Source organism: Pygocentrus nattereri, chromosome 13 (genome assembly GCF_015220715.1).
Source record: "Pygocentrus nattereri isolate fPygNat1 chromosome 13, fPygNat1.pri, whole genome shotgun sequence".
NCBI lineage: Eukaryota > Metazoa > Chordata > Actinopteri > Characiformes > Serrasalmidae > Pygocentrus > Pygocentrus nattereri.
The window spans coordinates 10,656,559-10,800,737 of NC_051223.1; the positions used below are offsets into that span (position 1 = coordinate 10,656,559).

At 41.9% G+C, this 144,179-nt stretch overlaps 7 protein-coding genes and 1 pseudogene across 14 annotated transcripts in view; 6 read left to right on the top strand and 2 right to left on the bottom strand.

Moving 5' to 3' along the window:
* tanc2b (tetratricopeptide repeat, ankyrin repeat and coiled-coil containing 2b) overlaps window positions 1-28,731 on the top strand; it is a 220,721-nt gene extending 191,990 nt beyond the window's left edge. For 6 of the 8 annotated variants that reach the window (XM_017695101.2, XM_017695103.2, XM_017695106.2 and 3 more), the window contains 12 exons: window positions 4,847-5,083; window positions 6,411-6,833; window positions 8,388-8,481; window positions 8,556-8,689; window positions 10,342-10,465; window positions 11,140-11,315; window positions 12,959-13,091; window positions 16,113-16,145; window positions 18,477-18,568; window positions 20,622-20,768; window positions 23,357-23,457; window positions 24,310-28,731. In XM_017695101.2, the coding sequence (XP_017550590.1) occupies window positions 4,847-5,083; window positions 6,411-6,833; window positions 8,388-8,481; window positions 8,556-8,689; window positions 10,342-10,465; window positions 11,140-11,315; window positions 12,959-13,091; window positions 16,113-16,145; window positions 18,477-18,568; window positions 20,622-20,768; window positions 23,357-23,457; window positions 24,310-26,374 (3,759 nt within the window). In that variant the 3' untranslated portion in view covers window positions 26,375-28,731. The remainder of the gene's footprint in view (window positions 1-4,846; window positions 5,084-6,410; window positions 6,834-8,387; window positions 8,482-8,555; window positions 8,690-10,341; window positions 10,466-11,139; window positions 11,316-12,958; window positions 13,092-16,112; window positions 16,146-18,476; window positions 18,569-20,621; window positions 20,769-23,356; window positions 23,458-24,309) is intronic. The other 2 variants (XM_017695102.2, XM_017695104.2) reach the window with 1 other exon arrangement.
* A 4,309-nt stretch (window positions 28,732-33,040) lies between these two features.
* g6pc3 (glucose 6 phosphatase, catalytic, 3) lies at window positions 33,041-41,391 on the bottom strand. The gene is made up of 6 exons (XM_017695022.2): window positions 41,055-41,391; window positions 40,170-40,276; window positions 38,827-38,917; window positions 38,060-38,178; window positions 35,435-35,576; window positions 33,041-34,544 (listed from the first exon to the last, which is right to left on the bottom strand). Exons 1-6 carry the CDS (start codon window positions 41,270-41,272, stop codon window positions 34,202-34,204), a joined length of 1,020 nt encoding a protein of 339 aa, XP_017550511.1. The 5' UTR covers window positions 41,273-41,391; the 3' UTR covers window positions 33,041-34,201.
* Window positions 41,392-45,244: 3,853 nt separating this feature from the next.
* lsm12b (LSM12 homolog b) lies at window positions 45,245-55,714 on the top strand. Its single transcript, XM_017695021.2, has 5 exons — window positions 45,245-45,428; window positions 49,432-49,565; window positions 50,954-51,063; window positions 52,773-52,899; window positions 54,602-55,714. Exons 1-5 carry the CDS (start codon window positions 45,302-45,304, stop codon window positions 54,692-54,694), a joined length of 591 nt encoding a protein of 196 aa, XP_017550510.1. The 5' UTR covers window positions 45,245-45,301; the 3' UTR covers window positions 54,695-55,714.
* Window positions 55,715-61,444: 5,730 nt separating this feature from the next.
* On the top strand, window positions 61,445-63,614 carry LOC108425935 (leucine-rich repeat-containing protein 17). Its single transcript, XM_017695020.1, has 2 exons — window positions 61,445-61,849; window positions 62,651-63,614. The coding sequence occupies exons 1-2, from the start codon at window positions 61,574-61,576 to the stop codon at window positions 63,431-63,433; spliced, it is 1,059 nt and encodes a 352-aa protein (XP_017550509.1). The 5' UTR covers window positions 61,445-61,573; the 3' UTR covers window positions 63,434-63,614.
* A 6,270-nt stretch (window positions 63,615-69,884) lies between these two features.
* tmem101 (transmembrane protein 101) lies at window positions 69,885-74,715 on the bottom strand. Its single transcript, XM_017695018.2, has 4 exons — window positions 74,546-74,715; window positions 72,761-72,941; window positions 72,110-72,256; window positions 69,885-70,638 (listed from the first exon to the last, which is right to left on the bottom strand). Exons 1-4 carry the CDS (start codon window positions 74,674-74,676, stop codon window positions 70,330-70,332), a joined length of 768 nt encoding a protein of 255 aa, XP_017550507.1. The 5' UTR covers window positions 74,677-74,715; the 3' UTR covers window positions 69,885-70,329.
* A 5,455-nt stretch (window positions 74,716-80,170) lies between these two features.
* gngt2b (guanine nucleotide binding protein (G protein), gamma transducing activity polypeptide 2b) lies at window positions 80,171-83,910 on the top strand. The gene is made up of 3 exons (XM_017695017.1): window positions 80,171-80,278; window positions 82,105-82,193; window positions 83,350-83,910. The coding sequence occupies exons 2-3, from the start codon at window positions 82,110-82,112 to the stop codon at window positions 83,473-83,475; spliced, it is 210 nt and encodes a 69-aa protein (XP_017550506.1). The 5' UTR covers window positions 80,171-80,278; window positions 82,105-82,109; the 3' UTR covers window positions 83,476-83,910.
* Window positions 83,911-88,620: 4,710 nt separating this feature from the next.
* Window positions 88,621-98,553, top strand: LOC108425923 (annotated as a pseudogene).
* Window positions 98,554-100,914: 2,361 nt separating this feature from the next.
* On the top strand, window positions 100,915-112,459 carry si:ch1073-13h15.3 (inactive all-trans-retinol 13,14-reductase). Its single transcript, XM_017695016.2, has 11 exons — window positions 100,915-101,224; window positions 101,801-101,983; window positions 103,826-104,067; window positions 104,170-104,365; window positions 105,998-106,195; window positions 107,689-107,808; window positions 107,910-108,048; window positions 109,457-109,566; window positions 110,560-110,726; window positions 110,840-110,999; window positions 111,455-112,459. The coding sequence occupies exons 1-11, from the start codon at window positions 101,068-101,070 to the stop codon at window positions 111,619-111,621; spliced, it is 1,839 nt and encodes a 612-aa protein (XP_017550505.1). The 5' UTR covers window positions 100,915-101,067; the 3' UTR covers window positions 111,622-112,459.
* The last annotated feature ends 31,720 nt before the right edge of the window (window positions 112,460-144,179 follow it).

A 144,179-nucleotide genomic window follows, 5' to 3' on the forward strand; every position in this document is an offset into this window, starting at 1 on the left:
ATATTACTACTAATGGATGAATGATACCAGGCATTAATTTGCATTATGTTGATGAGATCATGCTAACAGATTGCCACTAGCTTTCACTGCTTTAAACGTTATTTAATGTTAACGTTATTAAACAATCTATTATTTATTTTTATTAATAACAATTATTGTCTCAGTTGAACCACTATGCATTCGTTTATACTGCTTTAGCATCTGTTCATTTTAGTCGTAGGATGTTGTAAAAAGTAGTTGAAATGTCCTCACGCACTTGAAATAGGCATTTTTCTGCATTTTTTGAGTTTAACCTGCTGAAAACGGTACAACATGCAGTATTAAATGTGTCATGAGTTCCACACAGTTTATTCTCCATGAATATGGTACATAAAAAATCGTGTACCCTGCCCGGGAAAGGGTCACCGGGACCTACCCCTGGAGCCAGGCCTGGGGGTAGAGTCCCACGGCGAGCGCCTGGTGGCCGGGTCGCCTCAATGCGAATTAAAATTGCAGAGAGGAAAACTTTGACTGTTGTCTGTGCGTATGCACCAAACAACAGGTCAGAGTATTCGGCCTTCCAGGAGCGAGTGGGCGGGGTTCTGGAAAGGGTCCCGCCTACAGACTCCATAGTCCTACTGGGAGACTTCAATGCTCACGTTGGCAATGACTGGGAGACCTGGAGAGGCGTGATTGGGAAGAACGGCCTGCCCGTTCTAAACCCGAATGATGAGTTGTTATTGGACTTCTGTGCCAGGCATGGATTGTCCATAACGAACACCAAGTGCGAACACAAGGATGTTCATAAGTGTACATGGTACCAGAGCTCCTTGGGTCAAAGGTCAATGATCGACTTTGTTGTCGTTTCATCTGACTTGGGACCATATGTTCTGGACACTAGGGTGAAGAGAGGTGCTGAGCTGTCAACTGATCACCATCTGGTGGTGAGTTGGATCAGATGGCAGGGAAGACTGATGGTCAGACCCGGTAGGCCCAAGCGAATAGTGAGGGTGTGCTGGGAACGACTTTCAGAGGCCCCTGTTTGGAATGATTTCAACTCTCACCTCCGGGAGAGCTTTTCTCACGTCCCGGAGGAGGTAGGGGACATGGAGTCTGAATGGACCCTGTTCAAAACCTCCATTGTGGAAGCTGCCAGGCATAGCTGTGGCCAAAAGCTTGTGGGTGCCTGTCGGGGCGGTAACCCAAGAACCTCCTGGTGGACACCGGTGGTGAGGGAGGCCGTCAAGCTGAAGAAAGAGGCCTTTAGGGACTGGTTGGCCCGAAGGACTCCCGAAAGGTGGCAGCTGCAACTGTGACAGAAGCAAAATCCAGGGCATGGGAGGAGTTTGGTGAGGCCTTGGAAAAAGACTTTCGTTTGGCCTCAAAGAGGTTCTGGACAACTGTCCGGCGACTCAGGAGGGGTCGGGGTGGCTGCGCCCAAGCTGTATTCGGCAAGGGTGGAGAAACTCTGACTTCAAATGAGGATATTGTCGGTCGGTGGAAGGAGCACTTTGAGGAACTTCTTAATCCGGGAGACGTGCCTCCCTCACGGGAATCAGGGACAGAGGCTTCTGGGGTGTCAATTTCCATTTCCCTGGTGGAGATCACTGAGGTAGTTGGTAAGCTCCTCAGTGGTAAGGCACCGGGGGTGGATGGGATTCGTCCAGAAAAGCTTAAGGCTCTGGATATTGTGGGGCTGGCATGGCTAACACGCCTTTGCAATATTGCATGGACCTCGGGAACAGTACCCTTGGACTGGCAGACTGGGGTGGTGGTCCCTATTTTTAAAAAGGGGGACCGGAGGGTGTGTGCCAATTATCGGGGTATCACACTGCTCAGCCTCCCTGGGAAAGTCTATGCAAAGGTGCTGGAAAGGAGACTCCGACCGATAGTTGAACCTCAGATTGAGGAGGAACAATGTGGATTCCGTCCCGGCCGTGGAACAATGGATCAGCTTTTCACCCTCTCACAGATTGTTGAGGGGGCATGGGAGTTTGCCAACCCAGTCTACATGTGTTTTGTGGACTTGGAGAAGGCTTATGACCGTGTTCCTCGAGATATCTTGTGGGAGGTCCTCTGGGAGTATGGGGTGCCGGGGCTACTACTCCGGGCTATCCAATCTCTGTACTCACGGAGTGAGAGCTGTGTCCGTATACTCGGCATTAAGTCAGACTCTTTCAGGGTTAGCGTTGGACTTCGCCAGGGTTGTGCTCTGTCTCCACTCTTGTTCGTGATATTCATGGACAGAGTGTCCGGGCGTAGCCGGGGTCAGGAGGGCATTATGTGTGGAGGCCGGAGGGTGGCGTCTCTGCTATTTGCAGATGATGTTGTTCTTTTGGCGGAATCACATGGATGCCTCCAACGCTCGCTGGAGCGGTTTGCAGCTGAGTGTGAAGCGGTTGGTATGCGGATCAGCACCTCCAAGTCTGAGTCCATGGTCTTGGCCCGGAATAGGATGGCATGCCCACTCCAGGTAAGGGGAAAGGACCTGCCCCAGGTGGAGGAGTTTAAGTATCTTGGGGTCTTGTTCACGAGTGACGGGAAGAGGGATCGTGAGATCGGCCGTAGGCTGGGACAGGCGGCAGCAGTAATGCGGTTACTGTACCAGACTGTATTGGTGAAGAGGGAGTTGAGCCAAAACGCGAAGCTCTCTGTTTACCGGTCGATCTACATCCCAACCCTCACCTATGGTCATGAGCTGTGGGTAATGACCGAAAGAACGAGATCGCAAATACAAGCGGCGGAAATGAGCTTTCTTCGTCGGATGGCGGGCTACACGCTCTGCGATAGATTGAGAAGCTCGGTCATCCGGAAGGAGCTTAGAGTAGAGCCGCTACTCCTCCGCATTGAGAGGAGCCAGTTGAGGTGGTTCGGGCATCTGATCCGGATGCCCCCTGGACGCCTCCCGGTGGGGGTGTTCCAGGCACGGCCTACCGGGACAAGACCTAGGACCCGCTGGAGGGATTATGTCTCCAAGTTGGCCTGGGAGCGGCTTGGGGTCCCCGGGAATGAGCTGGTGGAAGTTGCGGGGGACAGGGTCATCTGGGATTCTCTGCTCTCCCAACTGCTACCGCGACCCTGTTTGGACTAAGCGGGCAACGACGATGATGATGATGATGAGTTCCACACAGGCTACATTCTATATTTCATTTATTTACCCAGTATGTTAAATTCAGCAAATAAACAGTAATTGTGTATTACAATCTGCAGAGGTGTGTTTTCTGTAGAGGACGTGTGCTGGTCCAGTAGTACTGATAAATCAATAAGTTAACATCCATAAATGAATGAGCTTTCTGAGCGCTGCTACTATAACTGCACTAACAGAGTTTGTTCTGATTGGACTGTTTTGCTGTTTTCTTTTCTTAGAATTACACTAAAATGAATCTTGCACAGTACTGTAAACATTAATCAGGCAGAAAGCACATTCACAGAAAGAAAACTACTGTTTTGTTTATATTTCTGTATTTCAATGCTCCTTAAAAACAGTCTGAATGACTCACAGTCAGATCCTGGGAATTAAGAGTAAAACTCACAAAATAGAATTAATACCGCTGTTTTAGTGGCATTATATAATAGAAGGCTAAATATCTATTAAATATTGCTAAAACTGAAATGAAGTATCATGGTGTACCTGTATAGATGATGCACTATTTGGATAATGAATCCTGTTTTAAATAAATCCATAGGCATTAATATGGAGTTGGCCCCCCTTTGCAGCTCTAACAGTTTCCACTCTTCTGGGAAGCTTCTACAAGATGTTGGAATGTTTCTGTGGGAATTTCTGTCCATTTATCCAGAAGAGCATTTGTGTGCTCAGACACTGATGTTGGACAAGAGGGTCTGACTCACAATCTCCATTCTAGTTCATCCCAAAGGTGTTTGATGGTGTTGAACTCAGGGCTCTGTGAGGGCCAGTCAAGTTCTTCCATACCAGACTCACCCAGTCTGGCCTTTACGGAGCTGCTTTGTGCGTTGGGTCTCAGTAATGCTGGAACAGGAAAGGTTCTTCCCCAAACTGTTCCCACAAAGTTGTAAGTGTACAATTGTCCAAAATATCTTGTTCTGCTGAGTCATTAAGTTTACTTTCACTGGAACTAAGGGTTCTAGACCAACCCCTGAAAAACAGCCCGTAGCATAATCCCTCCTCCACCAAACTTTACAGCTGGCACAGTGCAGTCAGGCAGGTAATGTTCACCTGGCTCTCGCCAAACCCAGACTCATCCATCAGACGGACAGGTAGAGAAGTGTGATTCATCACTTCACAGAATGGGTTTCCACTGGTCCAGAGTCCAGTGGCATTGTGCATTTTGATCTTAGGCTTGTGTGGAGCTGTTTGTTTGTGGAAACCCATATCGTGAAGCTCCTAAGGTGCAATTATTTTGCTGATGTTGCTTCAAGAGGCAGTTTGGAATCCATTGTGAGTGACTTAACAGAGGGTAGGCACTGTGTGCTTCAGTCTGTGAGTTTGTGTGGTCTGCCCTTCGTGGCTGAGCTATTGTTGTTCCTAGACACTTGCATTTCACAATTATAGCACTTACAGTTGACCAGGGCAGATCTAGCAGGACAGATAAAGTCACTGAGTTCATCAGTGTGACCCGTTCTACTGCCAGTGTTTGTCTATAAAGACTGAAATGCTATGTGCTTAATTTTATCCAGCTGCTGGCTGTGGCTGAAACATCTGAGCTGGGTAATTATGAGGGGTGACTCAATACTTTTGTCCACAGAGTGTATATCACCAAACAGCCCTTCGGCTCTGTATGAAAACCTGTAACTGTGCAACACTTTTGAAAAACAGCACAGCTGATATTGTTACGTTGCTGGTGTTCAGCTGTTTGATGTCCACTCGTTTTTCCGCTGTGGTGTTCAGGTGTCCCGGCTGCTGATGATGGGAGGGGCGAATGTGAACTATCGCACGGAGGTGTTGAACAATGCTCCAGTGCTCTGCGTGCATGCCCACCTGGGATACATGGACATGGTGAACCTGCTGCTGGAGTTCGGGGCCAGCGTGGACTCGCCGTCCGAGAGTGGAATGACCCCGCTGAGCTACGCTGCCGCCGCTGGACACCTGAGTATAGTGACCACATTCTGCAAGAAGAGGGCCAAGGTACAGCTTCCAGCACACACACAGACATTTGAGCAGCAGACATTTGAAGGCTCTTATAATATTCATGAGTTTTGTGGTTCTTGGTGGTTCTTCAAGGGTTCTTTAGTAAAGAAAGTGGTTCTATATAGAATCTTGAACATTCAAAGAACCCTTTCCATGATTAAAAGGTTCTTTGCCTGGCAAAATGATTCTTCAGATTGATGGAGAATGTGCTGTAGATGGTTCTACTTTTTGAAAAGGGTTCTTCTGTTGTTACAGTGTCAGACTTACACTGTCACAATACATAGTACCATCCACCGCAGTTTCACTATCACTCGGAAGAACGAGTTTCTGATGTGGTAGTGGTGTGTTAGTGTATGTTGTGCTGGTGCGAGTGGATCAGACACAGCAGTGCTGCTGGAGTTTTTAAAAGCTGTGTCCACTCACTATCCACTCTATTAGACACTCCTACCTTGTTGGTCCACTTTGTAGATGTAAAGTCAGAGACGACAGCTCATCTGCTGCTGCACAGTTTGTGCTGGTCATTCTCTAGTCCTTCATCAGTGGTCACAGGATGCTGCCCACAGGACGCTGCTGGCTGGATGTTTTTGGTTGATGGACTATTCTCAGTCCAGCAGCGACACTGAGGTGTTTAAAAACTCCAGCAGCACTGCTGTGTCTGATCCACTCAGGCCAGCACAACACACACTAACACAACACCACCACGTCAGTGTTACTGCAGTGCTGAGGATGATACACCACCCAAATAGTACCTGCTCTGTGAGGGTCCATGGGGGTCCTGACCACTGAAGAACAGGGTAACAAAGTATCAGAGAAACAGATGGACTACAGTCTGTAACTGTAGAACTACAGAGTGCATCTATACAGTAAGTGGAGCTGATAAAATGGACTATGAGTGTAGAAACAAGGAGGTGGTCAGAATGTTGTGCCTGATTGGTGTGTGGTTCTATAAAGCACCAAAAAGGGTTCTGCTGTTGTGATGGTACCATGCTTGTAACAACAGAAGGACCCTTTTTGGTGCTATGTAGATCTATTATTTAAAAAATCCCTATACAACACATTCTCCATCAGTCTTTAGAATGATTTTGTCATGCAATGAACCATTTGAGTGTTCATTGTTCTTTATAGAATCTTTGTCTTTACTAAAGAACCCTTAAAGATCTTTTTTAAGAGAACACACTAACCTCTGTCCTCTAGTAGAAAACTAAAGAAACAAAGTTTAGACACCAGACACATCTTGGCTGACATTTAGAACAGGGGAGGACACTCTAGAAATGTTAAAGGTTATTTTAAAAAATCATATATTTTGGCTGAACCTTCTTTGCAGCTTGACCACCTGGACAGGAACGGTCAGTGTGCTCTGGTGCACGCAGCTCTGCGGGGCCACATAGAGTTGGTGAAGTTCCTGCTGCAGAGTGACTGGGGGACGGGGGCGAAGCACAAGCAGCTGCAGAGCCCTTCGCCAACACAGTCACAACCGCAGTCACAGCCCTCCAGCCCTGAGCAGGCCCAGGCGGAGGCGGAGCAGGTGGAGACCTCGGAGGAGGAGGAGAGAGAGGCCGAAGTGACCTCAGAGCAGCCTGAGGCCGAGGACGAATCCCAGCAAAAGATCCAGCAGCCTCAGCCTCCACAGCAGCCTCAAACCCAGCCTCAGACTCAGACTCAAAGTCAGACCTCGCAGGCAGCCTTCAGTAAGAGCCACGCAGTGCAGCAGGCGCTGGTCGCAGCAGCCAGTATGGGCTTCATTGAGGTAAACACAGCTTCAGCTCTCTGTCAGTCACAGAGCCTCTCAGACCCACGTTCACACAAGCCTTTTAGGGTGAACTCACACTAGGCGATCCATACTGTGCCTAAGCCCACTTTAAAGGGGAATTCCACCAATTTTTCACATTTTTCTGCATAATTCAGTTGGGGATGTAAACAAAGTCATTCAGAATGGTTTGTTGTAGAGAAACTTGCCACCTTAGATTTATTTTCAGTGGTAGTGATAGGAACCAGAGGTCTCTGCATCTACAACTCAAATATAGACATCTACTATCCAAAAACACCAGTGAACCTACAAGAGTCTTCTGAGTTTATATGGAATGTTTATGATGGGAAAATAGTAGAAAATCTGGAAAAAGTAATTCTTTGGGGACTATTTTGCCCCACAACACTCTGCATGTAGCCCTCAACCATGAATGGATTAACAAAACATTTTAGGCTAAAACTTCATCACAAAACTATCTGAAGACAGTGTCACAGGCATCAGGCAGGATAGTCATAACCATTTCTGTGAGGGAGCTTTTAGAGGGGGATGTCTGGTTCCTATCATCACCACTGTGAACAATTCTGACTCTGTACGTTTCTCTAGAACAGAGCGTTTCACACCAAACCGCTCTGAGCCGCCCTGTTTACATCTTAACCAGTTAATTATGTGGACCTTTTGAAAAATTGATGGAGTCCCCCTTTAAGAGATGCGACTGTCCTGCTTTTCAGTTCACTGGGGAATATGTGGGTTAATAACAAGTCTGCTTCTCACCTTAATAAGGAATGTGCATTATAGTTGGCAAGCAAAGCTGCAGATTCCTCCTTCAACATCATAAATATCAAATATCATAAACATCATATACAATCAAGCTCAGGCGCGATACAAGGCAACCCAGTGCAGTGTGAGTACACCCATATAACAGGCACCTCAGCCATACTTACTGTCCTTTCTTTCTTTTACTTTCTGACATTCTTTCATTATACTTTTTCTTTGTGCCTTTCTTTCTGTCTTATTTTCTTTTTCTTGTTTGCTGTCTTTTTCTTTTACATACTTTTTTAATCTCTGTTTATCGCTTGCTAGCTTTTTAGTTTTTTTCTGCTGTCTTTCTGTCACCATATACAGAGATAGGCGATATGGCAAAAACATATCGCAAAACTTTAAGAAATTTTCATGATACGCGATATGTCACAATATTAATGTTTTCAGACATCTGATCAGTTGTAACAGAGAAAAAAGAGCCAGTACTATTAAATACTATCAAAAACTATCAATGCAGTGACTTTTATTTAATATTTGGACTAAATCCAGTTAAACTAATTGTGCTGTCTTTATAATGAAACATGCAGTCAGTCAGTTTCTACAAGCACAGACGATAAACGCGATGCATTCAGAAAAGCATGTGATATTATACTGTGACATAAATCATCATAGTAACTACATATATATATATATATATATATATATATATATATATATATATATATATATATATATATTTATATTTATATAGTTATACTGCTCAGCTGTAATAGTAAATATTTCTCTCTCTCTCAGATTGTGTCCTACCTGCTGGACCTGCCTGAGAAGGATGAAGAGGAGACTGAGCGCGCTCAGATCAACAACTATGACTCTCTGTGGGGGGAGACAGGTAGGCTGACTTACTCAGAGCCTCACACACAGTATGACATCCCACACAGTGACTGACCGCTGACTCGTCTACAGCGCTGACTGCAGCGGCAGGCCGGGGGAAGCTGGACGTTTGCCGGCTGCTGCTGGAGCAGGGCTCTGCTGTGGCTCAACCGAACCGCCGGGGGCTGGTGCCTCTCTTCAGCGCTGTACGCCAAGGACACTGGCAGGTACAGAACCCTGAACCAAATGCTACAATACCAAGTACATGCAAGCAGGCATTGACTCATCATGCCTGTGTGGTCTCATCAAAAAACGAATGATTTATTTGAATTTTCATTGAATTTCATAAAAATGTACACCCAGTTAGTATTTCAATTAAAAAAAACTATAGAACTAATATTTAGTTGGATTTGCAAGCTAACACACTGTTTTTTGTATAGTTTTCTTGAGGGGCTCAACGCAAAAACCAACCCCAGTCAGGGGGGCATACCAGCAGATCAATCATTGTGCCCACTAAACAGGCTGAATTAAACTGCAAAAATGTAAAAGTTAATGATATAAAATACTTAGCATTTGATCTGAAGTGTGATGAGATCACTACATGCCCTTTGCATTTGCCTTTTAGTGCAGAGAAGTTCAACTCAGAGCCTTCAGGTCCAGTTAGTGGATTTGGTTTTAGATTTTTTTATTTCATGGATCCAAATGATCACATCATGTCCAAATAATAGCTTTCTAGCTACACTAGACAGCATTAACCTCATAGGATGCTGACTGACAAAACTGTTGCTGCTTTGCAACCAGGACCCATCAAAAGTGTAGCCCCCAAGGCAACCTCTCAGACTCAGAACAGTCCCCTATTGTGTTGGTTAGTGCTTTTCTGTGGAGTCAATATGAGGTGTGTGTGCGCAAATGAACACCTGTATGAGCAATAGGTGCACCTTAAGGCCCAATACCATTTCTTATTTCTACACCTACCCCTTGTTTTCGAGTGTCTCCTCGTCCCTTGGAACTGAGTTACAGGGCAGTGGTTGAGATCTTCCCTCTGAAATGGGAGCCTCAAATAAAGAACATCAATTCATTAACAGTTACTAGCGCTGATCTGTAGGCGACCCAACCCGTCTGCAGTGATGGCAGAGGAAGGTAAAGTTCAGCTCCTCACTGCTGGGCTTTAGTTACATTTAGGGATCATATGCCTTCAAAGAGGGGGGCAATTGTTTATTATCACCCACCACTAATTCAGTGATATGAAGCTGAAGTCAGATATTCTCCATATTCTTGTTCGAATTGTCCTGTTTCACCTTAAATGGAGCAGCAGTTGTGTTCAGTCACTTCAGGTGTCAGAACTGCTGGACTATTTAAGGTGTAATGGAAAGGTAGGTAGCTAGTGAGATGTTGGCATACTATTAGTGATTTGTTATGCTTGTTATGAAGAAAAAGACCATAATACAAGAAAAGGACATTAAGGTAATATAGCAGTTATCTTAATTTTTTAACAGTGAAAATTCTCACATTTGTGGGTTTCTTTTGTCTCTTGTGCGCCATCTTATTGGTTTTTCTTTTTTTCTCATATCTCTCTGTTTGGAGTCTCTGAAAAACCTCCGCTTGGAGGACTATGTAGCCCTAACACTTCACCCCACCCCTCTATCTTAGCAACAATTGGGACACCCTACCCCTAGGAGTGAATGTGCACAACAGAGGGGTAGGGCTAAGTGGAATGGGCAAGGGGTAAAATGGGACTGGGCCTAAAAGTAGATTTCTTGTCCGTGTAGGTAACATGACCGATAAATACCAATAGATAATGAGGGGTTAATAAAGCCATAAGCTATTCATGCTTTACTAATTTTTGCATGTTTGTGTTTGACCTGTACCTTATTCACAGATCGTGGATTTGCTGCTGAATCACGGAGCAGACGTGAACATGGCTGATAAGCAGGGCCGGACTCCTCTCATGATGGCAGCTTCAGAGGGTCATGTAGAGACAGTGGAGTACCTGCTGGCTCAAGGTGAAGCACCCATCATTCAGTCAGTGCAGATTTAATGAGCTGGTTAACTGAGCTGAACCTGCTTCATTTTCCTTAAAGGGGAATTTCTGCATAATTGAGTGTGTGAGGTGTAAACAGAGAGATTCAGAGGGGTTTGGTGTGAAATGGTTCAGATGACAGTGGTGGTGATAGGAACCAGGCGTCTTCATGACTACAACACAGATATAGACATTTTATTTACCATCCAGAACCAACAGAGAACCTAAAATAGTCTTCTGAGTTTATATGGAATGTTGATGATGGAAAATAGTGGAAAATTTTATATCAAAACCCTCTGCATGTATCCCTCCACCGTGAATCAGGCAGTGAATTCATAACTATTTCATGGAGCAACGTTCTGAGAGGAGCTTTCAGAGATGGATGTCTGGTTCCTATCACCACCACTGTGAACAATTCTGACTCTAAGTTTCCCTAGAACAGTGTTTCACACCAAACTGCTCTGAATGACTCTGTTTACATCTTAACCATTCAATTATGCAGAAAGTTGTGGATACCGATATGATTCTGTGGTCATCATGCATCCCTACAATACAACAAACAGAATGAACGACTTTAAATACAGTGTGTTAGAATGGTAAAAGTATATGAAAGGGGACTCGATGCTTGTTTATCTGCAGCCTCTTGTTGTTCTGCAGGTGCATCTATGCCCCTGATGGATAAGGAGGGGCTCACTGCTCTAAGCTGGGCGTGTCTAAAGGGACATTTACCTGTGGTTCGCTGTCTGGTGGAGAGGGGTGCGGCCACAGACCATGCTGACAAGAACGGGCGTACACCCCTCGATCTGGCAGCCTTTTATGGAGATGCAGATGTGGTGAGTGTCGCATTATGGAACTGTCCACTATCAGAAACAACCTCTGTTGTAGCTCTGCCTCACTGCTGTACAGTTCAATGTGTTAGTCATCCTCTAGCTCTTCATCATTGGTCAGTTTCTGACCACAGAGCTGCTCTCATCTGGGTATTCTTGCGTGGTGGTCCCCTCTCAGCCTAAGAATGACTGATGCTGTGTGCAAAATCAGCATAGACTCGCACCAGCACCACACACGCTACCATGTCAGTGCTGCGCTGAGAGTGAACCGCCATCCAAATATTATCTGGACAAAAGTGGTCCAGTGGTCAGAAGCTGATCAATGATACACTGGGGGCTAAAGGAGGACGCGAGGTTGGCATTTCAGATAAGACACACACATACACACACACACATGTCCTCTAAGCCGGGGCTGCAGCGGGGGAAGCTGGAGCCTATCCCAGTGGTCATTGGGCAAAAGGCAGGATACACCCTGGACCATTGCAGGACAGACAGACACACTCACTCACACCTAGGGGTTATTAACATGTCCAATTGGCCTGACTGCAAGTCTTTGAACTGTGGGAGGAAACCAGAGAACCCAGAGAAAACCCACACAGACACGGGGAGAACATGCAAACTCCACACAGAAAGGACCCTGGTTACCCGGCCGGGGAATCGAACCCAGGCCCTACTTGCTGTGAGGTGACCTACCTAATAAACTGGCCAGTCTAATTTATATAGTGTCCCTGTTACCCCAAGCATAGTGTTTATTTTAGTCTGATGTAGCCAACAAAAGCCATTATCATTATTATTATTATTATTATTATTATTATCATTATTAGTAGTAGTAGTATTGTTGTTGTTATTGTTATATTTGAAGTCAAAATCAGACAGAGCTATAAATAGTATTAAACTCAGTGTGAGGAAGTGAAATGTACACCACTGTAAGCTTTTTACTAACAAATCGGACTATTATTATTATTATTATTATTATTATTATTATTATGGTAATAAACAAAGGCTACTTATAATGTGAAGGTTTCTTCATGACATGTTCATGACAATAAGATAAAAATGTATTCATAAAATTAACGCCACTGTTAATTTACACTAATTATGGTCATAGTTTTATCATCTTGGGGAAGAACAGTTGAAAATTTTAGAGACTAACTTGGACCATAACAGCTTCAGCAGCATAGCAGTTTGCTTATCAATAACAGCAACGTTAAGTATCTAGTCTGTCAAACTGTCAACATTTAGATGCTCACAATATCAAGTATTTTGATATTTAATCACAAAAATCACTAAAAGCCTCTTTTTTTCTCAGTATCTGTCTTAAATAACTGTGAAAGCCCAGCATTATTCCCAGAATTATCTGCCTGGAAGTACGCTGTACTGTGATTTAGCTATGCTAATGTAGTTTAGTTGATGTTTATAGTTAACAGTGTGTCTATTATTATTAAGCCTATTAGAGATACTTAGCAGTAAACAGTTTGAGGCAATTGGTAAAGATTTAGACAAATTTGTGGATCTGTTCCTATTTGTGATGATCAAATGAGTTTTAATAATTACTCATTTATTAATTAATAATTACTCTTTAATAATAACTCATTTATTGTGAGGTCCCTCACTTTCTCAGCATCGCTCCATCCCTCTCTCTATCTCAGGTGCAGTTCCTGGTGGATCAGGGTGCGCTGATCGAGCACGTGGATTACAGTGGGATGCGGCCCCTGGACCGGGCTGTGGGCTGCAGGAACACGTCGGTGGTGGTGGCCCTCCTGAAGAAGGGAGCTAAAATCGGTACGCATATGGGACGGGCCTCAGCCTGACTCCCAATCTGTGCAATAAGCAGTGGTGGACAAAGTACACAAACTCTGTACTTGAGCTAAAGTAGAGACACCCAAGGTAAAATATTACTCCAGTAAAAGTAGAAGTTCCTCCCTTTAGACCTCCACTTGAGTAAAAGTACTAAAGTATTTACCTTCAAATGTACTTAAGTATCAAAGTAAAAGTACTAAAAGAGTAATTATGGCTCTGATGTCCTGTTATCATTTTCATAACAAGACTCGCTTCATGAACTCATTTTAGGTGAAAATCCTCCAGTGTCTCTCTTGGTAAACCAGTCTTTTAATAGAACGTCATTAATTAGTGATGTTGACGTCTATTAAAATGATCATAAGCACAAAACACTGAAGGTAAACAGTTTCTATCAGGTAGAACCAAGTGGCTCTGAAATCACTTTTTACAGACAAGCAAAGTTTCAGATTTATTTACAACTTAGTTCCAAGTTTAAGTTTAATAAAAACTGGCTTTAAACTCAGGATCACAAATGAGCTTCCTTTACTATATTGATCTGTAGGCGTCTGTTCATAAACATAAACCAGCCCAAACTAATTTACTATAAAATGAAATGGTGTTTGTATGAATTCAGTAAAAAGACGCGTCAGTCACGACTGCATATCTGTACATATTTCTATATTGTGCTCTATTTACACAGAGTTAGGTTAGCTCGTCATTTATGTTGAACAGACTCTCCCAAAACAAGCTCTAAACAAAAAAAAAAGTGACCGCTGTGCCCTGATTGGTGTTCTTGCTTTGCGCTTCTTTCATTTTGACGTTACGTTTTTTATACACACAGAAACCAAAAGGAACGACAGATTTCTCTAAATGTAGTGGAGGAAAAAGGAAGATATTTGACTTTGAAATGTAGTGGAAGTAAAAAGCCACCCACAATGGAAAAACTTCAGTACAAATACACGAAAAAAAACTACTTAAGTACAGAAACTAATTACATTTACTTAGTTACTGTCCACCACTGGCACTAAGTGCAGCTCATAAACTTCCACAGTTAGAGAATCGTATTAAAAATAAGCGACTGTTATTCAGAACTTCAAGGGAGGGATGACTGAGCAGAGCAGTGAATGCAGCTCTGCCACAACTCAGGATAGGCAGTCCAGTCCAATCACGCTTGTCTGTTAGAACTGAAGGGTCTCGTTGTGTCTCTGGCTGCCCCTGTCTGCTGCCCACTACAGGGTGTAATTGCAGGTGTCTGTGTGTTTCTGTAGGTCAGCTTTTGCTGTTGCTTAAATTCAGCTTCCGTGGCTCTGTAGCGTTGTTTACGGCTGCTCGTGGTTCCTCCCTGTATCAGTCTGCATCTCAGAGTCAGAGGGGCGTTCTGTTTGATCTCTTGTCTGTCTCTCTTGTCTGTCCCTCTTGTGTCTGTCTGTCTGTCTCTCTCTCATTTTCTCTTGCCATATTTCTTAAATCTGTTCAGTATATCTACTAGTTTTCTTTTGATAATTACAAGAATATTGTAAGTTTATTTTATTTGGATTATTTCTAGGTGTAAGTAATTTATCTTGCTTGTTTCCAGACACAAATAATTAAGAAATAATGCCTGACACAAGCAAAATTTTCTGCTAATAGAATATAAATTTTTAAACAGAATAACCTAAAAATGAGTAAAAAGTCTAAAAATTTGTTAAATAATCTAATAATAATCTTACAAGTCTTAAAATGAGAAATATCAGTTGTAGTAACTAGATTTAAGATGATTTGACTTCATTGTTTACAGTCAAAGTACATCTAAGATGAATCAATGATTGTGTTTACATGCACTCAATAATCTGGTCATAATCTGATTTCTGCAGTTTTCTGATTATTCAAGTGGTCATGTATACAGCACACTGATTTCTTAGATCAGAGACTGAAATGGCTAGAAATCTGATTAAGAAATCTGATAAAGAGATTGAATTTTAGCTCAGTAATCAGATTTCTCAGTGCTGTGAACTCTGTGCAAAAACAGACAGCTGTACTGGTAATAAGCAAAACCAAATACAGGCTCTACAAAATAAAGGACTGAAATAACTCTGTGAGTTTATTGGCTGGTTGTAAAGCAGAAATCTGAATACTGTCTGACTCGTGTAGACGCAGAGTTTCCTCATGATCTGATTACTCAAGTGCATGTAAACATGTTGATCAGATTACTGACAAAATCTGATTTTCTGCAGGCATCAGATTATTAACTGTTTGAGGTGTGTGATATAGCCGTGCTGTTAGCATGATGCTTATTGACGCACCATCAGTGCTGACAACCTCAATCACCAACAACCTCGTCTCAGCTGTTAGACTGTCTGTCTGGAAAAGAGAGAATTGTGTACGTTTGATTTGGAGCAGTGGATCTAGCTTTGTACTATGCTTCCCATCTCTCTCTCTCTCTGTCTCTCTGAGTCTAACACTGTCTTTCTCTGTCTCTGAGTCTCTCTCTCTGTCTCTGAGTCTCTCTCTCTCTGTCGCTGTGTCTCACTCTGTCTCTGAGTCTTTTTTGAGTCTCTCAGAGTTGCTCTCTCTCTCTCACTGTCTCTGAGTCTCTGTCTGTCTCTCTGTCTCAGTCTCTCTCGCTCTCTCTGAGTCTCTCTCTCCCTCCCTCTCTGTCTGAGTCTCTCTCTCTGTGTCTCTGTCTCAGTGTCTCTCTCTCGCTCTCTGTCTCTGAGTCTCTCTCTCGATGGTTGCTGTGTGAGACGTGACTGCTGCAGTGCTGTTTTTTTGTAGTTTGTTATTTTGTCGTTTCTTTCTCTTTCTTTGGCTGGAGCTGTTGTTCCCTGCCTCTCACAGCTGCTTTTTTTGTGTTCCCTCTCCCACTCCTCCACCACCACCATCATTCTCTCTCCCCTCTCTCACCTCCACGCCCACGCACCTCTCTTCTCCTCCACTCTTCATCCCCCTCCACTCCGACTGTGCCGCTCACTCCATCCCACTCTTCCTCGCCCTTGCTCCCCTGCTCTCGCCCTTTGACCTTTGCACCCTGACCTCCGGCCGCAGGATGTCAGACGTTGCCGAGTCGGCACAGAGGAGGTAACGCTCACAGTCGGGAGGTCCACGCCTCGCATCCCGGCAGGCTTTCTGACAGCTCCTTCCTCCTCAGTGTGTTCTGTGTCCCCTGTTCTGTCACTTCGCTGGTGGTTAGAGGGGATTGGCTATCGCTGTCACCTGACCCCAAAGTGACCTGTCCAAGTCCCGCCCACAAATTACTCAGTTTATATCACAATACCTACATTTAGAGCTGGTTATTCATATTATATTAGCCTAATGAAATAGAATAAAGCAGGATCAACAAAGAAAATAACAGGTCATGTTGTAACGGCTATGATGTTAATTTAGCTAGCAACACAACATCAGCTGAAGCCAGTAAACGTTCTGCTTGTAAACCTGCTCGCTCTTAAAAAAGATGGTTCTTCAAAGGTTCTTTAGTAAAGGCAAGGGTTCTACTTGTTTAAGTGGTGCTTTGTATGGTGAAAAGGTTCTTCATATTGATGGAGAATGAGTTGTAGATGTTTCCAATTAGAGACTTTTAAAAAATGTTTTGTATAGCAACAAAAAGGGTTCTTGCACTTTCGATCCAGCTGGTAACAACACAGAACCCTTTGTTGTGCTATATAGAACCATATTCAGCACATTCTCCATCAATCTGAAGAACCATTTCACCATGCAGAGAAACATTCCTAAACAAGTCCTAACTAAGCCATTCCCTTTCAAGAACCCTTGAAGAACCATCTTTAAGAGTGAATACCTGAATACTAGACCTAACCTATCCTAAGGCGTGACCTTCTCACACACACACACACACACAAAGATCATTTGACATTCATATTGCAGTGATTATGTTATGTAATAGTTTCTTACTAGGCTGAATTTTGCCCACATTCTGTCCAGCTTGTCCAGCCTCACAAACAGTGAGTATAAAGGAGTGCATTTGTGGGTGGAGCACAGACAGATCAGTGATCCTGATCACTGCTAACACTCATGTTCTTGGCCTTCTAACGTTCATTTTACCCCTTGTGTGGTGTTCAGGTCTGTGGGACCTGTTTTCAATGTTTACCAAAAGAAAAATTGTGATTTATTATTTCATTCTTAGATCCTTGGCCTTTGATCTGTTTCTGTGAAGAACATATAAAATAACCAATTTTCAGTACCTTCACTCTGTTCACCCCCCACACATTTATACAGATGAGGCATAACATCCTGAGCACCTCCTTGTTTCTACACTCACTGTCCATTTTATCAGCTCCACTTACTGTATAGGGGCACTTTGTAGTTCTACAGTTACAGACTTGGGGGTCCTGACCACTGAAGAACAGAGTAAAAGGGGGTAACAAAGTATCAGAGAAACAGATGGACTACAGTCTGTAACTGTAGAATTACAAAGTGCACCTATACAGTAAGTAAAGCTGATAAAATGGACAATGAGCATAGAAACAAGGAGGTGGTCAGAATGTTATGCCTAATCGGTGTATACTACACATGTGGTGCTAGGCTGAAACCGCAGGGAGTAAAAGTGTGGAGGTGCTGTGTCCTTCACTCTGTTCTCCTCCTACATGGCCTGCTGTTAGTGTGTGTCTGTGTTTGTATGTATGTGTGTGTGTGTGTGTGTGTGCAAAATGGACAGGCTGCTGACTGGCTACAGCTGCTACAGTAGAACCCTATGCTGGACACTTGTGATATTTTAAACATTCTGTATTTTTACATAAATTGTTATGACAGTATTGTAACGCGGTGGGTCCACCAGACCACAGAGTAGCAAACACACCAACACCACACAAGGGTTTAAAGGTGGGATAATAGACTGAGCTGATGGTTTATGTGTTTTGAGGGTCTTAGGTGGAGCAAAGCTAAATCCAGTCCACCACACAGTTCAGTGTCTACAGCTCATCTGTCTGCTTGCCAAAGCTGTGTCCACTTGCTTTGATTTCAGTTCAAGTGACCGTCTCAGAGCAGGAAAACGTCTCCTCTGCTTCGTTTGGGAAACTTGAGCTGAAACGGCATCAAATATAAAGGCCATGCGTTGTCCTTTTTGGTTAGAGAATGTTGCCCTGTGTCATTTTTCACTGTTTCATTTGTGTTTATGTGCTATGTACTTTATTTTGTTTACTCTTTTGTTGTTGCCCAAACTCATGAGTTAGATACTCCCTCCCATGATAACAGTGTCCTGAATGAGGTTAAAAATCACTGGAGAAAAGTGGCTCTGTGCAGACAGCATCTGTCTCCTTCCCTCATCCTGTGTCTGGTTGTCCCTTTCGTTGGTTGTCCATGTCCAGAGCACCCTGCACCGTCTCTGTCCTCCCTCCGTCTCGCTCCCTCTCGAGCCCTTTGATCATTTTTACCCATCATGCATCCTGTTGACCCTAGGTCCAGCAACGTGGGCGATGGCAACCTCCAAACCGGACATCATGATCATCCTGCTGAGAAAGCTCATCGAGGAAGGAGATGGTTTCTACAAGGTCAGCTCCCAGAGTTCTGAATGTGGTAATGTGGTTCTTCAAGGGTTCTGGTAGAGGCAATGGTTCTGTGTAGAATCATGAGTTCTATGTGGAACCCCTTCCATGCTTAAATGGTTCTTTAGATTGATAGGGAATGTGTTGTATACGGTTAAATATAGGACCTTTTTAAAAATGTTTCCATGTAGCACCAAAAAGGGTTACAATTTCAAGTAACACTAGTAGAACCCAGACAGCACATTCTCTAGCAATCTGAAGAACCATTTAACCATGCAAAGAACCATATAAGCATCAAATGGTTCTATATAGAGCTCATGGTTCTGAATAGAACCATTACCTTTACTATAGAACCTTTGAAGAACCATCTTTTTTTAAGAGTGTAGGCCTGGGCTAAAGGGTGATGTAATCAGTTATTGGCAGCGATTGGCTAGTACAGCGATAAAGAACTTACGGAAATGGATATAAACTAATTTAATTCCATATAGTTTGCTGATAATTCTTTCATGATATGTCCATGTAATGTATAATCCCCTCTGCTGCCGGTTTCTCAGAGTTCCGCAACATATTGTCTGAGGAAAACTTTTTCCGTGCAGTTTAGTCTTCCCAGTGGCTCAGGGGAGTAGTAAAATGATGAATATATAATACTTAATGTTTAAATCCATTTTTTAGTATGTAAAGCATGTAGGCATGGCTTTAGAATGCACTCATTCAGTTTTGCACATGACACTCTGAAGTAACTCTAGCAGGGAGTGCTATTAGCATGCATTTGTGTGCATCATTTTAAAAGAACAAACAGCCTCACCATGGACCCACACCAATAGGAGCTGAAGGATGCAGTCAAACTTTAAAACACAAAAGGCAAAATAGTTATTTATCCTGATTTTAATTTACAAAAAAGCATGAATCACCAAAAGTGATCTGTAATACGGTCTGGGGCCATATTACAGTAAATTCTTTTCTTTTTGTCTTAAGATCTGACAGGTCAAGATAAGATTTTGTATTACAGAAAAATTTACAAAAATGACACATTCATATTACAGAAGCAAATCTGATCTTAATTCAGGAATCTTATTTTACAACATCTTTTCTTATCTCAAGTTAAGAAATCTTAACTTACTTGATTGAAACTGACAATCAACTGTTGTGTCTGTTACCTAGCAACTGACTATACGGCACAGCTGAAAAACATGTAATCAAGTTTGTTAGCCAGACAGCTAATGTTAGCTAACATTACTGATGTAAAAAGGGCAAAACAGAACTAAAGTGTGATAAACTGTAAGTAGTGAATGCTGTGAGATCACCACCTGCTGTTTATCAGCGCGTTGCCGCTCCCCAGTTTCAGTCTCCATTTCCCAAACGCTTTAGCAGAGCATGCTAATGTTCCTCCTCCTAATAAACAGACACATATTCAGCTCCGCCTCCTCATTCTTCACCACCATCACTGTAATATTTCATCATCAACATTAACACAGGAAAGTAATCAGAGGGGCAGTGGAGTTCGAGTTGCAGCGTCTGAGATTTAAAAAAAACGCTGTTTAAAAAAAGTGTAGATAAATGTGGCATCACCATGTTGGTTATAGTGAACTGTGCTGCCCATCACTGCATAAAACAATAGAAACAGATGGTTAAAACAGGAGTTCAGATGTTCTGGGTTTCATCTTACAGTTAAGACAATATTTAGGATATTTTAGCAACTTAGGATGTTTCTGTAAAACCAGTTTCTTATCTGGAAATAAGATAATTATAGACTTTAGAACTGTTGTTCTGTAATGGCCTCTGTCCTAAATTCAGTCTTAACTGAAGTTGCCATGACAACAAAGCAGGCAAGATATGAACTCAGGAATTTTCTGTAATTTGGCCCTTAAACTGCAGCAGGCATTATATCTGTAGGTGGCACAGCGATAAAATAAAAAAATCCTGGCTTTTCAACAAGAAAATTAGACTTTACTTATTTGTAAAGTTTTTACTTTATTTGCCTACTTTACATCTAATGTGATGTATTTTTCCAGGATGTGTTTATAAGCTGTGTGTAACTGTTGTATATTGTGCGGTACAGAAGGGGAAGGTGAAGGAGGCCGCCCAGCGTTATCAGTACGCTTTGAAGAAGTTCCCTCGTGAGGGCTTCAGTGAAGACCTGAAGACCTTTCGAGAGCTCAAAGTGTCTCTTTTCCTCAACTTGTCTCGCTGCCGCAGGAAAATGAACGTGAGTTTATTTTAAACAGTCCTTCTTCAAAATAATCACAGCTTCTGAAATTAAAGGCGTTTTTAAAGTAGCACAACAAAGAAAACATTACACACTGAAGCCTTGCGATCTTGAACACTTGAATTTTCTTGATAAAAGAAATGAGGTGACTCAGCAAGAATAAAAACAGGATGACTAATTTAGATGTTCTGTAGCTGTTTATTATTATTATTATTATTATGCATAATTAGTGTTCAAAGGCATCTCATCCACAGACTTAAGACTAATAACTGATCATTTGTCAGGCTGTGAATCACATCGTCTTTAAAGGAATTGCTTAAACTCAGGCTGTGATCTGGTTTTGCACTGAATCACACTCGGGTAAAATGATTTGTTTGTTCCTCTTCTTTTAATATTACGTTCTGATTAAATTTAGCAGTTCTTTTCAAACAGTAAATATGTTTTTATTCTGACACAGGTGTAGTTCTATAATGCTATTACAAAAAGATTAGACTTAGACAGACTTTGTCATTCAAATTAACACCGTACAGTGCGCATTAGAACGAAATTTCGTTCCCAGGTTGCAGTATATTTTCCAGTTTAATGGCAACAATTCCAGTACTTTCTCCATCATCACTCCCCAGCAGCACCTTCCCATATGGAGAAAAATATATTGCCGCTGTCAGAACAAAACCTTGTATCTCCAAAATGGTAATTTTACAGGAGAAGGGAAAAACCCACTTTACTTTTAATGTAAGTCAATGGAACCAGACACCAGACCAAGTCATTTTGGGTCGTTTCTTTTGGTCCATTCACCATGAAATTTGCACAGAACATAAAGGAGAACCGGCGTTTTCAGATTATGTCAAAAACTGAAAAACGACAAAAACGGAGATACGAGGTTTTGCTCCAACAGCAGTGATATGGACATTTGTTTTTATATATCTGAAATACATCAAATCCATACTGAAATGCATTCCAAACACTAAAATCTATTTCAGAATATAATGTAATATTAACTAAAATGCATTTTAAATTTTGTTTTAGGTCAATATTACACATAGAAATGTATCATACAAAAATAACTATGACAACCTCGTTTCTGCGCTCACTGTCCATTTTATCAGCTCCACTTACTATACAGGTGCACTTTGTAGTTCAGGACCAACATGGACCCTCCCACAGAGCAGGTACTATTTGGGTGGTGGATCAGGAATAGGAGTGTCTAATAGAGTGGACAGTGAGTGGACACAGTATTTAAAACCTCCATAATAAGTGTGTCTGATCCACTTGCACCAGCGCAACACACACTAAGCACATCACCACCACATCAGTGTTACTGCAGTGCTGAGAATGATCCACCACCCAAATAGTACCTGCTCTGTGAGGGTCCATGGGGGTCCTGACCACTGAAGAACAGGGTAACAAAGTATCAGAGAAACAGATGGACTACAGTCTGTAACTGTAGAACTACAAAGTGCACCTATACAGTGAGTGTAGAAACAAGGAGGTGATCACGATGTTATGCCTGACCGGTGTGTATAAATGCGTTCATCAAATCCATTTGAAAACGTATGAACATCTCCAGAATCCTGTCTGATACCTTTAGAAATGAGTTTGTGTTCCAGGCTCTTCATTTTAAATCTGATCAAATTATCCTTTAACAGGACAGATGGGAGAGCTGTAGGTATTGCTACTCAGTTCTGATACCTTGTTCATGTGAAAAAAATTGTGTGTGAGAGCACACAGTGATTTCAGATGTACCTGGTTAATGTACAGTCAGTATCATTCATTCAGCTCATGTGTGCTTAGTTACATCTGTAAGCATTGGTAAAATTACATAACAAAAAAATATATAAATAAAAATGTAGTCTAAAATTATACTTAACAAATATTTTGCTCATTTTCATACACTGCAAAAGTATATTTGTTAAATATATTTGAAATATTTTTTTGTTATGGGCTCTGAAGACAGCCTGTCCAGTTTTGATGTTAATGTAAAAATAAGTGGACTATGAAAAAAATATTTCTATAAATCTAATGAAACATAGTACTATAACTAATACCTGTGCTACATCATTAGCTCATATACACACGTGCAGGCAAAGCTGAATGAACATGAAGAACCCTCAGTAGTCTGTAGTCGAACCAGGCAGGAGAGAATATCATCAGAGTTACATGCTGCACTCCTTAAGACGCCTCAGGGGCCATGAAATACACAGTTCAGAATAAGTTAAGGGATACTTTTTTAATCCCACAAACGAATTTAACCTATCTGTGAAGTGAAACACCAGATGCACTCTAGTGAATACACACACACTAGGGGGGGCAGTGAGCACACTTGCCCGGAGCGGTGGGCAGCCCTATCCACGGCGCCCAGGGAGCAACTGGGGGTTAGGTATCTTGCTAAAGGACACCTCAGTCATGGATTGTCGACAACGGGGATCGAACCGGCAACCTTCCCGGTCACAGGGCCAGTTCCCTAACCTCCAGCCCACAACTGCCCCAGATTAGAATGAGTCCCACTGGTTGCAGTAAGCAGCGTTACTAGAAGAGGGAATTTTGTCAGCAAGTGTCTGAGTTTGTCTTATTTTCTTTCACTCTCCAAGGACTTCGGGATGGCGGAAGAGTTTGCTACCAAAGCTCTAGAGCTGAAACCCAAATCTTATGAGGCTTTCTACGCTAGAGCCCGTGCCAAACGCAGCAGCAGGTACTTAAACCTCCACTGTCATTCTTCCTAAGGATTCTTAAAGGAAAAACGTTTCTTGGTAACCAAGAAAAACGGTCAGTATGGTCATTTTATGCTGAATTAGGAAGGTGGACCCAGGCCAACTTCAGAATGCCCTGGTAAAAGACAGGTAGTGGCAGTCACCCACCCCTAATTCTTCAGTGATACGGAGCTGAAGTCAGATATTCACCAGATTCTGCTTCAGATTTTCCCGTTCCACCTTAAATAGAATAGCAGTTCAGGCGTCAGAACTGCTGGACTATTTAAGGTGGAACGGGAAAGTTAGCTATCTAGCTACCAAGATGTTAGCATGCTATTAGTGATTTTTTTATGCTTGTTATGAAGAAAAACGATCATAAAACACTGAAACGGCATTAAACTAGGATAAAACAGTGGATTATCGTCATTTTTAACAGAAAATTCTCACATTTGTGGGTTTCTTTGGTCTCTTGTGCTCTGTCTTATTAGCGTTTATTTTTTTTCTCATATCTCTCTGTTTGGAGTCTGAAAAACCTCTGTTTGGAGGGCCATTTAGCTACAACACTTCACCTCACCCTTCTATCTCAACAAGAATTGGGAAACCCTACCCCTAGACATGAACACAAGAGGGGTGAGGGTGAGTGGTAGGGATGAGGAGTAGGGCTGAGGGGTGAGGGCTTAGGGATGAGAGCTATGGGCAAGGGCTAGGGGTGAGGGCTGAGGGTTGAGGGCTAGGGGGTGAGGGCTTAGGGGCTAGGGCTGAGGGACTGGGGTGGGGGACTGGGGTGGGGGACTGGGGTGGGGGGGGGGTGCTGAAATGTGATTGGGTTTGACTGATTTCCTTCTGAACTTCAGGCAGTTCTCCGAAGCTCTAGAGGACCTCAGGGAAGCCATGAAGTTGTGTCCCAACAACCGTGAGATCGTGCGGCTCCTGCAGCGTGTGGAAGAAGAGTGCAGACAAGTCACCCAGACAGAGGAGCCTGAACTGGAGCCCCCACCATCTCCACCCCCATCCCCATTGCCTGTGGAGGAGGAGGAGGAACCACCTCGTCATACCCCGCCCCCTGAACCACGACTGGATGACATGGAGCCTGTTCAGGATCTGTTTGAAGACGATGACTTCCTGGAACAGGAGCTGGAGGGCGTGTCTATTGGCCTTCCTCCTGAACCTCGCTCCAACCCATCTAGCCTGCCAATCATCCACAGCCCACCCCTCTCCCCTGTCCCTCATGAGGCTGCCTACCTAACAGGAGGCCAGGCCTTTGAGTTTCACCCAAGCCCTACCTCCATGTCATCCCCCACACACCAGAGCTACCAGTCCACCTCACCATGCGTCTCTCCCACACACCAGAACTCCCATTATCGCCACAGCCCTCCACATACCTCTCCTGCCCACCAGGCCTCCTACCGCTTCAGCCCTCCCCCCATGGGCAGTGGGGGTCAGGGGATGGACTATCAGAGCCCCCCACCTTCCCCTCTTCGTCGTGGGGCATCGTACAGAGCCAGCCCACCTATGGAGACCGTATGTCTTTACCGTTCCCAATCGGGATCTCCTGTCCGCTACCAGCAGGAGCCTTTACCCAGCCGACCCAAGTCGCCCCTGTCCAAGATGAGCAGTCAGCGCTCCTTCCAGCTCCAGTCCCAACAGTCCCAGTGCTCGCAGTCCTCCCAGCACCACCAGGCCCAGGGCCATCGGTTGCAGCCTTCTGTGGCCCAGATAGTGCGCACCAGCCAGCCTGGGAGTGGTGTCTACGGCCAGCTGGCCCACCCGCTCAGCAGCAGATACCAGGGCACATCCATGGATGTGGAACGGGAGAGGGAGCGAGAGGCCCGGCTGGTGTACCAACCCTCCCTGGATGGAAGGTCCATGTCTCAGGTGCAGTCCAGCCTGAGTGTGGGGGCCCTGTGTCAGCACGGGGGGCGAGGCGGGCCTGGTGGAGTCCTTGAGACTGGTGTGGTGAAAGACGATGTCCCTCAACGGCCAGCATCAGCCTACCGCTCTGCGACCGGAGGTCCGGGAGGCATGCGATTCAGCCAGACACCCCAGATCAGCCGCAGTCAGTCGGCAGCATACTACCCTGTCTCCAAGCATGAGCTGGAGAGGGCTGTGGCGGTGTCCTCCATGCCCCCCTGTCAGCTGGGCTCACCAGAGATCCCGCACCTGGTGCGTCGGCCCATCAGTGCGAACACAGGAGACCTTAAGCAGCATGTGCCCACCCCTAGACCCCTCATCCACTCTCAGAGCGTGGGTCTGCGTTTCTCCCCCTCCAGCAGCAACATCTCCTCAGGCTCCAGCGCTAACCTAGGCCCTGGCTTCAGGCCTTCTTCCTCCATGGCCCAGATGGAGATCCCACTGCAGGTGGCATACGAGCGCAGCTTCGACGAGCCGTCCTCGCTCTCGCCGTCACAGGGTGGCCTGTACCCCAGCGAGCCGGCCCGCTCCAGGACCACACCCTTCATGGGCATCATTGACAAGACGGCACGGACTCAGCAGCAGTACCTGCACCAGCCGTCACGTGCCTGGCCCCTGGACAACGTCATCACCAGCCCCACGACACCGGGGAACCTGATTCACCAGGCATCCACTGCTTCCTCCTACAGCCCGCCCACTTCGCTAGGCAACATCGCCTACTACAACAAGACCAACAATGCCCAGAATGGACACATGCTGGAGGATGAGTACTACGTCCAGCCGCAGCCCTCGTCCCTGGGCAAGCTGGCCAACGGTGGGGCCCGCGATCGGGATCTCCTAGAACGGGTTAGTCAGGTGCCCACGTACCAGGATGTGAAGGTGGCACGGACGATGCCCGTTGCGCAGGCATACCAGGAGAACATGTATCGCCAGCTCTCACGTGACGCTAGGCAAGGCCCCACCTCGCCCATCAAACCAAAGAGACCCTTTGTGGAGTCAAACGTGTAAAGAGGCCAGTGAGGCGTGAAGAGTGTCTGATGAAAGAATGAGTGCGTGAGTGAGACGATGGGACAAGGCAATTAAAAACAAGTCAGTATTTGAAACTCTTTAACAAACAAGGGAGGGTAATGACATTATAATATATATATAGGGTAATGCAGCTTCATAAGAGATACTGCTGATGCCCCAATCTGTGCCTATTTCAGATGCATTTGAGGCATCAGCTTGTTCTAGTATCGAGGTATAGAGCTTTAGAGCTCGAGTCAAAGACTTAAAGACAATGGGATCAAATATGATACTAACTACTGAATGTTCTACACAGCTCTGCACATTATTGCGAAAGCACATTTATGAACCTTCCCTGAATCAAAGCCACAAACGCACAGATTGAGGAATAGTTGCAGTTCTTACCCATATGAGTGCGAGTGCGTGTCTGAAGTGGATAAGACTGCATGAGTCAGCGACTCATCGTGAATCTACGTGCTCAACTCCTTCCCTCTCTCCACTAGGCGATTTCAAAACCGGACTCCAAGGCCTTCCACAGCATATAATGTTGGATCAATGCTGTCTAATAAAGAAGAAAACCTCTCAAACTCTGTCAGAAATAACTAACCACTAAGCTGTAGTCACAGAAAGAAAACAAAGGAATATTTATAACTGAGTTAGATGTATAGAAATATCAAAATATGAACCGTTTCTGTGTTTTGTTTTATTTCGGGTTGTCTTTATTTTTCTATCTTTTCTTTTTTTTTTTTTTTTAGAGAAATGGTAACTAATATTTTGGAAAAATGCAAATTCAGAGTTTATGGATTAAGAGAGGGGGAATGTACAAACTTTGAGAAACGCTTCCCGATAAGGAGACTATTCCTGACGTGCAGCTGCAGAGCTTGTTTTGTTGTTTCTAAGCTTTTCTACCAGTTTGTGCACAACGATGTCGAAGTAATCATTCGTGGAGGTTCTAAAAAGATGAGAACAAATGGACTATTTATAAACATCACGTGGGTCAAAGGTTGTACATGCCCCGCTCCACAACGCTTCAGGGGACTGAAAGAGAATTAATAGTATACTGATGTTTTTTTCCGGTTAACAGTTACTGTATTGCTGTCAGTTATGAAAAGCATTAGTATATTTAGTATATTTAAAGTATTTGTTTTAACCTTGAACATTTCAGTGATATTTTTAATTACTTTCTTGCTGCACTGTCTGCCTGTGAAAGTTCAGAAGAAAGAGAGCACTTTATTAATTTCACGCTGATGATTGTGAATCATTTTTTGGGTTGGGAGGTGATTAATGTAGGTATACAATGGGAAAAACTAACAAACATACAGTAAACACTGGAAAATTTTGTGAATTAGGTGTCCTACTAGAAAAAAATACAAAATAGCAGTTCTTGTCTTTGGTGCAATTCTGATTTTTTTTTTCGAGCAAATGAATAAGCAGTAATTTAAAAAGAGCAAAACTATGTTTTTAAAAAGATATGAAAACATGTATATAATAGCCTTTATAGAGCGCATTGTATTTGCTGTATATACTAGCCAAATGTGTTTATGCGTATGAATTAATTCCTAACCCTCTTATAGCTACGTTCCAGGGTTACGGCTGCCGCTCGGGAGCCAAAACTGCGAATGCAGGAGATTAACGGTGGGCCAGAGGGGAATAGTTGAAGCTCGAGCCCCCTCAGATGTGGACCAGGGTTTAGTAGCATCCACTCCTGAAAAGGAACGGCTCGAGAGAGGTAGTGTATTTTTAATATTTGAGGCGATTAGCATAATTTCCGGAAAAAAAAAGCTCTCCGCAGTGGAATGCAATATAGCCAATGTGCAGTGTTCAAACTGTGTCTTTGGTCAGATGTTCTCAATAACGTACTCTGGACAGCTGCTGTCCCGAGCCTGTCCATACAGTCAGATATTTCCACTAATAACTCTTCATCCCAGCTCATGCAGACTTGCCACAATCAAGAGGTGCCTGTTAGTTCTGCTGAATGACTGTAGACAGACATTCTAAATTCAAGGGGGCTGCAAACGTCAGTCTCTAGGAAGGGATGTTTTTTCCCCGATGTAGATTACTTTGCTGTAAATACCGATGCATGTTTTATCCACCCGTGAGCAAACCTGCTGTTTATCTGAAGCGAGAGGAAGAATGAAGTCGGTGCCCAAATAACTCTTTCCGCCCTCGCATTTCTCCACACGTTAATCGACACAAACTACTGACCTCTGAAGGGTTGAGCTGAGGTTTTTTTTTTTTGCATTTGAGTTCATTTTAATGTACTTGCTTGCTGAGCTGAGTTCTCTTGTCTGTAAATGTGAGCTTTCAGAGCGCTGTGACAGTTTAATGACAACAATAAAACAGAATGTGTTTTTATCACATTGGGGACTGTGATCTGTTACGAAGTCCTTGGGTGTCTAATTACTGATGAGTACTTTAGAATAATTAAGGCTTTATCCTGTAGCTTTAGGTTCACGTCAAGCGTTTCATTTACTGCATTTACATTTAAGCAGTGAAATAGTTTGAAATGCGACACAATATAAAATCATCCATCCATCCATCCATCCATCCATCCATCATCTTCCGCTTCTCCAGGGTTCAGGTCGCAGGGGCAGCATAATAAGCAATGAGGCCCAGACCTCCCTTTCCCTAGCCACTTCCACTAGCTCTCCAAGGGGGATTCCGAGGCACTCCCAGGCCAGCTGGGCGATATAGTCACGTCAGCGTGTCCTGGGTTTTTCCCAGGGTCAACTCCCAGGTGGACTTGCCTGTGACACCTCCCGAGGGAGGCGTCCAGGAGGGATCCTAACCAGATGCCCGAACCACCTCAGCTGGCTCCTCTGGATGTGGAGTAGCAGCGGCTCTACTCCGAGTCCCTCCTGGATGACCGAACTTCTCACCCCATCTCTAAGGGAGAGTCCAGACACCCTGCGGAGGAAACTCATTTCGGCCGCTTGTATTCGCGATCTTATTCTTTCGGGCATTACCCAAAGCTCATGACCATAGGTGAGGGTGGGAACGTAGATCGACCGGTAAATCGAGAGCCTTGCCTTATGGCTCAGCTCTTTCTTTACCACAACAGACCGGTAAAGAGCCCGCATCACTGCTGACCCAGCACCAATCCGCCCGTCAATCTCCCGCTCCTTTGTACCATCACTCGTGAACAAGACCCCGAGATACTCAAACTCCTCAACTTGAGGCAAGAGCCTATCCCCGACCCAGAGAGGGGATATAAAATCAAAGTGTGATCAAGTTATGGATGTGAAAATTTCAACCCTTGTGTGGTGTTCAGGTCTGTGGGACACATTTTCAATGTTTACCAAAAGAAAAAATGGTGTGTATTATTATTATTATTAGTATTATTATTATTATTATAACCTCAGATTCATGGTCTTTGCTCATTTTCTTTGAAGAACATAAAATAACCCATTTTCAGTGTCTTCAATCTGTTCACTCCTCACACATTTATATTATATATTATATATGTGGTGTTGGGCTGACCCTGTGTCCTTCACTCTGTTCTCCTCCTACACAGCCTGCTGTTTGTGTGTGTGTGTGTGTGTGTGTGTGTGTGTGTGTGTGTTTGCGTGTAAGGGTAGACAACATGGACAGGCTGCTGACTGGCTACAGCTGCTAAAGTAGAATCCTACACTGGCCACTTGTAAAATACCAGATGTTGAAAATCACACTGTTTGTTGTGGCTGTATTGATTTAGAACAACAATAATGCGGTGAGTCCAGCAGACCACCGAGTAACAAACACATCAACACCACACACGGGTTAAACATTCGCCTTCCCACAGTTTGTAACTTAAGTTACACAGCTAAATATGGCAAACATTTAGATTTGACTGAACGTACAGGAGAAGATCTGAAACAGGCCAAACTGCTCCCAAACAGCCGAGTGGAACAGATGCGATAGGAGCATTTCTGTGACAGGGAATAAAATACAGATAATCATTTTTGCATTATGGTACTTGTTTTGCTTTAAGAGGTTTGAATTAAACATCTTACAGACTGAATTCCAGAAATGCAATCAACTGCAAGCACAGCAGATGCCCGAGTCGAGCCCACGCCACAGTATGAACATGCAAAGCATGCATGTTACATTTTTTGGAAAATTAGGAAAGAAAGACAAACACAACTTTCATATTCACAAAACGGATGTGTTGGCAGGGTAACCCACATTAGCCCTGTGATTAATGAGGACCTACCCAAAATCTGGGCCCCCCGTTTTACATGAAGAGGGAAATTGCGCTGGCCATTTTTGGACACTGGAAATCTATTGACAGCATACTGTAGATGTATACCGTTATGTTTCTTAAAGAAGTCTCTACTCAGGTGTCTGAGTTGAACAATGTTATGCTTGAAGTTAATTTCAAGTCTGTAAGATGTTTCATTAAAACCTCTTAAAACCCCTAAAGCTACAGTCTGAGGTGTTACCCACTTTGTGCTTTACTATTTTGATGTTAGCATTCTGACACGGAAAACTATTTTGATATGAAATTTAAAAATGGATCTGGGCTGATCCAGATGTAGATAATGAACTTGCAACATTCAGACCCCGTTTACACCTGGTCAATTCATGTGTCTTAAGCATCTGGATGAGGCCACATAAAAATGCAATGTAAAAGCAACCAAGACGCATTTAAAACGGATAAGGTGCATTTAAGCCACATCGTAGCAGCATAAACACAACCGTCTTCCAAAGACACATTTGGAACAAAAACCCTCCCAGTACAATCAAAACTCCTCCCAGGACAACCGATACCCATTCCAATACAACCAAAACCCCTACCTGTCTAACAGACACCCCTCCCACTACAAATGAAACTCCTCCCAGTGCAACTGAAAGCCCTCCCATTACAACTGAGACTCCTCTCCATGCAGTGCAACACTGGGCAGATGATCCATGTCTGCATGGAAGGATATTGTGTAGGACACTCATGGTTGGAGATCAGACAAAACAAAATGCTTAACAGTAACACAGACAGTTCAAGGCAGCAACCATCTTTAGCCCAGCACAGGAAGAGGCTGAGCGGATAAACAGTTGGCAACTGGTTCACGTGTAACAAGCAGATTCGCATAATCCGTCCCTCACAGCAATCTTCAGTCCAACTAACCAGACTCATCTCACTAACATGTGTAAATACATGAGGCTAAAATCACAATCCAAATACTGGACACAGGAAGTGACCAGGTGTAAACAGGGTCTTGAGAAAATATTTTGGTGGACAAACCAAACACATCCTGAAGTTAAGAAGGAATCCATGTGTAGTGGCAGAGACAGAGACAGAGTCTCTTAGAGGGCCGCAGCCACAACCTCAGTTCTGCAAGCTGCTCAAGACATGGCAGATGAGCCAAATGAAGAGTGATTATAAATCAGACAGATGACTTTTGTGGAATACAAAGTGATGAACTTAACAAAAAGAGTGAAGCCAAGCACACTGTGGAATGTCTCGGATATTACTGTCAGATTTGTATTAATATTGTTATTAATCAGTCAAGCTTGAGCCATAAGCCTGGGACTAAAAGCACGCAGACTAGAAGAGAAGGAGAAGCAAGTAGAGGACATGCAGAGGGAAGGTCATTAAGAACGGATTACTCCTTGTAAATAAAGTGAAAGAAGAAAATGATCATGCTCAATCAAGCGTTTGGATCCGTCTGCAGTGACAGCGCCCCATGTGGTCTTCTCTTGGGGCAGATTAAAAGATAATGAAAAGTGAAATGGATGAAAAGAACAAAGACAGTAAATATCAGTGGCCTTTAACGCTTAAATGTGAGAATGAATCGTTTGATGAAAAACTCATTCCAGCACAGAGTCTCGTACATGATCAGACTACAGCTGACAAAACAAAGGATGATTGACCCTCACAAGCCAAGACTTAAGACCATTTTCCTTTCATATTCACATGTAATAATGCAGTTATTACAAGCTATGCAGCTAGTAAAGTTTACACTTGATTTGCATTCTGCATCACCAGGTTCGGATTAACGCTTCCCACTTTCTCCCTTTCTCTCAAGCAGAGGTGGGTATAGCAGGCTTAATCAATACTCAGGCAAAAGTACTGATACTGAAGTAAGAGGAAAAAATACTTTCAAATAAAGTTGAGTACAAGTACAAAAGTATCAGCTCAAAAAAACAACTTCAGTACTGAAGAACTTCTAGAACTGCTATAAATGACCTGACCACTGAAGAACACAGTAACAAAGTATCAGAGAAACAGATGGGCTACAGTCTGTAACTGTAGAACTACAAAGTGCACCTATAGAGTAAGTGGAGCTGATAAAATGGACAATGAGCATAGAAATAAGGAGGCGAATGTTATGTTACGACAACTTCTTTAGAGGAATTCCCGCGTCAGTGAGGGAAATCGACCTGTTCACGCTCCACATGGAAGTGGAGTCATAGGAGTGGACTTGTCTAGGAATGATGACTTTGCTCGTTTCTTTTCTTTATGTTTGTATAAAATTAAAATAACACCTTTAACGGTTCATAGTACATGCATACTGACCATTGTGTCAGTCAGATGATTAATAGGCCTATCATAAAGAGGACGGAGGAAAAAGCACCTTGGAGGAATCCTGGAGATTCTACGATTGATCTAGAACAAATCACAGATGGTGTCATTTCCACTACAGCTCCCATTTAATTCCATTACAGCAGCAACAAAGGCTTAACAACTGAAACTTGAATGAAGCAATTATTTATTTATACATATTTATTCTGAACACAGGCTGTAATCACTCTGAACGAAGCCAAGCAGATATTTGTGTAGGTGTCCAGTTTCTCTCCGGTATCTGATTAAACTCATACATACACTCTTAAAGACGGGTTCCTTACTAAAGGCAATGCTTCTATATAGGAACATGAACAAATCAAACAACCCTTTGCATGATAAATGGTTCTTTGCATGGTGAAGTGGTTCTTCAGATAGATGGAGAACGTGTTGTATATGGATCTATATAGAGCCTTTATGAATAGGGTTCTATACAGCACCAAAAAGGTCCCAAGCCAAGCTTGTTATAACAACAAAACCCTTCTTTGGTGCAAAATAGAACTGTATACAACACATGTTCTGTCAATCTGAAGAACAATCCACCATGCAGAGACCATTTACACATGCAAATGGTTCTATACAGAACCACTGTCTTTACTAAAGAACCATCTTTTAAAGAGTGTACCCTAGTTTGAAGCCAAAGCGGCTACTTGCTTTTGTATTGATTGCTTAGATTTGGACAATGATATACATCCCATATAAATAAAAAAACTTAACCATAACTGTATGAGATAATTAAGCCATGACCACCACTTAGTAAGGCGCGGGGATGAGATCATGCCTTACTAAGTCGTGGCCACACATTATTTTTATTTATACAGGATGTCAAAAGAGGGGCTCCATGGATTTGGACAAACGTGCACTAAAAGAATTCAGATTTTAGTTTAAAAACAAACAAAAAACCAACCTGAACTCATTGAGTCCTTATAACTTTAAATAAAAGACTCAGCAGCCAATCAGGCACAGCAAGAATCCTCAAAACAACCTGATACCTGCAGCATGAAATATTAAATAACAGCTAGTCTAGTTTTAGTAATACTCACCATCTGTGCATCTCTTGCTGCAATTAGTCATCACAGAAGTGCCAAAATGTTCTTGATCCGGAACAAAAGGAGCCTGGAATGTATGTCAATACATCCCTGCTATACAGTAAATTTAATCTGAGACCAGTTTTAAACAAGAAACAACACTAAAAAAAGTCTCCAGGCTGGACGCCTCTGCTTTGAAGCCGTGCTGCCTGCACACATGTAAAGCACATATGAAAGTATGTAAAAGTCAAAAGCCATGAGGTTTCAATCCCTCTTAGGTTTGGCTGTGAGGAGATGCACGAGGCCCGGAACCACCACCATCACCACCTGTGGCACGATGGCGTATCTGAGGAAGAAGAGGGAGTAAAACAGCAGGGGTGGGACAGTGGGCAGAGGGAACTGGCTGATGTGGAAGAGGGCCAGAGAGGACAGGGCCAGGCAGAGTGTCTTCGGTACCCAGGGCAGAGTCCATCCTCCCGGCTTCCAGAACTGAGCGAGCCCCAGGCCGAGCAGAGATCCGGCATCACGGGTCAGAGACGAGAAAGGAGCCGTGTCCATTCGCACCCACTCGGACTTAGAGCACCATCTTTTAGCCAGAGAAATAGACCTGGAGGCAGGGGTGATGGGTTTTCATGATAAACCACAATACAATATGCTTTTCTGAGTGTGTAATGAATATGTAAACAACGTAAAAAAGTTATATTCATAAAAACATTTTAATTATAGACAGCCTGGAAAAAAAAAAAAAACTAAACAGCAGATAGTAACAACTAGCTGATATGATGTCAGCCCACTTTGCCATTATCGTATTACATTTATTTTTAAAAACTGTTTTGATTTCCCCACCTGTCCCATCTTAAGGTATTAATGACTTTGTTAGCTGTGTTGCTGATACAATTTCAGGGTCTTTTTTATTGCTTTTCACCATTGTACTGAACTCCAAACGAATCATGATGTCCAAACCGTGGTGAGCACTGAACTATGACTCCTGTGCACCATGAGGAAATACATCTAATCTATGATCACCATGCTGCATTGCATCCAATTCAGGTCCCTTACATAAATCAAGCCTTTGCAATAAATCGGATGCAACACAGGACTCGCCAGCACAACAGCCTTAGGAGGAGGCACAACAGCCTTACAAGGAGTCTCCAAGGCCTTTGCAATGGGAGCGAAGTACCACCATGACGGCATCAGGGAACAGGTTTGATTTTTTGGCTTTGTGTCACTCACTCGAGTCATACTGTGGTGATTGCATTGTTTGGAACTGTAGCTGCCCACTAGCTGACATCCAACTACCAAAACAGGTTTAATTTTACCTTATTGTACCTTTTTAATCTTTTTTTTTTTTTCCAAACTGCAGGGGTACGATGCTTTTTCACTGTGGTAAAAAAAAGTCCATACCGCCGTGGCCCTGCAGCTGCCCCAATTTTTCCTTTTCGTTTCATGCCGGAGGAGAACAGTGTAATGTTGCACTCCAGTAGCCAGATGACTTACCAGGAGAGATCAATTCCAAACTGTTCCAGTCCAGTGTACATCAGCAGTGCTCCTAACAGCAGAGCCATGCTAGAACACAGGAAGAACACCAGGGAGCGCCATTCAGGCACTGTGCGGTTTAGGAGCACTCCCAGCATCACTCCTGGGGAAAACAACGAGAGAGAATTCTTAGACATGCGCACACACACACTCACCCACTCAGAACACAGACAGACACACACACAACAGAAGTAATGTTTTTTTCTGTGCTGTTTTCCATTGAAATAATCAATATCAAAGTGATAAAAAACACTAGGCCTGTCCCAATTATTCCATAATCACATAATCACAATTATTTAAGATGATTGCAATTATTTAACCTGACTAATCATTTCCACAGTTGTCAGATTTCAATCGTATGATGCTGTGAATTTTGTGGGCTGGTTTCATGCAAATATAAACTAAACAAAAATGCAATAAATTAATTAATTGAGACATTATGGGACTCATGAAAACAACATGCTCTTAACATAGAGGGCTGTGGTGAGCGATGTTCATTTATTCTTTAGCTTTGTAGCTAATTCTACTGTTTTTAGCATGTGTGCTAGCAGGTTATATTTTCATTCTTGTAGAAAAAAAAGGTAGCTTTGCTTAAATCTGCATGTTATTCTGTGTAATTGCAGACACTTGTGTGAGTGTGCGCAGTATTGTTAGCTGCTAGGTAAACACAGCTTGCAAGAAAGGTGGCTAATCAGCCAATTTAGCCAGTTTAAGCTTGTAAGTTCCCCAAAAAATTAGTCACCTTACTAATTTAAGGTAGTGGTAACTTCAGGCTTCTGTATGCGGACGATCAGGCTGTAAATACATGTGGGGTGTGTGACGGGATTCATAGATTGAGAAAAGGTGGTACAGTGCAGTGAAATGTCTTGCCCAATGTGTGAAAAATGTGTCGCAAAGAAAACACCAAAGAAAAGGTGATGCTACAGCCGTTCATGGCCAGGAGTCCAAGAGAGCACAATTGGCCAAGCTCTTTGGGTTGGTAGAATAGCCCTCCCCGTCTCCCCCCCATCACTCAGCATGATGACATAACAGAACTGGTAGTTGGCACTTTCCTCTGCGTTTGGCTGTCCAATGACATTGCATGAGTGGGAGTTCAAAAGGATGCATGGTGCTTCACAGGTCTCGGAGGAAACCTGCGCCTTCACCCTCCTAGCGTTGGTGGTATCATGTGATTGTTGGAGTCCCAACTAGTGGGTGGAATTGGAGATGACCAATTGGGGGAAAAACTGGGGGAAAAATGTTTAATTCGTAGAAAAGAGTGATGTAGATGTATTTGCAGATGTACTGACGCGTACAGTCATACGGGTCAACCAGCAGTGGCAAAAATCCCAGTGTACAGGAAATTCCCAACAGAATCGTGGCCAAAAGACGAAACTGACGGACAGGGATCACTTGCTGGTTTCACAGCTTATAAAAAAAAAATTGCTTCGCTTCCAGGCCAGAACTACTTCTAGAAGTCATAGCAGTTTCTTCACAACCAATTTCTGAAAGAATGCTCTGCAGGGACTGCATACCATGAACATACAGAGCAGAGTGGCTCACAAGAGGCCTTTGCTCACTTCTGACCACAAAGCTGCCCGGTTACAGTGGACGAAGGGACACAAAAACTGGACTGTTCATGACTGGAAATGTGTTATTTGGTCAGGTGAATCTGTTTCTGCCTGTATGTGAATGATGATCGGATTCGTGTTCATTATAGACCTCAGGAAGCCCTCAGTGAGGCCTGAGGTGTGGTTCAGGCTGGAGGGGCTCTGTGATGTTCTGTGGGTGTTTTAATTACGGGGAAATGGGTTCTTTGGTTGAGGTGACAGTAAATTTGAACCACGCTGAGCCGGCGCGGAGCCTACATTTTTTTGGGTCCAATGACCCTCATGAAAAATGTAGCTTTGCTTAACTCTGCTTAACTGCACATTACGGCATATAATTTCAGACGTTTGTGTGTGCGCACAGCATAATAATCAGCTTATCTGGCCATTTTAAGCTTGTCTTTCAATAGTTGCAAACAATGAACAATAAAAGGCAAATCATCATCATTAAGCTGCTATAAACACATCTAAATGCTCTGCTGTACATCCGAAACAAAGAAATACACCTTAAAGTTTCAAAATCCTACATATTTCTGCATTTTATTATACATGAAATAGGTCCACTTGTAAAGTTTGTGTGTTTATGTACCAAAAACAGTCATAAGTCATTTTTACATGACCATTTTCTAACCTCTAATTCCCTCAGACTTACACAGGCTGCTTATGTTACCTTTAAGACTGACGTATGTAAATGAGCTCTGTTCTGATTGGCTGCCCTGCCCTGTACCTCCCTTTAGAAAGCAGCCTGGGCTGAAATATGCCTTATAACTTCAATGCCAGTGGGCGGGGCTAAATTTGGAAATGTGTTGGTTTCCATGAAACCACAAAAATAATGAATTCAAAAACCAGGCTGTATTTGCAGCTTCCATATTTGGACTGCATGTACTGGGGAACGAACGGTGTGTTTGGAAAGCTTTAACAACGTTAATAAAACGTTAATAGAACTAATACTATTGTTTTTTAAAATGTAGTGCTCTCTAAAGTGAGATTGTCTACAGACCTGCCAGAATGCCAGCAACGACCTGGTGAGGAAAGTGCGCCAAGATAAAGATCCGAGACAGACTAACGGCCGCCAGCAGCACAGAGTAGACCAGGAAAGGCACTGCAGCCAATAACTTACTGAATCACAGACAAAGATTCATGTTACATTCACGTTAAGATTCAAAGGGGAACTCCACCTATTTTTTAAAAATTAAGTGGCTCAGATATAGACAGACTCATTCAGAGCGGTTTGGGGTGAAACACTCCATTCTAGAGAAACTTAGAGTCAGAACTGTTCACAGTGGTGGTGATAGGAACCAGATGTTCCCCTCTAAAAGCTCCTCACAGAAAGTTCCTATATAAGATGGTTATGAATTCACTGCCTGATGAATGAGATGCTGTTTTATTATAGTTTAGAGAACTTAAACTCCATTCATGGTGGAGGGAGACATGCAAGGCGCTGTGCGGCAAAATAGCCGAAAAGTATTATTAAATAGAAAACGTATTATTCCAGATTTTACAATATTTTCCATCGTCAACATTCCATATAAACTCAGAAGACTCATGTAGGTTCTCTGGTGTTTCTGGATGGTAAATAAAATGTCTATATCTGTGTTGCAGTCATGGCGACGTCTGGTTCCTATCACCACCACTGTAAAGATATCTGAACCATTTCACACCAAATCTCTTGGTGGAATTCCCCTTTAAGTGCTGTACAACCTCATAATTACACATGAAAATTCAGGATAATCTTAATACTAAGAACTTCAAAGTTTTCTGACTGACCTGCCAGTGCGAGAGCGAAGGAAGGAGGACAGAGAGGACGCCACCACCCACCACGCTGCACCAGTGATCATGGCGTGACCTGAGGGACTACCTGAAAAGCACACACACAGTTTCAGTGAGAACAGGATCTCAGGTACTAAATGACAAAGGTTGACATCATGAACAGTCTATTGACCCTGTCAATGGCCAGGACCTGCTGGTTGGCCCAAAGAGCAGCTAAGCCACTGAGCACTGTAGTCCATGCTGGGTGAAACGCTGAAAGAACTACTCAGTTTGAGAGATGGTGTTTTTTTTTGTTTTTTTTTTCATCCATTCCAACTTATCAGAGGTCAGAAAAGATAAATACTGTGCCATGGCATGTATCAAGAAAGTTTCTTAAGGCTCATATCACTGTTGTAGGAAACACTGTGTCCACTCACTGTCCACTCTATTACCTTGTCGGTCCACCTTGTAGATGTAAAGTCAGAGACGATAGCTCATCTGCTGCTGCACAGTTTGTGTTGGTCATCCTCTAGTCCTTCATCAGTGGTCACAGGACGCTGCCCACAGGACGCTGCTGGCTGGATATTTTTGTTTGGTGGACCAGCAGCGACACTGAGGTGTTTAAAAACTGCAGCAGCACTGCTATGTCTGATCCACTCATACCAGCGCAACACACACTAACACACAACCACCACATCAGTGTTACTGCAGTGCTGAGAATGATCCACCACCCAAATAGTACCTGCTCTGTGAGGGTCCATGGAGTCCTGACCACTGAAGAACAGGGAATCAAAGTATCAGAGAAACAGATGGACTACAGTCTGTAACTGTAGAACTACAAAGTGCACCTATACAGTAAGAGGAGCTGATAAAATGGACAATGAGAGTAGAAACAAGGAGGTGCTCATGATGCTATGCCTGATTGGTGTATTAATCCTGCACAATTTGGCTTCTATACAGGAAAAACACAAAGCCCTGCCAGTTCAAGGGGTGTGTAGACCTTTTATCTTCACTGTACTTCTGGTTTTTGTGCAATTATTTCTGAACCTCTAATACTATGAGCTTCTAGCTTAACTGTATTCAACATTACACACACTGAGCTGCAATAAATCGAATTACACAGGACTAATGATTCTCTTTTTGCGGTCAAAGATGCAGCTGATAAGTGTTTTTAAGTTCTGCCAATATCCACGATACACTCAGAACAGCATATCAAGTCATACTGTGACGTAATTTATCATGATAAAAATAAATATTGTCACGCCCAGTCCAACTCGGCAACAGTTATATACCTGTGCACAGGGTGTATCTAGAGGCCTGGCCACTGATCTGTATATTAAAGGTCTCCTCTGTTGCCTCACCTGGTCCAGTTTCACAGGTGCACTGGAACTGCTGGAGCTGCGGTTTGTTTTTTAAAAATAAACGAGATTCGTCGACCCACCAGTACGGCCTTGGTCCAAACAGGATCCTACAGAATAACACAGAATGACAGATTTCATTATTTGCCTTTATTATCAGTTTTTCTACAACCGCATTTCAAAAAAAGTTGGGACGCTGGGCAGAACGTGAATAAAAACAGGATGCAATGATACACAAACCATATAAACCATATTTTTAAATGACAAATCCTAGAGACATCATATCAGATGGTGAAACTAGGAAATTTTATTGTTTTTTGAAAAATATTAGCCCATTTTGAATTTGATGCCAGCAACATATTCCAAAAAAGTTGGGACGGGGTCTGTTTACTGCTGAGTTTCATCACCACTTCTTTTAACAGCACTCTGTGAGTGTTTGGGAACTGAGGAGACGCCGCTGTAAATTAAAAAGTGCAATGTTTTCCTGTTCTGGCCTGATACAGGATTTCAGCTGATCTTCAGTTTCAGGGGCTCATTTGTTGTATTTTTTATTTAATAATGCACCAAATGTTGTCAAAGGTGACTGGTCTGGAATGCAGGCAGGTCACTTTAGCACCCAGACTCTTTTAATACGGAGTAATGCTGCTGCAATACATGCAGAATGTGGTTTGACAGCGTCTTGCTGAAATAAGACCTTCCCTGAGAAAGACTATGAACTATGAAATCAAATGCGCCATAGTAACTCATTCATTTTGGACTTGCTCGGGGGCGCCCTCTAGCGTCCGACAAACCGGAACACAGCACTAGGTGACAGTTCTCTCTGCAGTCTTGTATTACAGCCAAACTGTGCTGTTTAAGTTCCCTCGGAGGCGTTTTTCCCTGACTTACCACTTAAAAACCAGGTTGAGCCACTCGGACAGAGCGGCCACCCAAACCACAGCCACGCCGGTTCGGCGGTGCACGTAGAAGGCGAGCGGGAAGACAATCAGGAAGGCTGCTTTAGGGTCTCCGATATGAGTCGCGAACAGCCAGAAATCCTCATATTCCCTGGTTTTCGACTGAAAAGCCTCGGCCACCCAAATACCCTGAACGTAAATGGCCTCCATTATTAAGAAGGACTTTTAACAACTGGAAAATATAGACACAGACCCGTGTGAGGCCGCTAGCCAAGCCTGCTAACCCGGCTAGTTCAACATCAGGTGTCGGTGACTAGCAACGGTGGCAGTGGCTGCGTCCCAAATGGCGCTCAGTTAACTAGCTAGTGCACTACTTGGGTGACGAAGTCGGAAGTCCTAGTCTAGTTCACTAAATAGAGGGTTCGTAGGTTATTTAGGACTCGGCCAATGTGGTAACGTTTTTACCGGTGTGTTAGGCTGGATTTAGCTTCTTATTCTAATTTCCCGTTCCAGTTTAAATGGTGCAGCGGTTACATTCTGCATGTCCATTCAAAATGGAACCGTTGCCCATTTAAGGTGGAACGGGAAATTCGAATAAGAACCTAGAATCGGGTTCGTGTGTTTGTTGTTGTTTTGGCTGATACGAACTTCAGCCATCTATAGCACCCTGTTAGGATCTGCAGGTTCCATGTATGGGATTAAATGGGATTAAATTACCAACACTCAGCATCTGTTTATGGTTTTTGATGCATTACGGGTACCACACTGAGACAAACAGCATGCGTACCGCGACTAGAAAGACCCGTTTTAAAGGGGAACTCAACTGATTTTAACCTAAAAGTCCGCATAATTAACTGGTTAAGATGTAAACAGAGCCGTTCAGGGCGGTTTGGTGTGAAACGCTCTGTTCTAGAGAAACTTGCCGAGTCAGAACTATTCACGGTGGTGGTGATAGGAACCAGACCTCCCCTCTAAAAGCTCCTCACAGAAAGTTCCTACATAAAATGGTTATGAATTTACTGAGACATTGATTCATGATAAAGTTTTGGCTTGAATGTATTTAAATCCGTGTATTGCGTGTTGCTGGCATCAAATAAAAAAATAGACAAATATTTAAAAAAATTAAAATAATTTTTAAAAATCCTCAGTTTCAACATTTCATATTATCTTTGTGCTATTTTCAATGAAATACAGGTTTAAATGATTTCATAATTTCATTTTGTTTCTATTTACATTTTACAGTGTCCATTTTTGGGAAATGGGGTTGTATATATTAATATACTTTCATTAAAATAATAACAATATATAATATCATAATATTTAATTTTTAAATTAATATTAGCCCATTTCACCATGAGCTTCACTACAGTTCCCAGCATGCATTGCAACATAACGTGTGCTCCCGCTCCCTCCTCAAGAATGATCTATGAGACAGCACCAAAAAAAAAAAAAAAAAAAAAAAAAGGAAGTCCAGAGAGGCCACGAGCTGCTCCTGTCATTTTCTGGATTGTTCTCTTGAGATAACATGTTAATTATCTTGTAATATCAAACCAACAACTTTGTTATCTCAAGATCATAAGATAACTAACTCATTATGTCAGGATAACAACTGTTGTTATCTCAAGATAACAAAACAACTTACTCGTAATCTCAAGATAACAATTCAGAAAATTATAACTACCTGATTGCCTCTCTGGTACAGAGTCCCAGCTGATGACATCCTGTATAAATAAAAATAATGCATGACCACAACTTAGTAAGGCATGGGAATGAGATGATGAAGACGTGGTCATGACTTAGTATGGTGTGGGAACACGATCACGGCTTACTAAGTCATGATCTCGCATTAGGATCTCGTTCCCACGCTTTAATACATCATTGCCAGGACTTAATCATCTCATTCCCAAGCCTTAGTAAGTTGTGGCCACACATTATTTTTATTTATACAGGATGTCATCCTGTCTCCGTAAGATGTCCAAGCAAATCGCCAGTTTTAAAAACAACTGGGGTCAGTTAAAGAGGTTTAAGGGTGATGTGCAGCTAATCTGATCTATTGTTTCATATAAAATGATTTTATTTAAAATCATTTTTGAATTGTTCACGTATTCAGTGTCTATTTTTGGCCACTGTAGTTTAGGGATATTTTGAATAAACAAAGGCCAGTTGGGGTTGTGGCAAAATCTTAAGGAATAATGAAATAAAAACACAGCTGGCCTGCAGATTTGTCAAGATTCTTTAAAATGGCCCTTTAAGTGATCAAGTTTGACACCCCTGACTTATGATATCCCACTCATGACTTTAATAATCACCTGCAGCCGTACTGGGCCTGCTGGTAGTGTGAACGCATCGTATGAGGGAACGTTCTGCACCAGTCTATTCATGGCTCAATGATTTTTTGCTTGGTTTATTACTATTAAATGTTGAACTGTAAAAGTTTTAACGGTTTTGTGCTGTTGATCTGCTTCTTATCTTTAGATTATCCCATTTCCCTGTGGGCATGGTGGGTAGTACTGTCACCTCACAGCAAGAAGGGTCTGGTTTCAATTCCCTGGCCAGGTAACCAGGGTTCTCTCTATGTGGGATTTGCATGTTCTCCCCATGTCTGTGTGGGTTTCCTCCGAGTTCTCCGGTTTCCTCCCACAGTCCAAAGACATGCAGTCAGGCTAATTGGATATGCTAAGTAACTAGGTGTGAGTGTGTCTGTCTGTCTGTCTGCCCTGTGATGGACTGTCGACCTGTCCAGGGTGTATCCTGCCTTCTGCCCAACGACTGCTGGGACCCAGGAGGAGAAGCGGCTTACAAGGTGTGTGTTTCCCTGTGACATTCAGTTGGTATTACGGTATTTTTTTATTTTTTATTTCAGTTTAATTTTATTTAATAATGTAAAAACATTTTCAGTTTCAGCAGCCAGGCAAGCCCACATGCAGTGATCAGACACACGATCCGTGTTTTACAGGTTTGACGAACTAACATGACCGGTTTTCGGGCCTCACAGTGAGCGAGGCTTTAGGCCAACAGTGAGCTCTACACTCAGCTCACGCCTGCACTCTCTCACTCCTCTGCTCCCACTCACAGGAAGGCTTCACAATAAGAGTCTTAGTCAGAATAAACACAGAAAATAACTGCTGGAGAGCAATAACCCAGAACAAAAACGCAGAACACGTTCTTGAATACGCTACAATACCTTCATCATTTTATACCATTTTTTTTCTTTGTCGAAATGTTTGTTTAATATCAGTTAAATGATGCATGTTTAACGTTTTTATTTTAGGCTGCGAGGGTCTTCTTTTCATGAATATAACCCTTTTTACACTAAACTCTTTAAAAAACATGGTCCTTCAAGGGTTCTTTAGCAAAGACAAAAGGTTCTATGCAGAGCCATGAACAAGAACCATCTGCATTCTTAAATGGTGAAACTGTTCTTCAGATTGATGGACAGTGTGTTGGCTATGATTCTATAGTTGTGGGGCAGTCGTGGGCTGGAGGTTAGGGATCTGGCCCCGATTCGATCCCCAGGGCTGACAGTCCATGACTGAGGTGTCCTTGAGCAAGACACCTAACCCCCAACTGCTCCCCGGGCGCCGTGGATAGGGCTGCCCACCGCTCCAGGCAAGTGTGCTCACTGCCCCCTAGTGTGTGTGTGTTCACTAGTGTGTATGTGGTGTTTCACTTCATGGATTGGTTAAATGCGGAGGTGGAATTTCCCTGTTTGTGGGATTAAAAAAGTTTCACTTAATAGAGCACCAAAAGAGACCAAAAGAAAATGGTTCTAAACAGAACCAATACCTTTACTAAAGAACCCTTGAAGAGTCATATTTTTGTGTAGTTGTATACTATTTTAGGATTTTTATATGTAATGTTTTTTGTGTTTAATATCAGCTCAATTATGTACGTTTATCATTATTTTTAGGCTACGAAAGTCCTTTTTTCCTCGAACAGCCCAAGTTTAAGCTATTTTAGTTCGGTTGAATGACTTTTATTACGTTCTCTAATTAATTTATTACTTTTATTTTCAGGCTTACGTTTCCATTTTACATTTTTAACACTTTTGTGGCGGACTAGAAAAATGTGTTTGAACAGTTTTCACGCCGATTTTTCGTCCCCTGCAGTTTCAGCGCGGTGTGTTTGTATTTCGGAGGTTTGTATGAATGGGTGAAATGTCCTCCGACACGCCCCGTCTCTGTCCGCGGTGTGTGTCCGCCGTAAAGCGGCGCTCTCCGGGTTTCCCAGGCGGAGAAGATGGCGGCTCCTGTACCGGGGGAGTACTTCAGCGTGGGCAGCAGCGTCTCCTGCCTCACCTGCCTGGGCCAGCGCCTGCAGGGAGAGGTGGTGGCCTTCGACTACCAGACCAAGATGTTAACTCTGAGTATCCTTTTTTCGGTCGCTGTCCGCCGTCGGTTCCCTCCGATCGCGGCCCGGTTTCGCTGAAGTGTGTCCGGCTGAGCGTGTTTACGCGCCGGGAGGAGCTGCGAGCTTTAGCCGCGGCGCTAATTCAGCTACCTAGCTAGCTAGCTAACCTAACCTAGCGCCCTGCCGTAACTCATTCAAAACGCGTCCGCGGCGAGTTCTCCGGCTTTCCCGGCCGCGTCGCCGCAGTTAGCGGCTTCACTCGCCGGATCCGCTGTGGCCGTGTGTTCGCCGATTTATTTGTGGTTATTGACGAGGCTTCTCGTTCGCCAGCTTCTTGTTCGAATTTCCCCATTCCACCTTAAATGCTGCAGCAGTTCCATTCTGGCGACTCCGGCGCTGGAATGGAACTGCCGTGCCATTTAAGGTGGAACGGGAAAATTCGATTCGATCCGATTAGCCTAGCCTAGCCGCTTAGCCTGTCCTCCAGCGGGCGCACGTTAGCGCGTTAGTTAGCCCGCACGGCTGCGGGCTTTACTGTAGCGTAGCCCGTTAAACATCTGATCTTTTTTGGAGTAAAAGTGCTCTATACATTCTCTAATGTGTCACATATTATATTAGATGTAAATATATTGTTAAAAGCGCCCAGAGGCCGCTGTGTTTATCGATTAGCTAACGCTGGCGTTGAGATAGCATTACCACTAGCTAACATGGCTTTCACCGTTTGTGTCAGCGACGCTAAGTTAGCCATAACAACCTGTTAAAGTTCTTCGGTTAAGCGGTTTACAACCACTGGACCGAGCAGCTGGCTAGTCGCAGGTCATTCATTCTCTTTAAAACCCTCATGTTTGCTGGCTTTCTGACTCCACACTGCGAGAAATGTCACTTAAGGTGGACGTCGTTCTCGACCCCGTGTGTTGGGTGTTAAAGGGGAACTCCACTTGTTTTCAAAAGTTCCACATAATTAACTGGTTAAGATGTAAACAGAGCCGTTCAGGGCTGTTTGGTGTGAAACGCTCTGTTCTAGAGAAACTTGCCGAGTCAGAACTGTTCACAGTGGTGGTGATAGGAACCAGACGTCCCCCTCTAAAAGCTCCCTCACAGAAAGTTCCTTCATGAAATGGTTATGAATTCATTACCTGATGACTGAGACGCTGTTTTATGATAGTTTTGACTAAATTTCGGCCTCAAACTTCATTTGTGGTGGAGAGATACATAATACGCAGGACGTTATGAGACAATTTTTATTTAGTAGTAGTATTATTTAGACTCGTGTAGGTTCTCTGGTGGTTCTGGATGGTAAATAGTGGTCACCACCACTGTAAAGACATCTGAACCATTTCGCACCAAACCGCCCTGAATCACTTTAACATCTAAGTGACTGAAAAGTCGGTGAAGTTCCCCTTTAATGTATGAGTTTACATAGGCTGCTATAAGAGACACGGCATCAAAGTGACCACTTCAGAGGCTTCGTGGTCGGTTTGGGTTCAGGTTCAAATACAGGTTCTGGCCTTGGATGCGCCCAAACCCACATGCTGTACTAGGCTATAGAGAAACAGATGTAATGCATAGGCTGCTGTCCAGTTTTGATAAGTCAGTGTGCGGTTTAGGACACAGCCTTTGGTTTGCCCCGTTGCCCGAATGCTTCAGTTTTGATGTGCTGTATGGAGTCGTACTCGGCTGCAAGTACAGTTTCGGTGATTTGATAAGCTGCAGAATGAGTCTAATGTGCTTAAAACAAACTTCTCAGCTTTACTTCTGTGCTAACGTCCTACTTGGCAAGGGTTCTTTAGTAACAGAAATGGTTCTGTATTGAACCGTGAACACTCTAAGAGATCTTTGCATGACCAAAGGGTTCTTTGCCTTGTGAAAGTGTTCTTCAGATTGATGGAGAATGTGCTGTACATGGTTCTATATAGGGTCTTTTGGGCAAAGGGTTCCTGTGTGGGACCATTTTGGGGGGGAAAAGAGGGGTTCTGTGCCCTTTAATTATGCATAGGGTTCTTTGAGTGTTCATGGTTCTATACAGAACTTTTATTTTATTTTATTTAAACTAAAGAAGCCCCAAAGAACCATCCTTTTAAGGGTGTAGCTGGTCTTCTTTAAATACGAATGTTTATTGCCAATAATAATAATCATAATAAGGATAATAACTACTGTAGACCTTATTTTAAGTCTTGGTCATCTTGAGCTGAGAGTTGGACTGAAGCAGCTGGAGACACCTATATGGAAGTTGTCTAGACATAGGCTGAGCTAATCTTTGACTAAATCAAAGTCAAAATGTTAAGTTTGGCTTACTTCAGTACTGAAAATTCCATGTTAAGTTTTAATATGTAAATAATCAGTCTTGTTCGCATCAGTGAGAACACATGCATGTTTACATCAGAGCTTCTTCATTAGCCTGCAGTTTGTTGGGGTCTGTAACTGCACCCACTTCCAGCTCCTCTCCCTGAGGTCTGGTTTAAAGCGCACCACATTCAGTGTGTGATGTAAAAGACTGATTTGAAATCGGTTTTGTTCAGGATTCGGTACCGAAGTCAAGGTATTGTTGTTGGTTTCAGTAACGGAGATTTGAGCAGTGCTCAGCCTTGCCTATGGAAGAAGCCTAGACAGTGGTGGTCTGTGTTGTTTTTGCTTTGTTTACAACTTTATCTGTGTGATTTTACATTTACAGTATTTAGCAGACGCTCTTATCCAGAGCGACTTACAAGAAGTGCTTTGTCTATCTAGAGAAAGTATCTTTGCTAGTTAACAGTAGGTTAGAGAGAAAGCTGGTCCTGAGCTCAGATACTGCTAGAAACAGAAGCCCATGTTGATCCCTGGAGAAAAAGGAACAGAGCACATTGCAATACATTTCAGTAAGCGCAGTACAATACAGTAACTACTTAACTCGGTGCTCATTTAAGTGCTTTATGAAGAGATTTGGGCTCTGCTTCTCATTTAAAGATGGGAATCGAATTGCCCAGTGCATTGGAATTGAATGCCTCCATAGCTAAAAAAAATTCCTTATATTGACACCAGCATGGTTTTCTGACGGTAGTACATTTCAAAAACTGTCAAATTCTGCGTCTATGCTGCTGGAAACTTGAAGCATCCAAAGTGTGGCTTCAGTGCCACTTGCAATGTCTATAAAATGATTTCAGGTGACTGTAAAAACACCAGCAGTATGTTTAAATCTGCATTGATATCTTTCAGTGCACCACAGGCTAAAATCCCATCCCAGGAATTGTGTGTATTTGATGCTGTATGCACGAGTGCCACTGCTTCCCAACAGAACACACCAGTACCGAGTGTAAACATCCTGTTAAAACAACACCATGCAGGCAGGCGTAACAGATTTTTGGCTTTGACTGAGAAAACAAAAATAAGAAAGTAATTCATCAGTTTGTTTTCCAACTTATATCCTTTTAAGAAAAGGAGCATAAAAGAGTAATTTATTTGATCAAATGTCAGAGATAATGAAACGGCTGCATTGACACTCGAAAACCAATGTACGTCGACTTTTTCCCACACAGAAAATTGATGAGGAATCAATAAGGGAATCATTAAAGGGAATCAAGAAACCCCTCCCTTCGGTGCTCCATCTCCCAAGTTCATTAGCAAACAGAACAAAACAATACTGACCTGTTGATTCAGTGAAAGTGTTTTTTTTTTGCAGTTTTCCTTTCAACCTTAAATGGTGCAGCAGCTACATTCAGGCGCAGAATGGAACTGCAGCATGATTTAAGGTGGAACGGGGAAAATGTGCAGCAGTTTAGCCGGTTTGTGTGTTGTAAGAACTTTTATGTGGAAAACCCCTTTTTATTCTGCTCTTAACTGTATGTCAGTTCTTGGATTATTACACATACTGGAATATCCAAATGAATGAGAGTGCACGTTTATATACTGTAGAGCTGCTCCTACACAAAATGTAATATGGTCACTAACGGCATCTAATCAGTGGTGTAGCTTTAGACTTGTCATCACATTGTGTGAAATGTGATCACTATGTTCTCGTCCGTTTGCCTTAACCCCTCTCCCAGAATGTGCTTCCTCCAGCGGCAAGCCCAACCTCAACGACGTCATCCTGGTGAACTTAGCCTACGTTTCAGACGTGGAAATTCTTACTGACCGCACTGAGACTCCACCTCCTCTAGCATCTTTGAATGTGAGCAAGGTAAGATCACTTTACAACACTACAATTTTCAACACTCTCTGTTTATATGCAAAGATTTTTGCCAGTCCAATTACAGATTCAGAATGAATTATTTATATGCTCACTCTGATGGAAAATCTTCGTTTACATGCTCACTACAAGTATTCAGACGCATGCTTAGAGAACCACTTAAAGTAAATGTTAGCATGACAATGAGCATCATGTGAGTCCAGTCAGAGTGAGGTGAGGAGTGCTTGTGTTTTTATCTGCTTTAAAATGACGTCATGCTCAGGAAAATGTCCTTCACTTGTCCTTATTAAAGAAGGCCGAGAGGAAGACGTGTTATGAGACACGTAAGCTGGATGTCTGTCCCACCGCCGTCTTTTAAAGATCAGAGATCATTTTAAAGACCAGTTTCTGCTCTGCTGTGTTGAACGATATAAACTCTCACTATGACACGATGCACATGCAGAAGTGACTTAAACTTTCTGATAGGGAATGTAATCGGATACAGGCGTTTACATGGATATTATTCTTCTATTTAACGGATTATTTTCAGGATTATTTTCAGGATTACCCGCCTCGTTCAATCGGATAGGAGTTGAATTCTGAATGGCCTCAGTCGTATGAGACCATTCCGACTGAGGTGTTTACATGAATATTAGCCCAAAAGTCTTGGTGGTCATCTAGATGTTTTTGGCAAATGTAAGATGAGCCTTTTGAGTTCTTTTTGGACAGCTCTCTCATGGATGCCATTTTTGTCCAGTGTATTTTCTTATTGTGCATATTGACATTAACTGGGGTATGTGAGGCCTGCGGTTCTTTAGATGTTCGTCTGGGTTCTTTTGTGACCTCCTGAATGAGTTGTTGATGCTGGCTACTCCTGGGAAGGTTCACTGTACCAAGTTTTCTCCCTCATTTTATTTTTGCTGAAAATTCTTCCAAAAAAGTGAAAGATCTTGCTACAACTTGATGCTTTGAGTTCAACTAGGTTTTTGATTGCTTGGAGGAAATGGAAAATTTCTGCATTTGTGGTCTTGTAATGTTAATTGATGTAATTTGCAGTCATTAAATGATTCTGCTTGTTGCCATTTTCCCAATTGTTACTGAATGAAAGATCCAAAGATCATGTAGTGCGCATGCGCGAACGTGCATGCTGTCTTACAGTAGCTCCCGTTCATATTCCTTAATTTTTGCGCGTAACTTTTCTTTACCTTTTTAATAGTTTATTTGTTTCTGCAATTTCCCCCTGGGATCAATAAAGGCATCTGAATCTGAATCAAAGTGTGGGCCTGTATTGTGATAATTGCTTATGTGGCAAAACAAAAATACATTTTTCTCTCAACTTCTTGGCTGCTATTGCTCCGTATAATGGTTTGCTGTATTTGTGTCTTTCTTCTTGTTTTCAGCTTGCCAATCGGGCGAGGACGGAAAAGGAAGACAAGTTATCCCAAGCCTATGCAATCAGCGCTGGGGTTTCAGTCGAGGGCCAGCAACTATTCCAGACTATACATAAAACGTGAGACACAAAAAAAAGTCACATGCAATGTTTAACATTTGTCTAAATAATGCCAAACTAGGAAAAACAAACGAGTCAAAAAGCCAAGATAAACTATTCCCAAATGGCACCAGTACCTTGTGGTATAGTAAACCCTCTGGTGAACCTCTGACCTGATTAAATATTGACCTACATTATTTTGACCAGTATTATTTGTTTGTTGGATCATGTGAACACACAACGCTTAATGCACAGATCTCATTAGCTAGAGGCCTCATTTGCATATCACAGCCTTCAACAAATGCCAATATTGCAGTAGTGATTAACGAACGATATACTGTGCATATTGTATTGTGACGTAAGGCTTTAGAGGCTGAGTGTGCTCTCGTAAGCGGTGTGCCTCTGATCAGTTTCAGTGTCGGATGTCCATGTTCGTGTGACGGTATATTTTCGGCCTCTGTGTTACATGAGCTCAAGTTATGTGGGCGGATTGTTGCACTTCACTAAGCGCTCTTGTACAGATTGTCAGCACTTCATATTGGCCTGAAGGAAATAATGAATTAGTAGCTGTAGCTTCACCTCTGTTGACCTTAAAGATGCAAAAAAAAATAAAAAAATGCAAATATAATTAGATTTTTTTATTTTACATATTTTTCAGTCGTGGCAGGCTGGAGCACTTCAAGGACTGCAGGCACGGCAGAGTAATAATACATATAAATTAATATAAATCCACTGTTGCTACTGTCTGTAGTATGTGACCACACTAGAGAACTCTTTACTTTCGCGGTTCTACTGTGCGATGAAAAATGGACACAGGTGCTTGATAGGGCTATGAATAGTTCTGGATACAGATTTGGAACTGAAAAACGCCAGAATGTCCAGGGTACAAAGAAGTGACCACAAATCTCCAAAACAGCTGTGTCAGCGACACTTGAACCAGCTGTATAATTGTAGGTTAAACATCATTAACTGGTTAACTTTTAAAGATTTTTGCTTTTGCCCCACCTCTAAAACATCATCTCACTTTTGATGATGTCACTGTGCACCAGTGGGCAGGGCAAACTAATATTAACCAATAACTCATTTCGTCTCCCCCTCCTATCATCCCCACCCCACCCCTGACCCCACACCCACCATACATAGTTTTTACCCAAGAGTTCTTTAGGGAGGAAAATGGCTCCATATAGAACCATAACCACTTAAAGAACCTTTTGTATGTTTAAAGGGTTCTTTGTATCGTTAAATTGTTCTTCAGATGGGTGGAGAATGCGCTGTAGATGATTTCTGAATAGAACCTTTTTGAAAATGATTCTATATAGCACCAAAAAGGGTTCTGGTATTGTTACTGGCTAAAAATCATTACAATATAACCCCCCAACCCCCCCCCCCCCCCCCTTTTGGTGCTATATAGAACCTTTTTCCAAAACGGACCATAGAACCATATGAAACATTCTCCATTAATCTGAAGAACACTTTCATAATGCGGTGGGTTCTTTGATTGCTCATGGTTCTATATGGAACCATTTCTTTACTAAGGAACCCTTGAAGAACAATCTTTAAGTGTGTTTAAGTAATTTCACAAATAATTCACAGCACAGAAGGAGAACTGGTTATGATTTCCTGTTGATGTTGACTTTAAATACACTGTTACTAAATATTAATTACTCAGTAAATACTCTGTGATTTGCTGCTCCTGTCACTCATTTTTAATAAACCTTTCTCCTCTCCAGCATCAAAGACTGTAAATGGCAGGAGAAGAACATTATTGTGATGGATGACGTCGTAATCTCGCCGCCGTATCAGGTGGAGAACTGCAAAGGCAAAGAGGGAAGCGCTTTAAGTCATATACGCAAAATTGTGAGTTCCTCTCTCTCGCTTCACCTCACAGCCCTGTGTTCAGTTCAGGACCATTTACTGTGTTGCTTTTCAGTTCAGACATTTATTTCATACCAGCAGTTGAAGCTGCGGCACAAATAAATGCCAGTCAGGCACCTCATTGTTTCTACGTTCATTGTCCATTTTATCAGCTCCACTAACTGTATAGGTGCACTTTGTAGTTCTACAGTTACAGACTGTAGTCCATCTGTTTCTGATACTTTATTACCCTGTTCTTCAGTGGTCAGGACGCCCATGGATCCTCACAGAGCGGGTACTATTTGCATTGTGGATCATTCCCAGCACTGCAGTAACACTGAGACTGTGTTAGTGTGTGTTGTGCTGGTGCGAGTGGATCAGACACAGCAGTGCTACTGGAGTTTTTAAATACTGTGTCCACTCATTGTCCAATCTAGTAGACACTCCTACCTTGTCGGTCCACCTTGTAGATGTAAAGTCAGAGAAGATGGCTCATCTGCTGCTGCACAGTTTGTGTTGGTCATCCTCTAGTCCTTCATCAGTGCCCACAGGACGCTGCCCACAGGACGCTGCCCACAGGACGCTGCCCACAGGACGCTGCCCACAGGACGCTGCCCACAGGACGCTTTTGGTTGGTGGACTATTCTTTTGGTTGGTGGACTATTCTTAAAAGCTCCAGCAGCAATGCTGTCTGATCCACTCAGACCAGTGCAACCCACAACACACCACCACCACCACCACGTCAGTGTTACTTCAGTGCTGAGAATGACCCACCATCCCTCGACCCACCATGCTCTGTGAGGGTCCATGGAGGTCCTGACCACTGAAGAACAGGTTGACAAAGTATCAGAGAAACAGATGGACTACAGTCTAACTGTAGAACTACAAAGTGCATCTATACAGTAAGTGGAGCTGATAAAATGGACAATGAGCATAGAAACAAGGAGGTGTTGGTCGAATCTGATGTTAAAAGTATTCGTTTTCTGTTTGTGGCAAAGTAAGAAGTAAAAACGTTCAAACGGCTTGAGCGTTTTCCTACAGCTGGCAAAGTCGTTGCTTAGCAGCAGCGTCTCAGCGGAGTGATATGGTGTTTGTGGAAAGTTAGAACACTTCTCAACCAATCAGCTTGCGTGGCTGGAACTAACTCCTGTATAAAGTTCTGTAACTCATTTAAGAAGTTCTTCCATAGTAGTAAGGCACACAAATGCTATTTGAGTGCTAATAGCGCCCTCTTGTGGATAACCTTTATCAATATAGATGAAAATCTTAATTATGGCCAATTTGGTTTATATTATTTTTTTAAGTCTTTTCTGTCATAGCTAGCTATAGCATTATTGCAGACGTTATCTGTTAATAGTCTGACTCTGGTGGCCAACTAGCTCTCAGCATTATAACGGCCAAAGACAGCGGGTCAGTCTTACCTGTGAAAAGTGATTCTCTGAGATCTGGTTTGGACTATGTGATGGTTTGTATTCCTTGAGCTGCACACGCCGTCTTTTACCCGGTCTAGTCTTCTGACTGAGTTATTGACCAGTTGCATGGATCTATATGGCGGCAACATTGACGTACAATCCAGGGATCAATGTGGTGTCCACGAGTATATGTCTATACACCAAATACAGTCAACCTTAAAGGTAGGGGGACTGTGTGTATAATGGTTGAATTATCCTATTTTCAAGAGTTGCCACCATCTTCTCTTTCGTAGGTCGAGAAACATTTTAGAGATGTGGAAACTCAGAAGTCGATGCAGCGTTCACAAGCACAGCAAACACAGAAGGACTCGTCGTTATCCTCCTGAGGCGGGCGCGGCGGGCGTAGATCGCCCAGAGAGGGCACCGCGGGCATCAGCGCCCCGAGAGCCGGGCGAGAACGGCGCTCCTCTCTCTCATCCTCCTCCCTTTCAGCGCCGCAGTCAGAGGGCAGGGGGGTACCAAGACCCCAGGGTCTTCAAGATCAAACAAAAACAAATAAAAAAAAAAACTAAAAAAAAAAGATAAATCAGAAAAAGTGAGGGTGAAAAGAGTTCATTCTAAATTAGATTTATAAAGATAATTTAAAATACCAACTATTAAGCAACCCATAGTTTTCCTGACTAATTCCCAGCTCTCTCTCTCTCTCTCTCTCTCTCTCTCTCTCTCTCTCTCTCTCTCTCTCTCTCTCTCTCTCTCTCTCTCTCTCTCTCTCTCTCTCTCACTCTCTCACTCTCTCTCACTCTCATTTTCATCCCTCTTTCGCCTTCAATTCCATTTTGTCGAAAAAGGAAAAAAACAGCAGTCAGAGAAGCTTGTTTAGCTGCTTTTTTTTTTTTTTTTTTTTTTTTCTTCCCTCCCCCATCCCCCAGATTTTCCTTTTTTTTCCTGTCTTCATGTTCTACATGTCTGTATTTTCCGTATTTTAAACGAAACAAATGTGACTTGAAATGCCACACTTTAAAGAAAAAGAAAAAAAACGGACATTTTCTAAAATAAAAGTAACAAAAATTCTGACTGTAATGCTGTAATTTTCACCACTTTTTGCAAAATGCTTCTAATACAAAAGCTTTAATCTGTTCCTGGAAAAGAAACGCCGGACACTTTCTCATAACACCTGCTGTTCCTTTGAACATATGCAGGTTTGTGCCGGACATCATACTGACGTATGACGTGGTCAGCGCTTTGAATTGTTTTTAGTCTATTTTATGTGGTGTTTGTCTTTTACTCAACAGGTTGAACGTTTGGAAGCAACGCTAACATTATGAAAAATTACTACAACCCCAATTCCAATGAAGTTGGGACATTGTGTAAAACATAAATAAAAACATAATACAATGATTTGGAAATCATTTTCAACCTATATTCAATTGAATACACTACAAAGACAAGATATTTAATGTTCAAACGGATAAACTTTATTGTTTTTTGCAAATATTCACTCATTTTGAATTTGATGCCTGCAACACATTCCAAAGAAGTTAGGACAGGGGCGTGTTTACCACTGTGTTACATCACCTTTCCTTTTAACAACACTCAGTAAGCATTTGGGAACTGAGGACACTAATTGTTGAAGCTTTGTTGGTGGGATTCTTTCCCATTCTTGCTTGATGTACAACTTCAGGGGCTCAACAGTCCGGGGTCTCCGTTGTTGTATTTTTTCAATGGGAGACGGGTCTGAACTGCATGCAGGCCAGTCTAGTGCCCGCACTCTTTTACTACGAAGCCACGCTGTTGTAACACGTGCAGAATGTGGCTTGGCATTGTCTTGCTGAAAAAAGTAGTGACATCCCTGAAAAAGACGTTGCTTGGATGGCAGCATATGTGGCTCCAAAACCTGTATGTACCTTTCAGCATTAATGGTGCCTTCACAGATGTGCAAGTTACCCATGCCATGGGCACTAACACACCCCCATATCAGAGATGCTGGCTTTTGAACTTTGCACTGATAACAATCGGGACAGTCCTTTTCCTCTTTGGCCCGGAGGACACGGCGTCCATGATATCCACAATTTGAAATGTGGACTCATCAGACCACAGGACACTTTTCCACTTTGCGTCAGTCCATCTCAGGTGAGCTCAGGCCCAGATAAGCCGGCGGCGTTTCTGGGTGTTGTTGATATATGACTTTCGCTTTGCATGGCAGAGTTTTAACTTGCACTTGTACATGGAGCGACGAACTGTGTTCACTGACAGTGGTTTTCTGAAGTGTTCCTGAGCCCATGTGGTAATATGTTACAGAATGATGTCTTGCCGATTTCTCCAGATTCTCTGAATCTTTTGAAGATGTTATGGACTGTAGATGATGAAATCCCTAAATTCCTTGCAATTGCATGTTGAGAAACGTTGTTCTTAAACTGTTGGACTATTTGCTCATGCCCCATCCTTGCTTGTTAACGACTGAGCCTTTCAGGGATGCTCCCTTTATACCCAATCACGACGCTCACCTGTTTCCAATTAACCTGTTCACCTGTGGAATGTTCCAAACAGGTGTTTTTTGAGCATTCCTCAACTTTCCCAGTCTTTTGTTGCCCCTGTCTCAACGTCTTTGGAAGTGTATTCAGTTGAATATAGATTGAAAAGGATTTGCAAATTTTACACAACGTTTTACACAACGTCCCAACTTCATTGGAATTGGGGTTGTATGTGTACGTCGTCGCTGTCCGAGGAAAAATGAGAAAAATGAACGGTTTACAGCAGAGGCCAAAAATGTGATTTTATTCCAAGCAGTTTTGAAGCATTTCTGATGATCCATCCATCATAAAATTGTCATATGATGTAAAGAGCAGCTGCTCACATGATGTAGAAAAGCAAAAATTAGGGGAAAAAAATTTGTTTTTGGTATGTTTTCCGTTGGACAGCACTGAGGTATAAAACCTCTTTACATTAACTTGCATTGAAAGGTAAGAATTTGGCCTCTTCTGTAAAGTTGCCGTTTTGGAGATGCCTGTTTTTCATTTGGACGGTTAGATTTTTTTTCTTTTATAAGAATTTTTTTCAAGACTTTTATCTGCTGCTGATTCTCTTGAAGGTAGAGCAGCTTAGTCTAAAACATTTCATAAAAGTGATATGACCACATTTCCACAGAGAGCACAGAGTAAAAGTACAGCACTGCGACACTGGTGGAATATTCTGGAACAAAATGCTTTCATTAAACTATCCTTACAGAAACGTTAAAGCGTGCCATTAGTGTACTTCATTAGGGTACGCGTTCAGTATACTTTTATGTATTTATTAAAGACATACTATGCAAAATTATACTTAAGTAATCTTGTAATTGAGATGTACTTAAGAAAAGTATAAGTACATAGTTTATAGTGTCACATCAGAGCCAGAAGGTCCTGGGTTCGATTCCCCAGCCAGGTAACCCAGGTGTTTTCTGTGTGGGTTTCCTCCCACAGTCCAAAGACATGCACAAGTTTACTTGTGGTATTCTTACAGGTATTCTTTTATGAAGTGTAAACTGGGCCAATTTAGTCCCAAGAAGTACTGAAGTAGTGCACTTATAAGTAAACTGAGTACATTGATATTAGTATACTTACTACACAAAGTATACCTGGGGAAAATACTTGAACTTTGTTAATAAATTTGTTTTTTTTGGTTATACATTTAGCTTCAGCTTATACATTTGAATACGTTCTTGCTTCCACACTTTTGACCTGTAGTGTGTATTTATACAAGAGAAATTAAGGATATTTTTATATATATATATAAATTATTTTTTTAGTTCTTCTAAGGGCTTCTAAATGGTTTGAGGTCTCTCTTGAAGATATTTGGGGAATTCACACAGCAGTAAACAGTGGTACTGTGTTCCTCCACAAGCAGTGAGTACAGTGTGTTTGCAGTGGCACAGGCTGCAGGTGCAGTTCTTCCTCTAGGCCTCCACCAGATATTGGAGTTGCACGAAAAGCAGACCTGGATGAAGTTCCCATGGGCGTAAGGGTTAAAATGAGATAGATCTTCCAAATCTTCCATGTGAGATGATTAGTTGATGATAAAGAAAAAAGAGAACTCCTTCAGGTCATGAGGAAGAACCACAGAGGAACTGAGACTCCAAAGGGAAACATAAGAGTGTAAGGAAGGGGACCTGGGAGCCCATCCTCATCAGGCAGCACTATATGGGTCTTTCCTTCATCTGGAGTGGGAATTCAGGTGGATACTGTTTTTAAAAAATCTGTTTCTTTCATCCAAAAATTAATCTCAATGTCATTAACATATTTTATCGTGTATGCATAAAGGTGAACTTAATTCCAGACATACTTCACAGTAACTGGTGTTGTATGAATATGGTGTAACTCCAGTGATGGTGACTCAAGTGACATTCTGGTTAAAACAGGATTCTGTAAATTGGCTGACTGGTTGGCTAATCAGGTGACCTTGTGTGACTATTTAAAATCAGTAATAAAATGTTATATTTGTTTTTATGTTGACTAAATTTTAATATCCAGCCATTAAAGCACACAACACTGGTGACACAGAGGTTATGAGCTGCCTGATAAACAAAATTATTAATAAATTAATGAAATATAGTGAGCGACTGTGACTCTCCTCCTCATTCCTCGAGATGCTTCCTCTGATGAGCCATGGCCCAAATTAAGAGTTTAACAGAGCTGAAAATACTGTGTTAAAATGTAAAATAAGAGTCCTGATAACACCAATGACCAAAATCAATGAATGATTTTGATAATCATTGAATTGAATTATGAATTATTTAAATAAAATACATAATTTTAAAATGTAGTATAACTTTAATGACTTTAATGTTAAACCTCTTAAACATATTGTTTTATATTAAAAATGGTGAAAGTTGGTTTTGTTATGAGCTGTTTTACAGATGCAGAGAAATATGAAACAGGATAAATAAAGAAAAATCTGAGAATCATAAAGGAAAAGTTTAATTAAATCTTGGCTCAACTGTGTAAATGTACAGACTGACTTCTCGGGCTGTGACTGATTTTAAGCATCTTTTTAAGCCCTGAAACCTCTGTGACATGGTGTCCCCTCCAAAAGGAGAACAACCCACGTAACATTGTCTATTGTACAGAAACATTTCAACATTCAACATTCAAAGGTTCTCTATCATGGTTCTATGTGTACCTGGTGCTATTTGAACCCCTTTTTAAGGACAGCAGGTTAGAAGTCCATTAGGGAGCACTGAGGGGTCCTAACATAAGACTTAATTACACCAAGGTGTATAATGAATTATTTACAAGCTGTTCTAGAACATAAAACCTTACTTGATGTGCTCATTAGTATAATGTTTAATGGTTACTAAATAAATCATGAAGCTGGCTGACTTATTGCTGAAACTGATCTGGCCAATTGCATCATTGCTGACAATGATCTTTGATGTTTCCGTCTCTGAAGTTACACCACGGCCTAAATCAAAGACTGGCGACAGGGATAAGCTGCGTCGAGACTTTTCCATTATGAGGGGTGAGTTTATTTACAGCAAATCCGAGACGTCAGTGCTGTTTTATTAATGTCCGCCTGCTAAGGGCTCTGTTTTCTCTAATGGTGCAACTTGGAAATGAAGTGAGTCTGAAGAGCACTGAGGCTTTCAGAAGTCTATCTAGACTGGTCAGTTCATTAGGTGTTGGTAGCGTTTTAGTGAAATTGGGACGTCTCAGATGAGGGGCATCATGATGACCAGAATGATGAGCAAGTAGCTGTAATTAGAACTCTCCTGCGGAACACGGTCACACTGGGAGAAGAACCTGTGAAGAATGGCAAAGAGCATCGAATGCTATTATAGTGTGTTCAAGAAATGATTACATGTTAGTTTTAGGTTATTTTGTACTTCAGCATTTATTCACTGGGGTATCCCACTTATGACACCAATTTCACGCAAATCGTGGTACTTGATTGTCCAGCTGTTGTTGGCCACATCTATACCATATAAGCGGCCTGATCGGGGTTTTCATATTGCTTCACCTTGAAGCTATCGTTGGTGTTCTTGTTCCTGGAAGAATTCACTCTGGACTGTGGTCACTGGGTTACACAGAAGCACAGCAGTTCAGTGGAAGGAGCCCACGGTAAGTCACTCATAGATGGAAAAGTGTTTACTGCTTTTGGGGTGAATTAAGCATTCACTCTTCATTCTTCAAGGGTTCTTTAGTAAAGACAATGGTTCTATATAGAACCATTTGCAAGATTAAAACATCCTTTTCCATGTGAAATGATTCTTCAGACTGATGGAGAATGTGTTGCATAGTTTTATATAGCACCAAAATGGTTCTGCTATTGTTACTATGTCAAACTTGTTATAATAGAAGAACCCTTTATGGTGCTATACAGAACTATTGACAACACATTCTGCATCAGTCTGAAGAACAGTTTCACAAACCAGTTGAAAAGGGTTCTGAATAGTTCCATACATCTGTTGCTATTATGTCAAGCTTGTTACAATAGAAGAACTCTTTTTGTACTGTTTGGTTCTATATAAAAAAGCGTTTTTGAAATGGTTTTATGGAGCACCAAACAGGTTTCTAGAGTTGTTAAGCTTCCATAAAATAGACTAAACATTTTTATAACCTTGTTACATATAAACATTTTCAAAAAAATATATATAGAACCATACACAATGCATTCTCCAAAGAACCCTTTCATGACGCAAAGGTTTCTTTTGAGTGTCCATGGCCTTATAGAACCACTGTCTTTACTAAAGAACCCTGGAAGAAGCATCTTATCAAGGGTATATTCCACAACTAAATTGCAGATCCTATGTTGAAACCCAATTGAGAGCTTTTAATGGAGGTTTAGGCTTAATCTGGGTCTGGCCCATCATTTTCCCTTTTAGGTCTGGGACATCGTTAAATATTGTGCTAATGCTAATGATAATCTACCCACAGTAAAATCAACCATCCAACCATCTGTCAGCACATCTTCACAGCTGTGTCATCTGGCCTGATAATGACTGACTCAAAGTCTTATTGTGCAAAATGGTCAACAGATTAAGGGATTAAACTCTTTATATAATTTCTCTTATTTTATGTAATATAGAGACAAATCCACTCTTTGGAACCAATCCGATTAGGTTGCTCAATTCCTCACTGCAGTCACTGAGGTTTTCTGGCTTGGGAAAAGAGCAGCACTGCCATGGCTTCTGCTGGAACTGCACTGTTTTCTTCTTCACCTTTCAGCCTGCGGGATGGACAGGAGTGAGTAGCAGGTTCTGGCACCAACACTGGCTGAGCAGTGGACTCAGAATGTCCAGGGTCATCTGTCTTTTCCCCCTCGCCTTAACTCTGGTCACGGGTTCCAAACTGTGTCCTCATCACTGCCTGTGTTATGGTAACTCTGAGCTGGTGGACTGCCGAGCCCGCGGGTTCATGCACATCCCTCATGGGATCCCTCACCGTACCTGGCTCCTGGACCTCAGTGAGAACAAGCTGTCTCTGCTCCGGAGCTCCACATTCACTGGGATTTGGACTTTGCGCATCCTTTTACTCCAGAACAGTGGCATCCAGGTGCTTCAGTCTCAGGTGAGGTCTAGCTCTGAGCTCTGTTTTACTGTACGCTACCATTCAAAAGCTCAGACTCACAACAGGAGATCTGTTAACAACACGTCATAAAGGATTTTAGATGTTTTACTCAGTATTTCAATATTTAAATTTTGGAAAATCATATAAAATGACAACATACTGTCAATAATTATCAATGTAATGTATAATATTTTTATGTCATGTTATCTGCCTTCTGGATATTAATTTGATTAGAACTTAATTTGAGATATTTGATTAGAACTTCATTATAGATGTTAATTTTACTAGAACTTCATTCTAGATATTAATTTGATTAGAAATTCATTCTGGATATTAATTTTATTAGAACTTCTTTCTGGATATTAATTTTATTAGAATTTCCTTCTAGATGTTAATTTTATTAGAACATTCTAAGTATTAATTTTATTAGGACTTCATTCTGGATATTTATTAGAACTTTGTTATGGATATTAATTTTATTAGAACTTCATTCTAGATATTAATTGTATTAGAACTTCATTCTAGATATTAATTCTATTTGAAGTGCAATCTAGAAATCAATGTTATTAGAACTTCATTCAGGATATTAATTTGATTAGAACTTCATTCTAGGTATTAATTTTATTAGAACTTCATTCTGGGTATTAATTTGATTAGAACTTTATTTTAGATATTAATTTATTGAAACTTCATTCTGGATGTTAATTAACAACCTTCTGTAAAGCTGCTGTATCAGAAATATGAGGTTTTGTTATGAAGAATGAATACAGTTCTATATGGAACATCTCTGCTCTGTTCCAGGCTCTGTCATCTCTGTCTTTTCTGGAGAAGCTGGATCTGAGTCACAATGACCTCCACTCTCTTACCCAGGACTTCTCTTATGGCTTGACAGCCCTCAAGGACCTCCTGCTGGCTCACAATTCCCTAGAGCGCCTCGAGACTCGCTCCTTCGCCCACCTGGAGAGCCTGGAGAAGCTGGACCTGAGTCACAACCACATTCGGGTCATCCAGTGCGGAGCGTTCCACGGCCTCACCAGCCTGAAGCAGCTCAACCTGGCCTGGAACCAGCTGCCCATGCTCCACAGTGGAGTGCTGACCATGCAGCAAAGGCTCAGTGTCCTCCTCCTGGGCCACAACAACATCTCCAGTATTGATACAGAAGCCTTTACCCCCCTGCAGAGCCTCAGTCTGCTGGGCCTGGAGGCCAACCAGCTGGGGAACCTTAAATTCAAGACATTCCTGAACCTCCAGACGGCCAGCACACACCTGCAGCTGTCGGAGAACCCGTGGGTGTGTGACTGCGAGCTACACCGCGTCTTCAGCAAAATCCTCCACGTTCGACGCCTCCACATAGACGACTACTGGAACATCACATGCCACTTACCTCCACTGCTGGCTGGGGCGTCTCTGCCCTTGATGGACAGCCAGCTGTGTATCGCAGAGACAGCTACTGTTCTGGTCATCACAGCGACCGTAATGGTTACCGTCGTGGCAGCAATAGTGATGGCAGAACGGAACCGCAGGAAGAAGAAGCTCAACCTGGGAAAGCAAGGGAACGAGCCGGAGACTGGACACAACAGATGAGACCAGTGAAACACAAAAACAGCTCAGAAATGGACTGTGTGCACTCAGGAGCCCAGCGAGGAACTCTAAAGAACCTGACCACCAATAGACCAACAACCAACACGAACAAGATACACTGATCAGGCATAACATTATGACCACCTCCTTTTATATCAGCTCTGCTTTGTAGTTCTACAGTTACAGACTGTAGTCCCCCTGTTTCTCTGATACTTTGTTACCCTGTTCTTCAGTGGTGAGGACCCCCATGGACCCTCACAGAGCAGGTATTGTTTACACTATTGAACTGATAACGTTCTGATAGGTAAGACTGGAACCATGATAGGGCTGTCCCTGTGACTCCAACCATGTTTTCTAACCTTTCTAGGAGAATATTGTGGTCTATTGTATCAAAAGCTGCGCTGAGGTCAAGTAGCACCAACAGGGATACGTAGCCTTGATCAGAGGCAAGAAGAAGATCATTAGTTATCTTAACTAGAGCCGTCTCAGTGCTGTGATCCAGATTGAAGATATGAACCAAGTTGTTGGGCCACAGCTTTTTCTAAGATCTTTGATATAAATGGTAAATTAGAAATAGGCCTGTAATTAGACAATATGCTAACATCAAGATTTGGTTTCTTGATCAGAGGTTTGATAACTGCTAGTTTAAAAGTTTTGGGTACATGGCCTAGACAAAGGGACGTGTTTTCCATAGTTAAAATAGGGTTTATACTAACTGGCAGTACTTCTTTGAGTAATTGTGAGGGTATGCAGGTTGTGCAATTTGCAGAAGAGATAATCTTCTCTAGTTCTAGCTGTGGGAGTGGGTAAAAAGTTTCCAGGCTCTTACCAGCACAACACACACCAACACACCACCACCACCACCACCACATCAGTGTTACTGCAGTGCTGAGAATGACCCACCACCCAAATAGTAACTGCTCTGTGAGGGTCCATGGGGGTCCTGATCACTGAAGAACAGGGTAACAAGGTATCAGAGAAACAGATGGACTACAGTCTGTAACTGTAGAGCTACAAGTGCACCTATAGAGTAAGTGAAGCTGATAAAATGGACAATGAGTGTAGAAACAAAGGAGGTTGTCGTAATGTTGTGCCTGACCGGTGCATGCAGTACCAGTCAAAAATTTGGAAACATGTACTCATAGGGTCATGTTTATACTAATTTTTCACACTAGACTAATAGAAGTGTACGAGATGTGTACAGCAGCCTAAACCCACACCTCCAAAAAAGTGTTGTTACTGCAGTGAAAGTAAACTTATCTCTCCAGAAAAAATTTGGTATGATTCCATTATTTTGTTTTTCCATTTTCTTCCGAAAGAACACTTGAAGAGCCATCTTTTTTGTAAGTGTCTACTTAAGTACTGATTGAGCCAAAGCAGGTATTGGATGGCAACTACAACTAATACTGGGCTTTTTTGAGGAAATGTGGAAATGGTTGCATAAACATTTTAACATGCATAAAAATTTAACATATATTGTATTAATTGTATCTAATAACTGCATTTCGTCCATATAGCTCTATATAAACACCCATGCAAAGGGTTCCTAATTGTGTCTTCGGCTTCCACTCAAAGGCTCTCAGTCTCTGAAGTGGCACAAGACCCAGTTAAGACACGGAGAGTTCAGTGAGTCTTAAAACACAAAGATGTGTTTACATCATGCAACTCAATACCTGGAGACCCAAGGTGAACCCAGAAGGACCTTTTGTTTTATTTATTCAGTGTTGCTTTATTTAATGTGGTTGGCTGTGGAGATGATCTCAAGATGCGACTGAAGACAGAAGCACATGATTGAATAAGGACTACTGAATACAAGCAGTAATGGCTCGTTAACATTTTAACACTGAATGAACTGTATCATTACCCTATCAGTCATCACTCTATCAGATCCATGAATATAGTTCACTCACATCCAGATGGGCAGCATTAGACTCGTTCATTCTGCAGGTTATCAAATCACCGAAACTGTATTTCTCCATACATGACTCCATACAGCACATCAAAACTGAAGCGTTCGGGCAACAGGGCAAACCAAAGGCTGTGTCCTAAACCGCACACTGACTTATCAAAACTGGACAGCAGCCTGTGAAGTACATCCGTTTGTGTAGAGTCTAGTACAGCATGTGGGTTTGGATTCCGAGGACAGAACCTGTATTTGAACCTGAACCCAAACCGACCACGAAGCCTCTGAAGTGGTCACTTTGATGCCGTGTCTCTTATAGCAGCCTATGTAAACTCATACATTAAAGGGGAACTTCACCGACTTTTCATTCACTGAGATGTTAAAGTGATTCAGAGCAGTTTGGTGTGAAATGGTTCAGACGTCTTTACAGTAGTGGTGATAGGAACCAATCGTCGCCATGACTACAACACAGATAGACATTTTATTTACCATCCAGAACCACCAGAGAACCTACACGAGCCTTCGGAGTTTATATGGAAAGTTGATGATGGAAAATAGTGGAAAATCTGGAATAATACGTTTTCTATGGGGATTATTTTGCCGCACAGCGCTCTGCATGTCTCCCTCCACCATGAATGGAGTTTAAGTTCTCTAAACTATCATAAAACAGCGTCTCCGTCATCAGGCAGTGAATTCATTACTATTTCATGTAGGAACTTTCTGTGAGGGAGCTTTTAGAGGGGGACGTCTGGTTCCTATCACCACCACTGTGAACAGTTCTGACTCTGTCAGTTTCTCTAGAAACCAAACCGCTCTGAATGACTCTTCACATCTGAGCCACTTAATTATGCAAGAATTTTGGAAAAATAGGTGGAGTTCCCCCTTTAAGTGTTTTATCTATCCATGGGCATTTGTATTTTCCTGTCCACACTGTCCAATCAAACATCTTTTCTACATAAAAGTACCAAGAGAGTCATGTGAAACCGTACGGATGTTAACACGGTCATTCTGAATGTCCAATACAGCCCATATGTTTATATATTCACACCAGACAACAACATTAAAACCATTAAAACTCAACACAACCTGTTAAATAAAAAAAAAATAACTTTATTGGACGACAGTACAATGACATTTTATGTCAGTTGTAAGGAATGAAAAAGACTAAGCGCAACGAGCCAATAAAGAAGCAGCCCTGCAATGGCTTAAAGACAAATGACAGCTGACAAAAATATTCCCTTTCACTCCTATGTACAGCATAAAAACAGCATAAAGCCTTTCAGCCAGGCCCTAATCATCATTCATCTTTAATATGGTCATTTTTAAGACATACAGCAAAACTTTTCTTGTTTTAAATAAAAAAAAAGCTTAAACAGAATGTAAACAGTCCCTTTGATACGTGTTGAACAGCACAGATGGCATCATGTAGTTGCTGACTTTAAATTAACACAAACATAAACCTGTAAACTTGCATCATGATATGTCCATATAAGGAAGTACAGGTCTGTGCCGTTTATCTCTATGGTAGAAACGAATAGTGTTTCCGTGTTGGATTTCATTATTATTGTATTATACACCCATCATAACAACAGGACCACCTCCTTGTTTCTACACTCATTGTTCATTTTATCAGCTCCACTTACTGTATAGCTGCACTTTGTAGTTCTACAGTTACAGACTGTAGTCCATCTGTTTCTCTGATACTTTGTTACCCTGTTCTTTAGTGGTAAGGACCCCCACAGAGCTGGTACTTTTTGGGTGGTGGGTCATTCTCAGCACTGCAGTAACACTGATGTTGTGGTGGTGTGTTAGTGTGTGTTGTGCTGGTGTGAGTGGATCAGACACAGCAGTGCTGCTGGACTGAGAACAGTCCACCAATCAAAAATATCACAGCCAGCAGCATCCTGTGGGCACTGATGAAGGACTAGAAGATGACCAACACAAACTGTGTAGCAGCAGATGAGCTGTCGTCTCTGACTTTAGATCTACAAGGTGGACCGACAAGGTAGGAGTGTCAAAGTCCACAGTAAGTGGACACAGTGTTTATAAACTCCAGCAGCACTGCTGTGTCTGATCCACTCGTAACATCGTAACAGCGCAACACACACTAACACACCACCACCACGTCAGTGTTACTGCAGTGCTGAGAATGACCCACCACCCAAATATTACCTGCTCTGTGAAGGTCCATGGGGGTCCTGACCACTGAAGAACAGGGTAACAAAGTATCAGAGAAACAGATGGACTACAGTCTATAACTGTAGAACTACAAAGTGCAGCTATACAGTAAGTGGAGCTGATAAAATGGACAATAAGCAAAGAAACAAGGAGGTGGTCATAATGTTATGCATGATCAGTGTATTTCATCACAGTAAAGTGTTCTAAAGCTGGTATGCCCTGTCCTACATGTCGCTGTTCTCAGAGCAAAACCTCGTATTTCCATTTTTTGAAAGTGCCCGTTGTTTCATGATGAATGGACTAAAAGAAACGTCCCAAAATTTCTTGGAAAGATGTCTGGTTCCACTGACTTACATTACACATAAACTAGTTTTTTTCCTTCTGCTGTAAAGTTACCATGTTGGAAATAAGGTTTTTTCAGACAACAGTGAGATATTTTTCTCCAAATGTCACTGGATCATTAATCTATTGGTGGCTGGGGGGGGGGGGGGGGGGGGGGGTCATCAGTACAGCATATTTTGCATAGTAATACTGTATCGATATACAGACACCAAGTATCGATATTTATAAATTCAATTCAATTTATTAATTGAAAGTTTTTATGACTGTTGATTAGTTGATGAGTGTCTGATTGACAGTCCAATTTTTAAAAAAAATCGCAGTAATATTGTATTGTGACTTAAGTATTGTGATTATATTGTATCGTGGGGCCTGTGGCAGTTCCCACCCCTGGCATTAAGGATTCGAAGTATGATTATTGTTACATGCATGCTAACGCTCCTGCACACAAATGAAGTTGCATGAAAGTAGGTCTGCTATTAAACTTCAACTCTCTTATAAACCAAAACCAGCTACTCAAACTGTAGCCAAATGCCTCTAAACTTCCACACTGGACAAAGCCAGCTGGTCTGTTTGAGGCATTTTGGTGTGGTCAGTTTTATAATGTCAACTCAGTGCGCAGCGTACCGATTTTCATATATCACCTCTTTATGACCTCTTAATTCGGAGGACCCAGTGACATTGGTTGAAAAACAAACAAGATGAAATGGATCAGTTTTGGAACATTTTTGTTTATAACACTAGCAATATAAAAGCAATTTTTTTTAAGAATGATGTTGATTTCTCCTTAGAGATTAACGGCTTAGAAAGTTCTTTATATGGGCATCACACACTTTAGAGGTCTATTCTTCAGCTATATACTGTGTCTATATACTAAAAATATACTAAAGTTATTACTTTATAGCCGACCCCTGAGATACATACAGCACTTTCTTAATTTCTTAAAGCTGAACTACGTAAGATGTGGGGATTTGGAGACCTCTCTGGTGAAAATGTGTAACTGCACACAGAACAATTTGTAGCATGGGTTGTGCTTTTTCCCGGAGTGGATGACTCTGATGACTGAAAGAGAACTCAGTCTAAACTTGGTGATGGAGCTTCTCTGAGGATGAGTGAATTTTCTACTGTTGTCATCACATCATCAGTGTGATGCCGATTTTCAGATTATTTGAGGCTGAAACATCGAGCCGGATCTGGAGGTGCGACATGGTGTGAAAAACTCCCAACATGACACCTCTGACTTACTTCAGGCTTTACAGAGCCTCACTCACCATATTTAGCCTGTTTTTATTTTCCTCATTCAGCAAAGCTACTTTTTTGGGTTTTAACTTAAAAAAAAACTTACATAGTGCAGCTTTAAAGAAATGGTTCAGTAAAAAAATCTGATTTACAGTTTTCCCTCATAACTTAAACGCAGTCCATCGGCTAAGAGGGGCAGCAATGACTAGCTGACAACTGGACTACTACAGTTAAAACTGATTATTGATGTATATACACTCAGCAGCCACTTCATTAGGTACACCTGTTCAATGGCTTGTTAACACAAATAGCTAATCAGCCAATCACATGGCCGCAACTTAATGCATTTAGGCATGTAGAGGTGGTCAAGACAACTTGCTGCAGTGCAAACTGAGCATCAGAATGGTGACTGAATTGTGAAGAAAGGTGATTTAAGTGACTTTGAACGTGGCATGGTTGTTGGTGCCAGACGGGCTTGTCTCAGTATTTCAGAAACTGCTGATCTACTGGGATTTTCACACACAACCATCTCTAGGGTTTACAGAGAACAGTCCGAAAAAGAAAATATCCAGTGAGCGGCAGTTGTGTTGAAGAAAATGTCTTGTTGATGTGAGAGGTCAGAGGAGAATGGGCAGACTGGTTTGAGTTGAAAGGCAACAGTAACTCAAATAACCAACCAAAATCTTGGAGGAATGTTTCCAACACGTTGTTAAAAGTATGCCATGAAATATTAAGGTAGTTCTGAAGGCAAAAGGGGGTCCAATCTTTTACTAGCAATAAAGTGGCCAGTGAGTGTATATATGCACTTTTTTATTTTATGCTGTAGATGTGAAAATAAAACATTTACTTGTGTTAAACAATTCAGAAGAATTTACACAAAACTAAATGAAAGCCCCCAAATTCCATCTCATTTTCTGCTCCAGATGATGCGGTGTATGTATTTTAACTAACCAGCCTAAGTGCCTAATGTCAGCCCAGTAAAGAGAAATCATCTCACGGAAGAGAGGAATGTTTCAGTGATGTTAAGTACAGTGTAGTCTAATTAAGGCTGTACTGAGGGAGCAGTTCAGTAACGAAACGTTTAGGCTCCAGATTAACGCCGTCCAAATATGTCTTGGCTGCCTGATGGTGTTTGGTGTAAGAGGGAAAACTGTGCACATCTGATTTTTCATGAGCTCCATCACCTCCAGTTCAGCTTCATCTACCAGCTTGACTTAGTAAGCGTCTTCTGTCTGGGTTTTTAGCCGTCCGTGGCTAGGATGAGCACCGTCCCGAAGATGGCCACGTTCTGCCCGATCAGTTTCATTTGGTTCCAGAACTCCACGCGGCGGGTGCGGTGCCAGTGCCCGACGTTTCCATCTATGAAGAGGATCACCAGTGGCAGGATGATGGCCAGAATCTGAGAGGCTAACTGCACATAGTAGCCGGACAGGAACGACAGAGCCAGGACCCCAAAGACCACCACCAGCAGCTGCACGGTGACCTCCCCGCCGGGAATGTGGTCCAGGTAGGCCAGCCGGTCCTCCTGGCTGTGCTGGAGGGAGTAGACCTGGCAGAGGATGGCACAGTCAGTCTGGCATCTCTCTGTGCTTTTAACCTAGTTAGAAACTGTAGCATACAGCTCAGATTTTCTTCAAAATAAAGAGTCCCTTTGAAGTGTTATTAATCTAGAATTCGATTAATTTGTGCACATGTGGAAGATGGACATATGAGTTGATATCATCTCAATCTTCTTCTATTATTACTTTAGTATTATTATCAATAATTCCACTTCATTAACAGTTTCAGTTGCCAGATGCTTAGTGTTCTTTCACCGAGCTTGTTATATAGTCATAGTTACACAGTGACGGCACCTTGCGTTGAACATGGATAAAGGTCCTCACACTAAACTCGGCACACATCAGCTCAAGTTCAGCACTGGTGGGCAGCTTGATTTCCTTAGTTTGGACTGTTCACCAACAGCATCAGTTCCTTAAATACCGTAAATGCAGTGCATCAGCCAAGAGGGGCAGCAATGACTAGTCGACAAAAATTTATTTTTATGTTGTTGATGTGAAAATAAAACAACATTTACGTTGCCGTGAAGCACAGAATGTTTAATTATTAAGAATTATTTTATTAAGTGCCATAAATTATACAATTAATGAAATAAAGCATGTAGCGTCTTGTCCATGGATTCAAAACATAAAATAAGTACCATCAGAATGGATCACATGGAGCGGAAACGGAGCGGAGCTTCTCTGATATGTCAGTGAGGAGCAAAAAACAGAAAACCCTGCTCTGGTTTCCACAGTATTAGGGATCAACTACAGCCACCAGAAAAACAGAGCTGCATCAAAATCAAAACTCTGACAACAAACAGAGGGATTCAAAGCACACTTTCATCAATCTTTGATGTGTTTCTGTAATGTACTAATAAAGTGTTTATAACATTTCAGAAAAACCAAGAGATAAAGTAAATAATGTGATTGCTTCGAATCAAAAACAAAGAAATCAGCTGAAGTAACCAAACACCTTTGACAAGTATGGATGCAAATTCATTTAAAAAAAAATTATTTTTTTCTTCTCAATTGAAAATAAAGTTTGTCATTTTCTGTGGAAGACCAACATGGTTGCCGTGGCAACACTGCAAGCTTAAAACCTCTATTGTTTTCCAAACATTAAATGACTTTAAAATTTCACAGCTATTTTCCAACTATTCTATGCAGTTTCACTAACATGGCTTAGCTTTATTCTAGGATTGCAACTTTTGTCTTGCGGGGCTTATGACCCAATGCCCCCCACTGTTGGTTTTTATGCCTACACCACCAGCTACTGAACCTACTACAAGATTTACTCTGCTGTACTGCCATTAACTTCTAATACCACAATAATAATAATAATAATAATAACAACAGCAATTGAAGCTTTTATACTGTTAAAAAATGATATCTATAAATATCAACAGAATTCAAAACAACGAGAACAGGGTCACTCTAAACGCAATTTGAAAGAAACTGGTGTTTCAGTAGAGACCTTACCAAACAGATTAAGTAGATTCCTAAGAAGACCTGTCCTGTGGACTGCAGTGAGCGTGTGCGAGGTTTCTGCCGGTACACCTCTCCCGCCCCACTGGCCAACACCAGGAATCCTCCAATGACGGCCATGGCTCTGGAGTACATTCTGACCTAAGGGACACAGAGAGGTGTCAGGTGTGGCTGAGCTGATAAGAACCCACAGTTGAGCTCATGCAAATGACCCTCCAGGCAGATTGTCCACTTAAATCAAAAACAAATTTACCTTTAAATAACTTCCATTTGGGGTGCCCTCACTTATAGTTCACTCTCAGAAATGAAGGATCTAACCCGTCTCTGGGGTGGGACCCTCAGGGCTCCATCTCAGTCCCTTTAGTCAGGGAACATAACTGAACCATAATCTGGGAAGCGGTTGGGGGTCAGGTGTCTTGCTCAAGGCCTCTTCGGTCACGTACTGTTGGCTCAGGGGATCAAACCAACGACCTTCCGGTCACAGGGCTGGTTCCCTAACCTCCAGTCCACGACTGCCCCCCCTCCCCCCATCAGTAAAGCAGTGATTAAATAAAAGTACCAGAGTATAAAATTAACATTCACCTGCTATTATCAAAATTTTTTGCCCCAGTTTCAAAATCCCACCACACAGGCTGCTCTTCTTACCTTTAACCAGTCTCCGTAATGGACGTGTCCGCCAACGTAGGACATATATGTGCTGAAAGCCAGCTGGACAGCTGCAAAGAGAGCAAACCATCTCCTCTTCACTCCAAACGACATGAAGCTAGCACACAGCACCGCAGCTCCCATATCAATGTACAAATACGGTACCTGAATGTCCGGCTTCCTAAAATAAACACAAGAGGTGCTTTAGCATCCTCTCAGTTGCTTTGCATTAGTCTTTTCTTTTTATTATAGCTGCTGTGAATTTGCTTTATAACCTTCTTAACAGCAGCAGACTTTCATGCTTTAACATTTTTTTTTATATGCAGCTGCACTTATGAGTTTTATATATTTTTATGCATTTCTTTGTGCAATATCTATGGGCACCTTAATAAAAAAAACAATAAAAAAAACAAGTTTGAAATACAAAATCTCATTTGTTGTTTATGGAATTCTGAAGACAAATGTAAACACTGGACTGTCCCTTTCAAAAACATCTAAGCAAACTGAGCAGCTGCTACTAAAAGCACTAAACCACAATGAGAAATAATTAAAGGAGCAGAAAATGAGCCCCTCTGAACCACAGACAGCTGCAGTAGCAGTTTAACTGCACTATATATAAAACTCCTCAGGACAGACCTGCAGACCTGTAGCTCTACAGTTACAGACTGTAGTCCATCTGTTTCTCTGATACTTTGTTATCCTGTTCTTCAGTGGTCAGGACCCCCATGGACCCTCACAGAGCAGGTACTATATGGGTGGTGGGTCATTCTCAGCACTGCAGCAACACTGACGTGGAGGTGTGTTAGTGTGTGTTGTGCTGGTCTGAGTGGATCAGACCCAGCAGTGCTGCTGGAGTTTTTAAACACCTCAGTGTCGCTGCTGGACTGAGAATGGTCCACCAACCAAAAATGTCCAGCCGACAGCGTCCTGTGAGTAGCGTCCTGTGACCACCGATGAAGGATTAGAGGATGACCAACACAAACTGTGCAGCAGCTGAGCTATCGTCTCTGACTTTACATCTACAAGGTGGACCAACAAGGTAGAAGTGTCTAATAGAGTGGACAGTGAGTGGACACAGTGTTTATGTATCCGTGCACAAGACTGTTCAAAACCACCAGTAACCCTACACGTGTTCTTCTAAGTTTTATACGGAATGTTGAATATGGTAAAATAGTCATAAATCTTAAGACGCGTTTTCTTGGGGACTATTTTGCTGCACAGCGCCCTGCATGTCTCCCTCCACCATGAATGCAGTTTAAGTTCTCTAAACTATCAGAAAACAGTGTCTCAGTCATCAGGCATTGAATTCATAACCATTTCATGTAGGATCTTTCTGTGAGGGAGCTTTTAGAGGGGGACGTCTGGTTCCTATCACCACCATTGTGAACAGTTCTGACTCGGTAAGTTTCACTAGAACAGAGCGTTTCACACTAAACCGCTCTGAACGATTCTGAGTGAACGTTGTTTACACCACAACCATTTCATTATGCAGACTTTTTGAAAGATGGATGAAGTTCCCCTTTAACTACACTGGGACCTAGAAAACGGCGAAACCCCGAACCTAGCGTTAGTTTACAGGGTCGATTTGAGACGCAGCCGCTGCCTCCCAAAGAGGAACAATACGCTACTTTTAAAGTTTTGACGCGCTTGCCAGTGATAGAAAAGGATAAAAGCAGTAGATATATCTCTCAGACAGCTCGGGGCTCCGATCCAGACCTGCAGGATCGATAAGAAAACCCGTCTGGCTCAGTTCGGGGCGCGTTCCGTTCCGCCGGTACAGCTCACCTCTTCACGTCGGCCCGCTCGGCGAAGAGCATGAGCATGCTGAAGCAGTTCCAGAAGCCGAACCGGGTCAGGATGAAGGCTCCGAGCTGGGACAACAGCCGCAGAACCTCCCGCCTGCTGGGAGCAGCCATCTTTACTGAGGGCGGAAAATTCTGCCTTCCCCTCCGGGTGAAGAGCGCAGAGCGGGTTTAAGGAGCGCTGTGATTTAGCGGCATCTAGCGGCGAGGCTGCAGATTGCAATGTTTGTGCATATGTAAATATGTAAGTATATAAGCTCCTACCTTTTTATATTTTTTATAATGGTATGTACATGAGAAAGAATTAAAGAAACAGATGCATTTATTTATTCTTTTCTTCTTTTCGAGTCTTGTGGATAAACTTGCAGAGAGACTTTTAGAGAAAGAAGAGTCATAACTGTTCTACTCAAACAGCTGAAACACACACACACACACACACACAAACACACACACACACACACACACACACACACACACACACACACACACACTTCTTCATGGCTCATTTAGGGAGATTTCTTAATGCTTTGTTCAGTGATGGTCATTAGGCCTGATTTCCTGGAAAGCTGCTTTTATGATAATGTCTGTAAAAAATCTTGGCGTTTTAATAGATTCAGATTTATCATTCGATCAACACATAGACAGCAACACTAGGACAGCTTTTCTACATCTTCACAACATTGCAAAGATAAGAAATGCCCTATCCCTGCGTGATGCGGAAACACTGCATGCCTTTATTACTTCCAGGCCAGACTACTGTAATGCGCTACTGTCAGGATGCACGAGCAGGAACTTAAACAAACTCCAACCAGTCCAAAACGCCGTAGCCAGGGTCCTCACTAAAACTAGAAAATTTGAGCATATTAGTCCAGTGCTATCATCACTTCATTGGCTACCTATTAAATTCCGTATTGATTATAAAATCCTTTTATTGACTTATAAAGCCCTACATGGGCTCGCTCCTGAGTCCCTGCAAGACCTTATTTCTCATTATGAGCCATCACGACTACTCAGATCACAGGGTGCTGGCTTATTAATAGTCCCCAGAATTCAGAAGGTTTCATCTGGGGGAAGAGCTTTTTCTTATAAAGCCCCCAAACTCTGGAATGATCTTCCAGAAATTGATCAGGACTCAGACACAGTCTCAATCTTTAAGATTAGGCTGAAAACACACTTGTTCAGTTTATCTTTTGTTAGCTAATGTTCCCCCTTAGATAAAGGCAGCAGATCCAGGGGTCCATGGACACAGGGAATTATAGTAAACTGAGACGCTGGTGCTGTCGTCCCGCTGCTCGCACGCGGTCACTCAAGTTTGTGGATGGTGGAGCGGAGGGATGCCGAACTGTTTCAGAGTGCTGCCGTGTCTGTGTGTCCTTCTGGTTCTCTCCTTTTAGTTAAGCTGTCATAGTCAGATCTGCCGGAGTCATTAGCCACACTCTGTGAATGTTTACATTCCCTGTTTATGTACAAACGGATAGAATAAAACTAATTCCATTTACCTGCTTTCTTTCTGAGTATACAATCACCTATATGTCCGACTGGACACTGAAGGACGACCGACTGCTGAGCCCTCCTGCTACCCACTTCAGACCAGCTGCCCACGCCCCAACTGCCACCACCTGCCTTGAACGAGCTGCCCACCCTACGCTGATGTTCTCATAGACTCCTAGTTATTCCTAATACCAATATTACTGCTATTAATATTAGGAATATAATCACTTGTAGGTAGTTTGACCAGAGGAGCATGGGTCCCCCCTGGTGAGCCTGGTTCCTCCCAAGGTTTCTTCCTCAGTTCTGAGGGAGGTTTTCCTTGCCACTGTTGCCCCTGGCTTGCCCACCAGGGGGTTTCTGTACATTCTTACAGTCCTGTTGAAACTTTGTCTTTTCCGAAATTCTCTAAAGCTGCTTTGTGACAACACCCGTTGTAAAAAGCGCTATACAAATAAATTTGATTTGATTTGATTTGATCTGTAATAAAAAAACACTGTACACGTGAAATTGAAGTAATGTAGGAAATGCTATCTGAATTGAGCCTTCTTTAGGTCTATAAGGTAATAATGTAGTCTAAGACAGAAAGGAAAACAGTGACCTAATGAAGGGCACTCAAATAATGTTTATGTTGAAACTCTCTTCATTCACTCTGATTACTCTGATTTTCAAGGTTATGCAGACGGTTCAGGTATTGATGCTGTCGTGTTGCGTGTATAACAAGCACGGCGAGGCTGACTCTGGCAGACTGACTGTTACTGATGACGGGGCTTTAACCCATAATCCCCTCTGCTGTTCAGTGGTGCTCGTCATTAACTCAATTATGTGTGGTTTAGAGTTTGTGGGCTTGGAGCCTGAATTGACCTCATTTGAGCTATTTGTGGAAGATCAAACCAGTTTGTCCCATTTACGGGAACCTACTGTCACAATGAGCAGGAAAACAAGGAATACACGCACACACACACACACACACAGAGCGAGAGTGAGAGAGAGTGAGAGTGAGAAAGAAAGACATGAATACTCAAAGAAACATGTCAAGCTTAAATCGTTCCTTTCATGCCTCTCAGATTGATGCAGAATGTGTTGCTTACAGTTCCATATGGAGCCAAAAAGGTATCTGAAATTTTTATGACTTCAGACTTGCTACAACAAAAGAACCATTTTCAAAAAGGTCCTAAATGGTTCCCTGAGTGTTCAGGCTTATATACTGAACCAATGTCTTTACTAAAGAACCACTGAAGAACCATAATTTTTAAGAGTGTATATACATACATACATATATATGTGCATATACACACGCATACACATACAAATATCAAATATCCATCTAAAAAGAAGAGTTTTCAGTACATTTTTAAAGTTCTTAGATAAGAATGTTCCTAATAGCATCAGGTGGAGAATTCCATAATCAATATGCTCGACCACAGATCTCAATTTTTAGAGTGAGAGAAGTTGCAGAGCGAGCAGAGACATTCATACACATAAAAAATGGCAATATTATACCTAGAATGATTTAAAAGTTCCACATAATTAATTGGTTGAGATGTGAACAGAGTGGTTCAGAGTGGTTTGGTGTGAAACACTCTGCTCTAGATAAACTTACAGAGTCAGAACTGTTCACAGTGGTGGTGATAGGAACCAGACGTCTCCCTCTAAAAGTTCCCTCACAGAAAGTCCCTACATGAAATGGTTATGAATTCACTGACTGAGATGCTGTTTTATGATAGTTTTGAGAACTTTAACTCCATTCATGGTGGAGGGATACATGCAGGGCACTGTGCAGCAAAATAGTCCTCAAGAAAACTTATTATTCCAGATTTTCCACTATTTTCCATCATCAACATGTGTTGTAGTCACGGCGCCCCCTGGTTCTTATCACCACCACTGTAAAGAAAAATATTGATTTGAATTCTAGATTTGAATTCTAGATGTTCCTAGTTAGTTCTGGTGGAGTGGTGTTAGTTAGTTCAGGTGGGTGGTCCGTCATCTCACAGATCAGAGTTGCCACTTCTCCGTCACTAATCCTGCACAAACGAGCCTAACCTAGATCCCAAGAAACCGGCTTATAGGTGAGCCCTGAGCCACGAGCAGCTTAGCCAGCTCAGCCCCTAAGATACAGCTCAGATTCATCCATCAGTCCCGTCAGAATTTCTAGAATCATCTTTATAAAGAAAGTGACAGAAAATAAGACAAAAAGTAAGTTCAATGAAAGGTCAAAGATCATCTGCGCAGAGACACCTGGACTGCAATGTCAGGAGTTATTTTCTCTTCTTATAAATGCTACATTAAAAAGAATCATTTGTGTTATGTCATTTTTGTTTAGTCATCAGCGATGAACCAACTGAGGGGAGGAGTACAACCCAACCCGAACGTAAAAGGCCCATATCAGAGAAAACTGAATTAATTGTATATGTAAGCACCTTTTAAACTCACTGTTTTTATGATGTCACAAAAGCCAGCTCCTTTACATACATTCACTTATTCAGCAGGTTAGCTCCACCCACTCATGGTGAAATTATAAGGAGTGTTTCTGCACGAGACACAGCCAATCAAAACTCATTTACTTAACAGTCTGTTTAATTTTAAGGATTAAGGAGAGGTTAGTACTGTATAATTTTGAGCTGACCTTGTGTTTCATGCTGAACTGTCCAAAAGTTTGGAAGCACTTGCTAAATTATTTTTTGCTATTTTACATACGGAAATATATGGAAAAAGTTTGAAAACCTGTCCTGAGTGAGGATAAGTAGTTTCATGGCTGTTGGCCAAAGAAATAACAGAGTTTGTGTGGGTGCAAATATGAATAGAAGTCTATGGGAGAAAAGAGGGATGAGAAAAAAATGACAAACAGATAAGTGTGGGTCAGAACAACAAATCCGTGCTCAAGGGCCTGCCCTGAGAGAGTATATGCGAAACAGAGGTTTTCAGTTGAAGAGAAGTACAATAGATGGGCGTGCCACTTTTTCACCCCATTCATTTCGATGTGAAAAAAGTTTAGATTTGATCTCCTACTACTGCTGTGGGCTCAGCACCAGATTTGATCAGAACGTTTGCTGAAGGTGCATCACATTAACCCTCTGGGATCCATGAACTAGGCTGTGTGTCAAATTCTCTATATCTATATCTATGTCTGTGTCTTTGTGATGATCCAGCTCAGAAATCCAGTTGTAACCCTTCCTCAATCTTTAGAGCCGCCCTTTCTATACCATCTTATCGCAAGATCATACGAGACTCACATCCGGAGGTATGAGCCTATGAATAGGGGCTGAGATACACGTCATCTGCCTCTCACCATGTGGAGCTATTGGATCCATGTGTCCGTCTACATTCTGTGTGAAACTGACCGATGGACACTCAGGAAATCACTAAGGGCTGACCATCACGCTGGAAACCTTTCATTCTTCATTCAGTCCACATCAGATACTGGTGTGAAACGACATCAGAGAGTTTAGAGAGTAGGTTTGGAAAGTAGTGATGAAGAATCATGAAACATATGAGGATTGTGTTCTATGAAGAACCTTTAGAGGAAAGTTTAGGAAGAGATGAATAAACCAAGGAAATGGCCTCAGACACCAGAGGGATAAAGCTGTTCTTTTTCTAAATTCATTAATACATTTAAAATATCACAAAACCTCATATCTCCAAAATGGTAACTTTACAGTAGAAAGAACAATATACTTTAATTTAATGTAAGTCAATGGAACCAGATGTATATACAAGTCATTTTTTGTTGTTTCTTTTGGGCCATTCATCATGAAATATGCACACAGTGTAAAGAACAACAGGTATTTTCAAATTATGTCAAAAACTGAAAAATGACAATAATGGAAATATGAAGTTTTCTTCTTTCTTAAAGGGCCTCTAGAACATTTTCCATCAGAGATGAAAGGCCCAGTTCTTTGGGCCACTATTGTTGTTTTCAAATGACACTTCTGGTCACCACTTTGACCTTCTCAGTCGCTCCTCTTTTCTGTCCTTCCTTTTGCATCATTCAAATGAGCTTTAGAGGTCGCCCCTCGGAGCGATCCTACTTCCTCTGAACGTCCTAATGAGATCAAGTGGGATTGATGACATCAGAAGCCAATCCCCTCTGGGATCAACCGAAAAAGCCTGAAGAGGAGTTGAATGAGAGAGAGAAGCTCAGTCTGCTGGAAAAAGGAGGAGGAACTGCTGATGATCTCCTAGGAGACACCAGAACATCTCTCTGACTAACGGGAGTCCCGCTCAACAGGTAGGAGATACAGACCAGATAGATAAGTATACTTTTAAAAATAAAGGTACCAAAAAGAGTTCTCCACATGATGTCATAACAGAACCACTTTTGGTTCCCTAAGGAACATTTCAATGGGTGATACTTTTAAGAACCGTTTTTGTAAATGGGGTGTGCAGGAGTGAAGAACCTTTTTAACACTTTTTAAAATGGTTATTTAAGGGTTCTTTAAGAAAGGAAGTGGTTCCCTTTACACCAGGAGTTCTATATAGAACCATTTAATCCTTAAATGTTTCCTTGCCTGGTGAAATGGTTCTTCAGGGTAATGGAGCATCTGATGTATATGGTTCTATTTAGCACCTTAAAGGGATCTTCTGTTGTAATAACCTTGACATCAGAACAATAGAAGAATTCTTTCTGCCGTGATGCAAAAACATTATCAAAAAAGGTTCTATATAGCACCATGTATAACACATTCTTCATTAATCTGAAGAACGTCTATAGGACCTTTTTTTTAAGAGTTCTTCACACTTTTAAAAGGTTTTTCACACTCACAAATTTCTTTATTAAACATTGTTCTTTAGGGAACCAAAACTGGTTCTTTAATAGTGTCGCTCAGAGAACTCTTTATGGCAATTTAATACAGTGTGTAGACTAATGGGGGTGAAATATTGGCTTTGCTGAGAACATGAGAGCACGACAAAGAACACTGAAATGTTGAATTGCTTTTGTAAATATTTGAAACAGTAAATCTGGTACATTTCATAAAAGAACCTAGAGATGATTAAATCCACATATTGTGTGGATGAATGTATCCTACCAATACAGCAACAGCAGCCCAAAGAACCCAGTCAAACTGAGAGGTTTCTGTTTAGATATCAGCATGTGGTGCTTGATAATCTTCTGGATTATATGGATTTTCTTCAGCCGTAAATTCTTCTCAAAGGAAAAACCAAGACTTGCTCCAACTTGCAAACGTTTCTGTAGTACAATATCAACAAAATCTGTAAAATAGTGTAAAAATGTACAGCATAACTTCTCGATATGTAAATTCCTCATGCGAATAATGATATGACTTTAGCCCTGTTTGTATTGTTTAATGTGAAATGGTTTACTATGGAGAAACATGTCTTTACAGTGGTAGTGATAGGAACCAGGAGTCGCCATGACTACAACACAGATATAGACATTTTATTTACCATCCAGAACCACCAAAGAACCTACACGAGTCTTCTGAGTTTATATGGAATATTGATAATGGAAAATAGTGGAAAATCTGGAATAATAAGTTTTCTTTGGGGACTATTTTGCCGCACAGCGCCCTGCATGTATCCCTCCACCATGAATGGAGTTTAAGTTCTCTAAACTATCATAAAACAGCATCTCAGTCATCAGGCAGTGAATTCATTATCATTTTATGTAGGAACTTTCTGTGAGGGAGCTTTTAGAGGGGGACGTCTGGTTCCTATCAACACCACTGTGAACAGTTCTGACATTTCTCTAAAACAAAGCATTTCACACCAAAATGCTCCTAACGAAACTATTTCTCTGTTGCTGGAATTCTTTATTACGTCTGACGAACCACAGTTGTGTCTTTGCTCCGGAATGAAAAATTAAATCATAAGGCAAGCTATAGCTGGTAAAGCAGGACCTCTAAAACAGGTTCCAGTAATCAGTGAGCATTCTTTATCAGTAACATGATTCAAATGATTTCACATGCAAGCAATCTTTATGCATGAGGACATAATAGAGAGCGACCTTAAGGAGATGCAGGCTGTACAGGTTAAGTGCTGAACTAATACTTTGCTGGGATTCTTTGTTGAGTCTATACTGGTTTCTGTTGACAGCCGAGATGGCTCGGGACATGTCAGATAAAGATATCCTGAAGATGGAGCTGGATCAGTTGAAGAAAGAGGTCAGCACATCCAGAACTGCAGTGAGTATCTCACCCTCCGTCTGTCTAAACACAGTGTGGAAGAATAAATCTCTCAACCTCAAACTACTGATCAGAAGCTCAGAATCAAAGTTTTCACTTATGTAAAAAATCTGTTTGTACAAAATGATAATAAATTAATTAGTATGAAGCTATTAACTTTCATAATAAGATTTTTTATACAATTAATATCCAGAGTGAAGTTGTAATACAATTAACTTCCAGAATGGTATTTTTAATAAAATTAATATCCAGAGAGAAATTCTGATAAAATTACCTTTTGTAATAAGATTTTTAATCAAATTAATATCCAGAGAGAAGTTGGGATAAAATTAATATCCAGAGTGAAACTGTAATAAAAGTAACATACAGAATGAGATTTTTATAAAATTAATATTTAGAGTGAAGCTACAAAAAAGTTAACACCCAGAATGCATCACAATTTCAAAGATGGAAATCTAATGTTAAAGTAGAGAACATTTTGGTGTTTAGTTTGTACAGGGTGAGTCAAATGTCACGGGACATCATTTTATTTTGTTTTATTTTTTATTATCGACTTTTATCTCTAGGGTTTATTGACTTTTATCTCTGGGGTTTATCGACTTTTATCTCTGGGGTCATCTGAAACAAATCGTGAATGCTGAGAAAATCCGCAACAAACACCACCTTCAGCACCGCATCATGGAGGCTTGTGACAGCATTTCTCCAGAGATCATCATGCAGATTCATAACGATTGGATCCTGTGCCTTCAGCTCTGTGTTCAGCACCAGGGACAGCACACTGAACACGTCAAATAGCTGTGTGTCACAAGCAACGTTCCCGGTTGTTGTTGCAACTTTCTGTGTTGATAACTTTTGAACCACAAGAGATATTGCAAATCTGATTGCGGCTCAATTTCTGAGACAATTCCGGTCTTCTTTGATTGGCTACATGACCACCTTCCCATTGGAAAAACTTGCCCTTGATCCAATATCCAATCTGGACAGCCTAAAGATAGGCCCCCTCACCCATTACTTGCTGGGGTCATTTTCCCTTTCGTTTCTGAAATGAAACGGTGTCCTGTGACTTTTGACTGTACTGTAAATCTTTACTAGTGGTCAATTACTACTATGTGCTATTCAATCATGATCTCTTTCGTCTTTAAATGCTTCTTTTCAGGTTTCTGCAACTGCTCCTGAGCTCATCGCCTATGCTGAGGCTCAGTCTGCAGAAGACCCCCTGATCAAGGGAGTTCCTGAAGACAAGAACCCCTTTAAGGAGAAGGGAGGTTGCATCATCACATAGCGAAGGCCCTCCACTGGCCACACTCTTAAAAAGAAGGGTTCCTGGAGGGATCTTGATGGGGGTCCATGGTTCTTTAGCACACCATGACCTGTTTAGGCTTCCCTGCAAGAAGAGCAGCAGCGTACCTTTCGCCGTCTTTCCCAGAACCACTAATCAAAGCATGTCAACACGACAGGTTCCCATACAGAGATCCTTTCTTTTTTAGATTGCAAGCTATCTTTTTTAAAGCACAGTCAGGATAAGTAAATCTGTCACGGACAGCACGGACAATCAGTGTTTAGCATGTACTTTGGACATATGATGATGTATGGTCATTGAGAAGTTATGATACCACAGCTAGTGACAGGAGAGGGACGCCCACATCCTTGATTACTATTTGTAATATATTTTTCTGGGTATCTTTTTAAAATAAATGCATCTAGTATTAGCCAAAAACAGTCTCATGTCTTTTTGAGTCATAGTATTGATTGCTATTAGTCGACTTTACTCTTGCTGGTTGCGTTTTTTGCTAATAAAAGTGGTGCACACAATGTTTTCCAACCCAAACCTCATCACCACCTGGCAGACAACCATTATTGTCAATGGCTGGTGTCTTTGGTGTCAATGGCCTTTTACTATATCCGTTTTATCTAACATCACAGTTAGAATGTTTGGAGTGCTCTGCCTACAGTGCTAGTGTTTATTAGCCTACAACGTGACAATATTTACCAAAAAAAGTTACATTGCAAAATAAATAAATAAATACATGACATTAGGCTGCTTTGGCTGGTTAATGACATGCTGCTTTTATTTAGGACTATCAAATCTCCATTAAGGCTACTATTTAGCTAGGCTAAAAGCTAGACTTAGCTTTTGCTGATTGCTTTTTGGCAAAAACAGTAGTGCACTCAATGTTTTCCAACCTAAACCTCATCATCATCTGGCAGAAAACAGACTTATTATCGTTGACCGATGTCTTTAATAGGGTTTAACTATGTCAGTTTTACCCAACATCACATTTAGAATGTTTGGGGTGTTCTGCCAAGTTGTTTCAGCCTAGCCGTTAACCTACAATGCTAGTGTTTATAAGCCTACACTTTGACAATATTTATCAAAAAAAGTTACATTGCAAAATAAATAAATACATAAATAAATAAATACATGAAATTAGGCCACTTAGGCTGGTTTAATGGCCTGCTGCTTCTATATAGCAATACTAGAACTCTGCTAAGGCTACTAATTAGCTAGGCTAAAAGCCAGACCTTACTTATGCTAATGGATTTTTGGCAAAAACGATGAAAACAACTTTTATCTGGGAAAAATAACTACGCTGAAAAATACAGCCTCTTTATTGTGGCTGATCAGGCGGCATTCCTCTTTTATTTAGCGCTATCAGCTCTCTCTTAAGGCTCCTAGTTGAGGCTAACTGAGTGAATGCTTGCTGGCTAATGCTAAAGCTTTCTCCTCACGGCTCTCAAGGTCACCGTACAGAAAGAGACATGCCAGCTTGCTGTGGCAAGTTTGGTTGTATTTCATTTAAAACCTTACCTGAATATTTGATATTTTGGATCAAAGCAATGTCACACAAATTAATAAATAAATAATTTTTTGTGTTTGGGAGAAAATACACGACCGTGTGAGGTCAAGTCTAGTTACTTTCTCCGTGTTGAGCTCCTCATTGTTTCCAATGGCGAAGGCGGTAATGAGGTTTGCATGTCAGGCTAACTCTGCACTTGTTTCCTGTATGTCAGCCACATAAGCTCATTCCACAACCCTCATCTAAGCATTAGACTCTAAGCTCTTCATCCTGTTAGCTCATTTTCCCTCTCACTCGCTCTGCCCGCTGTCCGTTAGCGTTTACTCCTGTTCAGCCACTGGTCCAGTTTTCTGGTTGTGCTGTAACTTCATTAAACCAATGGCGAACTGTGAATGTTAGAGTTAGGTCTTCAGTTTGGGCCATAAATGTTAACACTTGATCAAAAAACATCTCCATGACAAAGCTAATTGCTGATAGCGCTGCCTTAGGATGTCTAATAGTATTAGTATTAGATATCCTAATAGTATATTTGCTGTTGTCAGATCAAAACCTTGTATCTCCAAAATCTTAACTTTACAGGAGAAGGAAAAAATCTACTTTACTTTTAATAGAAGACAATGGAACTAGAAGTTTTTTCCATGTAATTTTGTAATAATAATAATATTCATAATGAAATTTACACACAATGTAAAGGGTGACTTATGTCAAAAACTGAAAAACATCAAAAATGGAGATGCGAGGTTTTGTCCCGACAACAGCGATATGTAGGTAGTTGTAGACTAAATATGGACATTTGGAGCTTCTAACAGACTTTAACATATCATCACTGTTGGGACAAAATCTTTTATCTCCAAAAACATAATTTTACAGGATAAAGAAAGACCCTTTTAACTTTGAATGGGAGCTAATGGAACCAGAGTTTTTCAGAGTAATTTTGGAGCATTTCAATATACTATACAATGCTGGCATTTTCAAACTATGTCAAAAAATGAAAAAGGCAAAAATGTAGATATGAGGTTTTGCCCTGACAACAACAATATATCTGAGCTTGTATGTGTCAGTGTTCTCCAGTGACTCTTTCAGTAAAGAGTTCTGACTCAGAGCTGTCGCCGCTGTTGTACATTCCTAACAACTAACCGGAACACTGCTTAGACTACAACTCAGTGACGTATCTAGAACGTCCAGAAGGATGACGCTTCTCACAAAATTGGTCCTTTTGTAAATCAAAACCTGATTGGTTGGCTCCACTGATTAGGTTGGTAGTTAAGTCCAGCTCCTGAAGTCCTAACCAATGGTGAAGTTTGCTCAGCTGCATCTACCCAGATACCACGGAGAAGACAATCCTGATTGGAGCATTTTCTGCTGGGCACTTCAAAAATGTAACTCTTTTGTTTTCAACCAAAAATGAAATAAGAGTATTACTACAACACTTACAGTGTTGAAACACAACAAGCATAATGATTATTTTCCGATAAAAGATTACAAGCTAAATATTACAAGTAAGTACACATATTTATAGAGTTATGTGATTCCCAGAAATCAGTGGACCTTCTGTAATGCCTAGAAGACCCTGATTGTTCCCTGCTACATGTTAGTTAGACGAAACCCTGTGGCAAATATCATTTACCTGCACATTTTACACAAATGGCAGAAACAGTTGAGCTTCATATAATAAAAATCAGAGTGACCAATTTAAGTGACACCTTAAAGGCATTAAAGAATGTTTTAACACACATTAAATCTAAAACTCAATATAAAACTAAGTTGATTTTCTTGTTTCTTTATATACTTTTATATTGTTTGAAAATTCCAGCTGCTTTTTGTGGGTATTTAATGAGGAATGGATGCAAAGAATAAATTCGAGATCACCCAGAATAAAATATCACTACATTAACATTCGAAGCAAGATTTTATTTCAACAGTTAAATGTTTAGTAAACAAGACATATAAGTATTAAACATTCATACACAACATTAATTTATTCAGAAATAATCTGGAAAAGTGTCACTGATTAAGATTTTAGTAGTGATTACATTATGATCTGATTAGTTTATGAAAGTCTATAATATAATGCAGGGATACACTCCAGACCTTCAGCCAAGTTCTCATACTCCTATCTGTTCTGAGTACTTTAGCAGCGCACCAGCTCTTATATAACTGTCCTGCGTGTGTATAAAGTCTAACGGGTTTGACACATTTTCCAGCCTTATCTTAATTGCGTTAACTGATGTCACTAAAACGTCAGTCACTGCTTTTTTAATATATGATGAATTCAAAACAACTGGTCAGTTTTCTATGTTTACAGTGCAATAAAGAGCCCTATAAAGAGGATTTTCTGTGCTTTGCATGTCTAGCTTGTTAAATCTCCAGAGATTACTTCATTAGAGAAAAATAAACAGTGTGGATTCCATCTGTGCTGAGGGCGTCGTCGCCGGGCCTGCTTGTGGTGATCATAGCTTACCACGTCTCAGGGATGTATGCAAAAGAAATACTAAAGAATGACCAACAAACTCCTGCATTTATATGAGTAGCCAAGCATCATTAAAGGAACAGTCCAGTGTTTTTTCAAACCTAATCAATCTACCTCATTTTTAGAATATATTTGATCACCACAGATGATTATTTTGATGCGGAAGAGAAACGAACAGGACATAATGTATCGGCTCTGCATTATAGCAGTTACATTATAATTCCTGAGAGCCTTCTAGGCATTATGATTTCTTAAAAATAAAAAATGCAATGTATGTAATGTTCAGTTCACTTTTAGTCAATTTTTTTCAACATCATCTTGCTTGTGTTTAACTAAAGGGTAGAATTCTTGGAACACTGAGCATAAAATTAGCCAATTGGGATTTGCTTTCTCTGTATCTAGGTAGATATAGCTAAGTGAGCTCTCCTAGTGGTTAGGACTTCAGGGGCTGAAAAGAAGTCCTAACGTTCATGCTTGACAGTAGCAACAGTGTGAATACTTGACTGCAAACCTTGTAGAGGTAAGACACCAGAGGTTTGTGCAATTTCTTGATGTCGTTTTGGTTGTATTATTTAGTATAATTTATAATTTGTGGGTGTTTTTGTGCTTTTTTTTGGAGGTAAACTATCAATCTGGCAACCCTGGAAGGCAGGCCAAAGACAAGACAACACACACAGGGTTAAGTACGAAAAGAAATATGCAAATGGATGGAGACTGGAGCCAATGGGAAAGATGGGAAAGTTGGTTGACCTAACTAAACAAACACTGTGTTACATGCATCTATTAAGTAATGTCAACCAAAAAGCTGAATAAAACTAACAACAGAGAGTGATTTAATTATTTAGTGCATACTATACAACATATACAGCCAATATTAGGCACTCATACCTGTTATCTTTACTGCTGATCATAAAAGATGCTTCAACTTGACCTAAATGAATGTACTCATGACCTTTAGCACCAGCTGGCAGTAAAAGGCAGACATGAACCTCACAGGTTTTCAGATCACATTAACCTCATCAGCCCTGCAGCCACTCCTGAGTTTTATGTTTTAGTGTCTGTTAAAGGCGTCTGAAGAGTGAATCCTGAGGGGAAAGCTAGACAAACATCTTTAGCTACCTTGCATTTGCTGTATAATAGCTGTGCTGTCCACTTCAGGATGTGGTTGCTGGTGTTTTTGGTGTGGTTCCTGGTTTGGGTAGGTGGTATATACTGGTACCAGTTAGGCAGACAAAGCCCTTTCACGCTGGAATCAGTCAGGCCTCCAGAACTGCTGGAGCTCAACCAGAAGAAAAGAGACAAAGTTCTGAAGCAAGGTGAGTGGATGATGAGTCTATAGGTCAGTATTTCAGCAAATAACTGGCCACAAGATTATTTATTTATTTATTTATTTATTTTTTTTTTTTTTTTTAAACAGGCCCCTTTGATCATTAGTAATATTTGGGATGTTCATGGTATTTGCAAATGCTATGCAAAGAAGCTGCCCACAAAATTTGAGAAGTTGGCATTTCAAACATTATATTGAGGAATGGAAGAAAATACAAAATAAAATACAACAAGAATAATCATCATGAAATGTTTAATCCGAGCTTATGTTACAACCAGGTCTAGAATCCGGCTGTAACAGAGAACGCGAGTGGGGTCTCGCGCCCTAAACCTGTCACCAGACCAAACACTGGACATCACGGAAACCAGAATACACCTCATGGTTATTTTATAAATATAACAATGGTGGTATTGGAGTGAAGTGGTATTGGAAAGGTACTGGATGGAGCTCCATCACTCCAGAGAACACAGTTCTACTGCTACGCAGCCCAATGCTGGGGGGCTTTATACCCCTCTAACCAATGCTTGACATTGGGTATGGTGACCTTAGGCTCATGTGCAGGTGCTCCCAGGTCAACAATGTGTCCACTGAGCTGAATTACTTAATTGAAAGGGCTGTGTGGATCCTTTTGTAAATATAGTGAACTCTACAATGGCTATAAATGTGTTTTATGAATCTATATGAATGATATCTGGCATTGCTGAAACAGATGCCAGTACTGGGTTGAGTGATTTTATGTATAATAACACTACGACAGTCTTTGCCTGGCAATTTTCAGTGCAAAAAATTCAGTGCAAGACTCATTCTATCAAAATAGAGCGCCACAGGATGTCATTCTTACCTGTGGCCATCAAACTCTATAACTCCTCCCTCAGTGTGTGATTCAAAAAGTGTGGTTCATCTGTGCAAAACTCAATACCAAATGCATAATAATAATAATTATGTGTAAAAACTCAGAGGTAAGGGTGGCACGGTGGCGTGGTGGGTAGCGCTGTCGCTTCACAGCAAGGAGGGCCTGGGTTCGATTCCCCGGCCGGGTGACCGGGGTCCTCTCTGTGTGGAGTTTGCATGTTGTCTGCGTGGGTTTCCTCCGGGTTCTCCGGTTTCCTCCCACAGTCCGAAGACATGCAGTCAGGCCAATTGGGTGTGCTAAATTGTCCCTAGGTGTGAGTGACTGTCTGTGTCTGTGTGTCTGCCCTGCGATGGACTGGCGACCTGTCCAGGGTGTATCCTGCCTTCCGCCCGAAGACTGCTGGGATACGCTCCAGCTCCCCCCCGTGACCCTGACGGAGAAGCGGCTTAGAAAATGGATGGATGGAACTCAGAGGTACAATAATTTGAACTGCCTTATACTAGATGTTTAATATTTATTATGACAGTCACTGCCACTTTAATATATTCATAAGAACTTAAATCTTGTGTACATATTGCAAATTTCTCTTTACCTTTGTTTTAAATTATTCAAGTTGTTATTCTTTTACATAAATGGTTGCAACTGTAATAATGCAATTTCCCTCTGGGATCAATAAAGGATTCTGATTCTGACCCGTGAGTAAAGGGACGAGTGCTTCAGAACGTAGTTGTCGATATACAGAAGATTGCAAAGAAAAGTTCTATCTGTGACATTTACCTGTTGAATTCTTGCTGTTCAGTAAATATAAATGTTAAGACCTCCTCAGTCTTAACCGCCAGTATATATATATATATACTGCCACCCATGTTGGCTACTCCAGCACTGACCAGCTGCTCACTCTGTTGCCAGCACTGATGCTTCAGTGCCAATAAAATGTCTGTTCTATTAGTTGTTCTTCTATAAATTCTCTGTTCTAGTGCGGTTCTGAGATCAGTGCATTGGAAAGTGTTTCAGAGGAATACGGACAGAGTTACAGTTTCTAGACTATGAAGGACCAACTGGGTGAACCAGTCTGCTGTAGCGCAGAGGCAGAACAGTGCTGCAGCTCCAGGTAGTTAAGATCACCAAGGACTGGGGCTAAAGCAGGTAAACAATGCGCTTTCCTCAAATTTATATCTGAGTGTCAGTTTTTCTCTAATGGACAGCAAGTTTATTTTCAGGGACCACCCAGAATTTTGACTTTGATGCAATCCAAGGGGGTCCAAGAGGTTAATTAAGAAGCCTCGGACCCTCCAGAAACACCTGTATTTCACACCTTGCTCCAGCCATAATTTTCCTTACCAGTGGTGCTGCATCACTTTTATGCAATAGTAGCACACATATGAACGAGGAGCAGATTTTTTTTGCAGTTTGTTGTATAATTATGTGCAGAATACGCTCCCTTGACATTTAAGTTTTCATAAGTATAAGGTGTATCTCACAAGAGCCATTTTTGTGCATAATTCTCACAGCACAAAAGTGACGCAGCATCGACGGTGCAAGTCTGAGTGACCCGATTCTTCACCGATCATGATCTTTGGCAGATCTGTTAAAGTCAGTGTGTATTGCCAACTGAGACGCTGGTGAAGGTTAACTTCACACTACATATAGCGGAAGTTAAACAGCGACAAGATTGACATCTTGTGCATCTATTTGAATCAGATTGTGTATATGCTACTTTGCCCTACCTTTTGCTAACTTATGAATAATCAAATATTTTCATTCATATCTGTCTCTAAAGGCCTTCATTACATCGGTCAGCTGCATGAGACCAGCCTCTTTAAGGTTGTTATGGACCAGATCACTGAAGGCCAGCTGCAGTTTGTGGAGCTGGACAAGCATTTCGACACTGTTATTATTGACACTGGAGAGGAACAAAGGAGATACTCCATGCACTCGGGCAAAACTGAGATGGAGGAACATCTCAAGAAGCAGTTCCCCCATGATGTCAAAGCTGTGGAAGAGATCTTCAAGATGAAGGTACTGCATGGCGCTGATCATGAAATAATCCCAAGACCATTTTAATGTGATAAACTTTTTCTTCAAGTTTTATCTGTTAGTCAGTTGCTCACCTGAAATGCTGTGGTGGGCACTTACTACACGACATAGGGTCTCACATCACCACTGCTAGCCCACTTGCTTTGGACCCAACCTTCAAAGAAAAGCCTCTGGGTCTCTTTTACAGAAACTTCTTAAGTCTGAAATCTTATCTGCTCAGTCTACATGACAACTTCAGTTCAGCTGAATTTAGGACAGAACTTCATAATCTCATCATTAACTCCAGATAAGAAAATAGCATCACACAAACATCCTAACTAGACTAAACCTCCTAAGTCCTGTCCTAACTTTAGGATGAACCCCAACAGGGTCCTAACTTCTGTTTAAGGTCCATTTCTATGGTTTTTAGGTGGCTGAGTCAGGCAGCGCAGTTCACTACCAGCATAATGAGCTACTTTTATTTCTACTGTAAAACACGACTTTCACTGGGAAATTTCTTTCTTTTCTAACTCTGCGTCTTACAAATCTCAGATGCTGCTGACCCAAACACCACCGCCCCTCTGATTACCTTCCTGTGTTGATGTTGATGATGAAATATTACAGTGATGGTGGTGAATAATGAGGAGGCCGAGCTGAATGTGTGTCTGTTTATTAGGAGGAACGTTAGCGTGCTCAGCTAAAGCATTTGGGAAATGGTGACTGAAACTGTGGAGCAGCGATGTTCTGATAAACAGCAGGGGGTGCTCTCACAATATTCACCACTTACAGTTTATCACACTTTAGTTCTGTTTGACCTTTTTTACATCAGTAAGAGTAACTATCTTGATAACTTGTTTACCTTTCAGCTGGGTGTGTACGGTTGGTTGCTAGGAAACCGATGATCAAGTAGGTTAAGATTTCCTAACTGAAGATAAGATGCTGTAATTCCTAAATGAAGATCCGATTTGTTTCTGTAATATGAATTTCTCCACCTGTCGGATCTTAAGGGGGGGGTCCCATATCAGCTGGCTACTCCAGCAATGGCGGGCTGCTAGCTCACTCTCCATAGAGCTGTCATCAAAATTTTTGGTTTAGTGGTTCTTCTTCTAGAAATGCTCTGGTCTAGTTTGGTGATGCGCTGTTCCTCATATTAACTAAGATCTTACTCGTCTTCTGTCTTCAGTTTCACCTAAAAAAAAAAACACTTAACAAGGCCCCAAACATCCACCCAAAGCTGTTACAGCTTTTCAAATGTACCCCCCTCCACCTTCAAGAAACCAGAAAATCACTCTAGAGGCTCCTGCAGCACCACAGTTACGAGTTATAATATTCACAACAGATGTAGGATAGTTGCGTCTTTATTTTGGCTCAGTGTCATTTTAAGAGTCCCAGGTGTGTTTTTTGTCTGATTGTGATTTCTCTCTATGAACCAGGTGTTCAACCAAACAATGCCAGCAGCGTCATCAATGCTCTGCTACTGCACCACTACAAGCGTGGAGCATACTACCCAAAAGGGGGTGCCAGTGAGATCCCGTTCCACATCACTAAGGTCATCCAGAAATACGTGGGGAATGTACTGGTCCGTGCTCCTGTCACTCGCGTCCTGGTCAACAGTAAAGGAGCTGCATACGGTGAGTGATAGAACAAGGTTGCAGCAGTCGGGACTCAGATTTGATAATGTATCAGATTTATGGCTCTGAATAATTGGTATTTATTGTTATTTGACTCATCAAGCCAGTAATTGGTAATTAACTGGCCTTTAATTGAAGCTTTATCAGACAGAGCCCTTTTGTTTGTATATAATATGCCAAAACCTGTGCATAGCAATTTAAGTGTCTGTTATAATGTAATAATATTAAGCCTTAACAAGCCAATAGCTGACTGGCTATAACTGCATGCACATCACTGCTTTGTGCACAATGAACGACATTGGATAATAGACATGTAAAACTACCCTGGAAAATGCTTAACTATGCGTAGTAATTGCTGAGTGGACAGTTAATTATCAGCTACTTGCTTGATAAGGATTAATATTGAGCTTTACAAGAGTATTATAATGTCCCCCTATTGTAAAGTCTTATCATTTAATTTGGGACTCTTCTACCACATTTCATTAAGAGTTGGCCACATGGCCAACATGTAACATGACAAATTCAATGTTATTGTTGATTTTCTAAGTAAAAATAAGTGAACAAATCCTCTATAGAGACACACTACATATTTTAATGCACAGTTGCAGTTTATTAACCAAATTTAACACATTGGGAAAAAATTATGCAAACTTTTACCTTTTCAAAAGTTATGGCACATCATACACTTTAGCTGAGCACAGAGCACTTTATTAGGAACACAAAGCTAGTCAAGTGCTTTGCTCTCAAAACACTGTTCTTTGTTGCATGCATTCCACAAGATGCTGCAAACATTCTGCTGAGATTCTAAGCTTCGACGTATTTGGCTTTCCAAGATGCTTTTCTGCTCAATAGTTGTAGTAGCTGAGTTGTAGTAGCCTCAGCTTGAACCATTCTGGCCATTCTCCGCTGACCTTTCATCAACATGGTGTTTCCATCTACAGAACTGCCACTCAGTGGACATTTGTTTCTTTCTTGCTCCTTTCTAAGTCTAGAGATGCAGTGTGTGAAAATCTCAGCAGACCAGCCCATCATTACTGAGAACACAATTTCTGCCCATTGTGATCTCATTGTAAATACCTTGATTACCTGAAGTTGCTGACCCATATCTACTGGATTTCATGCACTGCACTGCTGCAACACAATTGGCTGATCAGATGAATCCATGAGTGATGAGGTGTGCAGCTGTTCCTAATACAGTGCTGGGTGTATATTTTATTTTATTTTATATTATCAGTTTTATTTTTTCCACTGTGTCAAACTTGGCAAGTAAATTAAAACTGTGCTCACATTTGCAGAGAAATGCCACATTTATTATTTAAAGTTTTGCAAAAACATGTTAACAGACAAAATGCACTGACATAACAATAAAGCCACATTAAAAAAGGGCTATAAAAACCAAGGTGTTTTTTATGTAAATGAAACAAACGATTGAAGAAGGAAACATGAAACAGAACATCAGTAAAAATAAATTAATAAATAAAGGTGATGTTTTAATCTAATCAGCTACTTGTTACTATGCAGTTGCTGTTTACGGATTGTTGTTGTTTCTGCTCTCCAGAAAGTTGGTCAGTGTGGAAGTGCTGACCCACCGAATACTCAGAAAAACATATTTTCACATAACTGATCATTATAACATTGACATATCGTCATATCGCCCAAATATAAGTCTTTATAACATACAGCATCTTATGCTGTGGTTTCTTTGTAGGTGTCTCCATCAAGAAAGGCCAGGAAGAGGTGGAGGTGCGGGCTCCTATCATCATCTCCAACTGTGGAGTCTTCAACACCTTCAAGAGGCTCCTACCTCCGGAGATACAAGCCAAGCCAGGTCAGATATTCATCATGTTATCAGCTCTTCAGGATCTTCGCTGACAGGATCTCAGGGATCAGATTTACTCTAAACACCCTGTAAACAATCTCATCCTGCAGAGATTCAGAAGAGGCTGGACATGCTGAAGCCTGGACGAGGATCCTTGCTGGTTTTCTCAGGTTTTGATGCCACTGCAGAAGAACTGGGCATCAATTCCACCAACCTCTGGCTCTTCAAAAATAATGACATAGATGCCATGTCAGTACTAGTGCAAAACAGTGAACCTCACACAATACAGAAACACCCATTCATATGGCCTATTAAAGGGGAACTCCACCAAAAGTTCTGTATTATTCAACATGTGAGAAGTAAACAGAGTCATTCATAGAGGCTTGGTGTGAAATGGTTGATTATAGAGAATCAATAGGTGTCTACAAAATAAATACAGTCATTTTATTTACTATCCAAACCAGGCCCATACGTAGAAAATTTTTACGTAGAAATTACTTAAACTTCATTAAATTTACAGCATATGCAAACGAGGAACAGTGTAATAATGGTTAAGAGTGTTGAGTTTTTCTTAAGAACAAAAAACTACCACTATAAAATACTACCTTTATGGCCTAAGCACTGATTTGATGCCCAACCTCCAGCATTTAGAGCTGCAGCATTTACCACTGTACTGCTTTCTAGTTACTATGAACCTGTGAGCTCACTTTGTTTAGGAGTTCAGCAAAACATGGCATACTTGTTTTTGCTAATACAGAAAACATTTTATTATTAGTGTTCCTTCCTGTAAAAAAACAGTACATTAGGAAATGTGGCACTGATGTTGCTGATGATTTATTCACAAGATTTTCAGAGCTGTGGACTGCACTGCACTACAGGGGCACCCAAGAGTGAGAAAGCATGTGGAACCCAACTTGGTCTTCTGAGTTTATATGGAATGTTGATGATGGAAAATCTGGAATAATAAGTTTTCTTTGGGGACTATTTTGCCTCACAGTACCGTGCATGTATGTGTGGGTTTTAAAAAAGGCCAAAATCTTCTCAAAACTCTTGTAAAACAGTGCCGTGGATTCATAACCATGTCATGTAGGAACTTTCTGTGAGGGAGCTTTTAGAGGCGAACATCTGGTTCCTATCACCACCACTGTGAACAGTTCTGACTCGGTTCTAGTTTGTCTAGAACAGAGCATTTTATGCCAAGCCGTACTGCTTTATGATCTCATTTTGCAGAAAGTTTGAAAATCAGATATCAGAGTCTTGGTTGTATGCTTAGTAATTTGGCACTAAAATGGTTTGTGTAGTTTCAACATCATTACAGAAAAGTTTAATGGCCTGGTCTTCTGTTCAGAGTGTTACTTGTTGTTACATGAAGTTCACACAGGGTAGCACTGTTGACTCAACCTTCAGAGTTTGAACAAAGCCAGCCGCAGTGCTGGACAGAGTCTCCAAGCAGAAACACTTATATAACAGGCTGTGGGAAGAACAGGCCAACCCCAGCATTTCTTTGTACCTTCTTCAGAAGGGCAACATGCATAGATCTTCTACCTAAAGCACATATAGACTCAGTTCCCTGGTGCTTTAATGGGTTTCAGCAGCGCTGCACCTCTAAAACATCTGTGTTTATGTGAAGGATGGATGATTTCTACAACTTGGAAAAGGATGAAGCTCCAGAGAAAGTCCCCTGGATGTTCATCACTTTCCCCTCCGCCAAAGACCCCACGTTGAAGATTCGTCTACCAGGTACAGCCTCTAGAGCAGGTTCAGTCAGGGTGTTGATTTGTGGCAAGGTAACCAATTGTGTCATGCCCACAGCCATACATTTGAACAGCTCTCCAAGAAGGAGATATAACTGGAATTTATTGAAAGCATTAATAAAATAAGGATTTATTTAAAGCATAGGACATGAGTAGGGTTTTTTTTAAGTTTTAAGAACATTATTAGGCCTACAGCTCTGCACACACTTTCCCTCTTGAAACCTCAAACTGTGGGTGTAAAACAAGCAGATATGTTTTTACTAGATTCAACTTAATTTCAGGTTCAAATCTTTTCTGCAGTTGCAGTTTACCAACCCTGAAATCTAGCACCCCCCCACTTCCCTTGTCCCTGCCAGCTACTGTCACTAATAACAACCAAATATTAACATTACAGGTAAAACGTGCATGACTATTCTGACTATGGTCAATTATGAATGGTTTGAGGAGTGGAAGGACGCTACGGTGAAAAAACGAAGGGATGACTACATGGATTACAAGATGAGATTCGCCAAGCATCTCTTCGACTGGGCCTGTATGTACTTCCCCAAACTCAGGGAGAAGGTAAAGAAACGGTTGTATTTTAATTTAAGAAACTTTGTAGCATCTCGTCTTGACATTTATTTCTCTCTTTCGTCTGTATCAGTTGGTCTATCAGGACGTAGCGACTCCACTGACTAACGTGCACTACCTCAGAGCTTAAGGTGGAGCCACGTACGCAGCTGAGCACAACCTGGAGTGCTTTCACATAGACGTAATGGCCAAGAACTGCTGCAACACTCCTGACAAACATCTCTTCATTTCTGGTATGACAAGGTCTTTTTGCTAGATACTCATATCAGTACAAAACCATGCATCTACATTTCTACACCGTCTGCTCTGGACATTGTGTGAACATTTCATGATAGCTAAAACAGTAATGGTCCAAAATTACTCACATTATCTCACTTTAAATGTTAAGATTTTTTCCTTTCTCTATAAAGTGACCTTTTTTGGGCTCAAGAGTGGGGCAGCTGTCTAAGAAGTGGCCCTATCATTATCAGGAGATCGCAAGTTCAATCCCTGGTGATGCTACAGTCGTTTGTGGCCTGGGGTCCAAGAGAGCACAGTTGGCCTTGCTCTCTTTGGGTGGGTTGGATGGCCCCCTGTCTTCTCCCAACACTCAACATGATGCAAGCCACATTTAACATTTTAGCCTCTCATCCGTGCAGTGAAACACATCAAACACTAGGGGGCAGAGAGCACACTTGCCTGGGGTGGTGGGCAGCCCTATCCACAGCGCCTGGAAGCAGTTGGGGATAAGGTGTCTTGCTCAAGGGCACTTCAGTCACATACTGTTGGCTCTGGGAATCGAACCGGCGACCTTCCGGTCACAAGGCTGGTTCCCTCCAGCCCATGACTCACTGTCTTTACTGAAGAACCCTTGAAGAACCATCTTTTGTGAGAGTGTAGAGCTTACAGTCAGAGCTATATGAACTCATGCCTGTGTTTTTCAGGTCAGGATGTGTTCAGCTGCGGTATCGTTGGTGCAGTACATGGTGGCCTGCTCTGTGCCTCCACAGCACTCGGGCAGATTGTTTATGTAAACCTCTTTCTGCTCAAGAAGAAGCTGAAGAGGAGGAAAGCTAGAGAGATGTCTGCAGTTGGCAAGGAGAAGCTGCAGTGAGATTAAACCACAGGGGCTCAGCAGATTAGAAGAAGAATATAAATAAAATTATGACATTATATTACATATAACTTTATATACATTATCTACTCATTACCTATATGTATTATTCTGTATATTATATTGCTACCATGTCACACCATCATTACAGAAGTAAAAATAATGATTACATATGTAGTATTTTATCACTACTGGTTGTATAACTGTTTCTGAAATCGATGTATACATGTCAGTAAACTAATATATGTAAAAAAAAATTAGTAACTGTTCTGAACTAACAATTATCCCCTTAAAAAGTAAATATAACCAATCTTGTCTTGTTTGTTTAATAGTTGTTTAGTTCCCATTCTAATCTATGTTAATAGATTTTTTGCCACAGCCAATGCAATGTCCAAAATAAAGTAATGAGTGAGTTTTATTATATTGTAATAATATGCAATAATATATATGCAATAAAAGCCTTCAACCTTAGCTATTCATATTTTAAGACTGAAGTGTTTATTCTCACTCTACTCAATAATCTGATGGAAAATCTTCATTTACATGCTCACTACAAGTAATCCAATCCAAAATGACGTGCATGCGTGGAGAACCACTTAGAGTGAACGTTACCATGACAGCCAGCATCATGTGAGTCCAGTCAGAGTGAGATGAGCAGCAGTGAGCAGTGATTGTGATTTTAACTGCTTTAAAATGATGTCAGACTCAGGAAAATATCCTTCACATGTCCTTATTAAAGAAGGCCTAGAGGAAGGCGTTCTGAGACACATAAGCTGGACATTCGTCCCACCACTGTCTTTTAAAGATCAGAGCATAAACTTTGTCTCCTCTGCAGATCAGTTTCTGCTCCGCCGTGTTGAACGGTATAAACTTCTCACCACACATGCAGAACGGAGTAAAACTTTCAGATAGGGAATGTAATCAGATATAGGCGTTTACATGGATATTATTTAATGGATTGTTTACAGGATTACCCACCTCGATCAATCTTATAGGAATTGAATTCTGAATGGCCTAAATCATACGAGACTATTCCGAATGAAGTGTATACATGGATATGTATTCTATTCTGATTGAGCTATTAGTCAGCTAAACGTGGCTATTGAGATGTAGGTTACATTTCTGCAAAATGGACCTCACTAAAAGTCTGATCCTAGTTATGGCCTTATGTTATCATACCTTTATCTCTTTAGGAGTACTTTAGCAGCGCTCCAGCTCTTATATAACCATCTTGCGTGTGAGAGTGTGTGTATAAAGTCTAAGATGTTTGGCACATTTTCCAGCCTTATCTTAATTGCATTAACTGATAACACTACAATAAAGATCAAACCTCAATCACTGCTTTTGTAATAGTTGATGAATACAAAACAACTGGGCAGTTTTTTATGTTTACAGCACCCTAAAGAGTTCTGTAAGGAGGATTATCTGTGCTTTGTTAAATCCGGAGATTAATTCATTAGAGAAAGATAAACAGTGTGGATTCCATCTGTGCTGAGGGCGTCGTCTCCAGGCCTGCTTGGGGTGATCATAACTAACTACGTCTCAGGGATGTATGCAAATGAAATACTAAAGAATGACCAACAAACTCCTCCATAGACTGCATTTATATGAGTAGCCAAGCATCATTAAAGGAATACTCTTTATACCTTGAGAAAAGGCCTAATGCGTACTTAAAAATGCAAGGAAGTTCTGGAACTTCTGGAACTTCTGGAAGTTCTAGATATGTCCTTGACTGTGAATACAAGCAACAGCTTAGTCAATGGCCTGTTAGAAATGGAAAACAGTGGTGACAGCTCTATAGCAAGCAGAATGAGTCACTGTCAAACTGCTACAAGCTAAAATATATATCAATATGTCCATCACAAGCTTCAAGCAGAGAATTCAAGTGGAAGAAAAGAGCCTCCCAATCATAAAAAACCTTGAACATGCACCTACAATGGGAGTTAATGTACAGGTGATGGAGCAAGATGGTTCATTTACTGAAGTGGCTTTTGCTTAAACTGTTGTGTATATAATGGTCTACATTGGCATTAAGGACTTACTCTGAATCCTGATTAAAGAGAAAGCCTTTCACCAAAAAAGGGAAGACCCCTCCTTTCCTATCTCTCTACTGTCTAGTTCTTGCACTATCCAGTTATTGGAAGCACGAATAGCAGCTCAAAAGAAGTGTTCCCAATAGAGCAAACCCAGACAGCCCCAAACATCCCACAATATGAGTGAACTGGACTGACATTATATAAGATATACAGCCAATATTTGGCACTCTTACCTGTTATCTTTACTGCTGGCCATAAAAGATGCTTTAACATGGCCTAAATGAATGTACTCATGACCTTCAGCACCTGCTGACAGTTAAAGGCAGCCATGAACCTCACAGGCTTTCAGATCACATTAACCTCATTAGCACTGCAGCCGCTCCTTTTCTGTTTCATTGTCTGGTGTCTTAAGAGTAAATCTTGGGGAACAACTGGACAAGCGTCCTTAGCTACCTTGTGGTTTTGCTGTTTAAGCAATCTTGCTAGAGCTGTGCTGTCCACTTCAGGATGTGGTTGCTGGTGTTTTTGGTATCATTCCTCATTGGGGTAGGTACTACATTTTGGTACCTGTTTGGCAGACAAAGCCCTTTCACAGTGGATTCAGTCAGGGATCCAGAACCGATGGAACTTGACCAGAAGAAAAGAGACAAAGTTCTGAAGCAAGGTGAGTGGATGATGAGTCTGTAGGTCAGGACTTCTTCTGAAATGAAGGTGTTTATAGTGAGTTTGTGCTGCAGCAGCAGCCTCATCTCTTCTGTGAAGGCTCTAGATATTAAAACATTGCTGTGAAGATTGGACTGAGCATTAGTGAGGTCAGGTACTGATGTTGGATGGTCAGTTCTGGATCACTTCGACTCATCCCAAAGGTATTGGATGGAACTCGATCTTTCCAGAGAACGCAATGACTGGCATTGGATATAGTGACCTTAGGCTCATTTGCAGCTGCTCCCAGGTCAGCAATGGGTCCACTGAGCTGAATTACTTCATTCAAAAGGCTGTGTAGGATCCTTTTGTACATATAGTGAACTGTACAATGGCTTTAAAATGTGTTTTATGAATATATAAGAATGATATCTTGCATTGCTGAAACAGATGCCAGTATTGGGTTGAGTGATTTTATGTATAATAACACTACGACAGTCCTTGCCTGTGCATTTCTTTATGTATGATTTGTGTGAGGTAGACAGGTTTCTGTGGATTCACAACACAACGACGTAAATGGCAATGCTCTGTTTTTCAGGCTTCACCAGGGAGAAGGTGCCTCAGAGTCTGGATGCAATCGTGATCGGCAGTGGGATCGGTGGGATGACGGCAGCGGCTACGATAGCCAAACTGGGCAAGAGAGTTCTTGTGCTGGAGCAACATGACCAGGCAGGAGGCTGCTGCCACACCTTCACCGAAAAAGGCTTTGAGTTTGATGTCGGTAAGAAGTTACTCATATGCATACACTGGCCACTTTATTAGGTACAACTTGCTAGTAAAAGTTTGGACTCACTTTTGCCTTCAGAACTGCCTTATTTCTTCGTGGTGTACTTTCAACAAGGTGTTGGAAACATTCCTCAGAGATTTTGGTTGATTATTTGAATTCCTGTTGCCTTTCTATCATCTCGAACCGGTCTGCCCATTCTCCTTTGACCTCTCACATCAACAAGGCGTTTTTGTCCACACAACTGCTGCTCACTGGATATTTTCTCTTTTTCGGACCATTCTCTGTAAACCCTAGAGATGGTTGTGCGTGAAAATCCCAGTAGATCAGCAGTTTCTGAAATACTCAGACCAGCCCGTCTGGCACCAACAACCATGCCACGTTCAAAGTCACTTAAATCACCTTTCTTCCCCATTCTGCTGTTTGGTTTACACTTCAGCAAGTTGTCTTGACCACCTCTACATGCCAAAATGCATTGAGTTGCAGTCATGTGATTGGCTGATTAGTTATTTGTGTTAACAAGGAACTGAAGAGTGTACCTATTTAAGTGAGTGTATAACCAACACATTTTGGCCTTCATTGACAAATCAACAGTTTGGACTGTCTTAAACATTGGCCAGATGTGCTCTTTCAAGAAAGTTTGATTGAGAACATTCAGCAGTTAGAGAAACTCAGCACAGCCAGAAGTGTCACCAAGGGGTGGCCAGAGGTGGTCAATGGCATTGCAACCTTGGAATGAAAAATGAGCTATAATCATTTATCATTCTAACTAATTATGTAGAAGTTGCTGCGCAGAAGGGGTTTACAGTGTGGCCGTCAATGCCTAGCACCCAACAAACACACACAAAACTGGTGCTGCACTCCTTCCACTACTCTCCACTTTCTCCACTGCCCACCATGCTGTAGACACCAGAGAGGATACTGCCTGTGTACACTTGAGCTATGACACTCACACTTCACCCACCACACCTCAGTACTGAGCCCCCTTACGCTGGCCCCCCCCAACAGGCCTTACGCACTGTCTTTGCCATTCCACTCCTCTCTTGCAGTTCTCAGCTGGGTTTGGTGTTCTCTGCCATTTCCCTCCAGTGTGCTAGGGGGCAATCCCACTTCTGACACCATCGTGGTTTCATTGTAGTACAACAAGAAGACCTAGGAAACAGCACTTTAAATTAATTTTATTTACACAGCAGCAGGACAGACATGCCTCTCAGTGCTGCTGAACAGCTGGGACTGTCTGGCAGGTCACCTCTCACCACATAATGTCTGTAATATGGTGACTACAAAGAACACACCAACTACCCCACAGCCTCACAAAGAATAACACAAGCAACATGTCTGTGCTAACAACACTCATAGAACTACAACTTTGAACACTAAAATGTCTCTCCTGCCACAATGAGGCCCTTCCTGAAGCCCCACGCAACACCGATCTGCATGGCCATGTCTTCTGCGCATCCACAGCCAGTAGCAGGTCACTACAATAGTTTATATGATGTCTAATGATAATTAATATTAGTATCAGTTAACTAGCTAGCTAGTTAGCTTTTTCTACAACTCTGACACGCTTCAGTGTTAGCTTTTCGAGCCATCTCAGGCCAGAATACCTGAAAAAATGACTGCAAACATAGAATTACACTATTTAATAATACTTTCTTGAATACAACATCTGAAAACATCTTTATAAACTGGCTGCCAATGTTTAAATCTACATAAAATGCGTTATTACTGTATATCATTAATATGACAAGTAACTCCAAACTTTTGAATGGCAGTAGTCTTTTACCTTTTGATAAGTTATGAGTAATAAAATGTTCTAATTTTTTTCTGTCTCTAAAGGGCTTCATTACATCGGTCAACTACATGAGAACAGCTTCTTTAGGATTGTTATGGACCAGATCACTGAAGGCCAGCTGCAGTTTGTGGAGCTGGACAAGCACTTTGACACCATCATCATTGGCACTGGAGAAGAACAGAGGAAATACACCATCTACATGGGCAAAACTGAGATGGAGGAACATCTCAAAAAGCAGTTCCCCAATGACGTCAAAGCTGTGGAAGAATTCTTCAAGATCATGAAGGTAGTGCATGGTGCTGATCTTGAGAGCTCAAGATTGAGAGCTATTCTCAGACCATTTGAATTCTTGTGATAAACTTTTAATGTTGCTTCATTTTCTCTAAAGATCTCAGCCAGAAAGACCCCCTTCTTGGCTGGTCTGAAGCTGATTCCCCAGTGGTTGGCGCTGTTCCTGCTGAGGAGCGGCATTGCTGACCTCTTGTCCCCCGTCTTCCGCCTCATAGGCTCCAGTGCAACAGAGGTGGCCGACATCCTGACCTCCAACAAGGATCTTCAAATTATCTTTGCTTACTTCTTCTATGGTGAGATGTCCATTTATCCATTTATCTGCTAATTTTATCTGTTGGTCAGTAAGTCTTGGCTGAAATAAGCCTTTCATAACCTTTCTGCAGTGACCCTATTGGCCATTCTGCAGGTGGAATGGAAATGGACTAATTCTTCATTTTTAATCTTGTACAATATTTTTTCTCTGTATGTTGGTTATCAGATGAACTAGGACTCTATCATCTTTCTGTGTTTGAAATATTGTGACCCTAGATTGAGCTGCTAGTGAGCAATGAGGGGTGAAGGGGGAGGAATAGAACCTCCCCCACCCCCCACTGTGAAAAAGCACTCAAACACAAAGACAGCCATCCGGAAATGAAACTGCAATTTTCTTCATATCAAACAACTGCCAAACAAACAACATTTAAGCATTTAAACACAAATAAAACACTTTCATAAATGTTGTCTTTCTCTCTAACCTATGAAGATGAAAATTCAGTTTGGATATTTGATAAGCCATACACCTTTCCATCAAAGTATATCATGTTATTAAAATAATAAACTGCAGTTCAACTGGGGGAGCTCCAAACTGATCAGACTTTTCATTGGATCCTGTGAAAATCTTTTATATTGGGTTTTCTAATACAAAACAAACGTGTCCAACACAAAAGAGCCAGCATATGGCATTCTGTATACTTCACATCAATATAGGTCATACATAGATTTCAACCAACTTCAGAAGCACAGGGTTTTATTTCATAAGATATTTTGTGGACTTTATATATTTAGAGGGCTTTATATATTAAAAAGCAAAGGGATGTCCAGAAAATATAGGTTTTCCCCAACCTTCAAAAAAACAGAAAATCAGTCTAGAGCAGAAGTCATTAATTAAAATTCAATAAGGTCCAGTTAGAGAAAATTCCCTGTAGCGACGGTCCAGAATATCATAATGTCTAACTTGCATCATGACTCAGTGCCATATACTGTTTACTGAAGTAGCCAAGTAGGAATATCAACATCTCATACAGTCGACAACTGAATATCAGATCAAATAAAGTCCAGTTCAGTCAAATTTCAACAGTTTTCTCTTTTTAGAGTCACATCATGTGGAATAATTTCCCTCTGACTCATTTTCTTCTCTGACTGCTGTGTCTCGCCTCGTTCCTCCCCTGAGTGGCGTCACTCACTCGAGTCTCAGTGCTCATCTCAATGCACAGATCTGATTGGCTGAGTAGCGTCAACTGTGATATTTACAAAGCATGTGATTGGTCTGTGAGTCTGGCCACTAAAGCTACCATAAAGGCTAGAAAAGTTACGCAGATTAAAACGGGACCACCCCACCCAGTTATTGGTTATATGTCATAGGACAGCGCCTGGGTCCGGACTTGGGTCCACCTATTAGTGACCTCTGCTCTAGAGACTACCACCGTGTCCACTGGCATATGTTATGCTTTGGATTCTGGTATGTTGGTCACCCAGCATGACCATGCTAGGGTGACCAGCTAAACTAGCACTAGACTTGCTTGCTATTCTGTACTGTTTTTATCAGCAGGGTACCTCAGCACTACGGTGTAGGATGGAAGCATGTTCACAACAGAAGTAGTGATGGTTACATCTATATTTTCCCAGGTTTGGTTTTTGTCTGATTTTCATTTCCTCCTGTGGGCCAGGTGTTCCCCCAAGGGATTCCAGCAGCCTTATCAACGCTCTGCTGCTGCACCACTACAAGCGTGGCGCATACTACCCAAGAGGGGGCGCCAGTGAAATCCCGTTCCACATCACTAAGGTCATCCAGAAATACGGGGGGAATGTTCTGGTCCGTGCTCCTGTCACTCGCGTCCTGGTCGACAGTAAAGGAGCTGCATACGGTGAGTGATAGAATGAAGTTACAGCAGTCGGGACTCAGATTACTTCTACTATATACATTTTGATTGGAGACACTTTACTATAGAGGGAATTTTTAATGACTTTTTAAAGCCCTTATTCCCCTCATCAAGCCAGTAGCTGGTATTCTGGTAAACTGGTAAACTGTCCTTTAATTCATTACTTTATCAAAGAAGAGCATTTTGTTTGTGTACAATATGCCAAAACCTTTGCATAGCAATTTAGGTGTCTGGTATAGTGCAAAAATACTAAACCACTAGCTGACAACTACCTTATCAAGCTACTAACTGGATGCACATCACTGCTATAATGCTATACACATTAAATGACATGCAAAACATGATTATGTATATAAAAATTCCTAGTTATTGTAAAAACCTAGTTATTTCTTTATAAAGCAGTAATGAGTAGACAGTTACAAGGGCATATTAATGTCCCCCTATAGTAAAACCTATACCATTTATTTCTTTGAGAGTGGATGCGGCTCACAGTCTCCGCTCTAATTCATCCCAAAGGTGTTCTACTAGGTTGAGGTCAGGAGTCTGTGCAGGCCAGTCAAGTTCTTCCACACCAAACTCGCTCATCCATGTCTTTATGGACCTTGCATTGTGCACTGGTGTGCAGGCATGTTGGAACAGGAAGTGACCACTATGAGCCTCAGTATCCGCTGACCCCACTCTGTCATTTTACGTGGCCGACCACTTTGTGGCTGAGTTGCTGTCATTCCCAATCCCTTCCACTTTGTTATAATCCCACTGACAGTTGCCTGTGGAATATTTAGTAGTGAGGAAATTTCATGACTGGACTTGTTGCACAGGTTGTGTCCGATCACAGTACCATGCTGGAATTCACTGAGCTCCTGAGAGCGACCCATTCTTTCACTAATGTTTGTAGAAGAAGTCTGCAGGCCGACGGGCTTGGTATTATACACTTGTGGCCATGGAAGTGATTGGAACACCTCAATTAAATTATTTGGAAGGGGGAGTGAATACTTTTGGAACTATAGTGTATGTGTAACTTATTTTCACTTAGAAATTTGACTTGGGTGTGATCATACTTTAGCATGTGACCGTATATTGATATTTATTGTTTTTAATGTTTTACAAGCAAGTTAACCTCTTAACAGGTCAACTTTTATTACACACTTCCATAAATAGCTAGCTCAAACAAACACTTTTTTAATGTAACATGAATAATGTAACAAATGATTGAAGAAGGAAACATGAAACAGAACATTGGTAAAAATAAATTAATAAATAACGTTATAATCAGCTACTTGTTACTATGCAGTTGCTGTTTACTGATTGTTGTTGTTTCTGCTCTCCAGAAAGTTGGTCAGTGTAGAAGTGCTGACCCACCAAATACTCAGAAAAACACATTTTCACATAACTGATCATTATAACATTGACATATCGTCATATCGCCCAAATATAAGTCTTTATAACATACAGCATCTTATACTGTGGTTTCTTTGTAGGTGTCTCCGTCAAGAAAGGCCAGGAAGAGGTGGAGGTGCGGGCTCCTATCATCATCTCCAACTGTGGAATCTTCAACACCTTCAAGAGGCTCCTGCCTCCGGAGATACAAGCCAAGCCAGGTCAGATATTCATCATGTTATCAGCTCTTCAGGATCTTCGCTGACAGGATCTCAGGGATCAGATTTACTCTAAACACCCTCTAAACAATCTCATCCTGCAGAGATTCAGAAGAGGCTGGACATGATGAAGCCTGGACAAGGATCCTTGCTGGTTTTCTCAGGTTTTGACGCCACTGCAGAAGAACTGGGCATCAATTCCACCAACCTCTGGCTCTTCAACAATAATGACATGGATGCCATGTCAGTACTAGTGCAAAACAGTGAACCTCACACAATACAGAAACACCCATTCATATGGCCTATTAAAGGGGAACTCCACCAAAATTTCTGCATAATTAAGTGGTTTGGTGTGAAATACAGTGGTATTGATAGGAACCAGGGGTCGCCATGACCACAACACAAACACAGACAGTTTATTCACTGTCCAAAATTATGCCAGTGCCAATGCATAAACATTTTGTAGCGATTTAAACTTTATATAATTTATAGCATAGACCAACAAAATAGTGTGATAATTGTTCAGAATGTTATGGAATGTGACACTGATGTTGTCAGTGCTTCGTTAATGGGATTTTCAGTGCTGTGGCCTGTACTGCACCACAGGGGGCACCCAAGAGTGAGAAAGCATGTGGAACCTGAGCTGACCCACAAGACTTGATGTCACCTTGTTAAAACAGCTTGGGAAGAAAGGCCATATGAACATTTGTGGTAATGCCATGAGCACTGATGCAGTCTTATACAGGATTTATACCCTACCCCAGTCTATATGTGCAAGAGCCTGTCCAAAACCACCAGAGAACCTACACGTTTCATGTTCAATGTTGTTGATGGAAAATAGTGGAAAATCTGAAATAATAAGTTTTCTTTGGGGACTATTTTGCCTCACAACACCCTGCATTTTATGTATCCCTCCACTATGAACAGATTTTAAGGCCAAAATCTTCTCAAAACTATCATAAAACTGCATCTCAGTCATCAGGCTGTGAATTCATAACCATTTCATGCAGGAACTGTCTGATAGGGAGTTTTTTGGAGATGGACGTCTGGTTCCTATCACCACCACTGGTGATAATTCTGACTTTGTTCTGTGGTTTTCTCACCAAAGCATACTACTTCTTGGTTTAATTTTGCAGAAAGTTTGAAAAATCAGTGGAATTCCCCTTTAGTATGGACCGAAGGTGGGACATTCAGATCTGAAGATCATACAAATAACAGCATTCTTAGCAAAAATGCTTAGTAATTTGGCAGTAAAATGGTTTGTGTAGTTTCAACATCATTACAGAAAAGTTTAACGGCCTGGTCTTCTGTTCAGAGTGTTACTTGTTGTTACCTGAAGTCCACACAGGGTAGCGCTGTTGCCTCAACCTTCAGAGCTTGAACAAAGCCAGCCGCAGCGCTGGGCTCCTTGCCATTCTTCCATTTGGACATGGTTTTATTCTCCACTGTGTCCAAGCAGAAACAATTATGACAGGCTGTGGGAAGAACAGGCCAACCCCAGCATTTCTATGTACCCACATTCTTCAGAAGGGCAACACGCATAGATCTTCTACCTAAAGCACATATAGACTCAGTTCCCGTGTTAACTGCACTGGTGCTTTAATGGGTTTCAGCAGCGCTGCACCTCTAAAAGATCTGTGTTTATGTGAAGGATGGATGATTTCTTCAGTTTGGAAAAGGACGAGGCTCCAGATAACATCCCTATGATGTTCATCACTTTCCCCTCCGCCAAAGACCCCACTTCGAAGATTCGTCACCCAGGTACAGCCTCTGGAGCAGCTGTGTCTCCGCCTACACTGCAGTGCTTTCAAAACGTTTATGGCGAAACTCTTCCAACTCCTAGACCTTCAATTAGACCTCTGCAGTTCAGTGATGTGGCAGAAAGAGCTGAGCATTTGGAAGCTGTAAGCTGGTTTACAGCAGGAGGTTAAATGAGGTCACCATAAAGATTAACAAGACTGTGAAAAAGTTAGAGACCCCCCCTTATGTATGACATTTCCAGTCAAAACAGCCATTAAGTACAAGTTTTCGATTTTTCAGGTTTTGTTGATTTAATAAGAGTTATGCTTAAGTTATGTCCCACATCTCTCTATCTATTTACATGGACAAAAGTTTTGGGACAAAACACTTCACACCTACAGGATTCTAAATCCATAGGCATTAATATGGAGCTGGTCCCTCTCGGCCATGGTAATTTATGCCATGAAGCTCCCCGTGCAGTTTTTGTGCTGCTGTTGATGCCAGAGGAGGTTTCAACTCTGCAGTTACTGAGTCAGCAGAGCGTTGGAGACATCTATGCACTTTATATAATAAATGAGAGGTGTGTCCCAATACTTTTGTCCATATAGTGTGCTTATCTATCTGAAAAAAAAGGACATACATTAAAAAGAAGACTTGGGGAACACTGAAATCCAATGATGCTGGAGACTCAGCACCACTGAGTGGCTTTGATTGCTTCAGAAAACAATCAACCAGCTTCTGAGACTGAACTTTTGAGGTGTGTCTGATTCTTTAAGTAGCTGAAAGTGAGTCTCCTGACAAGAACGGAAGCTGGAATAAAGGGAAAGAGTGACCCACTGAAACACTCAGACAGCTGAGAGTAGATTTAGTTGGGGTCTCTAACTTCTGCACAGTACTGTATATAAATTGGAGTGGACCAGCACCAAATATTAATATAAGAGTGTCTATTTTTAATGCAAGAGTATTCTGTACCATGTATTGTTACTAATATCAGTATTCACATTAACATTACAGGTAAAACGTGCATGACTATTATGACTATGGTCAATTACGAATGGTTTGAGGAGTGGAAGGACACTACAGTGAAAAAACGAGGGGATGACTACATGGATTACAAGATGAGATTTGCCAACAATCTCTTCGACTGGGCCTGTATGTACTTCCCCAAACTCAGGGAGAAGGTAAAGAAATGAAGGAGATATACATGAAGGAGAAATATCTTTTAAGGAGCAACATGTCACCTTGAATGATGTTGGCATTTAAATGTGCCTCATTTCTCTTTCGTCTGTATCAGTTGGTTTTTCAAGAGGTAGCGACTCCACTGACTAACGTGCACTTCCTCGGAGCTTACCGTGGAGCCATGTACTCTGCCGAGCACAACCTGGAGCGCTTTCACATAGAGGTCATGGCCAAGAACCGCTGTGACACTCCTGTCAAAAATCTCTTCATTTCAGGTACGACAAGGTCTTTCTGCTAGATACTCATATCAGTACAAAACCATGCATCTACATTTTCTATTCTGGACATTGTGTGAACATTTCATGATAGATGGACCAACAGGAGTGTAATGATATTATTTTACCATAATAATTAAAAAACATTCATGCCATCCCCTGTAAAGTTACCATTTTTTGGAGTGAAGACATGTAGAGCCTTATATTTAGCACTATAGATACAGTATCTCCTTAATAATGCCTTTGTAAATGGGAACTCCACCAATTTTACTGCATGTCTGCATAATTCAGTGGTTGAGATGCAAACAAAGCCCTTCAGAGTGGGCTGATGTGAAATGGCTTATTGTAGATAAACTCACTGACTATGTCGGCACTGTATGTTTCATGTAATTACTTGACTACAGCATGTAGAGTTTACAGTCAGAGCTATGTGAACTCATGCCTGTGTTTTTCAGGTCAGGATGTGTTCAGCTGCGGTATCGCCGGTGCATTACATGGTGGTCTTCTCTGTGCCTCCATAGCACTTGGACACATTGTTTACATTGACCTCTTTCTGCTCAAGAAGAAGCTGAAGAGGAGGAAAGCTAGAGAGATGGCTGCACTCGCCAAGAAGCTTCAGTGAGGGGGTCAGTCGAGTGCTCGAGGTTAGGGAACTGGCCTTGTGACTGCAAGGTCGCCTGTTCAAGCCCCAGAGCCAACAGTACGTGACTGAGGTGCCCTTGGGCAAGACACCTGACCCCCAACTGCTCCCCGGGCGCTGCGGATAGGGCTGCCCACCGCTCCGGGCAACTGTGCTCACTGCCCCCTCGTGTATCTCTATTCACTAGTGTGTATGTTTCACTGCACTGATGGGTTAAATGCGGAGGTGAAATTTCCCCAGTGTGGGACTAATAAGGGTCATTTAATCTTAAGTAAACCTAATTAAAAACCACAGGGGCTCAGCAGATTAGAAGAATTACAGTCCACATCTATATAATTATAGCATTATACAGTATCTATATATCTATCTATGTCTATTATGTATGTATTACACATTATAACTTTGTGTTGTATGTTTAACACATCAGTGGCTATCCTACAATATAATAATGAGTGAGTTTTATTGAATTGTATATTTTTGAATTTGTAGCTGATATTTTCTACTGAAAGCTGTAGTACTTTTTGCTTATTGGAAGAAATAGTAATAATCCACAATCATCATTAAAATAATAATAAACAATGGAAATTTGTCTTTGCAGTTGAAAAATAATAACTGAGATAAGTACACTCCTGACTTCAGCAACTTGTGCAGCCACACAATGTTGTGTTTTCTATATTTGTCTACTAGTTCCTGACATATTCTGGGATACATTTTACATTAAATGGTGCTGCAGTTACACTGAAGCGCCTTAAATGGAGAACAAATGGAAGCCAGTGTCCCTCAAGAAATGCATTTATTTACCTTAATAAATACATTTATTTGCCTCCATTTCCTCCTTCTGAGTATTGCCTTATTTCTTGTTGGATTTGTCAAATCTGTCAAAAGGTCCACTTTCTCAGCTTAAATTTTTTTCACATTCTCCTCCAGCACTCATAATCGAGCCACCCCAAACCATAACACTTTCACCACCATGCTTCACAGCTGGTATGAGGTCCTTCTGATCTAATGTTGTTTCTGGTACTGTGGGCCAACTTTTTTTGACTCAAAATCTTTTTGAATCGTCTGTCCATCACACATTGTTTCAAAAGTCGTGGTCCTGGCCTAGATATTCATTAACAAAACTTAGTCTTGCTCTCATGTTCTTTGTAGACAGCAAAGGATTCCTCCTGGTTCATCTCCTATATAATTAAAATTAGTCCAGTCTTTTACTGATGGTAGACACCTGCATAGATACATATTGTGATCTGCTCAAATTTGGTGGGGCAGTCTAGCAGGGGCAAGCTGGCAGTGGTTTTAAATCTTTAAATCTTCTTTACTGATTTTTTTTGAGGGGTTAAATAAGACAAGTTCATCCAAGATATTCTTTAAGATTGTTATAGTCATTAGCACCTGATTTGAATTGGATACCTTTGAAGTAGTGATATACACTCACTGGCCACTTTATTAGGTACAGTTATGTTCAGTTGCTTGTTAACACAAATAGCTAATCAGCCAATCACATGGCCGCTACTCAATGCATTTAGAAATGTAGAGGAGGTCAAGACAACTTGCTGAAGTGCAGCCCGAGCATCAGAATGGGGAAGAAAGGTGATTTAAGTGACTTTGAACGTGACATAGTTGTTGGTGCCAGACGGGCTGGTCTGAGTATATCAGAAACTGCTGATCTACTGGGATTTTCATGAACAACCATCTCTAGGGTTTACAGAGAATGGTCCGAAAAAGAGGAAATATCCAGTGAGCAGCAGTTGTGTGGACGAAAATGCCTTGTTGATGTGAGAGGTCAGAGGAGAATGGGCAGACTGGTTCCAGATGATAGAAAGGCAACAGTAACTCAAATAACCAACCAAAATCTCTGAGAAATGTTTCCAACACCTTGTTGAAAGTGTGCCGTGAAGAATTAAGGCAATTCTCAAGGCAAAAGGAAGTCCAACCTTTTACTAGCTAATAAAGTGGCTGGTGAGTGTGTACTTTCATTTTCCGCATAAGAAAATTACATTCCTTTCATTTCAATTATGTAACAGATGACAAATGTTCATTTTAAGCATCACCTTTGTCTATCAACATTGTTTAATGAAGGCCAGATATCTGTGTGTCCAAATGTGTTGTCCTTACCTGTTCAGATGACTGTAGGTAAATATATTAAAGCACCATATTACATAACGACCCTGCTCTAACAGAACAGAGTTCTAACAGACCCCCCTTACCTGCGTTGTGCTGACCCGTGTTTGAGCCCTTGGATGTTTTCTACACGATCAGGAATCAAAGGTACTGAGGGAAACCTCAGACTTCCTGCACTAAGTGGACATTTCCTCTGAGACAACCTCACAGATTGGCTGGCATAACACGGCCCCTGATGGATGAATGGAGCCGAGCAGTGGAGGAGAAGAGCAGGAGTGAGGGATGAATGCCCCCACTGTGTGAGCCTGCAGTGAGGAACCAGTTCTTACCCGGCTCCCTGCTCCTCTCCATTAGCTGTGAACATCAACCTGCACATGCAGAAACTCCGGAGTGGCGCTAGTGCTGAGTGCAAGAGTACCGGTAAAAAATCAGATTCATGCAATTTTCCCTTATTTTAAATTCATTAGTTAACACTTTATTTATTTATCAGACTACCTAAATAGGGATGCCATGGCACAGACATAAGCATTGAATAACAAGTTTATAACACAGTACTTGAGCTTATGTCAGCATTCGCAAAATGTACCAAGATGTTCATAAAGCACGCATAAGCACTGAGAGACATTTATAAACCAGCACTTAAGTATTTATGAATGGCTGATGTTGGCATTCGCAAAATGACGATTTTATAAAGCATGCATAAGTATTGAATAACATATTTACAAAGCAGTACTTGAGTATTTATGAACAGCTATTGCCAGCGTTCGCTAGATGTTACAAGATGTTCATAAAGTATGCAACAGCACTGAATAAGATTTATAAGGCAAAACTTGAATATTTATGAATGGCTTATGTCTCAACATGATTTTTTTATAAAGCATGCATAAGCATTGAATAACACATTTATGAAGCAATAATTCAACATCTATTCAACATCTTGTGCCAGCAATCATAAGATGGCAAGATGTTCATTAAGCTTGTATTGATGTATTGAAATGCATTGAGATGTATTGAAAAACATATTTATAAATTAGTACTTGAGTATTTATAAACAGCTTAAGACATGCTTTGCAAAATAATGTCTGATGTTTCATGAAGTGGCATTGTATTGACATAAGAGGGCTTAAAATAAAGCTGTGCATAAGATTCCAGTAAAAGTTAATTAGATATATTCACATATGGGAAAATATGTTTGAGCTCATGAAAATATTCCATGCTCCTAACACATCAGCTTTAAGTGTTGCTTTACATGTGTTATTCACTGCTTATGCATGTGTTACAAGGTCCTTATGTAGACAGCCTATAAGCGCACCATGTATCTTTTCTACTTATAGTACTGAATTCTGTCATTAAGAGGTCCATGTCTCCATCTGTGCTCTGTTGGAGCTTGTCTCACCACTGTGACTGCAGGTACAGCCCTGCAGGTGGATAAACCCCAAGACAACAGGCCAGAATGACCATGGAAATGTGGACACTTTAAATGCATCTTCAGAAAACATCTGTATAACCTGGGCATCTCCAGAGTTGAGAACATTCTAGTGTGTGAGAATTTATAAAAACTAATAAAAGTGGCACCAAAACTGACAAAACCCTTAAATAATAATCTCAGATATAATAATCAGATATAAAGCTGAAGTCAGCTTCTTACTCACCAGCTTCTCATCTGAATGTTCTGTTCCACCTTAAATGGAGCTGCAGTTACACTGAAGCACCTTAAACATAGAATGAATTTTGAAAGCTGCCTAATACAATGCCAGCTTACCTTAATAAATGCATTAATTTACATCAATGAATGCATTAATTTATCTTGTAAATCCATTAATATACCTCACAAATATGTAAATTAACCTCAAAAAAGCATTAACCAACACACTTCTGTACTTCACATACTGCACTACTTCTAATGGGATATTGTCACACCTCTCCTAATGTTACAGACTACATTTCCCACGACAATGTGGTAGATCACGTGACGACGGGTTTCCCTGTATCATCGGAGGCCCTCGTAGACTCCATTACCCAGGAGTCAAGCGGGGATCACGTGACCGGTGACAATCGGCCTTGCACCTATCAGCGCTCTCGGTCACCAGATTATTGAAGGGTTTCACCTGTGTGTTTAGATCATATGACTAGTCTAATTCAGTATATAATACTGGGCTTTAGATAGGTAAAGGTTCAGGTAGCGGGGGCAGCATCCTGAGCAATGAGGCCCAGACCTCCCTTTCTCCAGCCACTTACAGTAGCTCCCCGGGGGGGATTCCGTGTCGCTCCCAGGCCAGCTGGGCAATATAGTCATGCCAGCGTGTCCTGGGTCTTCCCCGGGGTCTCCTCCCAGGTGGACTTGCCTGTGACACCTCCCGAAGGAGGCGTCCAGGAGGCATTCTAAGCAGATGCCCAAACCACCTCAGCTGGCTCCTCTCGACATGGAGAAGCAGCGGCTGAGTCCCTCCTGGATGACCAAACTTCTCACCCTATGTCTAAGGGAGAGTCCAGACACCCTGCGGAGGAAACTTATTTCGGCCACTTGTATTCGCGATCTCATTCTTTCGGTCATTACCCAAAGCTCATGACCATAGGTGAGGGTGGGAACGTAGATCGACCGGTAAATCGAGAGCCTTGCCTTATGGCTCAGCTCTTTCTTTACCACAACAGACCGGTAAAGAGCCCGCATCACTGCTGACCCAGCACCAATCCGCCTGTCAATCTCCTGCTCCCCTTTACCATCACTCGTGAACAAGACCTTGAGATACTTAAACTCCTCCACGACCAGGGCAGAACCCGCACTGCTCCTCCTGAATCTGAGATTCGACTATAAGCTGGACTCTCTTCTCCAGTACCCCTGCATAGACCTTACCAGGGAGGCTGAGGAGTGTGATTCCCCTGTAGTTGGAACACACCCTCCTGTCCCCTTTTTTAAAAAGAGGCACCACCACCCCAGTCTGCCAATCCAGTGGCACTGCCCCCGATGTCCACGCAATATTGAAAAGGCGTGTCAGCCAAGACAGCTCCACAACATCCAGAGCTTTGAGGAACTCCGGACGGATCTCATCCACCCCTGGAGCCTTGCCACCAAGGAGCTTTTTAACTACCTTAGCAACTTTGGCCTCAGTAATGGACAAGCCTATTCCCATATCCCCAGACTCTGTCTCCTCACTGGAGAACGTGTCAGTGGGATTAAGAAGGTCCTCAAAGTATTCTTCCCACCGCCCAATAACGTCTTCAGTCGAAGTCAACAGCACACCATCTCCACTATATACAGTGCTAGTGGCTTTCCCCTTCTGAGTCGCCTGAAGGCTTGCCAGAATCTTTTTCGGAGCCGACTTAAAGTCACTTTCCAAGGCCTCACCAAACTCCTCCCACACCTGGGTTTTTGCCTCTAACAGCAGCACATCATCGGAATACTATCAATAGGATAAACACATCAATACTGATCAATACTGGAAAGTACATACTGGATTTATATCATACCATCAATACTGGGTTTCAATCACATCTAACAATGATTAGGAAGAAAGTTTAGGTTCCTTTGTGACTCCTCAGGACTCCCAAGATTTTCTCCACTGTAGGTAGAGGTGATGAATTCAAACCCAGTTCAGGGTTAGATCCTGAAATAAAGGGATGTTTTGCAGACCAAAGTATGCAATTATACATGCCCTTCTGAGCTTTATATAGAGTCTCCAATCTCCCTTCATTCTTACTTGTAAGATCAGGGCTATGACTCAGATCTGGAGAGGTTAGAAAGGAGATGTGGTGCAGCATCTGGAACCCAGCAGGGGATGTAAAGGGGAATTCCACTGATTTTTCAAAATTTCTACATAACTCAGTGTGTGAGATGGTTTGGTATATAGTGGCTCAGATGTCCTTACAGTGGGCAGAGGGCACCATGACAACACAAATATTATTTTTTTACCATCCAGAACAACCAGAGAACCTACATGAGTCTTCTGAGTTTATATGGAATGTTGATGATGGAAAATAGTGGAATCTGGAATAATAAGTATTTTTTGCCTCAGCACCCAGCATGTATCCCTCCACCATGAATGGTGGTGATAGGAACCAGACATCCACCTCTAAAAGCTCCCTTACAGAAAGTTCCTACATGAAATGGTTATGAATTCACTGCCTGATGACTGAGACAGTTTTATGATAGTTTAGAGAACTTAATGTCTCTCTCTCTCTCTCTCTCTCTCTCTCTCTCTTTCTCTCTCTCTGTCTTTCTCTCTCTCTGTCTCTCTCTGTCTCTCTCTCTCTCTTTCTCTCTCTGTCTCTCTCTCTCTTCCTTTTATTTTTTCTCCCCGACTGTTTTTTTTTTCTCACCGCTGTGTCTTAGTTTGTCTTACAAGTGTTCTTTCTCTCTCTCTCACCCCCTCCCACTTTCCCTTCTTGCCTCTCTAACCATTTGTGTCTCTCTTTCTCTCTCATTCATCCTTCAGCACTCTTTCCCTTTTGTTTTTCTCTGTCTCTCTCTGTCTATGCTGTCTCTCTCTCTCTCTCTCTCTTTCTCTCTCTCTCTCTCTCTGACCCTCCTCATCTTTGAGGTTCCCAACTGAACAGAAGCCAAAAGTTCCAGCTGTTACTAATCATTAGAGAGACAGAGAGAGAGAGAGAGAGAGAGAGAGAGAAAACAAGAAGAGAGTAAAACACCGAAAGGAAGAAGAGAAGCAAAGCATGAGAGAGAGAGAGAGAGAGAGAAAGAAAGAAAGGGAAGAGAGAGAAACAGTGAGAGAGAAAGGGAAGAGGGAGAAAGAGAGACAGAGAGACAGTGAGAGAGAGGAAAGAAATAGAGAGACAGAGAGAGAGAGAGAGACAGTGAGAGAGGAAGGGAATAGAGAGAGACAGAGAGAGAGAGAGAGAGAGAGAGACAGTGAGAGAGGAAGGGAATAGAGAGAGACAGAGAGAGAGAGAGAGAGAGAGAGAGAGAGACAGAGAGAGCGAGAGAGAGAGAGAGAGAGAGAGAGAGAGAGAGAGCGAGAGAGAGAGAGAGAGAGAGAGAGAGAGGGGAAGGGAATAGAGAGAGACAGAGAGAGAGAGAGAGAGAGAGAGAGAGAGACAGAGAGAGCGAGAGAGAGAGAGAGAGAGAGAGAGAGAGAGAGAGGGGGGGGAAGGGAATAGGCAGAGACAGAGAGAGAGAGACAATCAGAAAGAAACAGACAAAGAGAAAGCAGGAAGAGAGAGAAAGGGAGCGATGGAAGGAAAGAAGTGAGGGGGAGAGAAAAATCGAGCGAGACACAGAGAGAGAAAGAGACAATCAGAAAGAAACAGACAAAGAGAAAGCAGGAAGACAGAGAAAGGGAGCGATGGAAGGAAAGAAGCGAGGGGGAGAGAAAAATCGAGCGAGACACAGAGAGAGAGAGAGACAGAGAGAAAGAAAGAGAGAGAGGTTGAATGGGGGCCTTGGGGAAGTAGGGTGTGAAGGTCACCTGAAACCGAAGAGAAGTTCAACAGGCCTACAGCTGAAATTGAACTCAGACACTTTATAATTAAAGTGACCAAAAGGGTCAAATCCACCCCAGTCCTGACCAGAGCAAGAAACAAAGCTGACGTCACAGCCTTCCTGCATACACTGTATCTCCTAAACTCTGTCGGCTTCATCAATTCAATGAGTTTGTGGATTCGTTTGTTCTAAAAATTATGTGTGAATAAAATAGAATGATGTGGTATTATAGTGAGATCATTTTACTTAATAAAATGACCTCAAAAAAGTAAGAACATGTCTAGAAATAAGAAAAACACGCTCAAAAATGAACTGACAGAGTGGTTTGACTTTGTTGACATTAAATAAATGTGTTGTTTTTTGAGTGAATACTTTACGGAAAAAACAGAAAACAAATTAAAGAACGTGCATTTCAATGAATGTAAACTGTTCGTTTTGATCCAAAATGAATTCATTTCATACAATGCAATTCAAATGGACTGAAATGGACTTGTGTCAACAAGTGAACTTGACAAATGCTGTGTGCACTGAATCTGTTTGACTAAACAAACGTGTGGCAAAATGTAATTAAGTTCATACAACAATTTGTTTCTTCATATAATTCTTCATATATGTAATCATATAACATCCCTACACCAGCCTCAAAATAAGAAATGTTACATATGGCAGTAAGATTTAAGATCATTTAAGGACAGCCCCACTTGACTCCAGGCCAGCAGAGGAAGCTGAAAAGTGCCAGAATCTCTACACTGAAATGACCAGCACAGCTGTTTATTTGACTGTCAGTAGTAAACTTAGTTTACAGTTCCTTTAAAGTTGTCTTCAGTGCTTGAGGTTCAGAAACTGTGGCTGATGAAGCTGAATGCAGTGAAGTTCATGATGTTTTAAAGCTCCTTTTTGCTTCATTTGGGCAGAAAAATACTAAGTAAGAGTTCAGCTGTGTAGAATCTCTGCAGTTGCTTTTCGATATCTCACAAAACTCTTTCTTTAAAGCCCAAACTGTGTATGTGAGAGAAAGAGAGAGAGAGAGAGAGAGAGAGAGACAGAAAGGCTGGGCCTAGCCCCACTGGCACATTAGCAGCTCATATAAATAATGTCCAGCAAACACAGATTCCTCCATGTCTGTTGGAGGAAACCGAGCCAGACAAGAACAGAACAGGACAGGACAGAACAGAGAGATGGCTCGGACACCGGCCCAGGGAGAGGAGAAGAAAAATGGATCATTTAAAGTGAGTGCAGAGTCACTCTGAGCTATAAGTTTGGCTCAAACGTTCTGGTTTAAAGTCGTGTCAGTGCTAACAGGATATACTCTGACACAGTGAACCCGTAAACAGTGAGGTTTTAGTACCATCACTGCAGCAGCTTCGGTTTCCTGTACACTTTTACAGCTGATATATTGATGACACTGTAGACTGTACATTCAAAATCATTAGGACAGTTATTTACTGTTACTGTTTATGTAATGGTCACTGTGTTTATTGCAAATTAGCTACTTCAATGTTTATACCATTCAACCCTGCAGAGTTATACCTACCTCACTGGCCACTTTATCAGAAAAACTCCCACCCTGTACGTCCACTCACTGGCCACTTTATCAGAAACACCCACCCTGTACGTCCACACACTGGCCACTTTATCAGAAACACCCACCCTGTGCTTCCTCTCACTGGCCACTTTATCAGAAACACCCATCCTGTACATCCACTCACTGTCCACTTTATTAGAAATACCCACCCTGGATGTCCACTCACTGGCCACTCCTTTATTGATCTGTTGTATCGGTGTTCCATATTAAAGATGCTGTCGAATCGTCAGAGCTGTCGGTGCTGCTCTTGCTTCAGTCTGAAGTCTGACTCATTACCCTGGAATTCATCTTGGCAACCAGGCGTCTTTTCCATTTTCAGCCGCTACAAAAATTGAGCAGCGTATACGATTAACTGATGTTACATGCACTTCAGCCTGGTAACAGGAGAGAGAGAGAGAGAGAGAGAGAGAGAGAGAGAGAGAGAGAGAGAGAGAGAGGGAGAGAGAGCGAGAGAGAGAGAGAGAGACAGCTAAGAAAAGATGCAGGACTGTAGGAGGGCCGCAAGCCTGTTCATTCATCTGAGCAGAAGAAAGACGGATAAAGTGAAACAGATAAAATCAATCAGAAGATACTGAGATGGACTGGAAAGCAAATGGCAGGAAATTAGGGATGAGAGGAGGAGAAGTAAAGGAATGACAGTAATGGGACGTTTTTTTCACTTTAATTAAAGAACAGCTATATAGAACAATAGAACAGCATGTCTTTGTTAGAATAACACATCCTCTCCTTAACTAAGGCAACACTCCAAAAGAGGCGCTGTGCATGTTTTAAACCCCTTTTATGTGGGGTTTCAGTGGAGGGGATAAAGAACACTAAAGGTTATCATCATTTTTGAGTGTTTTACAGGTTCTAGATCAGCTATAAAAGAGCATCGTTTTCTATTTTTGTGGATTTGGATTAACACATTCTACAGGGGTGTAAGTCAGTCCAGATATAAACAGAGACTTTATTAGAGACACCTACCTTCTACACTCTCAAAAACATGGTCCTTCAAGGGTTCTTTACTGAAGAAGGTGGTCCTACATAGAACCATGAACACTGAAAAAACCCTTAAGGATTAAGTGGTAGGCTTACACAGTGGAAGGCTCTGTACAGAGCATTTTTGAAAAGCTAAAGGTTCTTTGAGTTTTCATGGTTCTCTATCATTTTCTTTGCTAAAGAATGCTTGATGAAATATCACTTTAAGTGTGTACTTCCATTCCTTCTCATCCAGAAGTCTGTCAACTCCAGAGTTTCTTCTGAAATGAAGGTGTTAATAGTGATTTTGTGCTGCAGTAACAGCCTCTACTCTTCTGGGAAGGCTCTAGATGTTGGAACATTACTGTGAGGATTTGATTGAGCATTAGTGAGGTCAGGTACTGATGTTGGATGGTCAGTTCTGGGTCACTCCAACTCATCCCAAAGGTATTGAATGGAGCTCCATCACTCCAGAGAACACAGTTCCACTGCTCCACAGCCTAAAGCTGGGGGGCTTTTTATCCCTCTAGCCGACACTTGGCTTTGTGCATGGTGACCTTAGGATCATGTGCAGTTACTCCAGAGCTGTCAGTGTCTGTGTCAGCAATCGCTGCATCTGAAAGAAGCTAAATCCACTGATGAATAAGTTTAGCTGTCACATCTGTCATTTACTTTTTCTGGAGAAATTTCTGAGGAAACTAGAAAAGTACACATTCTGAAGAAAATGCAGTGATTATACAGATTAGAACTAGCTAAGATGTTGCTATGTGGTTGCTATGGTCTCCAAGGTGGTTGCTAGGTGTTGCTTGGGTATCTCAAACGATTGGAAGAGTGTTGCATTGTGGTTGCTATGGCATCCCAGGTGGTTGCTGGGGTGTTGCTAGGGTGTCTCAAATGATTGGTGGGGTGTTGCTGTGTGGTTGCTATGGTGTTGCAAGTGGTTGCTAGGGTGTTGCTAGGGTATCCCAAATGGTTGCTAGGGTGTTGCTATGTGGTTGCTATGGCATCCCAGGTGGTTGCCAGTGTGTTGCTAGGGTATCCAAAATGGTTGCTAGGGTGTTGCTATGTAGTAGCTATGGTGTCCCAGGTGGTAGCTAGGGCATCCCAAATGATTGCTAGGTGTGGAAGTGTTGTTGTTATGGTGTCCTAGGTAGTTGCTAGGGTGTTGCTAGGGTATTCCAAATTATTGCAAGGGTGTTGAAGTGTGGTTGCTATGGTCTCCCAGGTGGTTGCTAGGGGGTTGCTAGGTGGTTGCTGGTGGTGGTTTGCTATGCAATTCATTATCACCAAATAATCCGCTTGCATAAGGAAAGACAACATCAAAAAATAAACAAATATATTAACCAAACTGAATAAAATTTGCTGCTACATTTGTTTTTCCTAGTTTATAAGGGTTATACAGAGCATATGTCCAGTGACACTGTGTGAGGCACTGTGTGTGGGACTGTGTGTGTGTGTGTGTTTGTGTGTGTGTGTGTGTGCGTGTGTGTGTGTATGTGATGGTGCAGCTGAGTTATGAGCAGTCAGTAAACTTCAGAGCAGAATCTCCGCCTTAGCTCTTTAAAGTTGCCCCCTACTGCCCCACTAATCACCCCTTTCCTTAAATACGCACTGCATCTGCTGCTCCTAAACACCTTCCTGATGACAGCGAGCTGTAGGTAAGTGCTCTTTAATGGGCCGTTATAGTGCTGGGTAATGGTACTGTAATTGGGAGGGAGTCTCAGGTGCATTGGCTGCTCACAGTGCAGCAAGGTGTCACCAGGCTAAGCCCCTCCCCCTCACAGTCCCCCCCATCTATCTATCTATCTATCTATCTATCTATCTATCTATCTATCTATCTATCTATCTATCTGTCTGTCTGTCTGTCTGTCTGTGCATCTGTCTGTCTGTCTGTCTGTCTGTCTTTCTCTTTATTTCTATCTATCTATCTATCTATCTATCTATCTATCTATCTATCTATCTATCTATCTATCTATCTATCTATCTATCTGTCTGTCTGTCTGTCTGTGCATCTGTCTGTCTGTCTGTCTGTCTTTCTCTTTATTTCTATCTATCTATCTATCTATCTATCTATCTATCTATCTATCTATCTATCTATCTGTCTGTCTGTCTGTCTGTCTGTCTGTCTGTGTATCTGTCTGTCTGTCTGTTTGTCTGTCTATCTATGTCTGTCTATCTATCTATCTATCTGTCTGTCTGTCTGCCTGTCTGTCTGTCTGTCTGTGTATCTATCTGTCTGTCTGTCTGTCTGTCTGTCTGTCTGTGTATCTGTCTGTCTGTCTGTTTGTCTGTCTATCTATGTCTATCTATCTATCTATCTATCTATCTGTCTGTCTGTCTGTCTGTGCATCTGTCTGTCTGTCTGTCTGTCTTTCTCTTTATTTCTATCTATCTATCTATCTATCTATCTATCTATCTATCTATCTGTCTGTCTGTCTGTCTGTCTGTCTGTCTGTCTGTGTATCTGTCTGTCTGTCTGTTTGTCTGTCTATCTATGTCTGTCTATCTATCTATCTATCTGTCTGTCTGTCTGCCTGTCTGTCTGTCTATCTATCTATCTATCTATCTATCTATCTATCTATCTATCTATCTATCTATCTATCTATCTATCTATCTATCTATCTGTCTGTCTGTCTGTGTATCTGTCTGTCTGTCTGTTTGTCTGTCTATCTATATGTCTGTCTATCTATCTATCTATCTGTCTGTCTGTCTGTCTGTCTGTCTGTGTATCTGTCTGTCTGCTTTTAGAAGTCTGTCTGCTTTTTAAAAAGCTCCTTTATAGAACCATATACAACACATTGTCCATCAGTCTGAAGAACCACTTGACCATGCAGAGAACCCTTAAAGCATGTGAAAGCTTCTTTGAGTGTTCATGGTTCTTTATAGAACCATTGTCTTTACTAAAGAGCCCTTGAAGAACCATCTTTTTCAGAGAGCAGTGAGGTTTGAAAACGCCATTCATTTTTCCCATAGAGAAACCAGCTCAGACCCAGAGCTCCTAACACAGGCATGAGTGAGAAAATAAAGGAAACAGAAAATAAAGTGAGAGTCTACAGGCTCACTAAGACTTCCTGAGCATTATCCGGACAGTTGGGGGGGTGTCGTCTTGTTTCCGGCGTGGGTTGTCTGTTCCACCAGGCGCTCGGCTGGCTGCCCCCGCAGGGAAGTGGTCGTGAGTGTGTTTGCCTGGGTGAGTGAGGAGTTTTCTCTGGCCACACTTCAGATGTGCTGGAGGTCTTACAGCTTGTGCCCTGAGGGGGGGTCCAACCAACATGTTTATTCTGGGCCTGGTGACGATGTGCTGTGTTTACATGTGGACTACAGTTATGATAGGATGGGGCGTCCCATCGTATCTAACAGTGTGCTCCCAGAGTAATTGCCACTCCCGAATTCCTTTCTTCGCTGTGCTCCAGTAGAAACGACACACTGCCAAAACAAGTACTAGCAAACAGTGCCGCACTAGCAGTGATGAATATCTCTGGCTAACTGTGAAATAACACTGCTGATGGGACGTAAAACACAGCTTCCTATTGAGGTAGGATTTTAAGCCTCATGCAGTTAAAATTTATATATTTGTACAAAAATGAAGTGCATGTTGACTTTGATGTCCTTTCAACGCAATTCACTTTCACCACTTTGACGTTTTATGAAGGTGTGACATCTCACAGATCTAAAGCAAGGGCTCCAGCTGTCCCATCCATCCACAAATATGTCTTTTTGTGGCTACTATGAGGTTGTATGAGTTTTACAGAGCACTGGCAAAAATCTCGTTTAATTTCATAACAATGTCTAGACAGGGGGTGCCAAAACTTTTTGTCTTGGGGGGACCCCACAGTGGGCTGAGGGCCAAAAAGATAAAAACAGCATGCAAATATAAAAAGTAGGTAGGTCTCAAATTGAGTTAAAACGTATTTTATAAAATTCCACTATATTTATTTGCTAAAATTAATCAACAACTGAATATTAAAAATGTTAAATAAAAAGTTAACATAATATATACACACAGAAAAAAGAATTGCTTTAACTTTACTTGATTCAAATATGTGTATTGGTCCCACACAAATAAAACTTATCAGCACAATGCTTGGCAAAATTAATAACAGTAATTATGTTGATGCTTATAAATGATATATATTACAGTTTTTCTCAGTCGTTTTGGAGCATTTCTCAGATCAGAATTAGATTTCTTAAAACTACTCGTTCAACTTGCACATCATCTAGTCACTTGTGCACATCAAATCGTCATTTATCATTCCTTTATACAAACAGCAAATTATGTGGAGCACTATAGCAAATGATTCTGTACAACTGTCTGCTGTGTCCTAAATTCTCAATCAGTTTTGTCATGCAAATCATAATATATTATACTTTTCTCTACTAAACTGTCCTACCCCACCAAAACACCTAGCCATTAGTTCATCGTATACATCATTATAATCAAAATAGTTAAGCCAGTTGTCAGGACCTAATAAGCAGATTTTATACACTTCTAGTTGCCAGAAGTAAGAAGAGCAGTAAGAGTGCGTGGAAGGGGAGTAAGGAGGCATAACAGAGGGAGAGGTAGAAGAGGCCATGGACATAGGCAATTTGCAGATGAAATAAGGGACACACTTATAGACCATGTTGTCAATCATGGCCTACCAATGTCTGAAGCTGGCCGAAGGGTGCAGCCAAATGTTGGGAGATCAACTGTGTCCTCAATAATCCAAACTTTTCGTAGAGAGAACAGGTGGGTAATCCAAATAACTCTATACTGTAATACTATATTTACAGTACACACTAACACTTCATATTACAATTTTACATATTTTCTAAAAGTATGCTCAACTCAGTCTTGTGTTTTGCCTTACTACTTGTGTACCACACAGGTCTGCAGGACTACCTCACAGGGAAGAGGTCCCCTTTTTACACCTCAGCAGGAGGATGCCATCTGTGAAATGGTCATAGCTAATAATGCTATTAGACTTGGGGAGATCCAGAGTGCTATTATAGACAACCATGACATCTCTGAAAACATACAGTCAGTAAGCATCTCAACTATTGACAGAGTGCTTAGAAAAAAACAGATGAGAATGAAACAGTTGTACCGTGTACCATTTGAAAGGAATGGTGACAGAGTGAAGGAGCTTCGCTATCAGTATGTGCAGGTAAATCATCTACGTGCATACACTAGCCATTTCAGTAAATAGTTCATTGTGTAATGATACAGTACAGTAAATTTGACTAACATGTACATTTGATGTGATCTTCAGTGAATTCGGTTAAGATTATAACTTTATGTAATTTGTTTTTGTATCTTCTGAAGTGTAGAGTATAATGGAGCTGGAATCAAGTGAGCAACCTCATCGATTCATATATGTGGATGAGGCTGGCTTCAACCTGACAAAAGGCAGAAGGTGTGGTCGAAATATTATTGGACACAGAGCCACTGTTGATGTACCTTTCCAACGAGGGTGTGCTAACTCATATTCCCACTTTAGGGCCATACAACACACAGCATCTCGTCACATTCATAGATACACTCTACAGGGATCTCATCCCAGATGGTGAGATGGCTCTACATGATCGTGAAAATGCTCCAAATTTAACAAATTATGTGGTAATTTGGGACAATGTGAGATTCCATCATTCAAACACCATCAGGCAATGGTTTGCAACCCACAACAGGATGCTGATGCTATTTCTCCCACCCTATTCCCCATTCCTGAACCCAATTGAGGAGTTCTCCTCTGCATGGAGGTGGAAGGTTTATGATCGGCAGCCTCATACTCAGATGACTCTGCTGGCTGCCATGGATGCAGCATGTGAGGACATCACAGCAGAAGCTTGCAGAGGCTAGATTAGACATTCCAAAAGATTCTTTCCACGCTGCATTGCAAGGGAAGATATCCGTTGTGGTGTGGATGAGAATATGTGGCCCAACAGACAAGAACGTCAGGAGGTAAGAAAACAGCACTGTGATTTGTACTGTACAATGCTGCTTGTTTCCTAGGTTTAAATTTCTGAACATTTTATTCTTTGTGCAAAGTAATGTTTTTCCAGACTTGTCTTTTGTTTGTTTATTTTTTTGTTGCAATGACATGATCCATCAATACATTTCTTTACAAACAAAGAATGCATCAATGGATTTCTGTCCATTTTCTTACAATCATGCTCACATAAACAGTAATGTGTAATTTTATACTGCTAAAATTGACATATGCTTTATAAAGCATGTTCAATCTGTCATCAAAAGATCAACATTGAGAAAATCCTTACAGAGTAAACATGATTACAGGACTAATCATTTTGACTGTCTTGTTCGTAATCAATGATTGAAGAACTTTTAATTGTGATGACTCTGACATGTTTACTGATATAAATACTTACCTTTGGGGAATGAACAAAGGATTGTGAGTGAGGTACAGGCTTTAGGTGGCCAATCATTGTGTGGTGCTGTTTGAACAAATTGTTTTGAGAAATGCACACATTGTGGTGCAAATATTAATCCGGATTTGAGAAATGCTCCAAAGCGACTGAGAAAAACTGTAAGAGGACGCACCTCTTAATCACTGAATTCAGATGTTTCATTCAGTCTCATTGCTGCAGGTGTATAAAATCAGGAACCTAGCCATGCAGCATGCCTTTACACACATTAGTGAAAGAACAGGTCATTCTAAAGAGCTCACTGAATTTGCGTGTGGTGCTGTAGTTGGACGCCACCAATATAAGTCATTTGAGAAATTTCTTCCTCCTAGATATTCACAAACAGCTGTGTGTGGTATTATGGAAAAGTGGAACCACAGCAACTCAGCCACGAAGTGTCAGACCATGTAAAGTTACAGAGTTCTGAGGAGCAAAGAGCATAAAAGTCACAAAAGCTCTGCTGGTCAATAACTGCAGAGTTCAAACCTCCTCTGGCATCAACATCAGCACAAAAACTGCACTGGGAGCTTCGTGGCAGGGTCTCCATGAATGAGCAGCTGCATTTAAGCCTTACGTTATTAAGCACAGAGCTAAGCGTAGGATGTAGACTAAAGTGCCACTGGACTCTGGATCAGTATTCTATGGAGTGACAAATCAGCTTCTATATCTGTCAGTCTGATGGATGAGTCTAGCTTTGACGAATGCCAGGAGAACGTTACCTGCCTGACTGCACTGCGCCAGCTGTAAAGTTTGGTGGAGGAGGGATGATGCTATGGGGCTGTTTTTCAGAGGTTGGTCTAGAACCCTTAGTTCCAGTGAAGGGAATCTTCAATCTTTTGGACAACTGTACACTTCCAACTTTGTGGGAACAGTTTGGGGAAGAACCTTTCCTGTTCCAGCATGACTGAACCCCAGCAGCTGCATAAAGGACAGACTGGGTGAGTTTGGTGTGGAAGAACCTGGCTGACTCTCACAGAGCCCTGACGAATTAAATAGATTGGAGACTGAAGGCCAGGCCCTCTCATCCATCATCAGTGTCTGACCTCACAGATTTTCTTCAGGATGAATGTGACAGACTCTCTCCAAAATCTTGTAGGAAGCTTCCCAGAAGAGTGGAAGCTGTTAGAGCTGCAAAGAGAGACCAACTCCATATTAATGCCTATGGATTTAGAGTGGGAGTCGTAGGTGTGAAGTGTAGGTGTTCCAATACTTTTGTCCACATAGCTTTAGCTGCGTAAGAACAAGTGTGGTCAGATCATGAAGATGTCAATGTGCATGTCTCAGTGATGTGGACTATCTGAATACACACCTAGATCAGAGGATGGAAAGGGAAGGAAAGCTAAGCTGGAGATTTTTCTGGACTCCAACTGAAACATTTTAAAAGCAGTAAGGCTTAACACTGAGCTGCATTTCAGCCTCCCTGGATGCCTGTCCTGTGCATCATGAGTCATTCTTTCCTTCCAGAATCTGTGTGCTATCTCCTTTTCTCCTCCTCCAAGATGACGTGAAGTCTTTCTAAGTTTCAGCAGGAATCGCGGCCCCGTCTGCACTGCATACATGTGGGTCTCAGTCGTCTACGCTTATCTCATCTTTCAGGCAGCCTTGCCTGCCAGGTTTATGTTGACTAAGAGCTTTTAGTTTGGAGTTTCGCTTTCCTCCCTCCCTCTTTCATTAACCTTTCAGGGTCTAAGGATGTGATTCAGGGATAGTGTTTATTTGGTACCTCAAAATATTTATATTCTTTAATTGAATTTTACCACGCCAAAATAATAGCTTGCCATCTTAAAAGAATTGCTTACTTTTTTAAAATTTTAATGCATGTTTTTAATGTATGTTATTTTGACATAGTTTGCCATAATTACCTCAACTCACATTTTGAGAAAATAAATTATTTTTAAGACATATTAAGAAACTAAGTTATTTTTTATGACGTCAAGTCAAACTAGGAGAAAATTAGCCAAATATTTTGAGAAATTAACTAATTATTTTGATATAGTAAAGCAGTATTTTGAGACACTAAGTCAATATTTTGGGAAAAACAGTAATTATTTTGATATACTAAGGCAGCATTTTGAGAAAATAAGTCATTTTTATGACATATTAAGTAAAAATAAGTCATTACTTTGAGATATGAAGTCATTATATTGAGAAAATCAATCATTTTTATGACATTAAGTCAATATGTCATTATTTTGAGATATAAAGTCATAATTTGTTTATGTCTTTAAACCTTTGGACATGTAGTTTATATTGTTTGCTACAGCAGCTGAGCAGGTGACTTTGTGATGTCCAGATTAAGCACAGCAGGGCTGTATTAACAGGCCACTTCCACCTCTTTGACCGGTAATAACATCTGACCTAATGGCCAAACCCAGGATTTATCAGGATACCATATGGTCTGAAACATTTAGTGCCAGCACTGTGTAAATAACAAAGAAACATTTGATGGACTGTCAGTAACGCCTGCAAACGTTGCCCATATCACATCTGAAAACTGGATTACTGAGTTTTCCACCATGGATCAATCTCTGCAGAGCAGCTTTGGGATCATGGCTGATGTGGTTCCACCATAAATCACACATTTGCCTTTCATAAATAATCGGGCTGTTAGTGTCTGAAAACGTCTGCTTATCATATGTCTTAAAGTAAGTCTCAGCTTTTAGACTTAAATGGAGTCACTCATAAGGCAGTAGGGACCACTAATGTTTAGTTTAGGAGCTCATATATTCTAAAGTTTTTAAAGTGTTTCAGCTTAACGTACTGGAAACATCTCTGTCTGCTAAAACGTCCACAGTCTGGGGCCCCTGATGGCACCTGATTTTTGTATGGAAATGAAGTCGAGACAGTGGTTTGAGGGCTGTTGTCTGTGGTTCCAGGGCATTTCTGCTGAGTTAGAATTATATGGATGCTTGGAGTGTTGAGCTATTAATTAGGACTTAGAGCAGTAATAAACATATAAACAAGCCTAAAAAATGTAACAACAACTAGTTACCCACTTCACATAATTTTTCACACAAATGTAAAACGTGTGATCATATTTGAAAATCAAATGATCTATGCAAAAAAAACATGATTACTTGAGGAAAATAAATGTGTTATCATACATTATATTTCCAAAGGTATTCACTCACCCATCCAAATCATTGAATTCAGATGTTCCATTCACTTCCATGGCCACAGGTGTATAAAACCAAACCCCTAGGCCTGCAGACTGCTTCTACAAACATTAGTGAAAGAATGGGTCGCTCTAAGGAGCTCAGTGAATTAAAGCGTGGTACCGTGATCGGACGCCACCTGTGCAACAAGTCCAGTCGTGAAATTTCCTTACTGCTAAATATTCCACAGTCAACTGTCATCGGTTTTATAACAAAGTGGAAGCGATTGGGAACGATAGCAACTCAGCTACGAAGTGGCTAAAATGACAGAGTGGGGTCAGTGGATGCTGAGACATATAGTGCGCAGAGGTTGCTGACTTTCTGCAGAGTCAATCACTACAGACCTCCAAACTTCATGTGGTCTTCAGATCAGCTCAAGAACAGTGTAGAGAGCTTCATGGAATGGGTTTCAATCACGCTGACCAATCACGCTTCTCTGTCTGGGAATGGACAAGTCTGGGTTTGGCGGTTGCCAGGAGAACGTTACTTGTCTGACTGCATTGTGCCAAGTGTAAAGTTTGGTGGAGGGGGGATTATGGTGTGGGGTTGTTTTTCAGGAGTTGGGCTTGGCCCCTTAGTTCCAGTGAAAGGAACTCTTAATGCTTCAGCACCAAGAGATTTTGGACAATTTCATGCTCCCAACTTTGTGGGAACAGATTTTGTGGCCCCTTCCTGTTCCAGCATGACTGTGCACCAGTGCATAAACCAAGGTCCCTAAAGATGTGGATGAGCCAATTTGGTGTGGAAGAACTTGATTGGCCTGCACAGAGTCCTCACCTCAACCCGACAGAACACCTTTGGGATGAATTAGAGTGGAGACTGCGAGCCAGGCCTTCTCCTCCAGCATCAGTGTCTGACCTCACAAATGTGCTTCTGGAAGAACGCACTCCTAACCCTTGTGGAAAGCCTTCCCAGAAGAATTGAAGCTGTTATAGCTGCAGAGGGTGGGCCGACATCATATTAAGCCCTATGGATTAAGAATGGGATGTCACTCAAGTTCATATGCGTTTGAAGCCAGACGAGTGAGTACTTTTGGCAAAAAAGTAAATGCAAAAACTTGTGATAATGTGAAAAAATGTGATCAGATGTTAAAAATGCACCATCAAATGTGAAAAGCATGACCACGTGTGAAAAAAGTCTAATCACGTGTGAATAAAAACGTGTGATCACGTGCAATTTTGTGGTGTGACATCACGTGCAGTCAGACATTATTCACATGATGTTAGTTGGGCTTTGTTGTGATTTTTACGCACTTAAAACTGAAAACTCTCTTGTAGAAATGAAAGCATCACAGAACTCATCTGTTGTGCCGGCTGCACCGGGTTGTTTCTGAGCAGTAGCAGTCGTGAATGCACCAGGGGCAGGTTTCTAACTTCCTTCCGAGTGTTAAGATACTAGGCCATACTACAAATACCTCCACGCTTTACTGCAGAAACTAAAAATAAAACTCATCTGTAAAAACACCATAAGCTGTTAAAAGCCTTGTACAGGTGAATGCTTGACCTGCCAGTTGGGGCCGTTTGTCACACAGGGCTCTGGCACCTAGTTAATTGAAGCACCTTGTAAACAGCGGGGGGTGGGGTTGTCTATCTAGAACATCAGCAGAACTATCTGGAATTAACATCTGGAGTGATTTTTACATTTAAGGCAGAAAATTCTTTTCTTTTTTTACAAGTTACAATAAAATGTACAATGACCTGCAGATCTGAACGCTTAATGCTTTGAGACCCATAGAACTCACAGTAATCACCAGTGACAACAAAAACATGCTGTGATTGTACATGAATTATTTTAAGAGGACTTTCAATCCAGAGCACACTGGTGTTTGTAGGTAGAAGATGAGATATTTTATTATCATTAGAATTAAAGATTTAAAAACCTTTACATTTTTGTTCCTCTCCATGGATCACCACCTTATCGTGGTGGAGAGGTTTGTGTGCTTGAAGGACCCTAGGAGCTATGTTGTCTGGAGCAAAAGCTCCTGGTAGGGTCTCCCATGGCAAACTGGTCCTAGGTGACAGGCCAGACAAAGTGTGATCCATAACCACCCCTATGAGGACAACAAAGCAGGACTCGTGTACCCTGCCCGGATCAGGGTTACCGGGGCCCCACCCTGGAGCCAGGCCTGGGGGAGGGGCTCGCCAGCGAGCGTCTGGTGGCCGGGCATTCACTCATGGTGCCCGGCCGGGCCCAGCCCGAAGGAGCTACATGAGTCCCCCCTCCGATCGACCCACCACCGATGGGAGGGGCAGTAGTAGGGGTGCGGTGCATTGTGGATCGGGCAGTGTCCGAAGGCGTGGGCCTTGGCGTTCTGATCCTCGGTTGCTGAAACTGGCTTTTGGAACTTGGAACGTTACCTCACTGGCGGGGAAGGAGCCTGAGTTGGTGCGCGAGGTCGAGAGATACCGGCTAGATATAGTCGGGCTCACCTCAACACACAGCTTGGGCTCTGGGTCCAATCTCCTTGAGAGGGGCTGGACTTTTTTCTTTTCTGGAGTTGCCCATGGTGAGAGGCGGCGGGCAGGTGTGGGCTTTCTCATAGCCCCTCGACTCGGCGCCTGTATGTTGGGGTTTTCCCCGGTGGACGAGAGGGTAGCTTCCCTACGCCTTCGGGTTGGGGAACGGGTCCTGACTGTTGTCTGTGCTTATGCACCGAACAGCAGTTCAGAATACCCAGCCTTCATAGAGTCCTTGGAAGGGGTGCTTGAAAGTGCTCCTCCTGGAGACTCGATTGTCCTGCTGGGGGACTTCAACGCTTACGTGGGCAATGACAGTAAGACCTGGAGGGGTGTGATTGGGAGGAATGGCCTCTCTGATCTGAACCCGAGTGGTGTTCAGTTTTTGGACTTCTGTGCAAACCACAGTTTGTCCATAACGAACACCATGTTTGAACACAAGGATGTCCATAAGTGCACATGGCACCAGGACACCCTAGGCCGCAGTTCAATGATTGACTTTGTAGTCGTGTCAGCGGACTTGCGGCCATGTGTACTGGACACTCGGGTAAAGAGAGGAGCTGAGCTGTCAACTGATCACCACCTGGTGGTGAGTTGGATCAGGTGGTGGGGGAAGATGCCAGTCAGACCAGGCAAACCCAAACGTATAGTGAGGGTTTGCTGGGAACGTCTAGCAGAAGAACCTGTCAGATTGATCTTCAACTCACACCTCCGTCAGAACTTTGACCAGATATCGGGGGAGGTGGGGGACATTGACTCAGAATGGGCCATGTTCCGCTCCTCCATTGTTGAAGCGGCTGACTGTAGCTGTGGTCGCAAGGTAGTTGGTGCCTGTCGGGGCGGTAATCCTCGAACCCGGTGGTGGACACCCCAGGTGAGAGATGCCGTCAAGCTGAAGAAGGAGTCCTACCGGACATGGTTGGCCTGTAGGACACCAGAGGCAGCTGGCAGGTATCGACAGGCCAAGCGATCTGCGGCTTCAGTCGTTGCCAAGGCAAAAACCCGGGTGTGGGAAGAGTTCGGTGAGGCCTTGGAAAGTGACTTTAAGTCGGCTCCAAAAAGATTCTGGCAAACCGTCAGGCGACTCAGAAGGGGAAAGCAGTGTGCCACTAGCACTGTATATAGTGGAGATGGTGTGCTGCTGACTTCGACTGAAGACGTCATTGGGCGGTGGAAGGAATACTTTGAGGACCTTCTCAATCCCACCGACACGTTCTCCAGTGAGGAGGCAGAGTCTGGGGACACGGGAATAGGCTTGTCCATTACTGAGGCCGAAGTCGCTAAGGTAGTTAAAAAGCTCCTTGGCGGCAGGGCTGCAGGGGTGGATGAGATCCGTCCCGAGTTCCTCAAGGCTCTGGATGTTGTGGGGCTGTCTTGGCTGACACGCCTTTTCAACATTGCGTGGACATCGGGGGTGGTGCCACTTGATTGGCAGACTGGGGTGGTGGTGCCTCTTTTTAAAAAGGGGGACCGGAGGGTGTGTTCCAACTACAGGGGAATCACACTCCTCAGCCTCCCTGGTAAGGTCTATGCAAGGGTACTGGAGAAGAGAGTCCGGCTTATAGTCGAACCTCAGATCCAGGAGGAGCAGTGCGGGTTCCGCCCTGGTCGTGGAACACTGGACCAACTCTTTACCCTCTCCAGGAATCTCGAGGGTTCATGGGAGTTTGCCCAACCAGTCCACATGTGCTTTGTGGATTTGGAGAAGGCATTCGACTGTGTTCCCCGGGGTATTCTGTGGGAGGTGCTTCGGGAGTACGGGGTACATGGCTCTTTGCTACGAGCCATTCAGGCCCTGTACAAACAAAGCAGGAGCTTGGTTCGCATGGCCGGCAGTAAGTCAGACTTTTTCCCAGTGAGAGTTGGACTCCGTCAGGGCTGCCCTTTGTCACCGATTCTATTCATAATTTTTATGGATAGAATTTCTAGGCGCAGTCAGGGGATGGAGGGTGTCTGGTTTGGTGACCTCAGGGTCACATCGCTGCTGTTCGCAGATGATGTGGTCCTATTGGGGACATCAGGCCGTGAACTTCAGCTTTCACTGGATCGGTTTGCAGCCGAGTGTGAAGCGGCCGGGATGAGGATCAGTACCTCCAAATCCGAGGCCATGGTTCTCACGCGGGAAAGGGTGGAGAGCCCTCTCTGGGTCGGGGATGAGCTCTTGCCTCAAGTGGAGGAGTTTAAGTATCTCGGGGTCTTGTTCACGAGTGATGGTACAAGGGAGCGGGAGATTGACAGGCGGATTGGTGCTGGGTCAGCAGTGATGCGGGCTCTTTACCGGTCTGTTGTGGTAAAGAAAGAGCTGAGCCATAAGGCAAGGCTCTCGATTTACTGGTCGATCTATGTTCCCACCCTCACCTATGGTCATGAGCTTTGGGTAATGACCGAAAGAACGAGATCGCGAATACAAGCGGCTGAAATGAGTTTCCTCCGCAGGGTGGCTGGACTCTCCCTTAGAGATAGGGTGAGAAGTTCGGTCATCCGAGAGGGACTCGGAGTAGAGCCGCTGCTTCTTCACGTCGAGAGGAGCCAGTTGAGGTGGTTCGGGCATCTTGTTAGGATGCCTCCTGGACGCCTCCCTTGGGAGGTGTCACAGGCAAGTCCACCGGGGAGGAGACCCCGGGGAAGACCCAGGACACGCTGGCGTGACTATATCGCCCAGCTGGCCTGGGAGCGCCTCGGAATCCCTCCCAGGGAGCTAGTGGAAGTGGCTGGGGAAAGGGAGGTCTGGGCTTCATTGCTCAGGATGCTGCCCCCGCGACCCGAACCCCGGAGAAGCGGGAGATGATGGATGGATGGATGGATACATTTTTGTTGTGTTTGTTGCCAAATGCAATGCAATCTTGAATCTGTCCATACAGAATGTAAATGAAATGCAAATACACAACAATGTAATCGATGATGTAATTGTGCAATTACATTAAAATAGCACAGTAGAACTACATACAAATTGGGTTTACCTTCATTTCCTATAGATGAAGAGAGAGAGAGAGAGAGACAGAGAGAGACAGATAGAGAGAGAGAGATAGAGAAACAGAGAGAGAGAGACAGAGAGATACAGAGAGAGAGAGAAAGAGAGAGAGAGACAGAGAGAGACAGGGAGAGAGAGACACAGAGAGAAACAGAGAGGGAGAGACAGAGAGAGATAGAGAGAGGGAGACAGAAAAACAGAGAGAGAGAGACAGAGAGACAGAGAGAGAGAGAGAGGGAGACAGAGAGAGAGACAGGGAGAGAGAGAGACAGAGAGAGAGAGAGACAGAGAGAGGGAGACAGAAAAACAGAGATAGAGAGAGAGAGAAAGAATTTTTAGAGGGGGATGTCTGGTTCCTATCACCACCACTGTGAACAGCTCTGACTCAGTAAGTTTCTCTAGAAGAGAACATTTCACACCAAACCGCTCTGAACCACTCCATTTACATCTTAACCACTAAATTAGGCTAAATTTTTGACAAATCAGTGAACTTCACCTTCACAGAGTTCTATCAATGGTGATTGGGCGGAGCCTGTGAAAACTAGCCACATCTCTACACTGGAAAAGGAAAACTCATTATTTGTTATTTAATCTGCTAATATCTGTTGTTGTTTTACTCAGTGAATGTGTATATAGGAAGAATGTTTTGTATTGCACATTATTTTTGCTCATATGTATTTGATTCAGGGAGCTCATGGCCGCCATTCCTTCCTGAGATTGAGGGTTTAGGAGTGTCTTTTTTTGTTGGAGAAATGTTTTGTTGCCTTAGTTGCATTCACACTGTAGAAAAGCAAGTCCCAGATGTTTAACCAATTCCAGATGTTTAAACACAGAACACATGGACTGAAACACTGGGGGTGACTTATCACAGATAGAGAGGGGGTAGAGAAAGCTAGGCAGGAAAATAATCCAGTTTGTGAGTTTTCACAACACATATTGATAAAACAACAAAAGGAATGTTTCACTAATGCTCTGATTTTGCTCTGGGCTGGTCCTCATTTACACTACATCTCCAAAAATTTGTACTGAACAGAATTTCTTCTGAAATGAAGGCGTTAATAGTGAGTCTGTGCTGCAGTAACAGCACCATAGCAACCACCTAGCAACCACTTAGAAACCACCTAGAACACCATAGCATCCACCTTGAACACCATAGCAACCACTTAGTAATCACCTAGGTCACCATAGAAACTGCCTAGCAACCTCTTAGCAACCACCTAGAACACCATAGCAACCGCCTAGTAACTGCTTAGCAACCACCTAGGACACCATAGCAGCCACCTAGCAACCGGTTAGCAACCACCTAGGACACCATGGCAACAACCTAGCAACCACCTAGGCCACAAAAGCAACTGCCTAGCACCCTCTTAGCAGCCACCTAGGACACCATAGTAAACACCTAGCAATCGCTTAAGACACCATAGCAACCACCTAGCAACCGCTTATCAATCACCTGGGTCACAAAACCAACGGGCTAGCAACCACTTAGCAACCACCTAGGACACCATAGCAATCACCTAGCAACCACTTAGGAACCACTACCGCCACCATAGCAACCTCCAAGCAAAAGACACAAGTACAGACACAATAGTGACTGCCTAGCAACCGCTACAGACTTTGAGTGCAAATGTAGTCAATAAGCTAAGTTTTGTTGAGCAATGTTTGATGTTTGCACCTTTATCTGAAATCTGTCTGTACTTTAGTCCATGTTAACAGATCTGACACAGTCCCACAGTGTCAGAAACCACATAATGAAGTTTCATAGAGATACTGAACATCTCCACACACTTTGATTTGAGTATTTGATCATTTAAATGCTAATGGTTGGCTGTAAGCTTCTATAAGTTGTTAGCTACATTAGCTTCGCATCTCCAGTGCAAAACTGAAGAAGCAAATATTTTTGGCCTAGCATTAAAGTGACTGACAGCAGAAAGACATAGCAGTTCAGTGAGGCCTTTCTTGAATATAGGACCTGTTTTGAGTTTAAATGACGCTGTAATGTTGGAGACACTTCTTCAAACGTTTAAGCTCAGTGTGGCAGAGAAAGTCTGGAAAATGGAGGACTCAGGTTTCTGCATGAGGAGATGGAAAAAGTAAGACGTACTTCGAAGTCAGACAAGTAAATGATGTGAAAAAAGGGAGCAATGAAGGGAAAATCTTGAAATCTTTTAATTTACAACGATGACATGCAAGTCTATAAAGAAATTCTGTTGATATTACTGCAGTGCTACAAAAGAAAACAAAAATATTTACAAAAGTAATTAAAATAGAAGACAATATGTAGTATTTTATATGGGAAATTATGTATGAATGATGTTCCAATTCCATGAATTATAAATGACTTTTACATATTGCTCACAAAAATGTAATAATTGCTTAACAAAGTAATTTTTCTTTCTCTTTTTAATATTCAGGTTTATTGGAAAGGACATATGACTGCCACTGAGATTGCAGTTGTTCCATCAGTTTGCATTTAGATAAAAGTAGTGGGATGTCTTTTCGCTGGATATTAAGAACATAGTGTGCGGTGTACATCAGGGATACATGCTAAGGCCAGTGTCATTCGCAGCGAGGGAGGTATTTGTGTTCACTAGGACAGGCCTACACTCTTTAAAACAAAGGTGCCAAAAGCTTATTGCACAAATGCTGTGGGAGAACCACATTTGGTTCCCTAAAGAATCTTTCTGTGGGTAGTTCTTTGTAAATTAGATGTGCCAATGTGAAGAACCTTTTTGAACATTTTTTCCCTTGGAAGGTACCACATTTGTGATACAACTGTAGGCCAGGAACCATTTAGGAACCTTTACTTTTGAGAGTGTAGACACTGATGTGGTTCAATAAAGGCAACGCTGGGAAGAGTTGAGAGAAGCCTATGCTAAGATTTTCATTAATGTAGTGCCAGCGGGGTGATGATAGGGGCAGCACAGGCTCAAAAAGACCAGGAAGCAAAGAAAAGTAAACTTAAAGGAGGAGAAAGTGCTCAAGGATTTTTCTTCAAGCAGCAGTGAACAGGTATGGACAGGCACCAAGAGTCACTCAGGCCTCCTTATCATCAGAAAACCACAAAAACCTGCCAGTCACTGAAAGATTTCTCTGGTTTGAAATCTTGGTTTACACTGATATTTATTCTCAGTTATCAGGCATGTACAGTCATATGCAAACGCTTGACCAACCCTGGTCAAATGACATTTTGTTGATTTCTGTGTGTAAATAAATGAACACATTTTCTATAGAGACGCACTTAAATGACAGTTTATTTTGAAAACGACATTTTCAAAAAATTTTAGGGCATAATTTCTGTTTATTTGATTAATTGAACATTGCAGAAAAAAACATAAATGTAAAATGCACAAGCCACGATTTATTTATGTTTTACCCCAATATGTTAACTTTTTTCTCCATGAATTATTATTTAAACCTGATCAAATGTTCTAATGTGTTTTTTTATTTGAAATTACTTAAATAATGGAAATTTTAAAAAATATATATTTATAAAAATTTATTGGGTTGCTTAGTAAATTGTTGCCATTTGGCAACAATGCAAAATCGTACCATAGCACCATAAAATCACCAAAAAAAGCACCATAAAATAATTTTTTTATCCTTTTATTGAAAACAAGTACAAACAAATCCAACTTATACTGAGTGAAATGTACAACCCAATATTTACAAATATTAGAAATTAATACAATTTCAGTTGGTAATATATGATATTATGATAATATGTATGATAATAACAACATCATAATGAAAATTCCTGCTCATGTGATGTTATGAAGTATTATTCCTTTTAAAGATCTATGTTACTTATGTTTAGTAAAATTAACGTAAAGTAATTGTTGCCATATGACAACACCATGCAGTAGAGTGTTAAATTTAGTAAATAAACAGTAATAATAAAATGCTCAAGGGTGTCCTTGAGGAGGATGTGAACTTTAGCAACTGCCTAAAAACTGCTTAGCAACCATCTAGGTGTCACGATTGGCTCCTCCTACTCCATGTGCTTTTTGTTTTGATCTTCCATGTGCGTTTGTTTTGGTCCAGCCCCCTTGTTTAGTGACTCCACCCCTGATTGTCACCACCTGTTTTCCGCCTGTCCCTCGTTATCCCTATGTTTTATAAGCCCCTTGTATGGACTTTGTTTTCGTTGGTCTTTGTGTTGGATGTTCTGTTTGTACTGTTTGAAGCTTGTTCTGTTTAGATCTTGTTTGTTGTTTGATTCTTGGTTGAGGTTCAGTGTTTTTGTTTATCATGTCTGACCCGCATTCTCTCTGTGTTGGCTACTTGAACCTGGACTGTTATGACTATGACCCTGGATTTGCCCTTAATAAATCTCACTTATCTCATCACGTGCATCCACCTTCTCACTCACCGTTATACTAGGACACTATAGTAACCACCTAGCAACCGCTTATCAATCACCTAGGTCACAATAGCAACAGCCTAGCAACCACCTAGGTCACAATAGCAACCGCTTATCAATCACCTAGGTCACAATAGCAACTGCCTAGCAACCACCTAGAACACCATAGCAACCGCCTAGCAGCCACTTAGCAATCACCTAGGTCACCATAGCAACCGCCTAGCAACTGCTTAGCAATCACCAAGGACACCATAGCAACCGTCTAGCAACTGCAACTTTAAAATTTTGACAAGATATGCAATTTGCCCAAACATTTACATTAAACCAAGGTACAAAACATAGAGGGTCCTGCAGGGTTGGGGCCTCCTAATTAACCTCTTGCATCATCTGAATGTCTAAAAATCTAATTTCTAAGGGGTCCCTGAAACTGATTATGACATTATGCTGTCCATTAAGGGGAAAAGAGTTTGCTCAATAACAGATTCAGTGAAGCTCATTGTTTATCTGTTTCATCTACAATCAGCTTGTCTTTAGGGCTCACACACTGCATAAAGCTGCATGTGTGCACTGGACATTCAGCGACGTTTAATTTTGAAGAATAAAATGTATTAACTCCTGTGTCCTTCTCACTTTTCCTTTTCAGTCTGTTAGCACCAGCACTATGAGCGTTAGCAACTGTGCTGAGGTGAAGGTTTGCCAGACATGGCAACAGTAGCTAAGGGAGGTGGGGCTTGTTAGAATGTTGGCAAACACTCCGTTAGCTAGATAAGCGAATTTTATAATGGCAATCAAATCCATTTGCATAAAAAATGTAAACTAGATAACTGCAAGCTAGCAGAGTAAAATAATATCCATACAAGTTATATTAGCAGTTATGTGTAACACATGGAGCTTAAAAAGCTGTGTTTTAAGCAAAGGGACTGGCTTTGTATAGAACCGTTTCATTAAATGATTCTTTGCATGGTGAATGTGGTGGAGAATGTGCTGTAAACGAAGGACTAGACCAACGCACACTGTGCAGCAGCAGATGAGCTGTGGTCTCTGACTTTACATCTACAAGGTGGACTGACAAGGTAGGAGTGTCTAATAGAGTGGACAGTGAGTACACACAGTGTTTATAAACTTTATTAAAAATGATCCACTCAGACCAGCACAACACACACTAACACACCACCACCACCATGTCAGTGTTACTGCAGTGCTGAGAATGACCCACCACCCAAATAGTACCTGCTCTGTGAGGGTCCATGGGGGTCATGACCACTGAAGAACAGGGTAACAAAGTATCAGAGAAACAGATGGACTACAATCTGTAACTGTAGAACTACAGAGTGAAACTTCACTTTGTAATTATTTATAAAGTTCTATTTGCAGATATAAATGCATAAATGCACATTTGTAGATTTTCACAATCCACACTTTACCAGGGAGGGTTAAATGAGCCCTGCAGCCTGTAAAAGTGAGCATGTCTCTTGCAGCACCCTGAGGAGGTCATACAGATTCCTTCCCCCAGTCAGGATTAGAGGAATGCTAGCTGCTCAGTGTCTGAACATGTTGAGCAGTGAAGGTGGGGTGAGGGGAAGTGGAACGGTCATTATCTAGCAGCCTGCTACTCTACAACAACGTCCACCTCTCTGGGCTTGAAGTATTTACGGATAATGCTATTTGTTACTTTTGCAAAGTATCAGAAAGTTTGACTGTTCATCTCTGGAGGAACGATAGCGTGAACGCTGATCTGGCTGATGTTTGAAACTCTTTAATTTTCCTTCCCAAGCAGTCTGAGACCTCCTCCATCTGAAAGTCATTACACGGCCTGAGTCATGACCCACATTCTCAAATGTCTCTGAGTGCAGAGGGGAAATGTTTATGGAAGGTTTTTATGACTTTAACTGAATCAAGTTATACCTTCTGAATAATAAAGAAACATGTTTTTTGATAGGACCCTGATTCACAATGTTGAGAAACGAATACTAATATAAGCCAAATAAATGAGGCAGAAGAACCTGCCATGGAATTCATCACACAGGCTCTTTCTTCATGTTTTGTAGTTTAGTTGATTAAGCTTGAGGAATATAAAGCTGTTATAAAGCGATGGTTCCTCATGAGGAGCATGCTGTGTGTCGGTGGGGGAGAAGAGTACATGTGTTTATGCATTCAACTTACAAATCTCAGCTGTGGGCTCAGCTCCTCCCATTCTCTCACTGGCCTTGCCCCATCATCAATCTCCCTCTCTCTTTCTCTTCCTTTGCCGTTTTCCTTTTTTTTTCAAGTCTTCATGTTTTTTGCAGCATGTTCCCTCCCTGTGTTGATGTGGCAGGGTTTGCAAAATGACACTGCGCAGCTTTAGTGTTCGCAAACTTCAGAGGAACGGAGAAACCCTCTGATACACCCATACACCTCCTCCCATGTGTCTCCCCTCCCTCTCCTGCTTCACCTGGTAGGTGCATCTAGGTTACAAGCAGTACATGTCAGTCTAACATCAGTTTAAAGCAGCACTGTGTCATATTTTTTGGTTAAAACTGAAAGAAGTGTCGCTGCTGAGTGAGGAGAATAAAAACACACTAAAATATGGTGAGGTATTTGAGTTTTTCACACCATGTCGTACGTCTTAACGTATTAACGTCACGCACAGAATCTAAAAGAAGGTCCAGCTCGATGTTTCGGCCTCAAATGAGCTCAGAATCAACATCGTACTGATGAAGATGCGATGATAGTAGTAGATCATTCACTCACATCCTCAGAGAAACTCCTTCACCAAGTTCTCCTTGAATTCTCTTCCAAAAATCACTCCAAATCCACAAATCTTACATAGTGTTGCTTTGGATCCTCACAGCATCCTGCATGTATTCCTCCACCATGAATGGATTTTAAGGCCAAAAGCTTCTCAAAACTATCATGAAACAGTGTCATCAGGCAGTGAATTCATAACCATTTCATGTAGGAACTTTCTGTGAGGGAGCTTTTAGAGGTGGACGTCTGGTTTCCATCACCACCACTGTGAATAGTTCTGACTCGGTAAGTTTGTCTAGAACAGAACGTATCACACCAAACCACCCTGAACGACTCTGTTTACATCTTTACTGTTTAATTAGGCAG

Coding starts and splice junctions, on each gene's coding strand:
- g6pc3 (XM_017695022.2), bottom strand. CDS start 41,272: ATGGAGGCCATTTACGTTCAGGGTATTTGGGTGGCCGAGGCTTTTCAG. Junction 40,277..41,054: donor CTCAACCTGGTTTTTAAGTG/GTAAGTCAGGGA, acceptor GTTATTCTGTAG/GATCCTGTTTGGACCAAGGC. Junction 38,179..38,826: donor CTTCGCTCTCGCACTGGCAG/GTCAGTCAGAAA, acceptor TCTGTGATTCAG/TAAGTTATTGGCTGCAGTGC.
- lsm12b (XM_017695021.2), top strand. CDS start 45,302: ATGGCGGCTCCTGTACCGGGGGAGTACTTCAGCGTGGGCAGCAGCGTC. Junction 45,429..49,431: donor GACCAAGATGTTAACTCTGA/GTATCCTTTTTT, acceptor CCCCTCTCCCAG/AATGTGCTTCCTCCAGCGGC. Junction 52,900..54,601: donor TAAGTCATATACGCAAAATT/GTGAGTTCCTCT, acceptor TCTCTTTCGTAG/GTCGAGAAACATTTTAGAGA.
- LOC108425935 (XM_017695020.1), top strand. CDS start 61,574: ATGTCCAGGGTCATCTGTCTTTTCCCCCTCGCCTTAACTCTGGTCACG. Junction 61,850..62,650: donor TCCAGGTGCTTCAGTCTCAG/GTGAGGTCTAGC, acceptor GCTCTGTTCCAG/GCTCTGTCATCTCTGTCTTT.
- tmem101 (XM_017695018.2), bottom strand. CDS start 74,676: ATGGCTGCTCCCAGCAGGCGGGAGGTTCTGCGGCTGTTGTCCCAGCTC. Junction 72,942..74,545: donor GAGCGGGCCGACGTGAAGAG/GTGAGCTGTACC, acceptor TGTTTATTTTAG/GAAGCCGGACATTCAGGTAC. Junction 70,639..72,109: donor GAATCTACTTAATCTGTTTG/GTAAGGTCTCTA, acceptor ATCCTCTGCCAG/GTCTACTCCCTCCAGCACAG.
- gngt2b (XM_017695017.1), top strand. CDS start 82,110: ATGGCTCGGGACATGTCAGATAAAGATATCCTGAAGATGGAGCTGGAT. Junction 82,194..83,349: donor TCAGCACATCCAGAACTGCA/GTGAGTATCTCA, acceptor GCTTCTTTTCAG/GTTTCTGCAACTGCTCCTGA.
- si:ch1073-13h15.3 (XM_017695016.2), top strand. CDS start 101,068: ATGTGGTTGCTGGTGTTTTTGGTATCATTCCTCATTGGGGTAGGTACT. Junction 104,068..104,169: donor AATTCTTCAAGATCATGAAG/GTAGTGCATGGT, acceptor TTTTCTCTAAAG/ATCTCAGCCAGAAAGACCCC. Junction 106,196..107,688: donor CAGTAAAGGAGCTGCATACG/GTGAGTGATAGA, acceptor GTTTCTTTGTAG/GTGTCTCCGTCAAGAAAGGC.